The following is a 144,179-nucleotide window of genomic DNA, read 5'->3' as shown; positions in this document are numbered from 1 at the left end:
TCAGATCAGTCTTAAAGCTGCTTCAGAGGTTCTGAGTGATAAAAGGAAATTCCCCTTTTTCTACCGGATGAATCCCAAAGAAGGGATCCAGAACCCAGCAATTGTCCCCCTGCTCCTCCATTTCAGATGGACCCTGATTGGCCTCTTTGCTTCAGACACAGAGAAGGGAGAGAATTTCATGAGGATTTTTCCTCCTGTGCTTGTCAGGAATGGAATTTGTGTGGTTATATCACAACTGTTCTCAACAACTGGATATACAGCATACCTCAGGGATTCCCTCTCTAAGTGGAGACAAGTCAACGTCTTTGTTCACTTCATGGAAAATGAGTCCATTTGGGAGAGAATTCTTCCTTTCCATTTAACATTTATGCGTCTGCCAGGACCCATTGATGGGAAAGTCTGGATCATCACAAATTTTGGAGGGTATAAAATAAACAAGCACAGACTTCTGAAATACATCCATAGTATTTGGAACTTTGGTTATCTGGTAAAAAAAAAGGCCAAGGGATTCTGCCTTTGAACCCAATTTCTTTGTGGAAGAAAAGTTTCAAGATCATTATTTCCGCTGTTCTCTTTCAAAGAACGTCTTTTCTGTCAAAGGCCGCAGAAGATGCACCCAGAAAGCCCCACTGGAGACCCAGAAGAAAAGGATCCGGATTCCAAATGACTACCAACGTTACAGTATGATGAAGACTCTGGCCCAGGTCTTAAATGCTGCTTATTCCTCCAGATCGAGGAGGAGAAGGAAGGAGGGAGAAAAGAGTTTGGGGTCTCCAAGGCTGCAGCCGTGGCAGGTATGGGGGTCCCTATATGGATCCATTAATCTGGGATCCTTTGGAGGAGGAATCCAGAGGAGAAGGAGGGGAACCATCTCAAAAGATTTGTCCAATTCAATTACTCAGGGAATAATGGTTCCAAAGAGTAGATACCATGGCATTTTGATATTAAACTCTGCTCATTTGAAAATGTTGTATTCTTTTTTAAATAAAATTCCTGTATTTGTGGGTTTGTGATGAGCATGGTGGAATTTCCCCTTTGTTCCATCCCCACTGCAGGTGGGTCTGTGTGCAGCTCAAGAGGCAGCTAAACCCCTCTATTCTCCTCCAGTGAAAGGGAGCCTCGGGTGGATCTGGGTGTTTCATTGGGAGAAAAGGGCACGGAGAAACTGAGGAAATGCAAAGAGAGAATCAAATATAAATAGGAGATAGGCAGCATTAACTAACAGCCAACAAAGAAGCAACTGGAACCTCTCCAGCGATGCTCCCTGTGAGGGAAGGAGGCCTTCTCCAGATGACCATGTGTCTCGGTCAAACTGGCTGCTTCCGTCTCCTCCAAAGGCTGAGAGAAAAGGGAGTCTGGCTTCAGACCATACAGTTAGGCTTATCTGCCCCCGGCCACTAGGTGGGGCTACAGCAACAACAGCACAATAGATACATGTTGTGGCATGACAGCCTTTATAAATTTGAAGGAGACCCTGAGACCATCTAGCCCAACCCCTCCTCTCTGCAGGAATCCCAGTTAAAGCTTCTCTGACTGACGGCTGCTCAGTCTTTGCACTCAGATAATCCATGAAGAGGAGACTGAAATTCTGTTTTACAAGCTCAGTTCTAAAACAGCAAATTCTCCTCCAAGCATGGTGCCTGCAAGGGGACCTGGTCCTTGAGTTGAGGTCTCCCGAAATCAGAATGTTCCCTTCCTGAGATTCCTATGGCTGCATTTGCCTTCTTTCCATTAACGTCTCCCTGCTGACTCATAGTCTTTTTCCAGTTAACTACGATTTTGAGATCATTTTCTCAAACATACATATCAAGTTTGGTATCCCTCATCTTTCTTCCAGTCCACCATTAATGTTCTTATATGAGACTCTATTGTTAGTCAAGTCCTAGTTTCTAAAAATCAGATATTTTTCTATTGCTTTTTACTCATGCACCCTTCTCTGTGTCCTAATCATAATTATTGTCTCTGGAAACTTGATATTCCTCTTATTAAATTTTATTTTATTCAAAAAGGTAAAATACAAGTTTTGGAAAATAAAACAATTACAAAGACAAAACAAAATTAGACAAAGTATTTTTATCTACTTAGTTATCATACCACCCCTCAGGTTTCTAATCGTATCACAAAAATTGTTTGTGAGTCCTTTGCTAAAATCCAGTGATATCACCAGAGTTCCCATAATCTATTTAGGAAGTGTAATGATAGGTGAGAATGACTTTTGGGCTGCCTAGGGAAGGATCAGCTAAGAGGGGAGAATCCTGCAGCTGCATAATGGGAGAGAAAGAAACTCAGAAAGGATCCTCACTAACTTTTGAGGCTGAAAAAAAAGAGTTGATGGGAGATTTGTTCTTTCAGATCTGCAACATTTTGTTAATGTTGCATTGCAATTAATTAGAATTAGCACATCTGGATGTGTTTTCCATCAGGATGACCAGGGAGAAGATTAGCCTGACAACTTCTTGATCAACCCATGTTTTCTGGGAATCAACCTGTTGTTTTCAAAGAGTTTATGAATCATCTTTTTTTTTCTCTGATCATTTTATTTGTCATCTGCTCTAGAATGTACCCTATAATTGACTAATTGTGTCAATTATGTTTTCTCTATATTTTGTTAGTATATGATTGACACATTTTTCACAAACTTTTTCGTTCACTTATGAAGATGATGACAGTATTTGTATCCTATTTAACCATATTTAACCATAACTCATCGTTCCTATCACCCATCTCCTCCCACTTATGACTGTATGGCTGTAACCTTGTTGCTGGTATCCTTAAGATTTATATTGACTGTTTCCCTATGACTATCATTAAGTGTTGTACCTTATGATTCTTGATGAACGTATCTTTTCTTTTATGTACTCCGAGAGCGTATGCACCAAGACAAATTCCTTGCGTGTCCAATCACACTTGGCCAATAAAGAATTCTATTCTATTCTATTCTATTCTATTCTATTCTATTCTATTTTCTATTCTATTCTATTCTATTCTATTCTATTCTATTCTATTCTATTCTATTCTATTCTATTCTATTCTATTCTATTCTATTCTGAGACCAGACAATTGTAGAAGAAAGATTCAATGTGGGATAAGAAACAAAGTTTTCTGCTTTTCAAATTCCTGGATTTTCCTATTCTAGTTTCATCCCTTTCTGATAATGAATTTTGGAATATTTCTGAGAGGAAACTATACTTGGACCGAAATGGGGAGATAACAGCAGATCTGGGCATTCACGGCTTCTTGGTTCTCCCCAAGGAGGATGTCAGGAAAGAGATTCTGGCATGTTTTGAAAGACAGAGATTTACTATCAAACAAGATGCTCTTTCACAGATAAAGTTGCTAAATAAGGTGGGAGAAATGTTGGTGTCTTTTCTCTATTTTCCAATGCCTGAGGTCCCATTTCAAGTGGGCAAAGCCTAGAGTCTCCAGGGTGGTTGGCCTCCCGTGCCAGGTGGTGTCATCTCATGGAAGTTCTTCAACAGACGGGACCTAAGTGGAGTGGCTTTGCCATGTTTTATGGAAACCTTTCAAGATCTAGAAAGAGCCGAGGTGGCTCAGTGGTTAGAGTGCAGTACTGCAGCTACTTCAGCTGACTGCTAGTTCAGCAGATCAGCTGATCAAATCTCACCGGCTCAAGGTTGACTCAGCCTTCCATCCTTCCGAGGTGGGTAAAATGAGGACCCAGATTGTTGAGGGCAATATGCTATTTAGTATACTGTCTATGGTGTAAGCCGCCCAGAGTCCTCGGAGAGTGGGCGGCATAGAAATATGAATAATAATAAAATAATCTTACCGGTCAGAGGTTTCTTTCTTCATCACATTTTAATTTCATATTAAAAAACCTAATGGAATAAAAGTTTCCTAAATCTTTTACAGTAAACTTTATTATCAATTTTAATAAGAATATATCATAATATTTAAAACTTTTTTCAACTCCATCCCTCTAGACTACATTAAATAGAAAAGTCCTTTATTGCAGTGTTAAATGCCAGAAGCGAAAGGGAGGAACTAAACGAAGAATCTGCCAGTTGTTTTACCTCCTACATCTGTTTAGAAGTAGTGAGAGGTTCCATGTTTACCTCAATGAAGACCAGAGGCTACTTGTCTCCCTCCATTTCTACCTCCATTTTCCATGGACAGAGTCCTAATGGATTTTCTTTGGCATTCCTTTTCTTCTGCTCAGTCCCTGCCTCAGTCCAAATGTGTGGAAAGTTGTCATCCTGGATTTGTCAACAGGGCTCGAGAAGGAGAGCCAGTTTGCTGCTATGACTGCGTTCCTTGTCCAGAGGGGACCTTCTCCACTCAGGAAGGTGGGTCACACTGAGGAAAATGGGAGGCTTTGTGGAACTGGATCCAAATTAAAAAACAGATTGAAGCTCACCTGTTTTTTTTAGTTTTAACCTGCACAATTTCTCATCTAAAAGGAAGTAAATCAAAAAGACTTGGAAGGAGGGGCTGGGAGAGAGATGGGAGGAGGGGGTGGCAGACTGGGCAAGCTTTACTAACAACAGAGGAAACATCTCTTCTGCTTTTTAGTTTGGATATGTGCTGCTAAGTTTACCTTTCTAGGAACATCTGAGATCTTTGAAATGAGATGAATTGTTTCAGGTCCACCTTCTGAAAAATCTTGCAAATCACTGTATATTGGCCTCCCCTTGAGAATCACTGAGAAGGTGTCACTGGTCCATAATGTGGTGCTGTGGATAGTTATGGGGGGAACTCATTACACAAATATTTTGCAAGTCATGTAGATCAATCAATCAATCAATCCATCAATCCATCAATCCATCAGAAAAGAGCTGGAAGGGACTTTGGAGGTCATCTAGTCCAGCTCCCTGCTCAAGCGGGAGACCCTATACCATTTCAGACAAGTGACTGTCCAGTCTCTTCTTAACAACCTCCAATGTTGAAGCACCCACAAGTTCTGGAGGCCAGCTGTTCCACTGGTTAATTGTTCTCACTGCGAGGACTCAGGATGTTTGCCTAAAAGATTATATCATTCATTATTAACCTGCAATAAGGTAGGTTCCTATGAAGATTCTACTCATTACACCAGAAATAATTAACATCCTGGGACTTCCCTCAACTTCATATACCGATCCAAAGAAGGTATTTCTTGTAAGATAAAAGGACAGACTATTAAAGAAAATTGCTTTTTGGTTTCTCAGATGCAGAAAAGGCCTGGTGGAAATGGATTTATCCAGAGCACTTTGATGAAAGTGCAAATTAAAACATTCATTGAAGCTCAACTCTTTTTGTTTATTCAAAATGCACTAGAAATCCTCTGATTTTATATTCCTTAGCTATAAAAGTATTAGAAAATTATATTATCATTTTTTTTCTGTGGAATGGTTAAACAACACATCTTGGAAAATATTTTGTCCAAAAAAGTTATTTTTTGAAATGTAAAAAAACAGAATATTAAAGAAATATTGCTTTTTGGCTTTCACAGATACAGAAAAATGCACCAAGTGTCCAGATGATAAATATCCAAATAAGAACAGAGTCCAATGTATCCCCAAGGTTATAACTTTCCTCTCTTATGAAGAACTTCTGGGTATCACCCTGGTCTCTTTTGCCCTATTCTTCTTCCTAACCACAGGCCTTGTTTTAATCATCTTCATTAAATACCGAAAAACTCCCCTTGTCAAAGCCAACAACCGGGACCTCTCCTACATCCTCCTGGTCTCCCTCCTGCTTTGCTTCTTGTCTCCCCTTCTCTTCATTGGTCAACCAAGGAAAGCCACCTGCCTTCTCCGACAAACGGTTTTCAGCATCATCTTCTCAGTTGCCGTTTCTTGTCTCTTGGCCAAAACTATCATGGTGGTGCTGGCCTTCCTGGCCACAAAACCAGGAAACCGAGCAAAGAGATGGTTGGGGAAGAGCTTGGCCAACTCCATCATCCTTTCTTCTTCTGCTGTCCAAATTATCATCTGCTCCACCTGGCTGGGAGTTTCTGCCCCCTTCCCTGACTCTGACCTCCACTCCCAGCCTGGAGAGATCATCCTGCAATGCAACGAAGGGGCCGTTGTCATGTTCTACGTCACCCTCAGCTACATGGGCTTCCTGGCTGCCATCTGCTTCACGGTGGCTTTCCTGGCCAGGAATCTGCCTGGGGCCTTCAACGAAGCCAAGCTGATCACCTTCAGCATGCTGGTCTTCTGCAGTGTCTGGGTGACTTTTGTGCCCACCTACCTGAGCACCAAAGGGAAATCCATGGTGGCTCTGCAGGTCTTCTCCATCCTGGCCTCCAGTGCTGGTCTGCTGGGCTGCATCTTCATCCCCAAGTGCTACATTATCCTTCTGAGGCCAGACCTGAACACAAAGGAGCATCTCACAGGCAGAATAAATGTAAAAGCATGAGATATAACACCATTATGATATTGGAAGAATTGTTAACAGTTCTTGTATTAGAAAGGAAATATTCTTTCCATTTAGATAGTATGCAGGAGTCAAAGAAAATCATATGTATATGTTTCAAATTTGGAAATTATTGAATTCTTCACAAAGGAGCAGCTTACAGCCAGAAGAAATGTGTAAATGTGAGACTGAGGAATTTCAACTTTTAACATTTTCCACAGTCCAAACATAGAAAATGGTCCAAGCTCTTCTCCATGCATGAGTGGGCCAACTATTTTTCTTGAAAAAATAAAGGGTGTGCGGAAGATTGTGAGGAGACAAATTTTTTGGAGAAATGAGAGCATGTTAGCAAGACAGAACTATAGAAGGAATGTATGGAGCAACGTTGATGCCCTCATTTCTCAGTACATTTCATCCAAACTGCTCTAGCAACTGAGACGTTTCTTTTTGTTTACACAATAACTTTTTATTGAGGGTAGCAACAATACAAGGCTGGGGAGGTACCTTGCTAATTCTGAATATTCATGCTCACATCATCTATTAAATGAAATATGCATATGTATGATTGTCATTTTCTCCCCCTTTCCTGGAGTTTATAAATAGGACTGCATCCTTTTGTCTGTAAAAATTTCCTCTCACTATTTTCTGGATGGAAATTCCTCCAGTGGACACTGAATAAATAACAACTGCAGTGAGCCTGGATTGTTGGTTTTTTGGCTCCTGTGTTTGATTCCACAGAAATTGGTGTCAGGAGTGGGATTCACAATCTTCCATCTGCCACCAGGGACAACAAATGGGGGCAGCCCTACAGGATGAGTGTTGTGAGATTGATCCCGTAACCCTTCCCACTGCCACATAAAGGCACCATAGGAACTTCTGTCAGACCACAGTCTGTGTCCAAGTGTCTCTTGTGGCTGGAAAGGTTTGTGGTCCCTTCCGTCCCAATTTCTCAGCCGAGTGATATCTGGAGGTATCTAGGAACTGAGGGAGAATTTGGCTTTGAGGTGTGAGTGGGACCGTCTGTGTGGAAGAATGGAGACTGATCCTGAGGCTTGGTTCAAACTCCCTTTCTCCTGTTGTCTGAATGGAGGAATTCAGATGACCCCAGGCAGGGAGGGAAGTGGATGATGGGGCTCAGTCAGACTGTGATTGGGGAAGGAATCTTTCCCAAAGAAACAGAGAAACCTGCTGTGTCCCAGGGCTGGGAGGGGGTCCGATGCCCCCAAAGGCTGTAAAAAAGGGAGTGAGTGAAATTGGAAGGGATGATTAAAAAAGAACTCTTCCTCCTTGTGAGAAGAGAAATTCCTGTATCTGCACAAGGCTAGGACAGATTCCATGCAAACAGAATCAGGAAAGCCGGTTTAATATTTGTTAGATTTTTTCCAGAGTTTTATTATTTTTTCAAATAACTAAAGGAGGTGAACATGTCAAACTCTTCTTCCTCTTCCTCTTTTCCCCACAACAATCACCCTGTGAGGTGGGCTTGTCTGAAAGAGAGTGTCTGTCCTGAGGTCAGCGAACAGGCTTTCAGGGCTAAGGCAGGACTTGAACTCAGGATCTCTTGCTTCCTAGCCTGCTGCCGTAACCTTTGTCAATGTTAAGGCAGGTCGGATTTTGGGCAAAGGCCCTGCTGGTCCCCACTGCCGCCTCGTCTTCCGACAGAACCCCAAGTCCCCCCCCCCGGTCTTTCTGGGGTAGAGCAGCCCCATCCGAGACCAAAGGAGAGAAACTCCTGGACACAGAGAGCCGGTTCCCCCCCCCATCACAGAACCTCCCTCTTGCTAAAACTCACTGCCTGTAGGGGGCAGCATAGAGTCGGGCCCTGAAGTCCTAGCTGGGCCCTGGGAATTGAAATCAGGGCCTCCAGGTGATTGGCTCAAAGCCAGTGGTGGGATTCAGTAGGTTCTCATCGGTTCGCTTGAACCGATAGGTAACCACACCCAGCCATGCCCCTTGCTAATCCCAGCCACTCGCCTCTGATAAGGCTGAGGTGACCAGACGTCCCGCTTTTGGCGGGACAGTCCCACTTTTGAGCAATTTGTCCCGCGTCCCGCGGCGTTTTAAAAAAGTCCCGATTTTTCATTCTGCCTCCTGGTTCCCGGCTGCCTCCTGAATCCCCGCTGATGGCTAGAGGGAAAAAACCTGTTTAAACTCTTGCCGCGGGGCTTCAAAGGGCCGCCCTACATTAATTAGCTCGGCTTCCCCCTCTCAGCTGATTTGCACAGGGCTCTGCTCTTGCTAAATTGCTCAGTTTTTTTTTCCTCTTTGTGCAAACCAAGCTCAAAACGAAACTGAAAGTAAAACAGGCTGTTGGCTTTGCGGTTTGCTTGCAACGTTGGAAAATTAGGCAGCAGATTTATTTTCCTTTTCCTCACCAAAAAAGGTAAGTGCAAACAATGGAAAATTATTTAGGGCAAAAGAGGAGAGTTCAAGATTTTAAAACACAAAAGAAAAAAAAGCTCTTTTTAACTAGGGAATTGTAATAATTGAGATATTATTAATTGTATACTGTGTTGAAAGCAGAAATGGTTAAGTTGTGGTTTGGAGGAATATATGGGGGAAATTATTTGGTTTATTATTATTGGTAAGTATAATTAATTGATTTGTAAGAAATTGGATTGCATGGAAATAATTGGAATATTCATGTTCATATTGATTAATATACAAAAAAGATAGTTATATAACTAATTGATTTATATTAAAATGTTGAATTTGTATTAAACAACTGTATTACATAATTACATAATTAACCAATGTGAGGATGGATATAAAAATAGATGACAATTGGAAGGGGTATAAAATAGAAGGGAAAAATTGAATTTGATTAAGATTATAGATGAGGATGAAGGGTAATATTGTTTTTTTAAAAAAATAGATGAGGAATAAATATGGCAAAAAGGAAATATAGAAATTGTAAATTTAATTGAAATGACTAAACACTGTTTAAATTTGTGAACCAGCCAAATATTCTGTTCAAAGAAAATACATTGTATGTATGTGTGTTTCTAATTATTGCTATTTATTCATATTTGTTCTCTTTTATTCTTTAAAGTTTAACAATTCATTCTTTATCTTAATATCTTTATATTTGTTTGGGGTTGGCTTTCTTCCCTTTCATCTTTTTTATTGTACAGCAATCTTTCTCCTCAAACCTACCACCTCTCTTTTCTTTCCTTCTTACTTTCTCTTCCCCCCCTCTTCTTCTCCTCCCTACTTCCTCTTCCTTTCTCCTTCTCCTCCTCTCTTCCTCCCTCTCTTAACCGTCACTCCTACTCTAATTTCCCTTCCCTTCCTTCATCCCTCTCTATTACTGTATCCTTTTATGCATATGGACTACTCAGAGGGCTGAAAAAGTTATTTTTGACTGGTCCTCGCACTTTTGACCAGTCCTCGAACTTACGACTGTCCTCACATTTTACATTTTTGCCCTATCTTGTCATCATGGTGAAGAGAAGCAGTTGTGAAATGAGTGACATGGTTGTTAAGAATGCTGCACGGGCATAAATGTGAGGATGGTCATAAGTGTGAGGACCAGTCAAAAGTGTGAGGACCTGTCAGAAATGACTTTTTTCAGCCCTCTGGTTAGTCCTTTTGTGCATATGGACTACTCAGACGGCTGAAAAAGTTATTTTTGACTGGTCCTCGCACTTTTGACCAGTCCTCGAACTTACGACTGTCCTCACATTTTACGTTTTTTGCCCTATCTTGTCACCATGGTGAAGAGAAGCAGTTGTGAAATGAGTGACATGGTTGTTAAGAATGCTGCACGGGCATAAATGTGAGGATGGTCATAAGTGTGAGGACCAGTCAAAAGTGCGAGGACCTGTCAGAAATGACTTTTTTCAGCCCTCTGGTTAGTCCTTTTGTGCATATGGACTACTCAGACGGCTGAAAAAGTTATTTTTGACTGGTCCTCGCACTTTTGACCAGTCCTCGAACTTACGACTGTCTTCACATTTTACGTTTTTTGCCCTATCTTATCACCATGGTGAAGAGAAGCAGTTGTGAAATGAGTGACATGGTTGTTAAGAATGCTGCACGGGCATAAATGTGAGGATGGTCATAAGTGTGAGGACCAGTCAAAAGTGTGAGGACCTGTCAGAAATGACTTTCCAGCCCTCTGAGTAGTCCCTATACACATAGCCATGGCCACCCGGTCACATGACCAGCTAGCCACGCCCACCCAGTCACATGACCAGCTAGCCACGCCCACAAAATAAGCCACGCCCACAATGGTGTCCCTCTTACCAATGTTAAAATCTGGTCACCTTACCCTATACACATAGCCATGGCCACCCGGTCACATGACCAGCTAGCCACGCCCACCCAGTCACATGACCAGCTAGCCACGCCCACAAAATAAGCCACGCCCACAATGTCCCTCTTTACCAATGTTAAAATCTGGTCACCTTAGATAAGGCTGATATGGCTGATATGATCTGACAATGGCTTTGCCATGTTGCCCCCGAGCTGAGCCTTTGGCCGAATGGGCAGGTCTGGAGCAGGTCTCCCTCCTGTGGTATGCCTCCTCCCGCGTTTAATTTTGGAGCCACCCGGGGGAGGGCACCCCCCCACCTTTTATCCCTGAGCCATGATCCCTGCCACCATCATGCAAGCCAGCCCAGCCCAGCCCAAACCCGCGAGCGAAGGAACGATCGCCCTCCACCAGCTGGCATTCGCCCACCTGCCTGCCCGGTCAGGTTGTGGGGGTGCCTGGCCTCCCAGCTGCTCCCCCCACCCTCTGGAAGGGCATCAGCAGCAGCTCCCGTCGTCCCAGAAATGCTGCAAAGCCTCTGCGGCCTCGTGTTGTGCTTCCCGGCTGCCTGGGGAGTGAGGGAGAAGAAAGAGGCCAGCCGGCTCTTCAGAAGCATCGCTGGCTTTGCTCTCCTGCCTCCGCTCTTGCAAAGGAGGAGGCGGCGCCTTCTCTCCCGATCAGCAGAGGCTCCCTGGGTGGGAAAGCTGGCCGGGGCCAGTCCGAGCTTGGCTGGGAACCTCACATAAAGCCTGGAAGGAATCCTTGTGTTGGAGCCGCCAATCTGGGCACTAGCTAGGCAGGCGGCCTGCAAGCTCCGTGGTCTTCTGAGGAGCCCGGCCGAAGGTTCACCCGCGGAGGCTCCAGGACTCCCGATGACGGAATGGTGTCCTCTGGGCACCCAGGAGCTCCAGCCCAGCCTCCGCCGCAGCGAGGGACGTGCAAAAGTTCGGCCGGGCTCCTGGAGAGGCAGAGTTGGCAGGAGGCCTATCCGGGGGCAGCATGTAGTACAAACGTTCCTCCTGGGCTTTGAGGTTCCTGGCTGCAATGGGCAGCAAAGCTCGGCTCGTCCCTCTGACCCAGCAGCTGGGAAAGGGGGGAAGAGAAAGGGTCCCGTTGCCCAGGTACGTGCGGGTCGGAGGGGGGAAGAAATGCCACCTTCGGCCTCCTGGTGCGGCGCGGGGCTTTGGGCAAAGGCTGGAGGGAAGGGCCTCTGGCTCTCTCTCGCCCTCCCTCCCCAGCCTCAGTTGATGCAGGCAGAAGCTCCCGTTGCCCTTTCCAAGGCCGCTGCCGGAGAAGCTGGGCGCCGGTGAGGGCTGGCCTTTTGCCTGGCTTTGTCCGGCTGTCGGGGGGGGGGAACGGACGGGGTGCTGGGGAGGAAGCCATGATCTCCGGACAGCCGGACAAAAGGATGCAAAGAGCCAGCCCTCACCGGCTTCTCCAACAGTGGCCTTGCACAAGGCAACGGCGCTCCGCCTGCAAGCAAGCTAGACTGGGGAGGGGGGAGCACGAGCGAGCCCTGAGGAGGGAAGGCAGGCAAAGGGCGAGCGAGGGCATCCGCAGCATCCTGGAGCACCTACGCTTTCCCTCCGATCGGCTCCCCCGCCTCTCCTCTCCCCCCATTAGCCAGCCTGCCAGCCGGAGGTGAGTTGGGGGGCTTCATTGCGTTCCAGGCATTTCCCACCCGAAGGGCACGCCGCCTTTGCAATGGGGGGAGGTGTTTGGGGAAGGCAGCGGGGGAATGGGGGGGGCAGAGGAGCCGCTTTCAAGCCATTGGTTTTTGCGGGGTGGAGAGTCTCCTCCTAGGCAGAGGCACCCTTCCCATTTCGGTAGCCCCCCCCCCACTTCCTAGGGAAAATATTTTTTTAAAAAAAATCCCTGCAAATGGTTTGTAGAAAATGAGAAGCTTTGCCTCCGCTGGGCAGTAGAGCTGCATCTCTCCTGAGTGCGGAGAGGCTGAGGAGAAGGCTTGGCTGCCTGCCAGAAAGTCTCTCTGAGAGCCTCACCTGTGGCAGAGATGAGACCGTCACCTGGCTCCAGCCCCCAGTTCTCCTTCAGCGTTGCCAAATGAGGAGCAGCCCTGGCAGACTCTCTAAGCCTAAAGCAGAAGGGAAGGAGGGTGGGAGAGAGAGACCCAATCCAACCTCTCTGTGTGTGTGAGGGAGGGGGAGGGGGAGAGGGAGAAGGAGAGGGAGGGGGAGAAGGAGAGGGAGGGGGAGAGGAAGGGGGAGAGGGAGGGAGAGAGGGAGGGGAAGGGGAGGGGGAGAGAGAGAGGGAGGGGGAGAGGGAGGAAGAGGGAGGGGGAGAGGAAGAGGGAGGGGGAGGGGGGAGAGGGAGGGAGGGGGAGGGGGAGAGAGATGGGGCTTCTTGTGGGTGCATTTTGGAGAAGCGTCAAGAGAAATGCCAAAAGGGCAATCAGTTTGGGATTAAATTCCAAATGAAATGGGGTCTTCAGGAAAAGGAGACATGAAGAACTTTCAACTGCAGATTTCTAAAACTCTCCTTAAAAGGAATGTCTGGAGGCAGCTCTCGAACTCCTCAGTCCAGAGGGAGCAAAAGAGGGAGGGTCCCAGTGAGGGTCTTAGCCAGTGGTGGGTTCCAACCGGTATTACCACCGGTTCCCTTCGTCCATGCGCTTTGCCTGCGATCTCCCTGAATTGGGGAGAACTGGGAGCAACTCACCTCTGGTCTTAGCTACAGGTGAAACTCGAAAAATTAGAATATCGTGCAAAAGTTTATTTATTTCAGTAATGCAACTTAAAAGGTGAAACTAATATATGAGATAGACTCATTACATGCAAAGCGAGATAGTTCAAGCCTTGATTTGTCATACTTTTGATGATTATGGCTTACAGCTCATGAAAACCCCACATTCACAATCTCAGAAAATTAGAATATTACATGAAATCAATAAAAGAAGGATTGTACATAGAACAATATCAGACCTCTGAAAAGTATAAGCATGCATATGTACTCAGTACTTGGTTTGGGCCCCTTTTGCATCAATTACTGCCTCAATGCGGCGTGGCATGGATGCTATCAGTCTGTGGCACTGCTGAGGTGTTATGGAAGACCAGGATGCTTCAATAGCGGCCTTCAGCTCTTCTGCATTGTTCGGTCTCATGTCTCTCATCTTTCTCTTGGCAATGCCCCATAGAGTCTCTATGGGGTTCAGGTCAGGCGAGTTTGCTGGCCAATCAAGCACAGTAATCCCATGGTCATTGAACCAGGTTTTGGTACTTTTGGCAGTGTGGGCAGGTGCCAGGTCCTGCTGGAAAATGAAGTCAGCATCCCCATAAAGCTCGTCTGCGGAAGGAAGCATGAAGTGCTCCAAAATCTCCTGGTAGACGGCTGCATTGACCCTGGACTTAATGAAGCACAGTGGACCAACACCAGCAGATGACATGGCTCCCCAAATCAACACAGACTGTGGAAACTTCACACTGGACTTCAAGCATCTTGCAGTGTGTGCCTCTCCATTCTTCCTCCAGACTCTGGGTCCTTGGTTTCCAAATGAGATGCAAAAGTTGCTCTCATCAGAAAAGAGGACTTTGGACCACTGAGCAACAGACCAGTTCTTTTTGTCTTTAGCCCAGGTAAGACGCTTCTGACGTTGTTTGTTGTTCAGGAGCGGCTTGACAAGAGGAATACGACATTTGAAGCCCATGTCCAGGATCCGTCTGTGTGTGGTGGCTCTTGATGCACTGACTCCAGCCTCTGTCCACTCCTTGTGAAAGTTCACAACACTTTTGAATGGCCTTTTCCTGACAATCCTCTCCAGACTGCGGTTATCCCTGCTGCTTGTGCACCTTTTTCTTCCACACTTTTCCCTTCCACATAACTTTCTATTAATGTGCTTTGATACAGCACTTTGGGAACATCCAACTTCTTTTGCAATTACCTTTTGAGGCTTTCCCTCCTTATGGAGGGTGTCAATGATGGTTTTCTGCACAACTGTCAGGTCAGCAGTCTTTCCCATGATTGTGATTCTTACTGAACCAGACTGAGAGACCATTTAAAGGCTCAGGAACCCTTTGCAGGTGTTATGGCTTAATTAGCTGATTAGAGTGGGACACTTTGAGCCTAGAATATTGAACCTTTTCACAATATTCTAATTTTCTGAGATTGTGAATTTGGGGTTTTCATGAGCTGTAAGCCATAATCATCAAAAGTATGACAAATCAAGGCTTGAACTATCTTGCTTTGCATGTAATGAGTCTATCTCATATATTAGTTTCACCTTTTAAGTTGTATTACTGAAATAAATGAATTTTTGCACGATATTCTAATTTTTCGAGTTTCACCTGTAGTATCCTCCAAATTTGGCATATGAAGAGATACCCTGTGGCAGAACTCAGGATGTTTGCTTAGAAAGATAATCTGATTCGTTATTTACCTCTAATAACGATGTAAAAAGGATGTGGAGACTCTAGAAAGAGTGCAGAGAAGAGCAACACATATGATTAGAAGCTAAAACATATGAAGAACAGTTGCAGGAACTGGGCATGGCTAGTCTAGTGAAGGACTATGGGAGACATGATAGCAGTCTTCCAATATCTCAGGAGTTGCCACAAAGAAGAGGGAGTCAAGCTATTCTCCAAAGCACCTGAGGGCAGGTGTCAGATCCCTAAGAGTGATGCTGCCAATCAATTGGGAGAAGGGGGAGGCTTGGATTCGATTTAATAGCATTGCCTGTGTCAACAGATATTTTACAACCTATATCCTGGTGCCAAAGAGCCCTGAGATCCTCTTAACATGAAGGAATGTTTATGATAGCCATGTGGGTTGTTTCACTTTAAAGGATAACGGTGGGAATGCATGTTTCTTCGGGTTCTCAGAGAAAACATCTTCACACTCGTGTATTGGCTATAATCTGCATTCTGACTTAAAGGGAGGGGTCTCTACTAATTTAATCTTACTTGTCTTGCCTAAGGGTATTCAGATCTTGCTTTAATTTGGTTGTTTTCACTTCTGCTTAATAAAAGGATCCTTTTGAACTATCATGTTTCAAGAGTCTTTACTTTCCTAAATTGGAAGGAGAGGCAATCATTACAGAAAGCAATCCTTAGAGCAGGGCAAGAAGCAAAGGGTGGAAATCAAGGAGAGAAGCCATTTAGAACTAAGGAGAAATTTCCTGATAGTTAGAACCATTAATCAGTGGAACAACTTGCCTCCAGAAGTTGTGAATGCTCCAAAACTGGAAGTTTTTAAGAAGATATTGGATAGCTATTTGTCTGAAGTGGTGTAGGGTTTCCTGCCTAAGCAGGGGGTTGGACTAGAAGACCTCCAAGGTCCCTTCCAACTCTGTTATTCTATTATATTACAATATAGTTTCCTAGGAATATTCTGTACATTAGACAGGAAATAATTATCATCGTAGGACTTCCTCCAACTTCATAGACTTAGCTATATATTTTTATATATTTAAAGGGCAGAATGTTAAAGAATATTGCTTTTTCCTTTTCTCAGATACAGAAAAATGCACCAAGTGTCCAGACGATAAATATCCAGATAAGAACAGAGTCCAATGTATCCCCAAAGTTATAACCTTCCTTTCTTTTGAAGAACATCTCGGCATCATCCTGGTCTCTTTTGCCCTATTCTTCTTCCTAACCACAGGCCTTGTTTTAATCATCTTCATTAAATGTGGAGAAACTCCCATTGTCAAAGCCAACAACAAGGACCTCTCCTACATCCTCCTGGTCTCCCTCCTGCTTTGTTTCTTGTCTTCTTCTCTCTTCATTGGTCAACCAAGGAAAGCCACCTGCCTTCTCCGACAAACGGTTTTCCGTATCATCTTCTCAGTTGCCATTTCTTCTCTCTTGGCCAAAACCATCACGGTGGTGCTGGCCTTCCTGGCCACAAAACCAGGAAACCGAGCGAAGAGATGGTTGGGGAAGAGCTTGGCCAACTCCATCATCCTTTCTTCTTCTGCTGTCCAAATTATCATCTGCTCCACCTGGCTGGGAGTTTCTGCCCCCTTCCCTGACTCTGACCTCCACTCCCAGCCTGGAGAGATCATCCTGCAATGCAACGAAGGGGTCGTTGTCATGTTCTACGTCACCCTCAGCTACATGGGCTTCCTGGCTGCCATCTGCTTCACGGTGGCTTTCCTGGCCAGGAATCTGCCTGGGGCCTTCAACGAAGCCAAGCTGATCACCTTCAGCATGCTGGTCTTCTGCAGTGTCTGGGTGACTTTTGTGCCCACCTACCTGAGCACCAAAGGGAAATCCATGGTGGCTGTGCAGGTCTTCTCCATCTTGGCCTCCAGTGCTGGTCTGCTGGGCTGCATCTTCATCCCCAAGTGCTACATTATCCTTCTGAGGCCAGAGCTCAACACAAAGGAGCAGCTTACAGCCAGAATAACTGTAAAAACATGAGATATAACACCCTAATATTTAAAGGGATTGTAAAATGTTCTTTTATTTGAAAGTACACATTATTTCCTCTTAAATAGTATTCAGGAGTCAAAAAAATAATATCTACATGTTTCCAAATGAGAAATGACTGTAATTCTTGTATCTTTTCAGCTCAATAAATTTTGCTAAAGAGAACTGTGTAGAAGTCATTCAGAGAAATTTGCTGTTCAGGAACAGGTATTGAATGTGAGTGTGAGAGATCTCAAAAGATCGATGGTTCATTGAGGGCGCTTCCAAGAAAAAGGCAGCATGCAAGGATGCAATCAAGTTGAATCTTTATTAAGGAATAAAGTAGGTAAAATGAGTTCCCTGGCATGGAGGCATCCATGCCTGGATTGAGCCCATGGATCATTCCCGTAGAAAACTAGAACAAGAGCCAAAGAGCAGCCCCTGTGCAGGGGTTCTTATGGGGGCCCTTGGCCCCTCCCTTACCAATATGTGTGAGTGGGCCAGAGGGCCATTAACTCTCCCCAATGGGGCTGCAGGGGCCGGAGCCCCTTGACCCACCAGTGGGATCAAAGGTGCCTCTTTGCTCCCATATGGTGGCCTCTTAAGAAACTGCCATGGCTGGCACAAAACACCTAACAATTCCCTTTCTTGCCAGCCAATGACAGGTACCAGTGAGGGGGTGAGCGGGTGTCATAGACATGCAGATGCAACATACACGTTTACAGGACCAAACATAAACACTGGCACAGAAGGTTGTGTCGGTCAATAGGCACAGGGTTTTTTTTTTTATTGAAAAGTTTTAAAGTCTTTTACAAACAAATTTCCCGCCCCCTTCCTCCCCCCACCCATTCCCTTCTCCCTCCCCCCCCCTCGACTTCCCAGAGCAAAATTCAGGGTATAGCATTCAGCAAACATAATCAAACATAAACAAACTAACTATAAGCTCTTAACTCCCCCTCACATTTTAACTCCCCCATATATACCAAAATATAGGAATATAAGAGTTCACCTAAATTCATTCATAAGCTATTTGCAACTTTTTAGTCCCATATTTGTTTTGAATATAATCAATCCATCTTCTCCATTCCAGTATATATCTTTCATTTGAGTGGTCCTTCAAATATGCAGAGATTTTAGCCATCTCCGCCAAATTAGCTACTTTTAAAGTCCATTCTTCAATAGTAGGTAGGTCTTCCTTCTTCCAATACTGCGCCACCAACAATCTGGCTGCAGTTATTAAGTTCAAAATCAGATTAGTCTCTATGACTGTACAGTCTGTAATTATACCCAGTAAAAACAACTGTGGAGTAAATTTTATCTTCTTTTTAAGAATATTTTGCATAATCCACCATATCTTAATCCAAAATGCCTTAATTTTTTTACATGTCCACCATATATGATAATATGTTGCATCATCGCATTTACATCTCCAACACGTAGGTTGTAAACTTGGATACATACAAGCTAACTTTTTAGGATCTAAATGCCAGCTATAAAACATTTTGTAAAAATTTTCTCTCAAATTTTGGGCTTGGGTAAATTTTACATTTCTGACCCATATTTTTTCCCATGTTTCCATCATTATTGGTTCCTCGATATTTTGTGCCCATTTTATCATACAATCCTTCACTAGCTCAGTTTCTGAATCTATTTCTATCAATGCATTATACAACCTTTTAATATGCATTGGGCTTTGATCCCTAATTTGTTTTATCAAATTTTCCTCATTTTACACGATACCAATTTTCTGATCCTCTTTCCATCTAGTATACAACTGTCCATACTGAAACCAAGTTTGAGTTATCCTTTCCTCCTTTAGTACGCCTAAAGGTTTTAACTGCAATGTACCTCTTTCCATAATAAGAAGTTCTTTGTAAGTAATCACATCTTGTTTCTGTTCTACACTTATATTCTCTATCGTATGTCTAGGTATTGCCCATATAGGTAATTTATTATTTAATTTATATTGATACTTTTTCCATACACGTAGTAATGCATTCCTCAATATATGACTTTTAAAATTCTTATCCACCTTTTTATTATATAATAAATATGCATGCCACCCATATAGCAAATCATATCCCTCAATATTCAATATTCTCTCTTCTGTTGAGTTAATCCAATCACTAATTGCCGAAAGAGCAGCTGCCTCATAATACAATCTTAAATCTTAAGCATTTTAAGACCTCCTCTTTCATGTATATCTTGCATTATTTTTTGTTTTATTCTCTGTTTCTTTCCTGCCCACGCAAAATTACTAATGCCCTTCTGCCATTCATTCAAATTTCCATCTTTTTTCAATATTGGTATCATTTGAAAAAGGAATAAGAACTTTGGCAAGATATTCATTTTCACTGCCGCTATCCTTCCCAACAACGATAGTTGCAATTTTTCCAGTTTTAGATTTAGATTTAGATTTTATTGGATTTCTATACCGCCCTTCTCCCAGGGGACTCAGGGCGGTGTACAGCCACATTAAAACACATGAATTTATAAAATTTAAAACCAATTAAAACAAATATATACAATTTGGCCCTCAATTAAAACACACATACACCCACTTAAAATTCATATTAGGCCAGTCCGGCTTGGTGAAACAGGAAGGTCTTTAGGGCACGGTGAAAAGTACACAGGTCGGGGCTAAGACGAAGCTCTAGGGGCAGCTCATTCCAAAGGGCTGGTGCCCCCACAGAGAAGGCTCTCCCCCTGGGTGTCGCCAGTCGACATTGTTTGGCCGACGGCACCCTGAGGAGCCCCTCTCTATGGGAGCATATTGGCCGGTGGGAGGCTATCGGTGGCAGAAGGCGGTCTCGTATGTATCCCGGTCCTAAGCCATGGAGCGCTTTAAAGGTGGTAACCAACACCTTGAATCGCACTTGGAAGACCAACGGGAGCCAGAGCAGCTCGCGCAGGAGGGGTGTTACATGGGTGCGCCGAGTCGCACCCATAACCACCCGCGCGGCCACATTCTGGACCAGCTGGAGCCTCCGAGTGCTCTTCAAGGGGAGCCCCATGTAGAGAGTGTTGCAGTAGTCCAGACGGGATGTGACGAGGGCATGAGTGACCGTGCGCAGGGCATCCCGGTCCAGAAAGGGACACAACTGGTGCATCAGGTGAACCCGATAGAAAGCTCCCCTGGCCATGGCTGCCATATGCTCTTCCAAAAACAGCCGTGCATCCAAGAGAACACCCAAGTTGCGAGCCCTCTCTGTGGGGGCCAAGATCTCACCCCCAATAGTCAGCGATGGCGCCAGCTGACTATACCGGGACGCTGGAAGCCACAGCCACTCAGTCTTGGAGGGGTTGAGTTTGAGCCTGTTTCTCCCCATCCAGATCCACACGGCCTCCAGGCACCGGGACATCACGTCAAGGGCATCATTGGGGTGGTTCGGAGTGGAGATGTAGCGCTGAGTATCATCAGCGTACTGATGGAATCTCACTCTGAAACCACGGATGATCTCACCCAGTGGCTTCACATAAATGTTGAACAGAAGAGGTGAGAGGACAGACCCTTGCGGCACCCCACACACAAGGCGCCTCGAGGTCAACCTCTGTCCCCCTGCCAACACAAACTGCATACGGTCGGAGAGGAAGGAGGAGAACCACCACAAAACGGTGCCCCCCACTCCTAACCCCTCCAATCGTCGCAGCATGATACCATGGTCGATGGTATCAAAAGCCACTGAGAGATCTAATAGGACCAGGACAGAGGAACAATCCCTGTCCCGAGCCCTCCAGAGATCATCAACCAATGCGACCAATGCCGTTTCCGTTCTGTGCCCTGGCCTGAAGCCCGACTGGAACAGGTCTAGATAATCGGCTTCATCCAGGTACTGGGGCAGTTGTCGCGCTACCACACTCTCAACAACCTTCGCCACGAAGCGAAGGTTGGAGACTGGGTGATAATTCGCTAATGTAGCCGGGTCCAGGGAAGGCTTCTTCAGGAGAGGCCTCACCACCGCCTCTTTCAAAGCGGGGGGGAAGTAACCCTCACTCAAAGAAGCGTTAATAATCCCCTGGAGCCAGCCTCTTGTAACCTCCCGGGAGGCCAGCATCAGCCAGGAGGGACACAGATCCAACAAACTTGTGGCAGCGCTAAGCCTTCCCAGAATCCTGTCCATGTCCTCGGGAGTCACAGGGTCAAACCCTTCCCAGATAACATTCTCAAGATTCCCCTCCATCACTCCATCCAGATCTACCCAATCATCTCTTTTCCATCTCTTTCTGTATTTTTTGCCACAACAATTCATAATTATACTTATATAATTTCGCATTTGATGTCATAATATAAACCCCTAAATATTTAACCTTCTTTACTATTTCCAATCCCGTTATTCTTTCTATTTCTTCTTTTTGACTTGTAACCATATTTTTAGTTATTATCTTTGCTTTCCCTGCATTTATTTTAAATCTAGATACTTGTCCATATTGATTAATTATATCCATTAGACCTATAACCGATTGTACTGGTTGGGTCAAAGTCACAACCAAGTCATCTGCCAATGCTCGTAATCTGTAATGTCCTCCATCATATCAAAAAAGGATTTAGGCAGTCTGGCACGCGTTTGGATATTTTGCAAAGATTCTTTTTTATCCTTTTTAGTATCCAGAACTCCATTCCAATCTCCCATCAATATATACGATTTGTAATCCCATTGTGTCAATTTAGCATGTATAGCATGTTTAGCATGTATGTATATCTTATAGAATTTTTCTTGTTGTTGGTTTGGTGCATCAAAAGTGTTTTTTTCCCTTCTATTAAAATTTCAATTGCAATATATCTTCCTTGCACACCTGCTTCAATTAATTTAGCTATTAAACCTTTTTTTAGGTATATAACTATACCGTTTTTCTTTTCTGGTGTAGATGCTACAAAATGTGTCCCCAACCTTGCATTTATTAAATATTTTTGATCTTTCATTCTAATATGTGTCTCTTGTAAGCAGATAATGTCATTTTTATACTGTTCCAGGTAATGAAATATTTTCCTCCTCTTTTGCGGTGAGTTTAAATCATTGACATTCCATGTTAGAAATTTATTTGCCATCTTTGGCAATTTGAAGCTTTTGAAGCATTAGCTGAAGATCATCTTTCACTTTAATCTTCGGCCTTGCTCCCCCCACTGCTTCTGTTTTTGTAGTTCCTTGTGTTTTTATCTGAGCTTGCTGCACCTTTAGTTCCTCTTTGTGTTTGGTTGCTGCTTGAGTCTGTCTTTGGTCCTTTGGTTCCTCTGTTTTGTCAAATAGCTCCAGATCTTGGGCAGAGCTCATGAGTTGTATTAAATCTTCTTCAGCAATCAAGGCCCCTTCTTGAGCCTGGGCCTGAGCCTGCATAACTTCTTTCTCTCCCTTTCTTGCTCCTTCTGCTTCCTTTCTTCTTCTGGTTTCTGGGGAGAATGAACCTCCAGCCTTTAATACATTGGAGTAAAAATCTCTTGCCTTCCATACAGTATTGAGACGATATCTCTGTCCTGAGTAATTCACCACCAATCCAGTCGGAAGCTCCCATCTATACTGTATCTGGCGCTTTCTGAGTTCTTCCACCAAAAAGGCATAGTCCTTCCCTGTTCTCAACATTTTGGGGGGGATTTCTTTCAATGTTAAAACCTCCTGCCCTGCCACTTGGAGTTTGTTTTTGTAAGAAGCCTGTAAAATTTCATTTCTTATCCTCCTTGTTGTGAAGTAGATTACAATGTCTCTTGGTAAATTTCTCTGTCTAGCCACCCACGAATTTACACGATAAATTTTGTCAATTTGCCATTCCAGATCTTCCTTTCTTTCTCCTGTTATCTGTACAAAGGCTTCTGCAAAAATCTCTCTCAGGTTCTCTTGGTTATTTTCTTTCAAACCTCTTACTCTTATAGCAAATTCCATCGACCTATATTGTATCATCATCACCTCTGAGTCTGCCCTCTCCATCTGTATCTGAACCACCCCCATTTTATTATCCAGATTCATGTTGGTTTGATTAATTTCCTCTAGTCTTTCATCTAACCCTTCGATGTGACTTGCCAAACCCTGAAATGCAAAAATAATATCTTCTCTGATTTCCTTATTTTGGGCTTGGATCACATCTTTAATTTCTGCCATATCTTCAGTCACCACGTTCATTTTTTCAGTCACCTCCTTCATTTTTTCCTCAAAGGCAGAGGTAATTTTCCCCTCTAAAGTAAAGGCTTGTAGCTTTAAAGCTTGCTGCAAGGCTTCCAGTGTTAAAACTTGTGGTTCTACTGGGGCTGACAAAGATTGTGGTTTAGATGGTGGGGCAGGAGAGCTCACAGTACTTTTGGGCACAGCAGTTTTTATTTGCCTGGAAGCCATTTTCCACTTTTCAGTTTCAATTTAAAACTTTTACAACAGCCAGAACAGTAAGTCCAGTAAATCAGCTTAATTTGCAATTAATTTCCAGTCCTCAATAAGTTTTAAGTTTATCTGCAATCCAATTTAATTCTTCTTTCTTTTAAAACAAATTTCAATTATTGTCAGCAAAGACTGTCAGCGCTGAAGAGTATTTTACAGTTAACTTTCATTACCATGCCCAATTAAGACTTGGCGCCATTCCTTCCACTTTCTTCCATTGGCAATCACGAAGGAAGTATTCAATACACAGGAGTTAAAAATTGATACTTGCAGTTAGAGTCCCTCCTGACTTCGCTCTGCCTGCTTTTGTATCCAATATGTTGTAAAATTGTTGCAGGAGCGGTCGCAGCATCTCGTTCTGCTTAAAGCAGAAGCGTCCCGGGTCCGGAGCTTTTGTCAGGCTTCCAGGGAGCTCTCACCCTTCAAGCCCCAGAATTGTTCCTGGGGCTCTTGGGGAGCTCTACCCAAGCCTGGCTGCTCTCTTTCTCCCCTTTTCCCGAGGGGAAAGTTTCCAAGCCGCTAGACAGCTGATTTTTGCTGTTCTAGCGGCTTTAACAAGATCGTGGGGCTAGCGCTCCAAAGGGAGCGGCCAACGACGCCTGCGGTGCCACTGGACGTCCAATAGGCACAGGTTTTGTGAACAGGTCAGCTAACTGGTTGGTTATATTACAATGTTTGATATGTACAAACCCCATTCGGGCAAGCTGCCTGACATTTTTGTAGCGGATGTCTATGTGGCGGGACTTAGAGCCCACCGCATATGCCCCCGAGATTCCAATTGCAGCCGTATTATTTTCCTGAATTTGGATGGGCAGAGGAGGAGATGCCCAGATGCTCATTACCAGAGCATTGAACCAAATCAAGTCATTTGCTGTGTCCGATAGGCTGGCATATTCTGCCTCGGCCGTGGAGCAAGAAACAATTTTTTGCTGCCTAACATGCCAATGGATAGGACAGCCATTTACCAGTATGAGGAAACCAGAGGTGCTCCGTCTACTCTTGGTGTCACCAGCCCAGTCTGCGTCCGAGTAAGCAGAGAGCTGGGCTGGTTTCCCCTTCTCTGGCTCCAGCATAAGGAGGGCATCGGCCATGCCCCTGAGGTACCTAAGTACCCTCTTGATAGCATTCCAGTGGAATTCCTTTGGGTTTTCCACGTGCCTGGACAGTAGATTTACAGCTAAAGCTATGTCAGGCCTGCTCCAATTGCTAATGTATAGCAAGGAACCAATCACAGATCTATATAATTTATTATCTGTGAACTCAGGGCTGCCCTTGTGATTATGGCCATAGTAGTCACTTTGCATGGAGCTACGCTTTGGGTTAGACTAAGCCATTTTGCATTTGGCCAACAACTCCTCAATTTTTTCTTTCTGGGATAATGCAAATCCCTTTTTAGTGGCCAAGATATGTACACCCAGATACCTGTCAACCCGCCCCAAGGACTTCAGGGTAAACTTTTCCCCCAGGGCCTTGGCAAATTCATCACACCTTTCCTTGCCAGGCCCTACGTATAGGAGGTCGTCCACGTAAACTAAAACCTGTTCTGTATTACCTTTGGTGTCACGTGTAAAAACACACTCATCTGCATGAGATGCCCTGAAGCCAATTCGCTCTAAACCCTTTTTGAGGCAGTCGTACCAGAGTTTCCCCGACTGCTTGAGGCCATATAATCCTTTTTGGAATAACCATGTGTTTCCCCCTCCTGCTGGTAACCAGGAGGGGCCCTCATGTAGATCTGCCAGTCTGAGTTGGCGTGGAGGTAGGCCGTCTGGATGTCAAATTGATAGACTTCCTTTCCCACAGCGGCTGCAGTTACGAGGACGGCCTTGACGCTTTCTGCCTGGACAGTTGGAGAGTAGGTCTCTATGTAGTCCTCCATGTAGCGTTGGGCGAACCCCTGTTCCACCAAGTGGGCCTTGTACAGGTAGCGGCCATTGGCAAATGGTTTGGCCTTGAAAACCCACCTTGTGCCAATGACCTTCTTCTCCTTTGGTGGTTGCCCGGGGGTGAAGACCTTGAGCTTTCTCAGGCTCTCCATTTCCTGTTCCATCGCGAGCTGCCACTTTTCCTGCTCTTCAATGGGCAGCTCCTGGATGTCAGAGAAAGTCTTTGGGGTGACCACAACGCTGTTGATGGATGCGACGTGCCCAATGTCAATTCTCTTTGGTGGGACCCGCTTGTTGGACCACTTTGACCTTCTGACCTCCTGCCACTCACCACCCTTTTCTTCTGTGGGTTCCTCGCCGACTGGCTGTTCACAATCGGGATGTGGAGGCCCTCGGTCCCAGGCGTTGGGCATCATAAGCCTCTGAAGCATCGCTGGAGGCAAAGAGTCAGGTGAAGATGGCGTGTCTTCCCCCTCAGGACTGGACGGCTCATCCTCCCCATCTGGACCAGGTAGGTTGACCTCTTCATCCTGTTCCTCGCTCTCATCGGTGGCAGGGTCTGTGGTCGCCTCAGGCGGTGTCGTGGTTGGTTCGGCTTTGCTGGGCCGATTGATGTATGGGCCCAGATCATTTGATTGGATCTGGGTCCAATTGGAGTCCTCTTCGAAGGAGGAAGATTGGAAGGTCACAGTCCTGCCCCCTTCTCCCAGGAACCGGTAGGCCTTGGATCCAGGGGCATAGCCCAAGAACCTCAGTCTCTGGGAAACGGATCTCCCCTTCTTCCGCGGCTGCTTGGGGATGTGCACCCAAGCGTAGGAGCCAAATACGCGCAAGTGTCCCAAACTTGGCTTCCTGCCATGGACCAGAAAATATGGAGTCTGATCAACAACACGGCTCCAGGTGCGGTTCAGGGTGTAATTGGCGTAATGTACCGCCTCCGCACAGTACGATTCTGCAACTCCAGCATGCGCAATCAGGCTACGGACCATGGTCTGCAGGATACCGTTTTGTTTCTCTACCACGCCGTTCTGTGCAGGGGTAAAAGGTGCTGTACAAAAATGGTGTATACCCTTATGCCTTACCCAGTCTTGAAACTTTTGGGACATGAATTCGGCCCCACGGTCGCTCTGCAGCTGCGTGATCTTCGTCTTGTACTGGGTCTCCATGTAGTTGTACAGTGATTTTATGGCATCAAAGGCTTCAGACTTTTCTTTTTTTAAAAAAAAAAAACTTTTATTTCATAGTCAGCATACATCATAAACAAAAAATCAATCATATATATATATGATATATATCATATATATTATATGATATATATCATATAAACGTCGCCAAGACACTTCCAATTTTACGTGGGAGAAGACCCGAATAACCAAAGACCTACATACAAACACCCGCGAAAACCTGAGAAAACAAATATCCCACCTCTACGGGGAGGAAATCCACCATCTGACCAGGACCTATGAAAAACTCGAAGTCCAAAGAGCTTCCATTTTATGTGACCTTGCATTCCTACGCAACTGCCGAGATCAAAATTTAATCCCCACAGGCTTCCAACTGAAATTCCACTTCAACTCTGCAGCCACCAAACGCATTCTGAAAAGAACAGAACTAGCCCTAATCAGAAATGAACTCCACAGAAAAAGATTCCTCCTAGACCGAATCAACAAAGATCTCCTCACACTTCACCTCAAACTCAGCAACAAGATCCACCCCGCACTTTGGGACAAATCCAAACAACTTGCCGTCTGGAGAGCCGAAACACAGACCACCCTCAAGACAGACACACACACCAACAAACTCCGAAGACTACAAGAACGCCAGAAACAATCCCCTCCACCCTCACAGCCACACATGAAACAAACAGTGCATAACATCTCAGATAGGATCCTCACCAAAGCCGAAACCAATGTCCTTTCCAAAGGATTCAACTTTGCAGTCGCTCCCAAAAGCATCCCCACTGAAACCATTATATGCGGAGTTGAAACCAGCCTGACCAAAATCAACCCCGACGATGCAAACAGAATCAGACTCGAAATCACCAATATCCTCTGCACCAGCAAGCCACCCAAAAGTAACTTACCCAAAGAGGAACAGACAGCACTACTTAACCTGAAAGAAGACACCAGCATAATAATTCTACCAGCAGACAAGGGCAATGCCACGGTGGTTATGAACACATCTGACTACCAAACCAAATTAACCAACCTACTCCAAGACTCCATATACAAACCCCTAAACACAGACCCCACCACCTACCTGGAAAAAACCACCAGATCCAAAATAAAAGCCTCCCCCATCAGCGAAGAGATTCAGCAAAGAATCATACCCAGAGAGAAATCATCCAGATGCCCTAAGCTTTATGGTCTCCCCAAGATACACAAAGAAGGAACCCCACTTAGACCCATAGTCAGCTCCATAGGCTCACCTCTACAAAACCTAGCCAAATTTCTCGCCAAACAACTACAGCCCTATGCAGAATCCATCACCTCATACGTAAAAAACTCATTCCAGTTCATAGACATCATAAAGCAACAAGACTTACAGCCCAGTGACCTACTCGTGAGCTTTGATGTCATATCCCTCTTCACCCAAGTACCAATCAAAGAAGCCTTGACAGTTATCCAAAACAAATATAACCCCCCCAAGCACATCTTAGATCTGACCAACCACTGCCTATCCAACACATACTTCATCTATAATGGACAGAAATACAAACAAACAGAAGGAGCACCCATGGGATCACCCCTCTCACCTGTCATTGCCAACCTCTATATGGAATACTTTGAAACCCAAGCTCTAGAAAAATCCGATCACAAACCCAAACTCTGGCTCAGATATGTGGACGACACCTTCATAATCTGGCCACATGGGAAAGAAAAACTGGACAACTTCCTCACACACCTCAACAGCCTACACCCCAAAATACAGTTCACCATGGAAACAGAAGTGAACAACCAACTTCCCTTCCTGGATGTCTTAGTCTACAGAAAATCCAATGGCTCCCTAGGACACACTATATACCAGAAGAAAACACACACAAACCGCTATCTGCATGCACTCTCACACCACCACCCTGCCCAGATCAACTCTGTAGCCAAGACACTCATTTCCAGAACAAAACGCTTAGCTGACGAACAACACCTAAAAACCGAACTACACACCCTCACTAACGTACTCACATCCAATGGATTCCAAAGAAATAAGATCACCAACCTAATCCAAAAAGAAACCCCCACTAAAATCCAAGACAGAGAACAAGAAAACGGCAAGGCCCTCCTCCCATACATAAAAGGCACCACAGACAGAATAAGCAAAATCCTCCACAAACATAACATCAAGACAGCATTCTGCACAAACCGAAAAATATCCACCATCCTAAGGAACCCCAAAGACAAAATTGAGTTAGAAAATCAAGGAGTATATGAAATCCCATGCACCGCCTGCCCCACCACATACATCGGACAAACCAACAGACGAATAAGTGCACGCATAGAAGAACACAAGAACTCAGTCAGAAAAGAGGAACCAACTTCTTCCCTGGTCCAACACCTTAAAGCCACAGGACATGATATTGACTTTAAAAAGACCAGAACTATCGCCAAAACTGAACACTTTAACAACAGAATAATCAGAGAAGCCATTGAGATAGAAAAACGCCCACACAGCATGAACAAACGAGACGATACCTCCCGCCTACCAGCCATTTGGAAACCCGCCCTTATTGACAAACGAGTCCCTAACACGACGAATGACACCAGACCCACACTCACGAGTGCCACACCTGATGTCACCACCACACATCCACGCAGAAAGCAGACTCAAACCCACACTGATAATGAGCCACGACCAAGGACCAGAAGCCAGACCGCAGCTGCATCATTAGCCACTTTAAACCCCTCCAATCCATACATGAAGCAGACTGACACCCACCATGAAGAGCTCGCACGGCCACAAACACGAAGCCAAACAACAACAACGCAGCTCACCAGCTCAAATCCCCCTGCAACTCAGACTAAGCTGAGCACAACCAAGCCCCCACCCAAACAGAACACAACCCCAGCCAATCAGAACACAGCCAAGTTCCCACCCAATCAGCTCACACCTCCACTAGCAGTTAAAAGGAAGAGACAGCTGCGATCTCACATTGCTCCTGGAAGCACGAAGCCGAGAACACCAGCCTGAAGATGACGAATGAGACTTCGTCGAAACGTCGCCAAGACACTTCCAATTTTACGTGGGAGAAGACCCGAATAACCAAAGACCTACATATATATATATATATATATATATATGTAGGTCTTTGGTTATTCGGGTCTTCTCCCACGTAAAATTGGAAGTGTCTTGGCGATGTTTCGACGAAGTCTCATTCGTCATCTTCAGGCTGGTGTTCTCGGCTTCGTGCTTCCAGGAGCACGAGGAAGCACGAAGCTGAGAACACCAGCCTGAAGATGACGAATGAGACTTCGTCGAAACGTCGCCAAGACACTTCCAATTTTACGTGGGAGAAGACCCGAATAACCAAAGACCTACATACAAACACCCGCGAAAACCTGAGAAAACATATATATATATATAATTTCCCCCCCTCCCTTCCCCCCTCCTGTCCCAACCCCCACCCCCCTCCCTGGACTTCCCAGAACAAATGCAGGGTAAAAACATTTAATGAACCTTAATAAAAAACCCCACAAACTAGCTATCTATAGATTTAACTATCACTTGTACTTTAACTCTCCTTGTTCAAAACAAAATATAACTTTTCTTGCTTAAAGGTAATTAATTCCAGTTAATTCAACAATAAACAAACAATTTAAAGCCCTTGAAAATATATTGAGAGATCTATAACCTTAAATTTAACATCCAAAAGTTTCTCTTTTAATCCATTACTTAAAGTAATTTTTAGATATAATCCTCCAATCATAACCATATATCCTTAATCACGTTTATATAACAGTTGAAACATCCGTTTTTATAATCCATCTAATCATAGGTAAAAATTCACATTTATATAACAGTTGAAACATCCAGTCATAAGTAAGATTTTTTTTTTAAAATCTTGAATACCAATACAATCATTCACCATGTTATCCTGCCTAACAAAGTTCTTCCACTTCCATTTTCCCCTGGTTTTTTTCCGAGCCTTCTTCTTCCGCTTTATTCCACCATCTTTTATTTTTACAAGCTTAAAATTACAAGCAACTGTAATTTTATCTTCCAATCCTGTGCAGCTTGCAAAGTAGTTCCTTTTAAGAAACACACCTCTTTAATTAGGATTAAAAGTCCATTTTTATAAAGAAATTGTAATGTTCCATTTTTAATCCTTCTTGATATCTTGAAAATCCAAGCTTCTCCCAGCACTTTTCCTCTCATCTGCATCAAGACCTCTGGACAGATCTCTCTCCATATCTCCGGATTAACCTCCTTCAAGCCCATCAGCTTATTCATAGTTTGGAAAACATCCTTTCCATGTTCCTCAGGCGTTTTTGCTTGAATTACTTGTTCTTCCTCCTCTTTCAGCATTACATCTTTGTTATCAATTAGAGTAATAAACTTCTCAAAGATCTCATCCAGTCTTTCCATAAATGATTTTTGCCATGCTTCCAAAAAATCCACTGTCAGTATTTGTACACTTGCCGAATTATGTGCTGAAAAGCCTCTATTCTCTTCAAAAATCTGCCATCTTTTCTTATGCTGCAAACTTCATTCAGCAAAGCTTCAAAGTACTGACAGCTAAAACAACCTTCTATTCTCTATCAGCGCCATTTTTGATCTCTTTAAAACTTTCATTCGAATATGAAAGGACTCATTATTCATCAGAGTTAAAGGAAAGAAAAATACTTGTGAGAAGCTCTCCTGTTTTGTTCTGCCTACGTAAAGATCGATCCTTGAAATCACTTGTTTCGCAGGGATGGGTGCGGGCGCCTTGATCTGTCAGAGACGGAATCCTGAGTCTGGAGCTGCTTTCCAGGCGTTTGGGGAGCCCTCACCCTCTGCACCTCCAGGATTAATCCTGGAGGTTTTGGGGGGCTCTACCCTATTCACCTGAGCACTCACCTCCCCCTCTTTGCCCGAGGGGGAAGTTCCAGCCACCAAAACAGCTGATTTATGCTGTTTTGGCAGTTTTACAGATCCCGGGAGTAAGAGCTCACAAAGGAGCTGCAGCAGCGCCGGCGGTGCCAGCGGAAGTCAAAAGGCTTCAGACTTTTCTGTGAGGGTATACACATGGCCGTACCTCGAGAAATCATCAACGGCAGTGAGGAAATACTGCCTCTTTCCTAGGGATGGTGTAAATGGCCCAACCAAATCAACATGTATTAATTGATATGGGTATTGGGTTTTACGCAGTGACACCTTAGGTATTGGGGCAGCCTTCCTCTTTGCCCTCTTACAGATGGCACAGTCCAGAAACACCTCACAGTCCTGGAGGTGAATCCCCTCAGTGAATTCCCCCATCTTTTTAACCACTAGGAAGCTCACATGGCCTAACCTCTGATGTAAGAGGTGGGCACATTTAGTATGAAGCGGCTTTCCCACTGACACCCCCTTGGCTCTGGTTGCCTTGGGTGGTGCTGGTACCTTAGGCCCTTTTTTGGACTTATCTGCCTTAGGTGCTTGCTGAGGCTCGGGTTTCTTGCCCGCATTGGCCTTGGAAGGCCGTGAGGCTGGCTGTGGAGCCTTTCTCTCTCTCTGCACGCAGGCCCCAACTCTGTGAGCTGTCTCCTGTGGCTGGGTACTTGGGGCAGAAATATGGCAAACCATTCATAATGGTAACACTCCCAATGACCCTTTTGTCTTGAGTGACATGACCTCCCCCTTTGCGAAGCAATACCTCCACCCTGCCATCATCACATAGCTTGGTTATACTCAACAGGTTATTGGCGATAGAGGGAGCATGTAACACACCTTCAACATTGCCCAGCCCTGGTACAGAGACAGTGCCCTCCCCAACAACCAAAGCATTGTTACCATTGGCAACCTTGACAGAGGAGTTAATTCTCCTTAACCTCTTAAAACCTTGCTTCATGTTAGCAATGTGAGATGAAGCCCCAGAGTCCAGTAACCAGAGGCCAGTAGGGCCATCAGCCCGTGTGGCGGGGGTGAGGTAAGTAGTACACACAAAATTGCCCTTAGCACTACCTTTGCCCCCGCCAGGCCCTCTTCTCTGCCCCCTGCCCACTTGATTGGAACCACATTTAGGTCCTTGCTGGTAATAGGGGCCGTCCTTCTTCAGATGCTCCTCAGAGCCACAGATGAAACACTTGGGTAGAGTGTTAACCTGCTCTGAACTCTGGTGCCTTCTGTTGATGCGATGAGTTGTGGCCCTGGTGTACTCTCCTGCATCTCTACGCCTCCTGTCTTCCTCATTGAGCCTCCCTGTGAGGTAGGACAGAGTCATGGCTTCCTTTCTGGTTCCCTCTAGTGAGACAATAAAATTGCCCTAACTTTTGTCCAGGGATGCCAGAATGACAGCGATCATGTTGGCTTCAGTCATGGGGTAGTCCCTGAGCACCAGTTCTGCCCTGAGTGCCTTCAACTTTCCCAAGTGCTCAGCCATGCTAGCCCCAAATTTCAGCTTGGTGTTATAGAACTCTGTTGTGAGTCTTGTGGTGGAGCCCAAGCTATCACTATTGAATAGACTATATAACAACCCCCAAATCTCACCAGCTGTGAGCCCATCTGGAATGCTGGGGTACAATTTAGCATCCAGTGAGCTCAGTAGAGTGGTATAGGCTTTCCTGTAGTACCTCTTCTTGAGGCCCCCAAGGGAAAGGTGGGGGGTCTAGAACCATTTCTAGGGTCCCCTCTTTTAAGAGACATACTTGTATCTCTTCGTTCCATATGTTAAAATTGTCACCCCCGAGATGTAGTCTCTCAAAGCTATTCGGGAGTACTGAAGAAAAGGAATAAATAGGAGCAGAAAATGCAGATACATTCTGCTGTCCTTGGTACCTCTGCTTTGGTTCCATTGAAGTAAATGGGAGAGGTATCCCTCTGCTGGCGAGTGTAGGTATTTTTCTCTGATTATTTTTCTCTTTTTCAGCTGGAGCAAACTGGGCATGCTCGAACTGCTGAGCATGCCCAGAACTCATTCCAGCCCAGGAGCCGACGGGAGCGGACCTCTCCCTCTGTGCTTCAGAGCCAGGCCTGGGCCCAGGCCTGTGGAGCTCTGAAGAGTCTTCTGGAAGCCCCCCTGGTACTGGAACACTTACCAGGGGGTGAAGGCTGCAGGATGGGGCTGGAAAAGCCCGAAAATGCTGAGGATCACCTGGAGGGGCCCACCGCTGGTCCTGAAGACTCCGGAGGAGGCAGCCATCTTGGGAGGTGTGAGGCTCGGCTGGAGGCCCCCTGAAGTCATCGAGGTGAGTCCTCCGTTGCCTCGGTGGGGGTGTTGGGAAGGCTGGAGACCCCAGGGGCTCTTCTGGGACTCCCTGGAGGCGTGGGTCCTGGCTGGGGGGCTCCAGACTGGACAACCCCCCTCGTTGGTCTCCTGGGGGTAGTGAGGGAGGGTGGCTGCCCCCGAGGTTGAGGTCGTGGTCATCGTGGCCTCCAGGGCCGCGACCAGGACTTGGATTGCGGCCCTGATGCCCGCTGCAGCAGGTGCGGCTGGGCAGACTTCGAGGATTGCCTGTGGGGGGGGGGGGGGGCAGGCAGAGCAGTTTGCATGCTGCTTTGGCTGGCTGCCATCGGTTGCTGGGCCTCGTGGCCTAGCTGAGGCCCACCAAACCTCGCTGGAGTAGGTAGCCTGGGGGCCGCCATGTTGCTTCCGGTTGGCCCCGGAAGCTGCAGGTCACGATTTGGTGGGAATTTTCCCACCAAAAGCTCTGAGGCCCTGGGGTCCCCCAGGGTGGCCGGCGCCATGTTGGGGAGCCTCCTGGGTGCTGGGGAAGGACTTACCCGGTGTCCAGAGGCCCCCTGCGCTGGTGTCCCACGTGGCTGGGCTCCTGGCATCCCTCGGGTTGCTAGGAGCGTTCGTAGCAGCTCTCTACATTCTTCACTGGTGAGCTGGTCTACACTGGAGGTGGCCTGGTTCCTGGCCGCCTCCCCGGTGTCCTGGCAGTCCTGGGTGGACTGCTGGCCTTCCACTGTGGCTTGCAGCTGCAGGGAAGCATGTGAAGGGGTCCCTTGCGTTCCGCTGAGTCCTCTGGGGGCATAGAGATCATCTGTACCCTCCTCTGGATCGAAGCTCGCATCAGGGACTGAATGCAGGGTTGCCATCCTTGATTGAAGACTGTTAGGGAATGGGGTTGAGGGGTCCCCCGGACCTGGAACCAGCTCATGAGCAAACGCACTAGGACTGAAATAAATCTGACAGAGGAGTCTTGTGTAAAAATATAATTTACTTTAAAATGTTTAAAAAGCACTATGTCTTTAAGAAAACACATTAAAAACAAAGTCTTATCTTGGTTATGTGAAGCAAGGCTATCTCCCTAGATTCCTCTCCACAATACCGAAACAGTTCACAAGAGAATAAAGCTAACATGAAGATAAGCAGCTTCGGTGTCAATACATCATCGAGGTAGTAGAAGGGCGGCAGCACAAACTTCACAGCTAAAAGTCACCTGAAGTAAAAACAGTTCAAACAGCAAACGTAGTTTGAAGTTTGTGGGAGGAAGAATGTCCAGCAACAGCAGTCCCGATGATAGTTTGCGTGCTTCAAAACAGCAAAAGGCAAGCATCCGTAGGAGTTTCTCTGCAACAGTGTCTGGAGTCCTTATCTGTGCTTCTCCTCCCATCTGCGACGTTGCACTGAGCTCTGCTTGCAGCTTCCAGCAAGAGCTCTTGCATCTAGGCCTAAACAGCGTTAGGCCCGAGTAGCAAGCGAAAAGGTCTTCCCCTTCCCTCCCTTCCCTCCTCCCCTTTCAATCCGTCTTCCCCTTCCCGTCAGTTCCCAGAGACTTCATGCAAATCCCTCATTCTCCAGGATGGCCCAGATGAGGCCATTGAACAGGAGATTAAAGAGAAATGCCACCTTCCCTTTATTGATTTAACGGAGAGATGGACGCTCAACCTAGTCTCAGACACATCCGGATGGATAGATGGACGGATGGACAGTAAGGCGCCTCCCTGCCCCCCCCGCCTTGCCCAAACATACAGCCGTGGCGCCCGCCCCTTGCCTGTCCCTCTCTCTTGCACCCAGGCGAAGTCAGAACAAGGGACAGCAGCCACCCAGCCCCTCCGCTGACTTTGAAGCCTTTGCGCCGCGCTCCCCGAACCCCTCCCCGCTCTTTGGAGAGGAGCCTTTGCCTGCGGTCGCCCCTTCAACCTCCCACCCGTGGAGGATGCATCACGCTGAGCTGTCAATCAACCGACTCCCCCCCCTATTTTGTCACTTTTCCCCTTGACATCTAGAACACCCAGCTTCTTTTAATGGCCTCATCCAACCACAACCTCCTCCGATCAGGGCTTCTCCCCCACCCGACGGCTGCACAGTTAGCAGGAGAGCAACCTAGCCCGGATTCCGGCGGTGGCCGATCCATTCCTCCCATCACCGTCTTCCCCGTCGCCCCCTCCGCAGTGCTCGCCCTCCCACCCGGCTCCCTGGCGAGGCTCCCACGCAAGCCCCAAGGCAGCTTCTGCAGGGACAAGGCGGCGGGAGAGGAGGGGGCTCAGGTGGATTGCCTGCCGAGGGTGCCGCTGCAGGATAGGGGCTTGAGTGACAGCTGTCTGTTCGGGGGAGGGGGGAGGGGAGAAGGGAGGTGCAGCTGAAGGAGGAGCCTTTGGTGCTGGGGGGGGAAGGGGGGCAAGGAGTGCCCGGGGAGGGTGCAGAGAACCAAAGCCAGACGAAGGACTTTGCTCCACTCACTAAACTTTTAAAACCAGCTTTAAAATAAAAGCCAAATGGGCGACTTTGAGACAATCATCAGGAGATTGTGAGTTCTAGCTTAGGCATGAAAGCCAGCTGGGTGAGTTTGGGCCAAGATCCAGGAGACTCTGGAGTTCTAATCCTCCTATAGGCATGAAAATTTCCTGGGGGACTTTGGGCCAATCACCAGGAGACTCTAGAGTTCCAGTCCCACCTTAGTACTTTTTGATTGGGGGTATGAAACTTGGAAATATTTTCTCAGATTAATGTGTCCAATATTGTGTGGTGTGATGGAGGAAAGTGAAATTGTGGGAAAAGACCAGTTCCATGTTGAGTAAAGCCATAAGTCTCTGCCTTCTGCTTGTGGGAGAACCAGAGATATTTGTGTGGTTACTGTGAATCTGTCAGAGTTTCTTACGAAAATCAAATCCAGAAGCACACAAAAACTGATTCAGCTGGATTCATTAACTTCTTTATATACACAATAATAATACATGAAGTAAGTTTACAATACCAGCAGCAGTTTCACAGTTTCATTTCAGCTCAGAACAGCAGACAAGTTCACACACTGGTTTCAGTTTCTTTTCTCTGCACAGAGTCAGAAGCTGCAGACTAAGACATGCCCTGGATCCAGTCTGTCTCAGCTCTCAATTGGCTGATTTAGTTGCTATGCCTATTCATTGGCTGACTTTGTTATCGTGTCTTCCTAGTCATGAACATGACAGAATCTTAGACTGACCTTGTTCTGATGCCATCAGAGCTTTTCTTATCTCCTTAAAATAAAATTTGCAAAGGGATTCTACTCACAATTGGGAGCCATTCTGAAACATAAAAATTGATTACCAATTGATCAGCAATCTCTATGGTTCAAGAGCAGAACAGCTTCCATGGGTGCCACTTCCTAGAAAGTCCTCACCCTTATTCACCCCCTTCTTGGACCTGGATGAATATTATGCAGCATTGAATGTTTGTGACCTGGTCAATGATGCGGCTGCCTTTAGACAGGATCCCCTCAACCTCTTCCTGGGGAGAGTCTCAAGGTTCCCTTTCTCTGGACATCTGGTCCAGCCCTTCACAGGCAAGCCAAGCTTGGAAGAGGAGAAGAGAAAATGCTTTACGTAGAAATTGTAGAGTGGAAAATTAAAGGCCTGAAAACTGCTATTTTATTTCTTTGGTTGAGTAAAGAAAAAAATGTACAGTGGAAATTTCCTTACACATTTTATTTTTTTATTTACTTTTTTATTATTATTTTGGCGTGAAGTACATACCAAAATAAAAACAACCCCAAACTGAAATCCCAGACAGCTGTTCTGCTGAATTCTTTCTGCAAAGGAAGCTTTTATGAGGAAATCAAGAAAGAATTATATAAGAGTGATGAAGATTTCCCTCTTCAGCTGATGGTATTTCACATCATTCTGGCATTCTCACAGAGATGATCAGGCTGGTTCCCACAGCTTCCTCCTGACCTCTTTTCCTGCTCTCTCTCTCTCTCACATACACACACTTTAAGCTGCTGTCAGTAGGAACAAGTGCCTCAATTATTTCTATAAAATGTCACATTCACTAGCTGTTGCTGAACAGCAAATTACTCTAAATGACTTCTACAGAGTTCTCTTTAGCAAGATTTATTGAGCTGAAAGGAAAGGGAGCTAGAAGAATTCCAGTCATTCAACAATTTCCAATTATGAAACATATACATATGATTTTCTTTAAATCCTGCATACTATCTAAATGTAAATAATATCTCCTTTCAAATAAAATAAACTTTAATAATTCTTCCAATATCACAATGGTGTTAGATCTCATGTTTTTACATTTGTTCTGCCCGTAAGATGCTCCTTTGTGTTGAGGTCTGGCCTCAGAAGGATAATGTAGCACTTGGGGATGAAGATGCAGCCCAGCAGACCAGCACTGGAGGCCAGGATGGAGAAGACCTGCACAGCCACCATGGATTTCCCTTTGGTGCTCAGGTAGGTGGGCACAAAAGTCACCCAAACACTGCAGAAGACCAGCATGCTGAAGGTGATCAGCTTGGCTTCGTTGAAGGCCCCAGGCAGATTCCTGGCCAGGAAAGCCACCATGAAGCAGATGGCAGCCAGGAAGCCCATGTAGCTGAGGGTGACGTAGAACATGACAATGGCCCCTTCGTTGCATTGCAGGATGATCTCTCCAGGCTGGGAGTGGAGGTCAGAGTCAGGGAAGGGGGCAGAAACTCCCAGCCAGGTGGAGGAGATGATAATTTGGAGAGCAGAAGAAGAAAAGATGATGGAGTTGGCCAAGCTCTTCCCCAACCATCTCTTCACTCGGTTTCCTGGTTTTGTGGCCAGGAAGGCCAGCACCACCGTGATGGTTTTGGCCAAGAGAGAAGAAATGGCCACTGAGAAGATGAGGCTGAAAACCATTTGCCGGAGAAGGCAGGTGGCTTTCCTTGGTTGACCAATGAAGAGAGAAGGAGACAAGAAGCAAAGCAGGAGGGAGACCAGGAGGATGTAGGAGAGGTCCCGGTTGTTGGCTTTGACAAGGGGAGTTTCTCGATATTTAATGAAGATGATTAAAATAAGGCCTGTGATTAAGAACAAGAATAGGGCAAACGAGACCAGGATGATGCCCAGATGTTCCTCATAAGACAGGAACGTTATAACTTTGGGGATACATTGGACTCTGTCCACATTTGGATATTTATCATCTGGACACTTGGTGCATTTTTCTGTATCTGAGAAACCAAAAAGCAACTTTTTTTTAATATTCTGTCCTTTTATCTTACAGAAAATACCTTCTTTGGATAACAGCTGATACCACAGGCATTTACCAAGAAGCATTTCTTAACAATTTCATTAAACAGTCACTCCTTTGAAATGGTAAACAGTCTCCTGCTTGAGCACGGGGTAGGACTAAAAGATCTGCAAGGTTTCTTCCAGCTGTATTCTGATTGATTGATTGATCTACATGACTGGCAGAATATTTTTGTAATGAGTTCCCCCCATAACGATCTACAGCACCACATTATGGACCAATGACACCTTCTCAGTGATCCTCAAGGGGAGGATCCAATATACAGTGGATTGAAAGGTCTTTCAGAAGGTGGACCTAAAACAATTCATCAAATTTCAAAGAACTCAGATGTTCCTAGAAAGATAAATTTAGCAGCATATATCCAAATTAAAATATTTCCTCTGCTGTTAATATAATTTGCCCAGTCTGCCACCCCCTCCGGCCATCTCTTCCACAAAGCCTCCCATTTTCCTCAGTGTGACCCACCTTCCTGAGTGGAGAAAGTCCCCTCCGGACAAGGAACGCAATCGTAGCAGCAAACTACTTCTCCTTCTCGCACTCTCTTGACAAACCCAGGATGACAACTTTCCACACATTTGGACTGAGGCAGGGACTAAGCAGAAAAAATAGGAATGCCAAAGAAAATATGTTAGGACTCTGTCCATGGAAAATGGAGGTAGAAATGGATGGAGACAAGTAGCCTCTGGTCTTCACTGAGGCAAATATGAAACCTCTGACTATTTCTAAACAGATGCAGGAGGTAAAACAACTGGCAGATTCTTCATTTAGTTCCTCCCTTTTGCTTTTGGAATTTAATATTACAATAAAGTAACATTACTTTTATTTTTACTTTATTTATTTATTTATTTTACTTTTCTATTTAATAAAAATCTATTTCATAAAGTCTTGAGGGATGGAATTGAAAAAAGATGAAAAAGATTTATGTATGATGATATATTTATATTAAAATTGAGAATAAAGTTTACTGTAAAAATTTTAGGAAACTTTTATTCCATTCGATTTTTTAACCACCCTGGAGACGATAGGTTTAGCCCACTTGAAATGGGACCTCAGGTTTTGGAAAAAAGAGAAAGGACACCAAAAATTTCTCCTACCTTATTGAGCAACTTTAGCCGTGAAAGAGCACCTTCTCTGATAGTAAATCTCTGTCTTTTAAAATACGCCAGAGGCTCCCTCCTGACATCCTCCTTGGGGAGAGCCAAGAAGCCCCAAATGCCCAGTTCTGCTGTTATCTCTCCATTTTGGTCCAAGTACAGTTTTCTTCGAGAAATATTGAGAAATTCATTCTTCTTCAGAAAGGGATGAAACTAGAATGGGAACATCCAGGAATTTGAAAAACAGAACACTTTGTTTCTTATCCCATATTGAATCTTTCTTTTACAATTGTCTAATCTCCAATTAGGGTTAAATAGGATACAAATACTGCTATCATCTTCATGTGAATGAAAAAATTTGAGAAAAATTTGTCAATGATATACTGGCAAAATAGAGAGAAAATATAATTGACACAATTGGTCAATTATAGGGAACATTCTAGAGCAGTTGCTAGTTAGTTCCAGTACTCAAAGTCATTCCATTAGATATCCTCCAGGTTTTCAAGGTTGATCCTCTAGTAACCATAAAGTAGATAAATATAGAACAGTAGATAATACAGCAGACCTCCAGGTGTTGTTCTTCTCTTATCAAAATTTTCCAAGGTTGTTTTATTATTCTAGGAGTATGATATAGTATATATATATCCATTCACCAGTAGATGGCTTACTGGTGTCTTCAGCTTAAAAATCAACGTTAAAAATCCACTTTAAAACTATTCTGCCAGTTATACATTTCAAGTTGATTCAAACAGAATATTCAATAAACAGTCAGATGTTCAGCATTTTAAAAGGTCTGATCAAAGTCATGCCAGTAAGATTAAGACATTGAGTCTTTTCATATTTTATAGCTTTTGCTTATTTCCTGTTAGGGTGCAATTTCTCTCTGCCTCTCCTTAATCGCAGCTTAAAAACATTCCAGAGAGCCTCTTTTCCCAGATTGATTTTCTTTTCGAGTCAAATCCTAAGCAAAAAGTAAAATTCACCTTACCTAGCTCTAACTGTCCACTCTCACTGCTCCAGCAAAATCTTAGTTTCTTCAGCTGCCCCTGATTCACGGCCATGATGGCTGCCTCGTCTTCATCAGAGAGGGAAGAAACTCTGGGTCTAGCAGGAGAGCTGCCGCCCTCTGTGACCTGCAGTGTGCCCCTTGGTGCCCCTACAGGGCGACATTAGCCCTTTGGGGGACCCTCCAATGAAGAGGATTCAGCGTGGGGGTGCTGAGATCCGCTCCCCTGTGTCGATCTCATAGCAACATCACTGGCAGAAGCCATGTTGAATGCTCTTTCTCTCAGCCACAGTGCTTTTCGGATGGGACTTAGAGGAAAGTGGCGGCTCACAGCTGCTAAATTGCACAAAACGTTCTCTCTCCTAGCAAGAGCAGCAGTGGAGAGAAGCAGCTGCCGACCCAGAAAGCACTTGGAACATCTCCGTGAGCGACCAAGGCTCAGCAAGAGACGGCTGCAAGATCTCTGCTGCAGCACTTTCCGGCTGGGACTTCTTACATGTAAGAAGAACTGTCCAGGTCCGGTGCTTTGGCCTGAAGGGCCATAGATTGAGACCATAGGGGGGCAGCGGAATGTGAGTGGAGGCTCCGGGGCAAAGCCGGAACCAGGGAATGGCGCATTCCCTGACCCGGCTGAGGTGAAGGGTGAGTAGGCAGAGGCTCCGGAGCAAGGCCGGAGGCAGGGAATGGTGCGTTCCCCGATCTGGCCAAGGCAAAGGGTGAGAAGCCGGAGGCTCCAGGACTAGGCTGGAGGCAGGAAATGGCATGTCCCTGGGTCCCAACCTGAGGGGAAGGGTGAGTAGGCAGCATGCTTACCCTTTGGTGACCAAGCGGATGAGGCCTGGAGGCGAGGCCTGGAGATTAGCTGGGCTGCATGGTGAAGGGAAGATAATATACAGGGTGGGGTGGGGCGGGGTGAGCGGGGCCAGCCAGTGGTGGAATTTGCCGATTCTCCCAACTGCACAAAATCTAAAAAACCAGTTCGCCCAAACCGGTCCAGACCGGCTGAATCCCATCCCTGCCTTGCAATTGAAGGAGAATTTGCACAAAATCTACCTGAACTTCAGGGAAGGAGAAATGAGCCAAGGAAGAGATCAAAGGAGCTGCTCTTAGCCTTGAGGAAAGAAAATAAGGAGAAGAGCTGAAGATCAGGAGGAGTCTGGGAGCCCCTTTTCCAACTGACACAATCTCTCGGTTGGAGAAGGGAGGATGCAGCCCTCTTCCAATCACTGACACACGTTACACATGAGTGTAAGATCTGCTCACTATTATTCCAGAGTGTCAAACACAGAAAAATGAATTCAGTTGCAAGAGAGGAGATTTTAGCTGAATGAAAGAAAAAAAATATGATAAAAGAATGAGCTGTTTTAGAGCTGAGCCAGTGAAGAAGAGAAGTTCAGTCTCCTCTTCATGGATTATCTGAATGCAAAGACTGAGCAGCCATCAGTCAGAGAAGCTTTAACTGGGATTCCTGCAGAGAGGAGGGGTTGGGCTAGATCAGGGGTGGGCAACTATGGCCCTTTTATGACTTGTGGACTTCAACTCCCAGAATTCCTGAGCCAGCCATGGTAAAATGAGGTAAATGAGGACCTGGTTTGTGGGGGCAATAAGCTGACTTTGTATAAAAAAGAACACCGGTTGGGGGGGCTGAAAGCCCTACTAAGCAGGTATATACAAAAGTATGAAAGTTATTGCTTAACACATTGTAAGCTGCCCTGAGTCACCGGAGAAGGGCGGCATATAAATCCAATAAATAAATAAATAAATAAATAAATAAATAAATAAATAAATAAATAAATAAATAAGGAAATTGGCTGACTACAGTTGGTTTAACAACTACTTTGAATACAATTCATTATTCAAATGATAAATTAAGGATTGAACTGAGAGAGGAAAATAATCTGCAGTCTGTTCAGTTTCAGACCCATTTTTGGATTTGAGTCTCTTTCACAAAATCAGAGAAAAGAGAGAGAGAGAGAGAGAAGCCATGGAAATCAAAATCATTCAGGAAATTAGACATATTCCCCAATATAGGAATAATAAAAAAAAAAAAGCAGAAAAGAAGGAGAGGGTTAGAATGGAGGGAGTGCAACTCCATCACCCTGAATGACTTACATATCATGGAAAACAAACTGAACAGAAGGAGTAACGTTGAAAAGCAACTTTATACGCAATCTTTCATCTCCACTGAAGACTATACCAATGAGATGGTCTCCTGGGCTGTAATAGCTCCATGGATTTTTTCCATCCTGGTTCTTCAAACTCAGCGGGCATTTCATTCTCAGCTTCCCAGAGACTGGATGGGACAAAAGCAGCATCAGAAGCAGAAGCAGGAGGTCCATAATTCATGGCGTGAACCAATCAATCTCCTTCCTGTTTCTAAAGAAGATTTAGAAGAATTCAAAAGACTCTCACAAGTTGGAATATGATCCAGTTGCTTTCCTGATTCAAACACAGAGGAACACTCAGCTTCATCTGGAAAGGAGAGAGACGTAGATTCAAGAGCACAGACTCTGCCTATCCCAAAACTCCGTATTTCTCTGCCCAAAGTCTCCCCTGGAGGATTCAGCCAAACAGCAGAGCTGAAACTTTGAGGATAATCATTTCCCCCTCTCAGGAGGGATCCCTGGATAATTCAATTAATTCTTGGACTCAAAAGATTGCTGGGAAATTCTCTGGAGGGAAATGAAAGTGAAATAATCCCCATGTGATTCATAATAACAGGGGCAGAGATTGAATTAAACTCATCATCTAGAATTGAGAGGTTTGGGATCTCTATGCTTGAAACTGACCCCAGAGGGAATACATGGCACTTGTGGCTGAAAATAAAAAGAAATGTGACATTTGTTGGCATTGTGGTTAAAGAGAAAAATCCCAGGGGCCAGTTAATGCCAGAGAATGTCACAGATCTGAAATAGCTCCCTGTTGAGTCAAAGCCAAAATTTACTTTATTTTCAAAGTTAATGCTCAAGGGCACCACCACAAAAGGGCTGATGCAATAGTGCAGCCAGTTTCTAAGAACAAAATCAACTTTAGTGAAAAACTAGTTACCAGATCTTTGCAGAATTAAAAAAAAATCACACCCACATAGAAACACAGAGAGACATTAGAAAAAAACCAAGTGAAAAGAGATGGAGAAATCAAGGCTGCCTCTCACCCCATGAGGGTAGGGGAGGGAGGGAAGGGGAGCTCAGGACCCTCGTGTTGCAGATGGAAAGCTGATCTACAAAATCCAACTTCCACCTTCAGAGACTTGGGAATGCAGAAGCCTATATCCCATGTTCCCCTGCCACCCTTTCCCATGCAGAGGCCAGGCAAGGGGGCTCTTGCAGGGATGCCAGACAGGACTCTGCCCGGCTGAGTGGGGAGCCCCTCTTGGGAGAAGGAAGCTGGGGAGCCTCGTGTTGGGGAAGGAAAGCAGAGCAAAATCTCCCTCCAGGTTCAGCCAGCCTCACCCTGGAGGGGACCCTCTGTGAGTCTGAGGAAGATGGGGGTCTCCTGTGGCCCCTCCAGAGCCCCCAGCTGAGGAGACCCTCTTCATTACAGCCTTTTCTGGTAAAGAGGCTTAAGCCCCCCTCCCTCTGCAATTCTGGGAGGTTTTGCCTCTTTCTCATCCCCCCCCCCAAAGCTTTGAATTTTGCTCTTTATTTGACCCCACACACACACACTTGGCTTGGCTTCTTCAGCCTCTTCTCCATCAGGCTGAGGGCAGGGAAGCTCCCAGGCATCTCTTCCTCCTCTTTGATTGGCTACAGGGTTATCATGACAAAGGGGGCAGGAATAGAAGGAGCCACTAGAGAGAAAGAGAGGCAGGACTTTTTTCTTCCCTGAGAACTGGAGGATTTGAATGCGAAATCTGCTTTCTTTTAGAAATCCTGCTCAGATGAAGCCCAGAATCAGAAGGAGAGAAGAGATGGAGAGAATGAAGAAACGTTTAAAAGATATATTTAAAAATGAAAGAAAAATTAAAACTTTGAGAGAACAAGAATAGAAAACAGAAACTAAAAAAAGATTTTAAAAAAGATCAAAGTGTGGGAAAAAGAATTTAGCTTTATAAAGAATGAATCTTGAGGGACATATTGCGATTAAAACCAAAGAATTATAAATGTCGGCCACTATTTTGGAAATGTGAGGTGTATCTGCAGTTTCTCCGCTTGTTCCTGGCTTGTTGCTGAGGCTGCTAATCAACCCAGAGATATAAAACAACAGCTTAAAAGGAGGAAGCCTAACGAGAGATTAGCCAAACAAACTAGGATTCATCCACAAAATTGTCTCCGGCTTATTCAGCAATGTGTGAATTAGCCAAGTTTTGGTGCAGGGCTTTAATTTCTGACCGAAGGGAAGAATGTCGACCAGCATTTTTCAAATTTGGAACTTGAAGATGATCAGAGTTCAATTCCCAGAATCTCCTGGCCAGCATGGTGGCCATTGAATCCTGGGAGATGAAGTCCATCATTGTTGGGTGGGGAATTCTGGGGGTTGAAGTCCATTCATCTTAAAGTTTGATAAAGTCTGATGCAGACCAACAGCTCTCCACATGTTGCCTCCATTTTGGAAAACAACAAACAGACCTGAAGGGACCATCATCCCTTGGCTGGATTCATAATGTAGAAACTATGAATTGTTTTGGCCATCAGAAGTGAAACATGGCACAGGTAATTGGACTGACTTATAACTCTAAGACCCTGATCCTGGTTTGGAAGCCATCCTGGTTGGTTCTGAAAATGCTCTAAACCAACCTTGAGCACAGCCTGAGATGCCCTGCGAATTCAGCCCCTTCCTGGCCCTTCAGACTCTGGCAGAATCACAAAACCTTCCCAGATATTCCAAGTGAGGCTCTCAGGCCCAAAACCTCCCTGGACCAGGAATGGCTGGCAGGACTTTCCAGGAGAGCCTCCTTGGCTCTTTCTCTCCGGCTGTAACAACTGAGCCCACCGGTCCTCCCTGCGGGACAGAACAGCCTCCTCTGAACCTCCGTCTTTGGCATCTGCTAACGGCACAGCTATGGCTGATGGGAGCTGAAGTCCATGCATTTGGAAGGGATGGATGGGAATTCACTTGATTCAGGCAGGACAGAGATCCATAAAGAAGACTTGGAAAAAGGCTCTTGAAAGTAGCAGCCTCCATTCTTCCTCCCAACGCCTGGCAGGAGAGAGAGAGAGAAGCCAACCACATTCTCCCTTCTTCAGTTTGATGGGATTCATGTCCAGCCTTTCTGCTCTGGGGAGCAGCCCCAGTATCCTGAGCCATGGCTGGGAATACTGGAAACCAACATCCAAAGCCATCTCTGGTGCTCCAAGTGAGAGGAGAAGCATCAAAGTGACCAGTGGATCCTCTGGAGACCCATGGAGAGAGGGAAGTCTCCATCAAGCTTTGTCCAGAGATTGTGGGGAATCCCTGACATCCATCCATCCATCCATCCATCCATCCATCCACAAAGCCTGGTTTCCGTCCCTCTCCCACCATCCCAGCTCTTTTCCCTGGAGGCCGAACTCTGCTGCGGTTCTCCCGTCCCTCCAGCCCCCCTTCGCTCAGCCACGGCTCCCTCCAAGCCCTGCAGGTGGTGCCCAGAGCCCCGGATCCAGAAGCGGCTCCTGTGGGAAGAAGCCCTCCGTCCCGCCTGCAAAGGCCCATCGTCCCCTGCCTGATCCGAGAGGGGCCCAGGGAGGCCACAGGAGGCCCTGAGTCCAGGTGGAGGGGAGAGGAGGGCTGTGGGGGCCACAGGAGCCCTCAAAGGGCCCAAAGGCAGCAACCGGATGGGGGCTCAGCCTCATCCACATAGGGAGGGAGGGAGGGAGGGAGGGGAAGGGGAACAAGGGAAACGGAGGGAGCCTATTTCGGAATCTCAGTCCCTGTTTTCAGGGCCTTCATGGCCGACCCAGGACGAGGCCCCTGGTCCTCCGCTCTGCAGGCCTTCTCCACACCCACCCACACAGGCCGCCCTCAAAGAGCCCACAGGCAGCTCGGAGGCCCCGGAGGGAAACCTCCAGGAGGGCGGAGGGGCTCGTGCTTGGGCTGGGGTCTGGCTGGATGACCTCTGGGGGCCCTCCGGCCCTGGGATCCTTTGGGTCTCCCCTGAAAGAACCGGGAGGGGCTGCTGGTCTCCCACCCCCAACCTCCCTCCCCCCCTTTGGGGAACCTTCCCGACTCCTGGCTGGAGAGGAGAGAAAATCTCCCTGAGCTTTTTTCTCCCCTCAAAATGGAGGGAGGGAGAATCGCCTCAGGAAAAAAGAGGCCACAAAATGGAGGAGGCTGTGGGGTCTTTGCCTGCTTTAGCTGTCCTGCTTGCTGCCTGTGGGGGCCAGCTGGGGCTGAAAGGCCGGACTGTAGGCTGCCCCCTACAGGCAGCATGAGGGACAGCTAAAGCGTGGAAAGAGGACCCCAGAGTGCTGGACAGGGGATTCTAGGAGTTGAAGTCCAGAGGCCTTTGCTGAGGTTGAGCCACCTGCCCTGGGAAGCCCTGCACTGGACACTCGGACAGATGACCTCTAAGGTCCCTTCCGACTCCGTTTTCCCATCATTCTAACCACTTGGGACAGAGTCCGAATGAAAACAACCTGAATTTCAAGAAATTGAAAAGGAAGAAATATATTGTTGGTGGTAAAAGAAGAGACACAAAGTAGGTAGACGGATCTCTCCTTCTAGTATTTTAATGGGATTTTCTTTATTTCGGTCCAGGAGTTGGTGAGAATTATTTGTTAAATGTGTTCAAGGATCGTGCCCAATAACTCCATAAGCAGGTATTCATTAAATCAGATATTGTTTATTAATTAAGCATCTTATCATTGCAGGTACAAGTCTGGAACTGAAGCAGGACCGCATGGCTGACCCTTAAGTTCCCCTTGGGCGTGGCTAAGGTAAGGAGGGGTTATTGGGTTAGGGTGGACCTTGGGGGCTGGCTTGTCCAGCCCCCCTGCCTCTAGCTCTGGATCAGAGGCAAGGCATTTATTCCTGACAAAACTCCCTCTAAATGCCTGGCCGAGGTGTTCTTGTGTGGTGCATACCTGAGGTGCCCTTTTCAGGAGGACACCTAATTTTGATGTTAAATACGTGTGCTGTTTATTTTGCAATGGTTTGGTTAGAATGTCCGCTGTTTGTTCTTCTGTGTCACAATGTATAACTCTTATAAATCCTATGCTTGCGAACTGTCTAACGTGTTTGTATTTTATGTCGATATGCCTCGACCTTTGACCCACAGCTTCAGCCTTAGATATTTCCATAGCGGCTTTATTGTCCTCGTGCATGATGATAGGATAGTTTGGTTCGGCCCATATGTCTGCGAGCAGGTCATCAAACCAGACCAGGTTGTTGGCGGCCTTGGACAAACAAATATATTCGGCCTCTGTTGTGGATGTGGCTACCAGATCCTGTTTGCCTGTGTACCAATGTACTGGGCTGTTGTTTAGAAAGAATACGTAACCTGAAGTACTCTTTCTGCATTTTACATCCCCAGCCCAGTCAGCGTCTGCATAGCATGTGAGTGTGGGTGTTGTGGTGTTCTCGGGTTCTAGTGATAGGCAAGCATCGGAGCTCTGCTTTAGGTACCTCAGTACCCTTTTGATGGCTTCCCAGTGGTACACAGTGGGTTTACCTACATGTCGTGATAGCAAGTTAACTGGCAGGGCGATGTCTGGCCTAGTCCAGTTCGCAATGTATAATAGGGAGCTTTATAATGGATCTGTATAATGTGTTGTCCTTGAACGCCTCAGCCTCATTATACATGTCCTTCAAAAAGTCTGGTTGCATTGGTGTTTCACACCCCTTGGCGTTTGTCATGTTGCACTTATGTATTAGTTCCAAAATTTTGTCCTTCTGTGACAGTTGGAAACCTCTGCCAGTTTTTGTGATTTGCACTCCCAAGTATTTATCTACCTTACCCAATATTTTCAGTGTAAAATGTTTCCCTAGCTCACTGGCGAAGTCATTACATTTGCTAGACTGGCCACCGATATACAATATATCGTCCACGTATATCAAAACGTACTCGAGGGAACTGTCTGACTTCTTGGTGAAGAAGCAGTTGTCGGCCGAGGTGGCTCAGAATCCCATGGACTTCAATGTCTTGGATAGGCATTCGTACCAACGTTTCCCTGACTGTTTGAGTCCATACAAGCTCCGGTTTAAGATCCAGGTTTCTCCCTTCCTGGTGTTTTGGCTAGGTGGCACTCTCACGTATATCTCTTTATCGAGCTCGGCGTGCAGATAAGCGGTTTGCACGTCGAATTGATGTACTTCTAACCCAAGTAGTGATGCAATAACCAACGCACATTTTACGCTTTCAGCCCTGACTGTGGGGGAGTACGTTTCCGTGTAATCATCAGGGTATTTTTGGGCGAACCCCTGTGCCACCAGCCTAGCCTTGTAGAGTGCTTTGTTTCCCTCTAGTGTTTTAATTTTGTAGACCCACCTGGTGCCTATGGTCGTCTTTCCTATTGGGACTTTAGAGGGAGTGTATACGTTTAGTTCCCTCAGGCTGTCCATTTCCCTCTCCATGGCTTGTTCCCATTTTTCTCTTTCCTCATCTGATAACTTCAGTACGTCCTCATATGTGTTGGGGGTTAGTTGGTTAGTGTGGAGGGATAACACGTAGTCCCCTAACCTTTCTGGTTTTTTGCCCCTGTTTGCCCTGATTGGCCTGTCGGGGGGTGTCTCTGTGTCATGCATGTACCTAGCTTCTCTCTCGGTGAGTGAGTCCACTTTGATGCATGGGTGGTTTTCCTTCCACCCCTTCACTGGTATTTCCTGTCTCTTGGGTTTGCTCTTTTCCTGCTTTGTACCCTTTCCTGTTTGGTGCTTTATCCCCCTTTGGTCATCCCCTGGTCCGTCCTTGCTAAGGGACACCTCGTTGAGGTGTATCTTGGACCAGTTGGCGTTTTCGTGAAAGACAGCTGTTCGTGATATCACAAAATTGTTATTGCTGTCTATGAATCTATATCCCTTCGTTCCTGGTTCATACCCCATGAACCTCAGTCTTCTGGATACCCTGTCTCCCTTATGTCTCAATTGTTTGGGGATGTGCACATCTGCTGTGACCCCGAATATGTGTAAGTGTGACACCTGTGGTTTCCTTTGGTACATTAACTCGTATGGAGTTTTGTTTAGTACGCTGGTCCATAACCTGTTCAAAGTGTAGTTCGAATAAATGAGTGCTTCTGACCAGAAATGCTGCCCTAGGCCGGCATCCTCTAGTGCGCACCTCATCATGGTCTGCAGTGTTCCGTTTTTTTCGTTCTGCAACGCCATTTTGAAAGGCGGAAAATGGAGAAGTCGTGTAGTGGACTATCCCGCGTGTCTTTAGCCATTGCGAGAAGTCACTTGACAAAAATTCAGACCCCCGGTCTGTCATTATTTGCCTGATTTTGGTATCATGTTGTGTCTCCACCCTTGCGTAGAATTCCTTAAATTTTTGGAATACTTCGCTCTTGTGTTTTAGCGTGTATACGAAGCCATAGCAGCTGAAATCATCCACTATGGTCAGGAAGTACATCTTCCTATATTTGATGGAGGGTCTTAGTGGTCCCACTAGGTCCATATGTATGAGTTGGAAGATTGAATTAGTTGTGCGCACTGACTTTTTGGGCCTTGGTTTTGTTTTTAATTTAGAGCTCTTACAAATAGAACACTCGAGATAGTTCTCACAATCCTTTATTTTTACACCTTCAGAGCATTCCATCATTTTCTGCACCACAGGGAAGCTAATGTGTCCTAGTCTTCTGTGTAGCAGGTGGGCACAGTTGTCATGCATTGGCTTCCCTATCGCTGGCTTTCCTTCCCTGGGAGTCCCCTGCTCACTTGTATCATCAGTGGTGTGTGCGTGACTAACCCCCTCTACTTCCCCACTTGTTGTCGGGTTTGACCTTCTGGTGATTGTTTACCTCTGGCTGCTTGTCCCTGACTGGTTGGAAGAATGGCAGTTCCCCACTGATTACTACTTTCCCTATTCTTTTGCCCCCTCTAGTTACCTGCGCCTTTCCTTCCTTGAATGTCACCTCGACATTGTTGTCCTTGCTTAGTTTTAGAGTGGCAAGGATGTTATAGGGTATATTTGGCACTAATAGTACTCCTTGTACTACTCCTACCCCTGGCACGTATGCGTTACCTTTACCTGTTACTTGCACATTGTTCTGGTTAGCCACTTTTATTATAAAACTCTCTTCTGTAAATGAGGTTAGCGAGTTACGGTCATAAGTGGTATGGTTTGTGGCCCCTGAGTCCAGCAGCCATGTGCCTTCCTCCCTGTCCTGGCCTATGTGTCGCTCTTGATCTCCTATGCCATACAGTGATCCAGTCTGGCTCTCCCTGGAGCTGTCCATGGTTCCTCACGTAAGGGTACTCACAATAAGGCAGAGGAACGACTGTGTCAAGTCTGAACTGACTTGTCTCTATGTGCTTGCATCGGTGTAGCTCTATGTCTTGTTCCGTTTCTCTTACAGGGATGCATTGCGCATGCGTGAGGTTCATTTCTGTCCAGCCGCCGTGGAGTGAGGAGCTCGTCCCCGCAGCTCTCGGGTGAAGGCCCCAACCTTCCGGATGGGCCTTCGGTTCCTTCTTGGTCGGCCTCGCTTGCTCGGGATCGTCGCGGATCGTCGTCTGGAGCCTCAGGAAGCGGTGAGGATCGTCGGTGGAGGTCGGAAGTCCCGTTGGGGCCGCAAATGGTCCCGGATGGCCCGGCCTTGTGTGGGTGTCGCCTCCGGGTGTCGGGCCGAGTCCCCTGCCCGCCGATGGACGTCCCCTGCGTGCGGATGGCCCCGTGGGCCATGGATCTGGTCCCGGTCGTCGGTCCAGTGAGTAGTCCCATCGCCTTCGGTGTCTCGTTTTTATGGGGAGGCTCCTTGGGAGCTCTGGGTGGCCCTGGGCCCATGCGGTAGCGGTCAGTTCCCCAGGGTAGGTGCCGGTGTCGGCCCTCTTCGCGCTAGGGTCCCCTTTGCGTTTTGGCCTAGCACCGGGGTGCGTGTTCGGTAATTTCATCTTCTCCCCTAGGGCCGCGGTGATTAGTTCGATGGCTTGGTTGGCCTCGGGCTCGGTAGGCGGGCCTGTAGGTTTTGGCTTTGGGCTTTCTTGTTTTTTGTAGTAGTTTTGGTCGGCTACTTTTGGGTAGGCCCCGATTCCCGCCATGAGATTTAAATCTCGGGAATCTATTGGTGGGTGGTCGGCCATTTTTGATGACGTCGCCTCCCAAGATGGCTGCCGTAAAAAGGGCGCGAAGTCTCCTTCGGCCTTTTCGGAGGGTTTCTGGTGGGGGAAGCCCCCCCTTACCGCATCTTCGTCGCTGTAGTCGGATTCGTCTTCATCTTCCTCACTCGCTGCTTCGCAGCCTTTGACCAGGCTTCGGAGTTCCGCGATGAGGTCGGTGTTGCTTTGTGACGAATCTATCAGCTCCAGAAGTTTTACTTTTAGGTCGTGTTTTTCTCCTTTTGAGGTCTCGTGTTTCTTCCACCCCTCGTCGCTTCTGGCCGGGGTGCATGGGTGGTGGAGTAGGCCGCTCGCCTCAGGTGCCTCTCCTTGCGTGGTTTCGGGTTGGGCAGGCCGTCCTGCCATCTTCTTGGTGAATGCCCTGGTATTCACTCTGTCTGTCGTGGTCCTTTGCATGTTGTGGAGTATTAGGATTGGGCTGTCAAACCATCCTCTGCTACCATATTGTTAAATGTGTTCAAGGATCGTGCCCAATAACTCCATAAGCAGGTATTCATTAAATCAGATATTGTTTATTAATTAAGCATCTTATCATTGCAGGTACAAGTCTGGAACTGAAGCAGGACCGCATGGCTGACCCTTAAGTACCCCTTGGGCGTGGCTAAGGCAGGAGGGGTCCAGCCCCCCTGCCTCTAGCTCTGGATCAGAGGCAAGGCATTTATTCCTGACATTATTCAGAGCCAAATCTGAAGTCATCAGAAGGAACTGCAGGTGACCCAGGAGGAGAGTCCCCTCCAACTCCATGAGGACTTCAAAAGGCCGGAGGAAAAGCAGCCAAAGAGCCAAGAGGAGAAGCCATTTCGATGCTCGATGGGTGGAAAGAGACTCAGGAAGAGGAGATCCCTCCCTTCCCCTCAGAGGATCCCCTCGGGAGGAACCCGGATGGATGCAGGGAGTGTGGAAAGGTCTTCAGAAGGAGCCTCCTCTCCTCTCCCAGAAGAGGCTGCAGGAGGGAGGAACCATCGGAATGGGAGGACTGGGAAGGAGCTCCAGGGAGAGGCTCCCATGGCTTCCCAGAGGGAGAAACCCTGAACACGAGAGAGGCAGGAAGGGCGGAAAGAGCTTCAGAGATGGGATCTGTTTATTACCATGTAAAAATCCACACAAAATCAATGCCTGGAGAAGCAGAAAATTTCACTCAGGGCAGAAAAATTCTTTCCCACAGAAGGTAAAAAATCTGGCAAAGGTTGAAAACTGAGTATAGCTAGAATTGTGTTCGTTTTTTTGTTTGGTTTTTCATTGATTTTTAACTGTGTCCTGTGGGTGAAACCTTCTCTCTTCTTTTTGGCGCCTTTAATCAAAGTGATCTTGGCTTAAACCCTGGAGTTTCCCCCTGGCCTTCTGGCACCCGCCTCAGGCTGGCTGAGCTCCTGACTGCCAAAGCCAGACCTGGATGGGGGAGGGTCTCCCCTCTGATCCTCTCCTGGGTCCCCAGAGGCCTGGGGTCTCCTCCTGCTTGAGCAAGGGGTTGGACTAGAAGACCTCCATGGTCCCCTCCAGCTCTATTCTGATTCAAAATAGACTCATAAAATCTTCCCTCTGCAGAGAGCTTTCTATATCTCACCCAAAACTATGGACTATCAAGGACACTTTAGATTCCTTCAAACCCATTAAATGAATTACATGAAATTACATTCCTGAATAAAAATCCAGAGGCTTTAGATTTTCCATTTCACTTTGATTATTAGATGGTCCATTGTGTCCAGGGGAGAGAGCTCAAAAGAATTGAATATGAAATTCTGGAAGAGAAAGTCAGTATTGCTGCTCATTTCCCACCTGTTCAGTCTTTTCTTGAAATCTTTGCTGAGGGCCTCTTTCACTTCAGTTATTTACTCCTAGATTTCCATATGTAGGAATAAAAGGAATAAGATGTAATTTCTTTCCCGCTTTAGTTTTTTTTAAATGGAAGGGGGATAATATTTTCAGTATTTGGTAATTACTGAAGAGTGCTACATGTAATTGTGGCTTTTCACAAACATGCTTTTCTCCATCCTCTCCTCTGCACCTGGAGCCCAGAAGAAGCTCAGGATCCCAAGAGGAGAAGTTGTTTCTCATTGTAATTAATAATGATTATCTGAGCCTTTGAGATCTCCATACCTGTGATAGAGAGAGCAGATTGAAGCCATATGCAAAGGGTCTTGCATCAGAAAAGGATAAATTTGTCAAGCTCTGTGGGAACAAGTTTTGGGACAGGCAAGATCTGTGCTCTTGATTGTACCTTTTTCTCCTTTCCAGGTGAAGCTGAGTGTTTCTCTGTTTATGTCAGGAAAGTCGCTGGCATTTCCATCTTCTGAGAGTGCTTTGAATTCTCCCAACTGTTCCTGCTGTGGGTGTTAGAAACAGGAAGAGGATTAATAAAGCTCCATGAATTATGGACCTCCTGCTGCTGCTTCTGATGCTGTTTGTGTCCCATCCAGTCTCTGGGAAGCTGAGAATGAAATGCCCGCTGAGTTTGGATCACCAGGATGGACAACAACCATGGAGCTTTTACAGGCCAGGAGACCATCTCATTGGTATAGTCACAACTGAAACACTAATATTGCCTATAATGTTGCCTTTCCACAGTGCTCCTATACCTTCTCATTCGTAAGTCATTCAGGGTGATGGAGCTGCATCCCCGCCTAACACTCTCCTTCTTTTCTTCTAATTTCACTTACTTTTCTTACTTTTCTTCTTCTTTTCACTTACTTTTATATTGCAGGACTTGTCTAATTTCCTGAATGATTTTGATTTCTATAACTTGCCTCCTTTTTTATTTTGTAGAAAAGACTCAAATCCAAAGATGGGGTTATAAAAACCTGAAGGCAATGCAGATTATTTTCCTCTCCCCGGTCACTCCTGAATTCATCAGTTGAATTCATTTTGTGTAAAGGAGGGACTGAAACAGTTGTAGTTGCCTCTGCCCAGCCCATTCCCAGATTTCTATAACCGATTATTGGTTTTGGGTCAATATTGGCTTAAGACTCAATAGGCTTGTGGAGGCAAAAAGGAATAAATTCTTTTAAAAAGTTACTTGTTACTGTTGATAATAACTGAACATTTTTTTTACAGTGTGCTTTCTTATGGTTTTTTATACACCCTACCATTCATTTACAACATTCAAGTGGTCAACAAGAACTCCCAGCTCCTGCACAACCTCACACTGGGCTACAACATCCATGACAACCATTTGAGCTCTTTACGCACTTCAGATGCCTTGCTGGACATGCTCTCCACTGGAGAAGCCAATGTCCCCAACTACGGCTGTGGAAGGAAGGAGAACCTTCTGGCTCTTCTTGAGGCAGTTGACAGGGACATCTCCATCCAGGCATCAACATTAGCAGGAACCTACAAAGTCTCACAGGTTTGTGTGTGTTTTTCTCTAAGTGAGGGGTGGGTGGTGGAGGATGAGCAACAGGTGCAACCATGTCTTCTCCATGGAATTCAAGTTGATTTTCTCCATTTTAGGGAACAGGTGAATTATGTTTTTTCTATTATGTTCCTGTTCTAATTCCTCATAACCTCCACCATGTTTGGTGATTGTTATGTCATGTTTGTGCTGATAGGCTGTGTGTGGTTTTCACGAAACGTGGCTCTGTGCATTATGGCCAAATTTCTCCACTCTGGTCTCGTTTGTCCAAAGGAGAATGTTCTAGAAGTCTTGTGGTTTGTTCAGGTGCAACTTGGGAAACCTCAGCCATGCTGCCATATTCCTTTTAGAGAGAAGTTTTCTCCTGGCAACCCTTCCAAACCAACAACCTTACTTGTTCAGTCGTTTTCTAATTTTACTGTCATGAACTGGAACATTTAACAGGCTCATTTCTTTTCTTGGAAGTCTCAAGTGATGAAGCTCCCACAACTTCCGAAGACAACTTCTGTTCCATTGGTTTATTGTTCTCACTGTCTGAAAATTCCTCCTCATTTCTAGGTTGAATCTCTCCTTGGTCACTTTCCATCCATTATTCCTTGTCTGGCCTTCAGGTGCTTTGACCCCCTTCCTCTCTGTGGCAGCCCCTCAAATATTGGAAGACTGCTATCATGTCTCCCCTGGTCCTTCTCTTTACTAGACCAGCCATGCCCAGTTCCTGCAACCGTTCATTGTATGTTTTAGTCTCCAGTCCCCTAATCCTCTTGGTTGTTCTTCTCTGCACTTTTTCTAGAGTCTCAACATCTTTTTTATATTGTGATGACCAAAACTGGATGCAATATTCTAGGTGTGGTCTTACTAAGGCTTTATAGGGTGGTATTAGTACCTCACTTGATCTTCATTGTATCCCTCTGTTAATGCGGTTTAGGATTGCATTGGCTTTTTTGGTTGCCACTGCACACTGCTGGCTCATATTTAGCTGATTGTCCACTAAGACTCCAAGATCCCTCTCACAGACACTGCTATTAAGCCTGGTTTCCCCAGTTTATATGTGTGCTTTTGGTTTTTCTTACCTAAGTGTAAGACTTTACTTTTCTCTACATTGAATTTCATTTTGTTAGATAGGGCCCAGTGTTCAAGTCTGTCAAGATCCATCTGGATCTTGAGCCTATCATTTAGGGTGTTAGCTATTCCTGCCAGCTTAGTATCATCTGCAAATTTGGTGAATTCTCCTTCTATTCCCTCATCTAAGTCATTTATGAAGGTATTGAAGAGTACTGGGCCTAAGACAGAACCTTATGGCACCCCACTGCTTACTTCTCTCCATGTAGACTTAGACCCATTAAGGACTACTCGTTGAGTACGGTTTGTCAGTCAGTTGCGAATCCATCTGGTGGTAAAGCTATCTATCCGACATTTTTCTAGCTTACGAAGGAGTAGGTTGTGGTCTACTTTGTCGAATGCCTTGCTGAAGTCTATTATATTGACCATATTTTGCTGGTTTACTAATTTAATCATTATGTTGAAGAATGAAATAAAATTGGTTTGGCATGATCTGTTTTTAACAAACCTGTGCTGACTGCTAGTTATTACTTTACTCGTTTCTAGGTGTTGGCAGATCTGGTTTTTTTTATTATCTTTTCCAGTATCTTCCAGGGTATTGAAGTTAGGCTGATTGGTCTGTAGTTTCCTGGGTCTGGTTTTTTTCCTTCTTTGAAGATGGGAACCACATCAGCTCTTTTCCAGTCCTCTGGTAGTTCCCCAGTGTTCCAGGATTTTTGAAAGATGTGGTTCAATGGTTCAGAGATGACATCTGCCAGCTCCTTTAGAACTCTGGGATGTAATCCATCAGGTCCTGGTGATTTGTATTCATCAACATCAGACAGGTGTTCTCTTATTATTTTTTCTGCTTATTTTAATTTTCATTTCCAGCCTCTTTTTTACAGTTATGTTTCTGGTAGGTTCGGCTATAGTTTCTTTTTGCGTGAAGACCAATGCAAAGAATGAGTTAAGCAGCTCTGCTTTCTGTCTATTGCCTGTTACTTCCCTGCTGTCTTCTCTCTTTAGTGGACCGACTGTTTCCTTGATTTTGTTTCTTGCTATTTATGTGTTGGAAGAAACTTTTTTTGTTATCCTTGACTTTTATTGCAAGTCTTTGTTCATTCTGAGCCTTTGCTTTCCTGACTTTGTCTTTGCAGATTCCATTTTTTGTACTTGTCCTTTTTGTCTTTTAATTTGTCAGAAAGATCTTTGTGTAGCCATGCTGGTTTCTTCTTGGATTTCTTGTTTTTCTTTCTCAGTGGTATTGTGCTGGTCTGGGCTTTTATGATCGTATTTTTCAGAGTTTCCCAAGATTCTTGAGTTGTTTTCCCCCTTAGGATTTTCATCCAAGGAATCTTTCCCAAGTTCTCTCTGAGTTTATTAAAATCAGCTCTTTTAAAATCTAAGACTCTGGTATCATTTTGTTCTACTTCTTGTGTTTGCGTTATGTTGAATTCTAATATGACATGGTCACTCTCACCCAAGGTTCCTGCAGTTTCAACTCCCTCTATCACTTCTTCTCTGTTTGTAAGTATTAAGTCCAGTATGGCTGTCCCTCTAGTTCCCTCCTCTACCTTTTGGGTAACAAAGTTGTCAGCTAGGTAAAATTAAATTTTACCTATTTAATTTAAATAGGTAAAAATTAAAACCTATTTAATTTTTCACTTGGTGCAGAATTAGTTTTCCGATTGATATCAGGGTAATTGAAGTCCCCCATTACTATTGTAGTGTGGTTCCTACATATGTTTCTTAGTTGGTTGGCAAAAAGGATATCTATTTTTTCTGCTTGATTGGGTGGCCTCTAGTATACACCTATGGCCATGTCATTCTTTTTGTCTTTTATGTTGACCCATCTGCATTCTAGGAGATTTTCGTCTTTGGTTTCACGCAATTCTGTAGCAATATAGTGGTCTTTTACATACAGTGCAACTCCACCTCCTCTTTTATGGGGTCTGGTTTTTTTGAAGAGTTTGTATCCTTCTATCAGTATGTTCCAGTCGTGGGTTTCGTCCCACCAAGTTTCTGTTATTCCTACTAATTCATATCTACCTTCGTGTATTAATAGTTCAAGGTCACCCTGTTTGTTCCCCAGACTTTGTGAGGTCTTTATGCCTGACTCTGGGTATGCTTCCTATGCTTCCTATGTCTCCTATTTGGTATTTGAGTTTGTCTTCCTTCCCATCCCTCCTTACTTCGTTATTTGCCTTGCTTTCTAGGGGTTTTTGCTTGGAATTAGGTCCCGGAGATCCTACGGACTGGTGACCCTCCCCCCTCAATTTTAGTTTAAAGCCCTCCTGATAAGTTGAGCCAGTCGTTCTTCCCAGCCTTTGTGAGGTGCAACCCATCCCTTACCAAAAGCCCATCTTGGAGGTAGTACAGACCATGGTCCAGGAATCCAAAGTTTTTCTGGTGACACCAACCCTTTAATCAGTGGTTCACTTCTAGAATTCTTTGTTCTCTTGCTGAATGTCCTTTCGTTGGCAGTACAGATGAAAAAACTACTTGTACACCTAAGTCCTTGACTTTCTTGCCTAGCTGCTCATAATCATTCAATATTGTTTTCAAGTCCTTTTTTGTATCATTCGTCCCTACATGTAGTAGTAGAAAGGGGTAATATAGTCTGTTGGTTTTATTATTTTGGTTAGGTTCTCAGCCACATCCTTAATTTTAGCTCCAGGGAGACAACCTACCTCTCTGGATTGACTGTCTGGTCTACAGACGGCAGGTTCTGTTCCCTTGAGAATTGACTCTCCTATCACCAACACTCACCTTTTTTTTTCCCTAGGGAAGTTTGTGGTATTTCTCTATCACATTTGGTGGTGCTACTTTTTTAGGGACATTTGATGGTGCTCCTTCTCTATGGGTCTGCATGTTTTCTTCTAGGGAGAGTCCATGATATCGATTGCCTAGCACCAGTGGGGCTGCTTCAGAATGGGTTGGTTTGGACAGGGGTTTTGTAGTAGGTTTGTGGGTTTTTTTCTATGGGTGACCTGTTTCCATCTGTCTTTTTCCTCTAAGGGATCAACTCTTCTAGAAGTTGTTTGGTCATTATTATGTTGAGTTTGGGCATATTCTTTTTGCAAGGTTTGGGGTTTCTCATTTTGTAGGTCGAGTTTCAGAGTGGTTAGCATTTCCTCTAGACCCTTTACTTTTTCTTCTCTTAACTTGATTAATTTACATTTGGTACATGTGTAGTTTGGGTATTCTATGGGCATACGTATATACATGGAACATGTTCTGCAGATCACAATAGTATCAGTTTCTTCTTCCATGAGGGGGTTTACGAAAAATTGAGAGTGAAAGTGTAGAGGGTTTTACCACAGTTTTTTAAAAGGGAAAAATGTCCAAATTTGGGATACAGATGTTCTAACAGATCGTTTAAAATTTAAAATTTGGGGGACTCAAGTCTAGCTAAAGTTTAAGGTTCTAACATTTAAAGAATGCCTATTTTAAGGATTTAAAGTTCTACAGTTCAAACTGTCTAATTTAAAATTTAAATGGTCTAGCAGATCATTTAGATTGTCCAATTTAATTCCCCCCCACACACACACTTGGGTCTCTTGGGTTTTTTGCCATGTCTCTGAGCATTGCACGGTCTGACCTTGGGTGAACTTGCTGGGATGGTCCCTCCTGGGAAGATTGGCAGCTGCCTCGAATGTTTTCCACTTCTGAATAATCATCTTTGCTATAGAATGATGGACGTTAAATTGTTTGGAAATGGCCTTGTAACCCTTCCCAGATTGATAGGCAGCAACAATTGCTTCTCTCAGATCACTGCTGGGTTCTTTGCCCTTTGGCATTGTGTTAACACAGACCTCAATGCTGGAGACCAGAAAACTCCTGAAACTTTGGATTTTATAGAGGAAATCACACTTGTGATGATCAATTAATCCAGGTCCCTTGATCAGCAGCACCAGGCTTCCTCTCAGCCTCTTCACACCTATGGAAGCAGTCAGGGTGTCCTTAGCCTTTCACACCTGGCTCCTCCATTTCGGCTCTCTTTCTGTAAAAGAAATGATGACAGGATGTAATACGTCCTGTGTTGTTGTTCACCTGAGGTTGCATTTACCTCCTTTTAAGAACTGCTGAAGACCAGATGCTTTTTACTGTGTCCTGATACGTGAAACCAGGGAACTCATAGAGGGTCTCCTTCCTTTTCCACAGGGCTGAATTTCTTAGTGTACAATTAAACCTCTGGAACCTGACAGAGTCCCCAAGTTCTCTGGGTTAGAAGATGCAGAATTTCAAATAAAGCTCTCTAGGATTATGCATCTCACAAATTATATTAGGAGCTGTGGTCTCCTTATCTCTTGTGTAACTAGAGAACAAGCCCAAAAATAATCAAGGTGGTATATAAATAAATAAACAAATATTGCTTCACCAAGAATCTGGAATATTGAATGTCAACTGCATAAGAAAGAGAGAGATGAGAGTCTTGGACTGCACATTAGACAAACAACCTATTGGGAAACTTGTGTTAAAGCAACACATTTGCTGTTCAGTCAGAATTAAAGATATAATACGGCCCTTTATTGGAAGGAAACGCTCACTTGACACCTGCACATCTGGATCTGATTGTCCCAAAGGTACTTTTTTCAAGAGGCAACTGGACTTTCTGGTTTTTCTTTGAAGACCTTTTGCTTCTCATTCAGAGCTGAAGGACCTGGACGACTGAGAATCTCCATAGACATTTATTTATTTATTTATTTATTTATTTATTTATTTATTTATTTATTTATTTATTTATTTATTTATTTATTTATTTATTTATTTATTTATTTATAAAATTTATATGCCGCCCTATCTCCGAGGACTCAGGGCAGCTCACAACAATAAAACAACCAGTTAAATTATAAAATACATAATGTACGTATATAATTTATATTAAAACCCCCAAAATCTAAAAAACCCCTCAGTCCAGGCTGGGCGATGTGAACAACCATGTTTTTAATTCGCAGTGGAAGGTGCGAAGGTCAGGAGCCAACCGGAGCCCCAGGGGGAGTTGATTCCAAAGGTGGGCGTGCCCACAGAGAAAGCTCTACCCCTAGGGGTCGCCAGCTGACACTGTCTAGCTGACGGCACCCGGAGCAGGCCCTCCCTGTGAGAACGCACCGGGCGATGGGCAGCTGTTACTGGCAGCAGATGGTCCGCCAAATATCCTGGGCCTAAGCCATGTAGGGCTTTATTGGTCATCACCAGTACCTTGAATCTCACCCGGAGGGCAACCGGCAACCAATGCAAGTCGGGCAGGAGGGATGTAACATGAGAGTATCAGGATTCTCCCATCACAAGCCACACGGCCGCATTCTGTACCAGTTGAAGCCTCCGAGTGGTCCTCAAGGGCAGCCCCATGTAGAGAGCATTACAGTAGTCAACGCGGGAGGTAACTACCGCATGAGTAACTGTGCGTAGGGCATCTCGGTCCAAATAGGGGCACAACTGGCGGACCAGACGAATCTGGGCATATGCCCCCCTGGTCATGGTTGTTATATGATCTTCTAAACTCAACCGTGAATCCAGGAGGACACCCATGTTGCGCACCCTGTCTACAGGGGGCAAAATTTCACCCCCTATAGTCAGCGATGGAATCTCACCTTTGAACCGAGATGCCGGTATCCACAGCCACTCAGTCTTGGCAGGGTTGAGCCGAAGCCTGTTCCTCCCCATCCAGATCCGTACCGCTTCCAGGCACCAGGACATCATGTCGAGGGCATCATTGGGCTGGTTTGGGATGGATATAAAAAGCTGGGTATCATCAGCGTACTGATGATACCCCACCCCGAAACCACGGATGATCTCCCCCAGCGGTTTCATATAAATGTTGAACAGGAGGGGTGAGATAACTGACCCCTGAGGCACCCCACACTTGAGGGGCCTCATGGTCGATCTCTGCCCTCCTGCCAACACACCTTGTGTCCGACCCGAGAGGTAAGAGGAGAACCACTGTAAAACGGTGCCTCCCACTACCACCCCTCGAAGCGCTGCAGCAGGATACCATGGTCGATGATATCGAAAGCCACCAAAAGATCTAATAGGACCAGAACAGAGGAATGGCCTCTGTCCCTAGCCCTCCAGAGATCATCCACCAGTGTGACCAATGCCATCTCCGTGCTGTATCCGGGCCTGAAACCTGATTGGTATGGATCGAGGTACTCCGCTTCATCCAGGGCCACCGGGAGCTGACGTGCCACCACAGTCTCGACAACCTTCGCAAGAAAGCGAAGGTTGGAGACCGGACGAAAGTTGCTCAAAACAGCTGGATCCAGGGCAGGCTTCTTGAGGAGGGGCCTCACCACCGCCTCCTTCAAGGCGGCAGGAAAGCTTCCCTCCTCTAAAGAAGCAGCTATCACCGCCTGGATCCAGCCACATGTCACCTCCCGAGCTGAATAAACCAGCCAGGAGGGGCACGGATCCAGTACACATGTGGCCACACTCAACTTCCCCATGATCCTGTCCACCTCCTCTGGGGTAACAGGATCAAACTCTTCCCAAAACACAAGACCCGCTGCTTCCTCACCGTCTGACCCTCTCCAGTCAGAGTCCAAGCCGTCCCAAATCTGAGCAATCTTGTCCTGCAGATACTCCTCAGCTTGCCCTAGCATCGGGTCTTCCCCCACCCTCTGATTCAAGAGGGAGCGGGATACCCGAAACAGGGCGGCTGGGCGATTCTCTGCAGACGCAATGATATCGGAGAAATAGCGACGTTTCACCGTCGCCAATTCCACCAAATAGGCCCGTGTAAATGATCTCAATTGTGACCGGTCAGATTCGGAACGACTGGCCCTCCAACTTCTCTCTAGGCCTCTCCTACGTGTGGGTCTGATTGCAATAAGTTGTGATACAGAAATATTTTTTTTTATTCTTATTCTTATTTAATTTGTTTCTTGTGCTCCATTTTTACATACAGTGTTGTTAACACTGTGCTTAATATTCTGTTTATTGATATGGCATAATTGCTAATCAACAATATTTAATTTGTTCATCAAATCCAAGTTGAATTTATTAAAAAATAAAGTTTTGCACTTTATCTGACCCCCAATATAACACAACTTTCTTCGTTGCTTTCTCAGATCAGTCATAACATTGTTTCGGAGGCTCTGAGTGATAAAAGGAAATTCCCCTTTTTCCACCGGATGCTCCCCAAAGAAGGATTCCAGTACCCAGCAATTGTCCACCTGCTCCTCCACTTCAGATGGACCCTGATTGGCCTCTTTGCTTCAGACACAGAGAAGGGAGAGAATTTCATGAGGATTTTTCCTCCTGTGCTTGTCAGGAATGGAATTTTTGTGGTTATATCACAACTGTTCTCAACAACTGGATATACAGCTTCCCTCAGGGATTCCCTCTCTAAGTGGAGACAAGTCAACGTCTTTGTTCACTTCCTAGAAAATGTTCCCATTTTGGGGAGAATTCTTCCTTTCCATTTAACACTTATGCGTTTGCCAGGACCCATTGAAGGGAAAGTTTGGATTTATACAGGTTTGGGAAGATTAGTTTTGAGAAAGCACAGACTTCTCAAATATATCCATAGTATTTGGAACTTTGGTTATCTGGCAAAAAAAGTCCAAATGATTCTGCCTTTGAACCCCATTTCTTTGTGGAAGAAAAGTTTCAAGATCATTATTTTTTCTGTTCTCTTTCAAAAAATGTCTTTTCTCTCAAAGGCCGCAAAAGATGCACCCAGAAAGCCCCAATGGAGACCCAGAAGAAAAGGAACAGGATCCGGATCACAAATTATCACCTTGTGTACAGTCTCATTCAGACTCTGGCCCAGGCCTTGAACGCTGCCTATTCCTCCAGATGGAGGAGGGGAAGGAAGGAAGTCGAAGGGAGGTTGGGGGCTCCAAGGCTGCAGCCATGGCAGGTATGGGGTTCCGATATTGTGGGATATGAAGTATTGCTTCTAAAATAATGTTTCTTTTTTTTTTTTTTTAATTTTTTATTGTAAACAAACATACACATATAGACATAAACATTAAAACAAACTAGACATAAACTAACTATACAATGAAATCAAGTCGCATGACTTGAACTTTGAAAGTAGAGCTACTTCGGTAATTATATATCAATATATCTATATATATTATCTTTCATCTTGTATCAATGTTTATATAACGATATTTCCTGTTATTTACTTATTTTTGTAGTATTGGGTGGTAATCTCTTATTTCGTGTCTTTTTTATCTAACCATTTGTACCATTCTTGCCAAATTAAGTAAAAGTCTGTATCTTCTTTTCCTTGTATTTCTTTGGTCAATTTGTCCATTTCTGCACATTCCATAATTTTTTGTATTATTTTTTCTTCTGGTGGCGTGTTTTCCAATTTCCACATTTGTGCGAAGACAATTCTAGCTGCAGTTAGGATATGTATTATCAAATATTGTGTCTCTTTTTTATAGTCCTTTGTCAGTATACCTAATAGATAAGTTTCTGGTCTGAGGGGTACTTTTTGGGCGGTAATTTCTTCCAGCTGACTTTGAATTGTTTTCCAAAATTTTTTGACTTTGGGGCATGACCACCACATGTGGTAGTAGGTCCCCTTCTGTATTTTACACTTCCAACAGTTCTGATTAGTATTGGGAAACATCCTTGCCAACCGTGCAGGGGGGAGATGCCACCTATAAAACATCTTGTACGTATTTTCTTTGTAGGGCACGGACATTGTCAGCTTAGTATTTACTTTCCATATTTTTTCCCAATTCTCTAGGTTAATATTATATCCAAAATTTTTGGCCCAAATAATCATATTTTCCTTCACCACTTCTTCTTCCAATTTGTATTTTAATAGATAGTTATATATTTTAGTTATTAATTTGTCATCTGATTGCATTATAATTTTATCTAATTCATTTCTTTCTTTTTGGATTCCAAATTTTTCCATATCACTTTTATATCTTGATTTTATCTGTAAATACGGCCACCAATCAATGTCCGTGCCTTGTTGTCTCAGTTCCTCTCTTGTTTTCATATCTCCCTCTGTGTTCAACAATTCGTCATAGGTTTTCATCCTGTCTGTGTCCATTGTGTTCGGGTAGATTTGGGCCTCCATGGTTGATAGCCATCTTGGGATTTTGTCGTAGTGTTTTCTCCTTATTTCAGTCCAAATTTTTGCCAGTGCTCCTCTGATATAATGTCTCCTGAAGTGTTCATGTTGTCTGGGCTTTTCTTCCCATAGAAATGCGTGCCAACCTTTTGACAGGTCAAATCCTTCTAGTGCTAGTGTTCTTTTATCTTTAAGTGTCATCCAATCCTTAATCCAAGTTAAAGCTGTTGCAATGTAATAGGTTTGCCAATCTGGTAGTCCCAGACCACCCCTTTCTTTAGTGTCCTGCAAGTGTTTCAGTTTAATCCTGGCTCTTTTTCCATGCCATAAATACTTTAATATCATTTTGTCAAGGTCTTTGAAGTATGATTTTCCTGGGTTTATCGGTATTGTTCTAAATAGATATAGTATTTTTGGTAGAATTGTCATTTTAATTGAAGCAATTTTGCCTAGTAGTGATAATTTCAGCTTACTCCATACCTCTAAGTCCTTCTGGATTTGTTTGGCCAATTTGATGTAATTGTCTTCTTTGAGGGATGATATCTTATTGGTGAGCCAAATTCCTAGATATTTTATTTTGGTTGTTGTTTGTATTCCTAATGTCTCTTCCAATTCTTTCTCCTGGGTTTTTGTCAAATTTTTGGTTAGTAGTTTTGTTTTTTGCCTATTAATTCTCAATCCTGCCACTTCGCCATATTGATCTATCTTCCTTAGTAAATTCAGTCCTGATTGTTTTGGTCGTTCTAAAATGAATACTACATCGTCTGCGAATGCTTGTAATTTATACTCCTGGTTTTTTGTTCTTAATCCTTTTATGTCATTGTTGTTCCTGATTTCATTCAACAGTGGTTCCAATGCTAATATATATAATATAGGAGAGAGGGGACATCCTTGTCTCACTCCCTTAGATATTTTAAATTGGTCTGTTGTCTCTCCGTTTATCCATATTTTTGCAATTTGATCTGAGTATATTGTTTTAATCATATTTAAAAATTTGTCGCCGGTTCCCATTTTTTCTAAAATAATGTTTCATTACAGCTTCCACTTCTGCATAATAAATAAAGAAAAGAAGGAACTAGAAAGTCAAGGAAATTTTTGAAAAACTAGTTAAAATGGTATTGTTCTTACAGTGAACAAAGTAGTTCAGAAAAGTCTAGAAAGAAAGGGGGGGGCCTTTCTGAGCAATAACTTAACTGGCACATTTCAAAATATAACCGATTTATGCAAAAGAACAATGGAAAGTTAGTGATGCAGAATCACACCAAGTCATGGAAACAGGGGGTTGGGGGGGGGGGGGGGAAATAAGGCCATATTGTTGAACAGGCACTCCGGATAGGTAGAGAGCTTGCTAGTCCCCAGCCAATGGGGAAGCAGGACAGTGTTGAGTGACAGGAGGAAGGGCATGCTTTGATCCGGGTCTACCTGGAGGATTTACAGATGCTTTGATAAACTTTTGCTCCTTTTGGGGACCAGATTGCCTTCCTTGCTTTATTGCTGGTTTCCTATTTCTAACAATATGGATCCATTAATCTTAGATCCTTCAGAGAAGGAACCCAAAGGAGAAGGAGGGGAACCTTCTCAACCACATTGGGCTTCAGAAGGTCAACAGTTGGGCCAATCTGATTGCTGGAGACATCATCTTCTAAGCACCAGGCCCCACGACAGATAGATTTTGGTTCTAAACACAGTTAATTTTAAAAGGATGCATGCATTTTTCAATACACTCATGTCTTTATGGTTTTCCAATTAGCATAGTCGAATTTTACCTTTATAACTTTGAAGGACACCCTGAGACCATTTAGCCCTACCCCTCCTCTCTGCAGGAGTCTCAGTCAAAGCTTCTCTGACTGACAGCTGCTCAGCCTTTGCCTCCTCAGTGAAGGGGAGGCTGAATTTTTCTGCTTTGAGGGCTCAGCTCTGAAATGGCTCCTCTTTTCAGGTTCTTTTTCCTCTCCTTCAGCCAGAATCTCCTCCCTTCTGACTGAGCTCATTGCCCCATTTCCCACACCCCACCCCACCCCACCCCGGAACAACATTGAGGAGATCTGGAGCTTCTGGGCAACTTCTTCCAGTTATTGGAAGAGGCAGGATTGGATTTACGACCACAACTGAGCTCAGCATTTCTGTTGCTAAGCAAGACGGTCGTTCAGTAAGTTTTGCCCTATTTTATGAGCTTTCTTGCCTTTTCTTGTTAACTGAATCTGGCTTCCCTTTTGATTTTGCTTGTCAGAAGTCGTGAAAGGAGATCAGGTGACCCTACAACTCTGCAACCATCATAAGTGGATGCCAAGAATTCAGATGTTGATCACCTGGAGACCCTGGGGATGCTGCCATGATCCTGGGAAAAACTATCATGTCACTTTTTTCAGTGCTGTTGTAACTTTGAAATGGTCACTAAATGAACCGTTTTTCATAATCAACCTGATGTTTTCCAGGCGTTTATGAATAATCTTTTTTTCCTATGATTCATTTTATTTATCATCTGCTCTAGAATGTCCCCTATAACTTACCAATTGCATCAATTATATTTTCTTAATATATATTTTGCCAATATATGGTTGAGCAATTTGCTGAACTTTTGTTTTATTTACGAAGGTAGTAACACCTATTTTTCTAAATGTATATTTTGATGTTAGGCAGCTGTAGAAAAAAGATTCAAATGTGTAAAGGCTAAATGGGATTTTTTAAAAAAAGCTTTCAGGTTTTAAACTTCCTGGATGTTCCCCTTCTAGTTCCATCCTTTCCTGCAGAAGAATCAGTTTTGCAATATTTCTGAGAGGGAACTCTACTTGGATCAAAATGGAGATGTAGCAGCAGATCTGGCTATTGTGAGTGGGTTGATTCTCCCCAAGGAGGATCCCATCGAACTTTGAATGGGGACTTTGGAAAGACAGAGACTTAATATCTACCAAGATGCTCTTTCACGGCTAAAGTTGCTCAACAAGGTGGGAGAAATTTTCGAGACTTTCCTCTTTTTTCCAAAGATTTATGACCCATTTCATGTGGACTAAGCCTAGTTTCCAGGGTCCATGACCTTCACTGAGAATTGAACATGGGGAGTAGAAACACTACAGTTTTCTTTCTATAGACCACTTGGGAGCCTTCAGTACTATCAACCAAGCTGTTCTTCAGCTGCTGTAATACTGAAGACTCCTTTTAGCTGGTTCAGCCATGTCCAACCTGGGATGAGAAACCCTCAAGTGCTGGAGGTTGTGTTGTTAAGAGCCTCAGGTTCGCTTGTTCCTTGTCCTGAAAGAACAAAGCAGAAGGGAATTCTGTTGAAGAGACCCTGAATTGAGGTCTGGACTGAATGGGATGAAATTGGATCATGGCTGGATGGAGCTCCTGGGGGTCCCATTGGGAGGGAAGCTTCCTCTTGTCCTGCTTAGGGAAAGGCCATTGGGAAATGGTTCCCTCAAAGGGCAGGTCCATGGTCTGTGATGTTTTTAAGTAGTCCAGACACCAGAGGAAAGGAAGGCCTGGTGGAAATGGATTTATCCAGAGCATTTTGATGAAAGTGCAAATTAAAACATGCCTTGAAGCTCAACTCTTTTTTGTGTTTATTCAAAATGCACTAGAAATTCTCCAATTTCATATAGTTAGCTATAACTTTTATTTTGTTCCTGCGCCAGCTAGTTTCAATTTTAATAGTTCCGTTGTATTTCTTCTTTCTTTCCACCAATAAAACCACCCATAGACAGATTGGGAATCCCCAAAGTCAAATACTCTTGGTTATTTTCAAAGTAATCCAATTTAAGTAGCAAGACACATTGTTTCTCTTCCAAGCCGGAAGCAATCTACAATTCACACTTTCACTTAGTCACGGCAATTCTCCATTTTGTCAATTATGTGGTCATCCGCTTGTCTCTGTTCTTTTGGCTTTTAAAGTTATCAGGTTCCTATTTATCACTTTTTTCTTTTTTCTTTCTGCAAGAGTAATCTATTCCAGTTTAAAGTTTCTCAATTTTCTAACTTGTTTCAATAGACAATTATTCCAAATCGGTCAGTAATAAAATAAACTCCTTAATGGGTCTTTTCCTCCTGCAAATTATTTTACTAAATCTTCTTGCCCCACAGATCCATAGCTGCTATTTAAGGCCAGGGGCTTACTTGTAAAAATCCATGTTCTAACGCTGTTCTAGCCTGGGTTGGTGTCATTCACCCAGCTTCCAAACGCTTCGCTCTTTTCTTCTTTCTTCCTCCTGCACAGTGCTTCTCCGGTTTGCCCCTGCTTCGAGGCAGCCGCCATGGCTGCCGCACCCCCGCTGTCAACTCAGAGGGTTTCCTCCAGCCTCCGAGGAACTTGCCTGTTCCTCTCGGCCGTCCAAGGTGTCCCTCTCTTTCCCCTGTCCCTACAGGACAGGTTCAGTCTGCAGACCTGTCGGCAGCGTTCGACAGTCAGGGTTTTTGCGGGGCTCATCAGACTGAATCGCCGCAGAGCCAAACCGGAAATCCTGGTCTTTGATGTTTTTAAGTAGTCCAGACCTTGTCAAAGTTAGCCATATCTGTCTTTCTCCCAACTGGGGGGAGCAATTGACCTTCTGCCCCCAGGAAGGAAGTCCAAGGCTTTCAGGTCACATGACCGTGACCAGTAAGATAATCCCTTGACCCAGAAACCTGAAACACTGAAACACAATTTTGATTCAAAGAAAAGGTTTTCCTGATATCAGAAGGAACAAGAGAGATTTTGACAGGAAATGCTACTTAGATTTGGCCTTTGATTTTAAGAGGGTTCTTCGTCTGAAAATCCCTTGAATGACCTTCTTTATCTTGAGTGTTAGCCACCTTCAGTCTCTCTGGGTAAAAAGGAGTCTCCAAATTTAACTAATATGAAATGTAGGTTTGTCTTTCTATGTCAGTTGGAGTCTCCTAATTGCAGTTCAACACAAAGAACTTTTTCTTGGCTAACTGGATGGGCCTTAGAAATATCTTCTTCTGATCCAGGACTCACACTCATGTCCCCTCTGTTGCAGCCAAAGGTTTGCTACTTAATCTTTTTCAGGGACATCTTCTCATGATCTCACCTCAATCTCACTGCAGTTCTAGAAACTATGCAGAAACCTTTAGTCTTAATAAAGGAGAATATTTGTAGCTCAGGGTTGACATGAGGGCTCCTTGGTGCTCTCTGAGCTTGCTTGTTTTCTTGCAGATGTTTCATTACCCAACTAGGTAACATCATCAGCTATAATTTATGAGGAATTTTTGCTTTGTCTCTTAACTGGGAGACTGTTTTGAACTAATGTCAAAGGGGAGCAGCTTTGCAAGGCTTTCTGTAGTGCAGAAAAATCCTTTCCAGATCCTATTGCTCAGAAGTTTCCTTCTTAATAACATTTTATTCTACTTAAATAAATCTAATAAAATAACAATTTAATAAATCTTTGACAAAAATTTAATATGAGTAATCATCCTAACCATGGATAGATACTTAGGAAGATACTTAGGGATGATTCACACCCTGGCCAGTGTCTCTTTTCATTTTTACAATTGTGCAGAAGACACTGAAGCAGAGCCAGCCGGACAAACAGGTTTAAAAACAGCTTCTACCCCTTGGCTGTCAGACTCCTAAACACAATCACAATCCCTCCATGTACATATGGAAATGTATGACTAGTTTATTCCCAATTACTTGTATAAGGATTATTCTCTATACTATTTATGTTGTATACGAACGCAGTGGCTAAGACACTGAACTTGTCAGTCAGAAGGTTGGCAGTTCAGCGGTCGGAATCCCTAGTGTCGCATAACAGAGAGAGCTCCTGTTACTTGTCCCAGCTTCTGCCAACCTAGCAGTTTGAAAGCATGTAAAAAATGCAAGTAGAAAAATAGGGATCACCTTTGGTGGGAAGGGAACAGCGTTCTGTGTGCCTTTCACATTTAGTCATGCCGGCCACATGACCAAAGAGATGTCTTCAGACAGCGCTGGCTCTTCGACTTTGTTGTGATCTGTGGAAATTGGGATCGTAGAAACACCCAGGAGCATAGAAGAGTCCAAAGGCAGATGCATGAATAAATGTGATAAATGTATTTATTCATATAACAAAACATATTAACTATATACAAAGGCTGTCTTAATATCCATTAGGATAGGGGGCACACAGCGTGTGTGACTACCCTTATCAAAGATCATGTCTCATGGAGAACAAACGTAAAAGAGAGCTTGGTGGAAAGGTTAGAGGGGGTTTTATACTCAGTGTAAGCCCCTCCTCTCCACATAGGGGTGGGGGCACTTTCTGCCTCCACTAGTGTCTGTATGATATATGTGCCAATGGCTTGCAAATACTTGACAGTTCCCCTCCTTGCGAGCCAATGGCATGCAAACATACAAATACAATGCACAACAGATTTTACCCTGTGAGACATAACTTTTTACACAGATCTTTGTGCCTATCTGCTGGTAGAGGTTTTGTGAAAATATCAGCTGTTTGATATTTGGTCTGACAATGTGATAAAGATGTAAACCCCATCTCTACTAGTTGCCTAACATTTTGATAGCGGATATCAATATGTCTTTGGCAATGCCTATGGCCCCGGTGTTGTCTTCTATAATTTGGATGGGCAAAGTCGGTGGTGTCCAGATGCTAGAAATTAAGGCATCAAACCATATCAGATCGTTCCCTGCCTCTGATAAGCATGCATATTCGGCCTCAGCGGTGGAACACGAAACAAATTTCTGTTGCCCCACATGCCAATGGATGGGTGCCTCATTTAATAGTAGCAAGAAGCCCGAAGTACTCCTACGTGTCTTGGTATCTCCGGCCCAGTCCGCATCCGCGAAGCATTTTAATTGGGCCTTGTCTCTATTCTCAGGTTCCAAGCGAAGCACGTAATCTGCTGTGGTCTTGAGATACCTTAATAGCTTTTTAATGGCCAACCAGTGGAACTGGGTAGGATGTTCCACTTGTCTAGATAGCAGATTTACGGCCAGGGCAATATCTGGACGGCTCCAGTTACTTATATATAGTAATGAGCCGATCACTGACCTAAATAGAGTATTATTTTGGAACTCTGGGCTATCCTTGTGTGCCAATCCATAATAGTCCGTCTGCATTGGGATAGCCGTTGGCTTGCTATCTTCCATTTTACATTTCACCAAGAGTTCCTCTATCTTTTCCTTTTGGGAGAGAGCAAAACCTTTTGGTGTAGTGATGATTTGTACGCCTAGGTACTTGTCCACATATCCTAAAGACTTTAGAGTGAACTTTTTTTGTAGGGTCCTGGCAAATATAATACTTCCCCCCTTGTCAGGCCCTATATATAAAAGATCATCGACATACACTAGGACTTTCTCCAGCCCCCCTTTGGTATCCCTTGTGAAGGTACATTTATCAGCTGGAGATGGATGGAAACCCAGTGATTTGAGAGTTTTAGTCAGGCATTTGTACCACAGTCTGCCTGATTGTTTGAGGCCGTACAAACTTTTCTTCAGAAGCCAGGTGTGGCTTTCCTGCCGTTGAAATCCGGGGGCACCTCTGACGTAAATTTCTTGTTTTAGATGTGCGTGTAAATAAGCAGTTTGCACATCAAATTGAAAAATGTGTTCCCCATGTGCTGCTGCGGTGACCAAAGCAGCCCTCACACTTTTCGCTCTCACGGTGGGGGAGTATGTTTCATCAAAGTCCTGCAAGTAGCGCTGTGCGTAGCCTTGTGCTACCAGCCGGGCCTTATAGAGGAGTTTATTGTTGGGCATTGGCTTTACCTTGTAGACCCAACGGGTGCCAATTGCTTTCCTCTTTTTGGGGACTTCCATGGGGATGAAGACTTTCAATTTTTTGAGACTGTCCATTTCCCGCTCCATTGACACCCTCCACCTGCGCTGTTCTTCCTCGGGAAGCTGGAGGACATCTGAGTACGTTTTAGGGGCCATGGTAACGCTGTTGACTGAGGCAACACAGCCAATGTCCAACCTTTTGGGTGGCACCCCTTTATTGGAGTGTTTTGATCGTCTGGGAAATTGCCACTCACCATCATCATTGTCATCCGGAGCATCGGTGTCAGAATTGGAGCTGCCGGAAGTATCTTTCCAATCAAAATGGGGCGGGCCTCTGTCCCAGGCGCTGCGAAGATATGGTCGTTTAGGTGAGGCAGGAGGTGTGAAGTCACCCAGGGATTCCTTGTCTGAATCGTCAGAGTCAGGTAGGGATTCATCACCATCCGGATCTTCGCTGGTCAGTTGTTTGGAGTTTGTTGGTTCATCCTCTTCAGGTGGTGCTGCTTGTTCAGTGTCGCTTCTAATAGGGGAATAACCGGGTTCATTGGAATGAATTTTTGACCAGTTTGACCCCTCCTCAAAGGAAGCTGATCTAGAGACAATGACAAGGTTATTTTTGTCTACAAACCAAGAGGCCTTGCTGCCGGTTGCATAACCTATAAATCTAAGCCTCCTTGATGCCTTGCCCCCCTTTCTTCTGAGGTGCTTGGGAATATGGACCCAGGCATAGGAACCAAAAATTCTCAGGTGTGAGAGGCTAGGTTTCCTTCCATGGACCAGGAAGTATGGGGTTTGGTTAATGGCACTACTCCACGTCCTGTTGACTAGATAATTAGCCATTTTGACCGCTTCTGCCCAAAAAACTTGGCTCATGTCAGCATCTGCAAGTAGGCAGTTCATGACATTCTGCAGTAAGCCATTTCTCCTTTCTACAATGCCATTCTCGGACGGAGTTCGAGGGGATGATTTAAAATGGAGGATACCTCTCTCCTTCATCCACTTTTCAAAAATCTTGGATGTAAACTCAGTCCCCCTATCACTCTGCACCTGGGCGATGCACACCTTGTGTTGCGTTTGGATCTGGTTGTAAAGATATTTGAAGTTGGTAAAGACTTCAGTTTTGTCCTTTAAAATAAATACGTGGCCATAACGAGAGTAATCATCTACTACCGTTAAAAAATAACACCCCCTACCAATGGAGGGTCTAAAAGGACCAACCAAATCCATGTGTACCAGCTGATAAGGGTACCTTGCACGACGGGAAGAGACCTTAGGTATAGCAGCAGTTTTAGATTTTGCTGCCTTACAGATGGCACATTCCAAATAGGTATTACAATTCTTTATCTTAAGCCCATCAGAAAAATCTTGCATTTTCTTAATAACCGGGAAGCTGGCATGGCCGAGCCTGCGGTGTAATATATGAGCACAATCCAAATGTAAAGGTTTACCCATGCATACTTTGTCAACCTTATGTATCTTACCATTACAAGCCTTGGTCTGTTCAGTAATGAGAGTAGGCACTGGATTAATGGTCACCTTAGAGTTCCTCAGGGTTGGCTGAGGAGTTGTGACCTTAATGGGCTCAGCCTTAATGGCTTTGGATGTCCTAGGAGCTGGTTTAAAAGCTTCATTGGTTTTAGGTCCAGGGTCCTTGAGTTTGGACAACCTGGGGGCTGGCATAGAAGCTTTCTGCTCTATCTGGGCGTTAGCTCCCTGAGCCCTCTTGTTAGGTTTCTTGTGCCTTTTGACCTTTGCTTTTGGGGAAAAATAAGGCAAATTGTTGATTTTTACAATATCGCCAACAACACCCCCATTTTCGAAAACATAACCTCCACCCTTCTCAAAAACCAGTTTTACATTTTTATCCTCAGTCAATTTTAAGATGCTTAAAAGGTTGTTCTTGATTGAGGGAACATACAGTGCCCCAGTGACATCTCCTAGACCAGGCACATTGATCACGCCTTCCCCAGTTACCTCTGCCTTGTCCCCAGTGGCAACTTTTACTGAGGACTTGAGTGGGTGTAAAACCTTAAATCGTTGGTTCGTGTTGGCTATATGCGTTGATGCACCTGAATCAAGAAGCCACAGCCCCTCAGCATCCTTTACCTGGGAGGTGTGATTGTCACTAGTGACACTACAGAATTGGTATCCTTTATGATCACCTCCCCCTCTTCCACGGCCTCTTTTATTTTTATTGTGCTTAAGTCCAGCCGTGTTGGCCCTAGAGCGAGGGCACTCCCTTTTAAAGTGACCTTGTATGCCACAGTCAAAGCAGGTGGGAAGGGTATTAATCCTTTCACATGTGTCCTGGCGCCTCCTCTGAGGCCTAGGTCTGTGATATGCCTCCTTCATTTCTTGTTGTTCCTCATCTCTGCGCCTTAAGTCTTCCTCAATAAAGCGGCCAGAAAAGTATTCTATATTTCTTTGTTCCCTAGAAACCCCTTCTAGAGAAATAATAAAGGGACTCCAGGATTTGTCTAGGGAGTTCAACATCACACTAATTAAAGTGGATTCAGAAACAGGCTCCCCCCTCTGTATAAGCTCATCCCTCATGGCTTTAAGCGTTGCCAAATGTTCCCCCATTTTGACACCAGGTTTGAGTTTATAGTTATGGAAAATTCTTGACAATCTGCTGGTTGCAGCCATATTGTCACTATGGAACAAATTATATAGGGCAGTCCAAACTTCCTGAGCTGTGAGGCCATCTGAAAGACTGGCATACAGGGCTGTGTCTATAGAACTTAACAGGGTTGTGTAAGCTCTTTTATGCAGGAACTCAATTTCAGGGCTCCAAGGTAAAGGGGGTGGTCTTTTGATCATGTCCAGAGTATTTTCTCTTAAGAGAATTATCTGAATCTCTTTACACCATTTTTTAAAATTCTGACCACTTAAATGTAATTTTTCAAAATTATTTGGCAAAGTTACAAAATTATTGCCATTAAACTGCATGGGGAGTTGTTCAAATGGCTGAAAAGAGCCTGTTGTGAATGGCATTGGGATCCCTAAGCCTGGGATCGATTGCTTAGGTCTGGCTCCTTTTTGTAGTCCTTCTGTAGTTTGAAGCAACTGGGCACGTGCAGGAAATGGAGCATGCTCCAAAGCCTTTTCTTGTTGGAGCTCCAATCTCCCTCTCTGAGCTCTGAAGTCAGGTCTGGCTGGAGCTTCAGGGTAGGCCCGAACATCATCTGGGTGGCGGGGAAACCTTGGAGGAGTGGGAAGAAGGCCTGGAGATCTGACTGGAGGCCCATCAGATGAGGTCCATGGGCTGGATAGGCCTGGAAATGTCTCTGGATCTCCTCTTCTCCATCAGAGGAGCAGGATTGCAGCTCCGGATCATCCCAGCAGGGCCGGAAAGGTGCGGAGGCCTCAGCCTGGGCCTCCCTGGAGCATTCAGTGAATGGTGAGCGCCTCTGCAGTGGGGGGTGGGAGGCTGCAGGTCCATCTGGGTTCCTCCGGGGGTGGGAGGTTGGATTTGGGGCCCTCCTTGAGTGGGCAGCTGGGTCTGGGACCTCGGGGGGGCCAGTGGGTGGTTGCTCCGTAAGTTGCAGGGCAGCGACCAGGGCCTCTATGGCCTCTTTGATGTTTGCCATGGCAGGCGGGGCCTGGCAAGGGGCTTGTGGGTTCGGAGTGGTCCTCTGGGCCGCTGGAATGCTGAACTGACTGGCTGGCGTTGTAGGCCTGGGCTGTGGAGCTGGGGATGGCCTGGCTCGTGGTGCTGGCAAAGTGCCCAGGGGAGCAGCCATCTTGGAGGAAGTTGCCTCCGGAAGTGGCCTGGTGGCCATTTTGTTTGGCGGGAAACTGGGTGGGGGGGCAGTCTCTCTGGCGGCAGGTGCCATCTTGGAGAGATCAGGCAGGGGAGTCCTTACCGGGATGGCAGGCATCTCTGGTGCTGCCTCCTCAGGCCTCTTTCTGGCTGCTGCCCTTGTCTTCAGGAGGCAGGCGAGCGCTGCTCTGCACTCCTCTTCTGACATCTCAGCCACTTGCCTGTCCAGGCTTTCATCTGGTCCTTCTGCCCCCTCTTTGTCAGTGCTGAAGAAGCCTTCTCCAACATTGCCTGGCTCGGCCCCTGGGATCTCTTGCTGCATCTGGGTGGCCTCTGGCTGCCAGGGTGTAGCAGGATGGAAATCCCCTTCAATGTTTTCCATCGTTGATTCAGACTGGGGCTGCTGTGAAGTTCTCCTCCGTTGAAGGCCTCTGGTCACAACAGGGGAGCTTCTCTCACAAGTTATTTTGGAGGGCATCTCGCCTTTTCAACAGCTCCTGGAGTGGAGTTCTGCTACCATTCCCTCTGCTACCATTCTGTGGAAATTGGGATCGTAGAAACACCCAGGAGCATAGAAGAGTCCAAAGGCAGATGCATGAATAAATGTGATAAATGTATTTATTCATATAACAAAACTGTTGCAATATTTTCAGGATCAGACTCAATAAGATTAGTGAGAGTTAGAGGTTTGAATATATTTTCTTTTATTTACAGCAGGCATTCTATATTCACTGAATATTCACAGATAGAAGCAAGGAAAAAGATGCAGACAGCTCCTTATATATACAATGGGAGGAGCTAGATGTGGGAGTGGTGAATTATGAATACATTAAGGAGTGAAGAATAAATTAACCCCTGATACCCCGTTCATATACTATTTACACATTGGAGAATAAGGCATTTACATCTGACAAATCCCCCTCTAAATGCCGATTCGTTATGCAACACCAATTACATTCAGATTCAGGACAATACAAAACATACAATTTAGAAGTTAAATATTTGTGCTGCTTAGAAGGTAAAGGCTTTGTCAATATGTCAGCTAATTGTTCTGAAGTATCACAATGCACTGCTTTAATAAATCCATCCTGAGATAATTGTCTCACATGTTTAAATTTTATATCTATGTGTCTGGACCTTTGTCCAATGGCGTCAGATCTAGATATTTCAATGGCTGCTTTGTTGTCTTCATGCATAACAAAAGGCAAAGCAGGTTTTTTCCAAACATCTGAAATTAAATCATTAAACCATACAAGGTTATTTGCAGCTTTGGATAAACAAACATATTCTGCTTCTGTCGTTGAAGTGGCCACTAGTTCTTGTTTACCAGTGTACCAGTAAACTGGACAGTCATTTAAGAGGAATATATAGCCAGATGTGCTTTTTCTACATGAGGTGTCTCCAGCCCAGTCCGCATCTGCGTAACATGTAAGCTTTGGTTCTTTATTATCGTTAGGTTCTAACATTAAACAAAAGTCTAGTGTACTTTTCAGATATCTTAAAATTCTTTTAACAGCTTCCCAGTGATACATTGTTGGCTTGCTGACATGTCTGGATAATAAATTGAGTGGTAAAGCGATATCTGGTCTTGTCCAATTAGATATATAAAGAAGTGAACCTATGATTGATCTATAAAATGTGTTATCTTTGAATTCGGGAGAAGATTCATCAGTATTTCTTAGAAAGTCAGTTTGCATAGGAGTATCACAAGGTTTGGCATTATTTAGATTGCATTTATTTAAAAGTTCTATGATCTTATCTCTCTGAGTAAGTTTGAATCCTCTTTTAGTCTTATTAATTTGAACACCAAGATATTTGTTTACTTTGCCTAGAGATTTTAACGAGAAATGTTCATTTAGCTTAGTTACAAAAGTTTCTCTTCTCTCTTTATGTTTTCCTATGTATAAAATGTCATCCACATAAATCAATACAAATTCTATGTAATCATCACCCTTTTTGACAAAGAAACAGTTATCAGCAGTGGTAGCATTGAAGTCCATGGTTTTAAGTACTTTTACTTAAATGGTACTCATACCATTGTTTACCAGATTGTTTTAACCCGTATAAACTCTTGTTTAACAACCAAATCTCATTTTTGTTTGTGTATTGACTGTGAGGTGCTCTTACATATATTTCCTTATCTAGTTTTGCGTGTAGATACGCAGTCTGTATGTCATATTGGAATACATCAAGATTGAGTGCTGATGCTACCACTAGAGCTGTTTTGACACTCTCTGTTCTTACTGTGGGGGAATACGTGTCAGTATAGTCCTCCGGATATTTCTGTGCATAACCTTGTGCAACTAGTCTAGCTTTGTATAGGGTATTGCCTCCCTCTAAGTTCTTAATTTTATATATCCACCTGGTACCAATAATTGTTTTATCTTTAGGTGCAACTGCAGGTGTAAATACATTTAGTCCTTGTAAACTTTCCATCTCTTTTTTCATCGCTAATTCCCATTTTTCTTTTTCTTTACTAGGGAGTTTTAACACTTCCTCATATGTATTAGGTGTTGTTGGCTCACCATCCATATGCATTATATAATCCTTGTATTTATTTGGTATTTGATTTCTGGTGTTTCTAATAGTTTTTTTAGGTTTACTATCGTTATCATGCAAATATCTTGCTTCCTTTTTTGTTAGTGTATCTGTTTTTATTTTGTGTTGGCTATTTGTCCATGTTTTGGTTTTGTTTTTATATTTGTTGATATCTTGCTTTTCTATAGTTTCTTCCTCATGAGATTTTGTATCTTTGTTGTTATTTGGAAATATTTCATTAAGATGTATTTTAGACCAGTTGGCCTGTTCATGGAACACAGCTGTTCTGGAGACTATAAATTTGTTATTATTATCAATGAATCTGTATCCTTTAGTGCCTGTCTCGTAACCCATAAATCTGAGTCTTCTGGATACGTTTTCTCCCTTTCTTCTTAATTGCTTAGGTATGTGTACGTCTGCAGTGACTCCAAATATGTGCATGTGTGCTAATTTTGGTTTCCTATTATACATCACTTCATATGGTGTCTTATTTACAATGCTGGACCAGGTTCTATTCTGTGTGTAATTTGAATAATGTAAGGCTTCTGACCAGAATTGTTTGCTTAAGCCAGCATCTTCCAATGTGCATCTAATCATGGTTTGTAATGTTGAGTTCTTCCTCTCCGCAATCCCGTTCTGGAACGCAGAAAATGGGCTAGATGTGTAATGTAACATTCCTTTGTCTTTTAACCATTGGGAGAATTCTTTAGACATGAATTCACATCCCCTATCTGTCATAATTTGTTTTATTTTGATATTGTGTTGTGTTTCTATGCGTTTGTAAAATTCTTTAAATTTTTGAAAGGTTTCATCTTTGTGTTTTAATGTATAAACAAATCCATAGCGGCTATAATCGTCTACTATGGTCAAGAAGTAACGTTTTCTATAAGTGATTGATGAAGTTAATGGACCAACTAAGTCCATGTGTACTAAATCAAAAATTTTGTTGGTTGATCTAGTAGATTTTCTTGGTCTGGGACTAGTTTTTAGTTTTGTAGATTTACATACTGAGCATTCCAAATAGTTTTCACAATTTTTTATTTTAACACCTTCTGCGTGTTCAGTCATTTTTTGTACTACAGGAAAACTGGCATGTCCTAACTTCCTATGTAAGATGTGAGCACACTCATCATGAATTGGCTTACCTATTTTTGGTTTTTTTTTATTGTGTGTATCTATGTGATCATGAGATATTTTACATTCATCATTGTCACTGTTGCTAATATTTTCATTATCTACTTCAATACAATCTTCCATATTTGAATCAATGTTATGCAACCATTTTTCCTTTGTTATCAGATAAGGTAGGCCTCCTTTAATCATCACAGTGCCTATATTTATCTTATTCTTCTCCAAAGTCGCTTTTCCTTTAGAAAAAACAATGTTAATGTCAGAATCTCTACTTAGTTTTATGGCACTTAGTATGTTATGAGGTATTTCAGGTATTAACAATACCCCCTCTATTTTTCCTAGACCAGGCAGGGTTATATTCCCTCTACCTAATACTTGAACCTTTTCTTGGTTAGCTACCTTTATTACAAATTTATCTTCTATAAATGAAGACAATATATTTTTGTTATTAGTGGTGTGATTAGTTGCTCCAGAATCAATAAGCCAATTATTGTTCTCATTTTGCTGTATGTTAGTGTTGTCTTGTTTATTTAATCCATTTAGTGAACCAGATTTTCTATCCTTTGAATTATCTCTGCCCCCTCTATTCTCTTTGTAATTTGGTGGGCTTCTATATCTATGTCTATTTATGGAAGACTGTCTATAATTGTATTTGTTTCTATATTCTGACCTATGTCTTTCTTTTGAAATCTTGGGGCAATCTCTCCTATTGTGTTCCCTGGATCCACAGTTATGACATTTAAATGTTTCATTATATTTTTCTTGGAAAGCTACTTTCCTATATGGTTTGTGTTCTATGTGATTGTTAGAACGATTCCTTCTTGAATTGTCTTCTGCTATTAATTTATTGGATAGACTTTCTATGGATAAGTATCCTAGATTGATTGTGTCTAAATGTGTTATATAATTGTCCCATGATGGATCAAGTGAGTTGATAATAACACTTTTCATTGTTTGGTCTGAAATCACCTCCCCCCTCAAATGCAGCTCAGCTCTTATTTTGTTTAAAGATATTAAGTGCTCACTTATGGAAACCCCTGGTTTTATCCTAGATGAAAAGAAATCTTTAGACATCCTTGTGGTGGTAGCTACACTGTCACTGTGAAACAAATTAAACATGCATTGAATAATTTCTGAAACAGTCAGATTTGGCTTAATGCTGTGATACATTGCAGGAGACACACTAGATATTAATAAGAAAAATGCTCTATGGTGTAAACAATCTATTTTTAGAGTCCAAGGTCTTTTTGGGGGACTAGTGATAAAAAACAGTAAGTTTTCCTTCATAAAGACAACCTGGAGCTGTTGATACCATTCTTGCAAATTAATGCCATCTACCCTTAGCTTTGGGAAGTCACTGGGTAAATTTCCGACATTATTAGGTCCATTACTTACAACCTGAGGTAGTCCGTGGTCTCGTAAATGCAGAAAGTTACAAAACGGCATGGGGATGCTCGCAACGAGCCTGCACGGTCTCCTCGCCAGTTCATGTCTTCCCGGGCCGTCTGCGTAGTCTTGCGCATGCGCGTTGTCCATTTCTTCCTTGGAGTCGTCGTGAAAGGTTCTCCTCACCGCGGCTCGCTCGTTCCGCTCCTCCTCAGATGAATCGGTCTCTGGTTCGATTTTGGGAGTCCTGACGACGGCGGCTGTTCTTCCTTTTCTTCTGAGGGCGTTGGTGCTTGCTTCGGTCTGTGGCGTGGGGCGGTATCGGCAGGGCTCTCTGGGTTCGGGCGTCGGCGCTCTCGTAGTCAGGATGGGAGCGGGCAGGTCTTGAGGCATTGGCTTGCTCGCTCGCTTCTTCGCTAGCTTTTTAGTAATTTTTAGTTTTGGCCCAAATGCAGCAAAAAGCGTTTTCATTGCTGATTTTATTTGGTAGTTTGTTGAATCACCTTCACTTTCTGATTCTGATTCTTCTGAGGAGTTTGAATCTTCTTTTTTATTTTCGTTGTCTGATAACGTTTTTCGCGCCAGAAATTTTGAATTGAGCTTTTTGATTGGCTCTGCTTCGCTCACCTTGGAGGCCTGTTGAAACCAAGATGGCTGCCATTCAAAATTTCGCGCTGGATCACCGTTTTTCTTCTTCACAATATTTTTTTCTGCAGTCATATCACTCACTTTTTTTGGGTCTTTAGACTTTTCATTAGTGATGTTTTTCTCTCTCGCTGCTCCGCTGTTCTTCAGCATATCTTGGAGGTTCGCGATGAGGCTTTCATCGTTCTTCTGGCTCTTTAATAGTTTTAATATTTCTGACCTGAGTTCGTTATTCTCTATTTCGATTTCCTCCTGGTCATCATTTTCATCTATAATTTCTTCGTCTTCAGTGGTGTATTCTTCGGATTCTCTCGAAATTGCGTTTGTGGATTCGTTGATTATTTCTTGTTCTGTTTCCATTTCTTTGCTGTATGCCCTGGTGTTGGGCCTATCTTTCTTAGACATTTTTAAGTTTTTATTGAGTCAATTAACCATCCTCTGCTACCAGCTTGTTGCAATATTTTCAGGATCAGACTCAATAAGATTAGTGAGAGTTAGAGGTTTGAATATATTTTCTTTTATTTACAGCAGGCATTCTATATTCACTGAATATTCACAGATAGAAGCAAGGAAAAAGATGCAGACAGCTCCTTATATATACAATGGGAGGAGCTAGATGTGGGAGTGGTGAATTATGAATACATTAAGGAGTGAAGAATAAATTAACCCCTGATACCCCGTTCATATACTATTTACACATTGGAGAATAAGGCATTTACATCTGACAAAAACATATTAACTATATACAAAGGCTGTCTTAATATCCATTAGGATAGGGGGCACACAGCGTGTGTGACTACCCTTATCAAAGATCATGTCTCATGGAGAACAAACGTAAAAGAGAGCTTGGTGGAAAGGTTAGAGGGGGTTTTATACTCAGTGTAAGCCCCTCCTCTCCACATAGGGGTGGGGCACTTTCTGCCTCCACTAGTGTCTGTATGATATATGTGCCAATGGCTTGCAAATACTTGACATGATCCCAGGCCCGGAGGCTGATTTATCTTCGTATGCTGAGTCAGAGGATGATATGGAGGAGGAGGAAGCTGTCACGAGCTATGTGTCAGAGGGGCCGTCTTTACTGGTGAGTCAGCAAGAACTGACAGTTGCTGACGTGCTTCTGGACCCCAGCCAAATTGAGGAGGAAACAGAGGCCGGTAATGACAAGGGGGATCCCCTATTGGATGCAAGAGAGAGACGTAGGAGACGTCGTAGAGAACAGCTATTGCCACGTCCCAAGAGGTGTGGTCAAGAGATGTAGGGCTACACCCTACAAAATATAAAAGGGGTGTGACTGGGCTGGAAAGGTGTGGTGAACAATTTGTTGGTGTTTTGGATGCAGTGGATTTACAACTGTTAGTTTGGAGTTTTTTTTGACAAGAGTCTGCATTCCTGCATTAGTCTGCTGGCCGTCTGCCAAGACCTTTGGAACATTGCCTGGTAACTATTGGACTGATATACGCTTTGGAAGAGAACTATTTATTAAAGGGCCAGCTTCAGCCTCTCTAGCCTGCGTTTGTTACTGCCAGGCTATTTGAGCCTCTGCAAGGCCACTCGTGGGAGGGGACAGAACAGGCGTATTTATTTATGTTGTCTTGTATTTTTGTTATGGATTGCACCAGTAAAGGCTAGACCAATTTCATAGTATACATGATATACAATGACATAAAAGATGTTATTACTATAGATGATGAGCATTTTAATTCAGCCATAAGGAACTGATCGTTTGTCACTTAATGCTTGAATCTTTTCTCAATTCCATCCCTCCAGACTTTATTAAGTAGGAAAGTCCTTTATTGCAATGTTAAATGCCAGAAGCAAAAGGGAGGAACTAAGGAAAAAACCTGCCAGGGTCTCATCTCCTACACCTGTTTGGAAGGAGTCAGAGATTTCATTGTTACCTCAATGAAGCCCAGAATCTACTTGTCTAATGTCCATTTCTCCTCCCATTTTCCATGGATGGAGATCCTAACACCCTTTCTTTGGCATTCCTTGTTTTTCTGCTTAGTCCCTGCCTCAGTCCAAATGTGTGGAAAGTTGTCATCCTGGATTTGTCAAGAGGGCTCGAGAAGGAGAGCCAGTTTGCTGCTATGACTGCATTCCTTGTCCAGAGGGGACCTTCTCCACTCAGGAAGGTGGGTGACACCAGAGGAAAGGAAGGCCTGGTAGAAAAGGATTTATCCAGAGCATTTTGATGAAAGTGCAAATTAAAACATGCATTAAAACGCAACTCTTGTTTGTGTTTATTTAAAATGCACTAGAAATCCTCCAATTTCATGTAGTTAGCTATAACTGTATTAGAAAATAATATTATCAGAATATTGAGGAAATATTGCTTTTTCCTTTTCTCAGATACAGAAAAATGCACCAAGTGTCCAGATGATAAATATCAAAATGAGGACAGAGTCCAATGTATCCCCAAAGTTATAACCTTTCTGTCTTATGAAGAACATCTGGGCATCATCCTGGTCTCTTTTGCCCTACTCTTCTTCCTAACCACAGGCCTTGTTTTAATCATCTTCATTAAATACAGAGAAACTCCCATTGTCAAAGCCAACAACCGGGACCTCTCCTACATCCTCCTGGTCTCCCTCCTGCTTTCCTTCTTGTCTCCTTCTCTCTTCATTGGTCAACCAAGGAAAGCCACCTGCCTTCTCCGGCAAATGGTTTTCAGCCTCATCTTCTCAGTGGCCATTTCTTCTCTCGTGGCCAAAACCATCACGGTGGTGCTGGCCTTCCTGGCCACAAAACCAGGAAACCGAGTGAAGAGATGGTTGGGGAAGAGCTTGGCCAACTCCATCATCTTTTCTTCTTCTGCTCTCCAAATTATCATCTCCTCCACCTGGCTGGGAGTTTCTGCCCCCTTCCCTGACTCTGACCTCCACTCCCAGCCTGGAGAGATCATCCTGCAATGCAACGAAGGGGCCATTGTCATGTTCTACGTCACCCTCAGCTACATGGGCTTCCTGGCTGCCATCTGCTTCACGGTGGCTTTCCTGGCCAGGAACCTGCCTGGGGCCTTCAACGAAGCCAAGCTGATCACCTTCAGCATGCTGGTCTTCTGCAGTGTCTGGGTGACTTTTGTGCCCACCTACTTGAGCACCAAAGGGAAATACATGGTGGCTGTGCAGGTCTTCTCCATCCTGGCCTCCAGTGCTGGTCTGCTGGTCTGCATCTTCATCCCCAAGTGCTACATTATCCTTCTGAGGCCAGACCTCAACACAAAGGAGCAGCTGACAGCCAGAGTAAATATAAAAACCTGAGACGTAACACCCTAATATTTAAATGGTTTGTAAAATGTTCTTTCATTTGAAAGTACACATTAATTATTTCCTCTTAAATAGTATTCAGGAGTCAAAAAAATTCATATCTATATGTTTCAAAATGGGAAATTTTTGAATGACTGGAATTCTTCTAGCTCTCTTCCCTTTTAGCTCAATAAAGAGAACTGTGTAGATCATTCAGAAAAATTTTCTGTTCAGCAACAGCTATTGAATGTGACACCTTATAAAAATAATTCGGGCACTTGTTCCTACAGCTAAAAGTGTGTGTGAGAGAGAGAGAGAGAGCAGGAAAAGGCCAGGAGGAAGCTGCGGGAACCAAGCACCAGCCTGGTTGCCAAGCACCAGCCAAGCACCAGCCTGGTTGCCTGATCCTCTCCGTGAAAATGCTGGAATGATGTGAAATGCCATGTTTGACTGGCTCTCAGCTGAAGAGTGAAATCTTCATCTCTCTTATATAATTCTTTCTTGATTTCCTCATAAAAACCTCCTTTGCAGAAAGAATTCAGCAGAACAACTGTCTGGGATTTCAGTTTGGGGTTGTTTTTATTTGTTGTTTGGTACTTTACACCAAAATAAATAAATAAAGTAAATAAAAAAACTAAAGTGTGTAAAGAAATTTCCACTGTATATTTTTTATTTCATCAACCAGAGAAATAAAATAGCAGTTTTCAGGCTGTTTAATTTTCCACTTTACAATTTGTACGTAAAGCATTTCTTGTCTGTGAAGGGCTGGAGAAGATGCCCAGAGAAAGGGGACCTTGAGACTTTGCCCAGGAGGAGATTGAGGGGATCCTGTCTAAAGGCAGCCGCATCACTGACCAGATCACAAACCTTCAATGCTGCATAATATGTCTACATAATATGTCTACAATGCTGCATAATATCTACATGGGGCTCCCCCTGAAGCGCTTCAAGGTTTTGGTTACCACCTTTAGAGCGCTCCATGGCTTAGGACCTGGGTACTTATGGGACCGCCTGCTGCCACCAGTAGCCTCTCACCGGCCAGTATGCTCTCACAGAGAGGGGCTCCTCAGAGTGCCGTCGGCCAGTGTCAACTGGCGGCCCCCAGGGGAAGAGCCTTCTCTGTCGGGGCACCTGCTACCTGGAATGAGCTCCCCCCAGAGATACGGAGGATCCTGGATTTACACACCTTCCGCTGTGCCCTCAAGACCTTTTTATTCCAACAGGCTGGCCTGGCCTAACCTCCCTTTTTAATTTTTAATTGTAAATTTTAAATTTGTCTAAAATTTGAGGGGTGTTTTAATCTGTTCTGGGCCAAGTTTGTTTAATTAGGTTTTTATACTCTTTTTAAATTTTGTAATTCTGTGTGTTTTATCTCTTGGCTGTTCACCGCCCTGAACACCCTAAATAAATAAATAAATAAATAAATAAATAAATAAATAAATAAATAAATAAATAAATAATAATAAATAAATAAATAAATAAATAAATAAATAAATAAATAAATATTCATCCAGGTCCAAGAAGGGGGTGAATGGGGGGGGGAACTTCCTGGTTTCTAGGGAGAGGCACCCATGGAAGCTGTTCTGCTCTCCAACCACACAGATTGCTCTTCAATTGGGAATCAATGTTTAGTTCTCAGAATGGCTCCTAATTGCAAATTATTTGCAAAGTCCATTTTAAGGAGCTAAGAAAAGCTCTGATGGATCAGACCAAGATTAGTCTAAGATTCACAGTGACCACACAAATCCCTCTGGTTCTCCCACAAGCAGAAGACAGAGAGACTTATGGCTTTGCCCAACATGGAAGTGGTGTTTTCCACACAATTTCACTTTCCTCCATCAAACCACACAATATTGGACACTCGGCCATCTCACAGTCTAGAAATCCCTAATTCTGGCATCCCACATTAATCTGAGAAAATATTTTCCATGTTTCACAGCCCCAATCCAAAAGTACTAAGGTGGGATTAGAACTCAGGAGTCTCCTAGGGATCAGCCCAAAGTCACTCAGGAGACTTTCACCCTAAGGGAGGATTAGAACTCAGAGCCTCCTAGACCTTGGCTCAAACTCACCCAGCTGGCTTTCATGCCTAAGGCAGGACTAGAACTCACAATACTCTAATGATTGTCTCAAAGTCGCCCATGTCACCTCCCGCCTGGACTATTGCAACGCTCTCTACATGGGGCTCCCCTTGATGAGCACCCGGAGGCTCCAACTGGCGCAGAGTGCAGCCGCGCGGGTGGTAATGGGAGCGACATGGCGTTCCCATGTAACACCCCTCCTGCGCGAGCTGCACTGGCTCCCGGTGGTCTTCCGGGTGCACTTCGAGGTTTTGGTTACCACCTTTAAAGCGCTCCATGGCTCAGGACCTGGGTACTTGCGGGACCGCCTACTACCACCAATAGCCTCCCACCGGCCGGTACGCTCCCATAGAGAGGGGCTCCTCCGGGTGCCGTCGGCCAAACAATGTCGACTGGCGGCCCCCACAGGGAGAGCCTTCTCTGTGGGGGCACCTACTATCTGGAACGAGCTCCCCCCGGAGATACGGAGGATCCCGGATCTGCGCACCTTCTGCCGCGCTTTAAAGACCTTATTGTTTCACCAGGCGGGCCTGGCCTAATTTTCTCCTTCTTTTATAAAAGATTTTTAATTTTTAAATATTTTTTAGCATTTTATACATTCAATTTTAAAATTGGTTTTAAATAGTTTGGGGTTTTAATTTGTCGGGGCCAAAATTATTTAATTTGATTTTATTCTACTTTTAAATTTTGTATGTATGTGTTTTATTGTTTGGCTGTGCACCGCCCTGAGTCCTTCGGGAGTAGGGCGGTATAGAAATCAAATCAAATCAAATAAATAAAATAAATAAATGTGGCTTTTATTTGAAAGCTGGTTTTAAAAGTTTGGATCTCTGCCCCTCCCACGGCACTCCTGGCCCCCCTTCCCCCCCCCAGAACAAAAGGTTCTTTCTGCCGCTGCTTCCCTTCTCCCCTCCCCCGTCGCCCGAACAGACAGCTGTCACTCAAGCCCCTGTCCTGCCGCCTCCCTTCCCGCCGCCTTGTCCCCGCAGAAGCCTCCTCGGGGCTGGCCGGGAGCCTCGCCAGGGAGCCGGTGGGAGCGGCTGGACAGGCTTCTTCCCAGCCGGGCTGCAGGTGTGGCGGGCGGGCTCTCCCTGGGCCTCTTCCCTCCCGGGCCACGTCGGGGCTCCGGATCTGAGGGCGGGAGGAGCCCCGGGGGAGAGGGGCAGGCGGGAGGCCTCGGGGGTCTGAACCCAGGCGGGACCCCGAGGGGGCTGCAGGGGGAGCCTCTCTCCGTCTCCCCGCAGACTCTGCACGGCAGGCAGCGAGGCCTTTTGATCTGCCTCCAGGGAAAGGGGCTCCCTTTGTCCCCCGCCCCACCCGCCCCTCCCACCGCGGCGCTCCTCCTGCCTGGCAGCTGCCTGCCCAGAAGCCCTGGAGGGGCAGCCGAGGACCCTTCAAACCCCCCCAGGACCCAAAATCCACCCTTCTGCCTCCGTCAAGGGCTGCGCTGAGGCCCCTCCCAGACCCCCCCCCAAGACACGCATCTTCTGTGCGGGGGGAAGTTGCGGGGGGTGATGGGGAAGCTCAGCCCGTCTTCGCCCCCCCCCCAAACTACCGACGGCAACATCTGGGCCAGGTGAGGCTTCGTCCCCCTTGCAGGAGATACGAGAGATGGCAGCCCTCCAGATGCCTCCCGCCACTCTTCAGAGACCGAAGCCCTGATCGGAGGAGGTGGTGGGTTGAGGAGGCGCTTAAAAGAAAGGCTGGTTTTCTAGACCTGAAGGGGGGCAAATGGGCGGGGGGCAATGGATTGGCTGCCCTGACCCTAACCGTAACCCTCCGCGGGTGGGAGGTTGAAGGGGCGACCTCAGGGGAAGGCTGAGCGCTCCGGCTCCTTTCCAAAAACCCGCAAGGGATTTTGGCAGTGCGGGGGGGAGGACTTCAAAGACAGCGGAGGTTGTGTGGCTGGTGAGCCTTATTCTCACGTTCCCTGGATGCAAAGGGAGTGGGACAGGGAAGGGGCGGGCTGTAAGTTTGGGCAAGGCGAGAGGAGGGTGGGGAGGTGCCTTACTATCCATCCATCCATCCATCCTTCATCCATCCATCCATCCATCCATCATCCATAAATCCATGCATCCATCCATCCTCCATCCATGCATCCATCCTGCATCCATCCATCCATCCTCCATCCATGCATCCATCCATCCATCCATCCATCCATCCTCCATCCATCCATCCATAAATCATCCATCCATCCATCCTCCATCCATCCATCCTCCATCCATCCATCCATCCATCTGTGTCTGAGACTAGGTTGAGTGTCCATCTCTCTCCGTGAAATAAACCCATAAAGAGAAGGTGGCATTTCTCTCTAATCTCCTGTCAATGGCCTCATCCAGGCCCCCCTGGAGAATGAGGGATTTGCATGAAGTCTGTGTGAGTTGGCGGGAAACGGGGAGGGAAAGAGGGGTTGTAAGAGGAGGGGGAGGGGAAGGCGAAGGGAAGGGGAAGAACCCCCCCCCCATCATCTTTCCTTGTCTTTGGGTGGTTTTGTAAGTTACAAATAGCTGGAGAAGAATCAGCCTGACCTGCTCAAAACTTCCGAGATCTACGCAATCCGAAGGCTGCCCTCTTCAGAAGGGACCCCGTGCAGCTGTCTGGGCTTCTGGGCATTTGTAGATTTCCCTCCCTCCCTCCCCCCCACCCTCTCCCCCTCCCTCCCATCTTTTCGGTCCACGGACTTTTCCTCCCTCCTCACTTGCCACCAGGTGTCGGCAGCATATTTGTGACCTTCCCTTACGCAGCAGAGCAAACCCCACCCAGCCAGGCTACCTCAAAACCAGCCCAAAATACCCAGGAGCTGTCAATCATCCCCGGCCAGATCAACGTCCCTGCTGCAGTTGGAGAGGAAGGGATCCAGCAGGACAGCCAGTCTGAGAAATTTGACCGAGGAAGGGAGGGTCTCCTGGGACCGAAGGGGCCTCTGCAGATCCCCAGAGCCGGAAGGTCTGGCGGGGAGGACCCGGGTCCGCATCAACTCGAGCAGAAGGCGGGTTTGCCCAACTAAATCTGGGCAGCTGCATCTTTTCTCTCCTCCCCCAAGGCAGAGGAAGCCCCTCCTTCTCCAGATGTTGCTCTCTACAGTTGTGGGACTGAAGAAGGGCCAAGTTGTCTCAATCACATGACCCCGAGATCGGGCTGGGGGGGAAGGTTCGGGAGCCCCCAGGCCTCAGCCCAGCCTCCGTTGACAAAGGCAGAGGGGGAACGGGGGAAAGGGGGGGTCTGGCCTTGGGCACAGCTCCCCTCACCCCTCCCCAGTGCTGTGGAGTCGGAGTCGGAGTCGGAGTCGAGGAGTCGGAGTCGGAGGAAATTTTGGGTACCTGGAGTCGGAGTCGGAGTCGGCAAACAATGCACCGACTCCGACTCCGACTCCTACTAAATTTAGATTGGAATTTTAAAAAAAGCAAGTTTAAATGTCCCAATTCACAAAAAGTTATAATTAATGACTTCTCTACTGTAAGAATAAAGACCAATGCATGCAGTGCCTCACGTAACCGCAAAATGAACACGTTAAGTGACCGTGAAGAAGCATGCTTTTCATGTGCTTCACTATAAGGCACGCAACGCACAATTAGGAGTGGCAATACTTATACTTTCCATAGTGTTGTGTTCTGCTGTTACAGGGAACGCAGCGCCCATGGCTAACCTAGCCTCTCACTGATAAGGGATTAAGTAAATATGTTTTTTGCAGGACTAGAGACACTTGCATAAGTGAAGGGAATGGAGGGTCAATAGTTCAAGACTGAAGCTGTAAACCATTGGAAAAACTGCTGTCATTCAGCTAAGGCTATAAAAACTTGTAACTCTGATTGTTAGCTTAAACTTTAAACATGACTAAACACTGTTTAAATTTATGAACCGGCCAAATACTCTGTTCAAAGAAAATACATTGTATGTTTGTATGTGTGTTTCTAATTATTGTTATTTATTCATATTTGTTCTCTTTTATTCTTTAAAGTTTAACAATTCATTCTTTATCTTAATATCTTTATATTTGTTTGGGGTTGGCTTTCTTCCCTTTCATCTTTTTTATTGTACAGCAATCTTTCTCCTCAAACCTACCACCTCTCTCTTTTCTTTCCTTCTTACTTTCTCTTCCTCACCCTCTTCTTCTCCTCCCTACTTCCTCTTCCTTTCTCCTTCTCCTCCTCTCTTCCTCCCTCTCTTACCCTCACTCCTACTCTAATTTCCCTTCCCTTCCTTCATCCCTCTCTATTGCTGTATCCTTTTATGTATATGGACTACTCAGAGGGCTGAAAAAGTTATTTCTGACTGGTCCTCTCCCTTTTGACCAGTCCTCGAACTTACGACTGTCCTCACATTTTACGTTTTTGCCCTATCTTGTCACCATGGTGAAGAGAAGCAGTTGTGAAATGAGTGACATGGTTGTTAAAAATGCTGCACGGGCATAAATGTGAGGATGGTCATAAGTGTGAGGACCAGTCAAAAGTGCGAGGACCTGTCAGAAATGACTTTTTTCAGCCCTCTATACACATAGCCATGGCCACCCGGTCACATGACCAGCTAGCCACACCCACCCAGTCACATAACCTCCAAGCCATGCCCACAAAATAAGCCACGCCCACAGAACCGGTAGTAAAAAAATTTAGAACCCACCCCTGGTTGGGGGTCACCACAACATGAGGAACTGTATTAAAGGGTCGCGGCATTAGGAAGGTTGAGAACCACTGGCTTAGAAGAACTTGGTGGAACAGCTTCTTGGATTCAACTGTAAGTGTTTATATTGTATAGGACAAATCATGTCTAGGTTTAGTGCTGGGATATATAGCTTATTTGTTTGTATAAAGCCATGTACGTACAACTTACAAGACTGTGTATGTTGATATTAAAAATCTAATTATATGCCAGTTAGTATAACATATTTTATATTTTAGGGAAAGAGGCATCCTAAACAATGGCAAAAAGACTGCTAACAACAAACACAACAAAGTCTACTGTTTATGAGCACTTTGCATTATCAAGTGATGGAAAACATTACGTGTGCCAATGTATTAGAAAAGATGATGATGGTGAAAAACAATGTGATGCAAAAATTAGCAGTTTCAGTGGGCCTGATAAAAATGCACCTACAAGAGCATCAAATTTGAAAAGACACTTACAGCGTTTTCATCCCAAAGTGTTAGAAGCCGTGAATGAGAAAGATAGCAATGAAAACATTGCATCTACTTCTGTGACAAAAAACGTTCAGAAATCTACTGGAGAACAATCACAAATAAGAAAATTCTTTATATCTGACAAAGTTACCATAAGGATGACACCAGAAAAATTCAAACACCACATTATTGAAATGGTAGTAAAGAATAGTGTACCACTATCCTTCTTTTCACAGACAGCCTTTTTAGGCCTAAATGGAGAAATGGCAAAAAAACTTGGTGTTTCTCTGGAAAGAGAAAGTATAAGGAAACTTATAATTGAGGAGGCCAAATGTAAAAAGGAAGAACTACAGAAAGTTATGAAAGGACGTTTTGTCTTCCTTAAAATGGATGCATGCACACGTCACAGAGTCAATTATTTCGCTATTAATGTTAGATTTGTGGATGAAAATAACAAAACAATAACACGGACCCTCGGAGTAAAGGACACTCAGGCACATCACACCAGTGATTACCTTCAGAAGTTAGTGGAGGGTGTTCTAGAAGATTTTGAAATTAAAAAGGAACAGATTTTATGTGTTGTGACAGATAACGCTTCTAACATGTTGAGCACAATTGAGAAGATGAAGGCAGATGAAGAAGGTATCAAACAGATATTAGACTTAGAGGAAGACAGCTCTGCAAGTATTAGAGAAAGTTTAGAAACTGAAGAGAATGCTGACATTTTTTTAGACAACTTTGTTGAAGAAGCATTGAAGCTTGCTACTATTCATCATATGCGATGTGCTGTTCATACACTGCAACTTGCCATAAGAGATGGATTAAAAGATCGCCATGCAGCTACATTAATTGGCAAATTACGGCAAGTAACTGTTGCAGCCAGGGCCCCAAAAACAGATGCAATTTTGAAAAGACGTGCAGGAAAAGGAGCCATTTTGGATCAAACAACTCGCTGGGGAAGCACTTATTTAATGGTGAAGCGTTTGCTTGAACTTAAAGACTTCATAGAAGAAATGGACAATGAAAATCTTGCATTAACTGCAAGCCAGTGGACACAAACAAAAGAGCTGGAGAACCTTCTTTCTCACCCCTTCACTGTCACCAAGAGGTTGCAATGTGATGATCTAACCCCGGGTAAATTCCTCTTGGAATGGAAGAGCCTGTTATATCGCCTGAACAAAAATGGAGGGTTAATAGCTGAGGGCATTGCATCTTCAATGATGAAAAGAGAGAGTCTTTTGCTGGAAAATGAAATCTTGTTAGCGGCTATTTATGTCGACCCAATGAGCCGACTTTTATTGAACAGTAAACAGATTGCTACTGGGAAAAAGGCCCTCTATGATGTAGCAGTGACCTGAAATACCTCCACAGGAGGATGGAGTTCTTTTAAGCAATAGTGGTAACTCAGAATCATCTTCTTCAAACGAAGAATTAGACTTTGATTCCTTCTTAGACAAAATGGAAGTTGCTAAAGGAAAGCGACGTCGCATAAGCGTTACAGAACCAGTAAATGTCCAAATAAAAAAATTCCAACAGGAGTTTTATAAAGCACTAAAAGAAGTTGAAAAGTATGATCGCTCATCAAAACTTACTGTTGAAGAAGCCATCCTTGTTTATCCAGAGATCGTTAGTGATGTGGCCAGAATAGTTACTGCAATGCCACCCACCCAAGTCAGTGTCGAAAGATTATTTTCAGCCCTAAAAATAATAAAGTCTGACTTAAGAGCCTCTATGAAAGAGGATCTGGCAGAGGCAATTCTCTTCCTTAGAACTCTACATTGAATTGATTTGCATTTGCTAAGCCTATAACTACATTTCAAGATTAATATAAACCATTTCTAGGTTTTACAGATTTTGTTTTTGGTTCATATAGATAAGCTTTGTTTTTGTTCTAAAACAACCAAATAATGTGGTTTGTATTTTTGAACTGGTAAAGTTCCTGTTCCTGATGTTTATGCCTGCTGCTACTATCCAGCAACTTGATTAATTAAATTAATAAAAAAAAATTAATAAAACTTTGTTGTTTTCATTGTGTTTGTCTTTTGCTTAAACTGTTCAATACAGTAGACTGTTGGCTTCCCAGCCAGTAGTCCTGTGGTAATGACATGTATGTTGCCTTTCTTTCCTTCAAGGAATGTATAAAATACATTCGCATATTAATACAGAGGAGTCGGAGTCGGGGAGTCGGAGTCGGAGTCGGAGTCGGAAGTACAAAAAACTGAGGAGTCGGAGTCGGAGTCGGAGTCGGAACATTTATCTCCCGACTCCACAGCTCTGTCTACAACTAATGGTGTGTTTGTGACTCTTAACTCTGGTGGAGAACTATCTCCATCCCACCTTCTCAACACTCATTCAATGTCAAGGTGATGAGTAACTACCATTTGCCTCTGGTTTTGGATCTGGGTTGGCTTGAGACTCAGTCAGCTGGTGGAGACAAAAAGGATTAAATTGAAGAAAAAGGATTTTCTTGTTTCTTTTCATGATGATATAAGAATAACATGAGCATTTTGTATAAAAGAGTTTCTCTATCAGTGACTTTAATATACTATGGTGTATTTTTGCCATTCAATTGGTGGGTAAGGATTCTAGCTCCTGCACAATCTCACACTTGGCCACAACCTCCCTGACAACTAAGAGAATCTACTTCAGAGGCCTTGCTGGACGTGCTCTCTACTGGAGGAGCCCCTGTTCCCAGTGACGGTTGTGGAAGGAAGGACAACTTCTTTTGGCTCCTCTGGATGCAGCTGACAGGATGGACATCTCCATCCAGGTGTCCACATTAGTGGGACCCTACAAAGACCCACAGGTCCCTGTGTGTGTTTCTTTCTTTGGCTGACGGAGTGGGGAGTGATAGATCCAACCGTATCTTCTCCATGGTATCCAAGAGCTGCTTTTCACTGGTGTAGATGTCCTGGCTGGGGAGGGGGGTCCAGAGTGGGGAGGGGGAAGGGTCAAAACAGGCCATTGTCATGGAAGCATGACAACAATCCCATTGCTTTGGGGTCTTTCTTCTGCTGCAGACTTGTCAAGTGGTCAGATGAGAGTGCAGACAGGAACCACTGTTGGACAGTCTGGTCATTCAAGACTTTCCAGGACTAATGAAGGATCCTGAAGGAATCAGGTCTAAAGAGCCATTCAATTCAATTCAATTCAACTCAACATTTATTACGGTTACATGCCAAAAGCATTAAAGAGAACAAGAAAAATTAAAATACTGACAGTTTATGCCCCCAAGAATTAACAACTAAAAAACCCTCAAATCTCTTAGAATTAAAATCAACACCGAGGCACATTAAAAAGCAGGAACCAATAGCAGAATTGAAGGAATTAAAAAAAGATCTTGAGGGGTATTCCAAATCCAGATCTCTATTTACATTACAAAATAAATTTCAAAGGATCAAATCGACTTTACAAAAGCATTTCCTCTTCAGCCCTTCAGTTCTTTCCTCTTTGCACCTTCTTACAAGTTATCCAGCAGCAGAAAAATGAGGGAGGGTCTCCTAGGGCCTACAAACCCTCTGGAAGTTGGGTCCATGATCCTGTACAGAACCTCCAAAAGTCATGGAAAAAATAGGGTGCACTTTTTGCCTGGTTCTCAGAGGCTTTTTGGTGTTGCCAGGATGTGGTGGAGACAGAGAATGTGTCCCGGAGGGGGAGGGGAGGAGGAGGAATAGGAGGAGGAGCTACTTGAAGGTCTTAGAGGTCCTTGGAGGCTGCCTCAGATCTCTTTTGATCCTGCGAGATCTCCTCCCGGGTCTTACTGGGATTCCCGCCATTCTCTCTCTCCCAGGAAACACTCCCTCCATTGTTTCTCTCTGGAAGAAGGAGATGTGGAGAGGTCAATGCGGAGAAGCAGCCAAAGATTCTTACTTACTAGCTTAGCCACAACAACAACTGCTTGCGGAGAAGGTCGTATTTTTGGGGAAACACGGTATTTCTTACCTCTCCAGTTGTTCCCGCAGCTCTTCGTTCTCCCTGAGGAGCTCCTGGTTCTTCCCAGCTTCCTTCAGAACCCTGCAGTGGAGATGGAGGTTTCGGAGTTCCAACATCTGGATTCTGTAAAATAGGAAGACAGGAGGGAAATGAGCCCCCTCAGGTCTTCACCCAAATCATCAAACCCTTTTAAAATGAAAACTAACTAAAATGCCTGGCACTTCCTTTGTTTTACCTAGCCTTACTTTTTAATTACTTGAGTTTTGCCATAAAGGAATCTTCAGATCTTAAAACCTTTCCCCCCCCTTTTTTGGCTTTCATACCAGAAAATTCAAAACAATTTCCAAACTTTCTAATGGGGACAGAAGGGGGAGAAGACTGAATTAGTGAGAACCGAGGGGGAGCCGAAAACTGAGGTCAGTGAGCAGCAGAGGAGGAGATCAAAGCAGGGACCTCCTAAATTCAGAGGATTTGGCCAGGAAAAGTCCCCGTCAAGAGATTCATGATGTCTCCTACCCATCCAGGCAACGTAATTCAACGCAGAACGTTGTGTAATGTGTGTCCAGGGTAGGGAGCTAAGGAGAATTGAATAGGAAATCCTGGAAGAGAAAGTCAGGGTTTCTCACCTCCGCAGTTTCTCCTCCACCTCCCTGCAGAGTTCTGAGTTCTTCTTTGAAAGCTGGGCGTTTTTACTCAGGAGCTCCTCAGTCAGGGAGAACGACTTATGCTTTCTGTTGCTGTAAATAGGAAAACCAGAGAGAAATTAGACCCTTAAGTTTTTTACTTGACTCATCAAACATTTTCTTCCATTGAAAAATATTAAAAATACCTTTATGTTTGTGTCGGTGTATAAATTCAGTCTTGCTATTTCTACTAACAATCCTTTCACCATTTATTGGGTCTTTTAGAAAGGCTCCGTAAAAATGGCCAATGGGTACAGTTTGAGGGACTTTAGATACACCTCCAGGGTAGTCTTAAGGGATTTGATTAGTGACTTAAATATTAAGGTTTAATGTATTGATAAGAGTTGTTTATAAGAGTTGGATTACTTAAGTTTTTACTTCAGTATTTAGCAAAGAAAGTCTACACACCCCTATTAAAAGGCCAGGTTTTGGAAATGTAAAAGAAAAAATCAGACCAAGATAAATCACTTCAGAGTACTTCCTCCTTTAACATAACATATAAGATGTACAATTCAAGTCAAAAAACAAACTGAAATCTTTGAAGGGAAAAAACTGATGTTAAATAGTAGTCATTAAATATGTGAAAAATCCATTATGTTTTAGCCTCCAGTCCCCTAATCCTCTTTCTTGCTCTTCTCTGCACTCTTTCTAGAGTCCCCACATCCTTTTTACATTGTGGCGACCAAAACTGGATGCAATATTCCAAGTGTGGCCTTACCAAGGCCTTAAAAAGTGGCATTAACACTTCACGTGGTCTTGATTCTATCCCTCTGTTGGTGCAGCCTGGAACTGGGTTGGCTTTTTTGGCAGCTGCTGCACACACCTGGCTCCTGTTTAAATGGTTGTCCACTAGGACTCCAAGATCCCTCTGACAGTTACTACTGTTGAGCGAGGTGCCACATATACTGTCCCTGTGCATTTTGTTTTTCTTGGCTAAATGTAGAACCTTACTTTTTTCACCCTTGAATTTCATTTTGTTAGATAGCGCCCAATGTTCCAATTTTGGAGCCCTTTTGAAGGAAGAGTGGGCAAAGATTTCCATGGCAAGTTCGGCTCTAAGGCCAAAAGACTAGATGCTCTCATAAAATCCAAAGGTGTTTCAACAAAGGATTCATTTAAAAAATAAATGTTATATTTTATATTCTTTAGGTAAAATGTAGACTTACGTGCCACTCTTCTCCCTCGGATTCCTCAGCGGTCGCCCCCCAGATGTTGCAGGAGTCTGGAATAACAGCCGTGAAATATATATATCGTCAGAGGCTTTGAAAAGCATTTTTCCTACAAGCTCTTCGGCCGAAGAGGTTGTAGGGGAAAAAATGCCTTTAAAAGCCTCTGGCGATCCCAGCTGAGTTGCCTGATCGTCAGAGGCTTTTCAAAGCATTTTTTTCTGCACCCTCTTAAGGTTGTAGAAAAAATGCTTTTAAAAGTTAAAAAAAAAAAGGTTGGCCACGCCCACCCAGTCACATTAACCCCCCCACCAAGCCACACCCACAAAATAAGCCACACCCACAGAACCGGGAGTAAAAAAAATTAGAACCCCCCCACCCCAGAAGATTTAGATTGCTTACCTGGGGGGGGGCGGGTGGTAAAGGACCGCTGAGGGGGAGGACCTTCGTTGATAGGGGGCAGGTTGCTGGCCCGTGAATTCGTCTGCTGAAAAGCAATGGCGGCCATGAGGACATTGGGCCTGAGCCCAGGAAAAACCCTCAAGCCCAGTTAATCCAGGCCCCCTCACCCAAAAGAGCCATTTTGACTTCCAGCGTTTGGGTCCCATTGGGTACGTGTTGACAAACAATTAAAGAAATAAATATGACATACCTCCGTCGGTCCCCGTTTCCACAGGACGGGCTGCTCCTCTGGAACCACTGGAAAACAAATAGACTGCTTTAAAAACACAAACTTATTGACATTGCCTCGACCTGGCCCCGCCTCCTGGCCTCCCTTGCCTGGCCCCACCTGGCCCTTCCCCTCCTGAGGGTCCCCCCACCCCCTGTGGGGCTTCAATAATAATAATAATAATAATAATAATAATAATAATAATAATAATAATAATAATAATAATAATAATAATAATAATTTTATTTCTATACCGCCCTTCTCCCGAAGGACTCAGGGCGGTGTACAGCCAATTTAAAAACACAAGACACAACAATAATTAAAAATTAAAATAATTAAATAAATTTGGCCGATTTAAAACCCCAAAAATTTAAAATACCCCAATTTAAAATTATTAAGTCGATAGCCCGGCCTGGCGGAACAACAGGGTCTTCAATGCGCAACGAAACACCCGGAGGTCGGAGATCTTGCGTATTTCCGGGGGCAGTTCATTCCACAGGGCTGGGGCTCCCACAGAGAAGGCCCTCCCCCTTGGTGTCACCAGCCGACATAACTTGGCTGATGGCACCCTGAGGAGACCCTCTCTGTGGGAGCGGACTGGTCGGTGGGAGGCTATTGGTGGCAGAAGACGGTCTCGAAGGTACCCGGGTCCTATGCCATGGAGCGCTTTAAAGGTGGTGACCAACACCTTGAATCGCACCCGGAAGACCACTGGGAGCCAGTGCAGCTCGCGCAGGAGGGGTGTCACACGGGCACAACGGGTTGCGCCCATAACCACCCGCGCGGCCCGCATTCTGGACCAGTTGGAGCCTCCGAGTGCTCTTCAAGGGGAGCCCCATGTAGAGAGCATTACAATAGTCCAGCCGGGAGGTGACAAGGGCATGAGTGACTGTGCGCAAGGCGTCCCGGTCCAGAAAGGGCTGCAACTGGCGGATCAGGCGAACCTGATAAAAGGCCCCCCTGGCCACGGCCGTCATATGCTCTTCTAAAGACAGCCGTGCATCCAGGAGGACACCCAGATTGCAAGCCCTCTCTGTGGGGGGCAAAGATTCACCCCCAATAGTCAGCGATGGCACCTGCTGACTATATCGGGACGCCGGCAGCCACAGCCACTCGGTCTTGGACGGGTTGAGTCTGAGCCTGTTCCTCCCCATCCAGACCCGCACGGCCTCCAGGCAGCGAGACATCACAGCAAGGGCATCGTTGGGGTGGTCTGGGGTGGAAATGTACAGCTGAGTATCATCAGCGTACAGATGACACTTCACCCCAAAACCACGGATGATCTCACCCAGTGGCTTCACATAAATGTTGAACAGAAGGGGCGAGAGGACCGACCCTTGTGGCACTCCCCATGCGAGATGCCTCGAGGTCGACCTCTGCCCCCCTGCCAACACGAACTGCGAGCGGTCAGAGAGGAAGGAGGAGAACCACCGCAGAACGGTGCCCCCTATTCCTAACCCTCTTAACCGCCGCAGCATGATACCATGGTCGATGGTATCAAAAGCCGCTGAGAGATCTAATAGGACTAGGACAGAGGAGCAACCCCTGTCCCGAGCCCTCCAGAGATCATCCACCAACGCGACCAATGCCGTTTCTGTGCTGTGCCCCCGCCTGAAGCCCGACTGGCACGGGTCTAGATAGATAGCTTCATCCAGGTGCCCGGGCAGTTGTCGTGCCACCACACTCTCAACAACCTTCGCCACAAAACGAATTAGCTAACTACCGTCCGGTAGTTAGCTAATTTAGCCGGGTCCAGGGAAGGCTTCTTGAGGAGGGGCCTCACCACCGCCTCTTTCAAGGCGGCGGGAAAGGCACCCTCACTCAGAGAAGCAGTTATAATCCCCTGGAGCCAGCCTCGTGTAACCTCCCGGGAGGCCAGTACCAACCAGGAGGGACACGGGTCCAATAAACATGTGGCGGCACTAATCCTACCCAGAACCCTGTCCACATCCTCGGGAGCCACAGGATCAAACTCCTCCCAGATAATATTCTCAAGGCCTGCTCCTGTCTCCTCCCCTGGACTCATCCAATCGGAGTCCAAGCCATCCCGAATCCGAGCGACTTTATCATGCAGGAATTGCACAAAATCCTCAGCGCGGCCTTGCAAGGGATCTTCCCGCACTCCCCCCCGGAGGAGGGAGTGGGTCACCCTAAACAGGGCGGCTGGGCGGTTCTCTGCAGATGCGATAAGAGCGGAGAAATGATTAGATTTCGCCGCTTTTATCGCCACTAGGTAGGTCTTGATATAAGACCTCACCTGTGTCCGGTCGCTTTTTTTTTTTTTTTCCGACGCTTCATCTCTCTCAGCTCCTCAGAGAACCAAGGAGCCAATTGAGATCGGCATCGGGTCAGAGGCCGCAAAGGCACGACGCGGTCCAAAGCTCCGGCGGCCGCACTCTCCCAGGCGGCCACCAGCTCTTCAGTCGAGTCGTGTGCCAGAGTCTCAGGAAACGGCCCAAGCTCCATCAGGAACCTTTCGGGGTCCATCAGGCGCCTGGGACGGAACCATTTGGTCGGTTCCGTCTCCCTGCGGCGGGGGAAAGCGGCAGGAAAGTCTAAGTGAAGGAGCGAATGATCTGTCCATGACAAGGGTTTGATGTCTAGATCCCCTCTACCAAGATCATTCAACCACTGACCAGAGACAAAAATCAAGTCCAGAGTGTGTCCCCCTATGTGAGTTGGGCCTTGAACTAACTGGGTCAGGTCCATGGCCGTCATGGAAGCCATGAACTCCCGAGCCGCCTCTGACGCCTCACCCGCAGACGGAAGGTTGAAATCCCCCATGACAATAAGTCTGGGGGTGTCAACCGCCACCCCGGCAATGACGTCGAGTAGCTCGGGCAGGGTCGCTGCCACGTGGCAGGGAGCCAGGTACGCAGTCAGCAAACCCATCTGCACCCCACGGCCCCACTTCACAAAGAGGGACTCACATCCGGCTATCTGAGGAACAGTGGTCTCCCTCGGACAAAGACTCTCCCTAATAATCACCGCCACTCCCCCACCCCTCCCCTGGGCCCTTGGCTGATGAAATGCACGGAAACCTGGTGGGCACATTTCAACGAGGGGGACCCCCCCCTCTTGGCCCAACCAGGTCTCCGTAATACCTGCCAGGTCCGCACCCCCCTACAGCCGCCCTACAGCTGATCAGTGTTAAAAGAAAACAAATGAGTAAATCAGTGGTTCCCAAAGTGGGCGGTACCACCCCCTGGGGGGTGGAGGGATGCCTTAAGGGGGCAGTAAAAGGTAAAAGGGGGCCAGAGGGGAGGCGCTAAGTGGCAAGGTGGGTGGCCGCCAACCTTTCGCCTGTGCAGTTATCCTTGGAAGCAAACAGCTAGAAAAAACAACTCCTTTCAGCTTCAGCATAGGCTAATTAGCCCATTGATTAGATCGGCCTCCCAACTCTCAGCTGATTTGCTCTCAGCTGTTTTGCGCAGGGCTCTGTTGCTTGCTGCAAAGAGCTAAATTGCTGGAGCAGATTTTTTTTCTCCTTGTGCAAATCAAGCTGAAAACAAAACTGAAAGTAAAGCAGGCTGTTGGCTTTGCTGTTTGCTGCAACGTTGGAAAATTAGGCAGAGGCAGATTTCTTTTCTTTTTCCTCACCAAAAAAGGTAGGTGCAAACAATGGAAAATTTAGGGCAAAAGAGGAGAGTTCAAGATTTTAAAACACAAAAGAAAAAAAGCTCTATTTAACTAGGGAATTGTAATAATTGAGATACTATTAATTGTATATTGTGTTGAAAGCAGAAATGGTTAAGTTGCGGTTTGGAGGAATATATGGGGGAAATTATTTGGTTTATTATTATAAATATAATTAATTGATTTGTAAGAAATTGGATTGCATGGAAATAATTGGAATATTCATGTTCATATTGATTAATATACAAAAAAGATAGTTATATAACTAATTGATTTATATTAAAATGTTGAATTTGTATTAAACAACTGTAATATTACATAATTAACCAATGTGAGGATGGATATAAAAATAGATGCCAATGGGAAGGGGTATAATATAGAATAGAAGGGAAAAATTGAATTTGATTAAGATTAGAGATGAGGATGAAGGATAATATTGGTTCTTTTAAAATATAGATAAGGAATAAATATGGCAAAAAGGAAATATAGATATATTTTCTTTCAACAGAGCATAAATATACTCTGTTGAAAGAAAATACATTGTATGTTTGTATGTGTGTTTCTAACTATTGCTATTTATTCATATTTGTTCTTTTTTATTCTTTAAAGTTTAACAATTCATTCTTTATCTTAATATCTTTATATTTGTTTGGGGTTGGCTTTCTTCCCATTCATCTTTTTTATTGTACAGCAATCTTTCTCCTCAAACCTACCACCTCTCTCTTTCCTTTCCTTTCCCCACTCTTCTCCTCCCTACTTCCTCTTCCTTTCTCCTTCTCCTCCTCTCTTCCTCCCTCTCTTAACCGTCACTCCTACTCTAATTTCCCTTCCCTTCCTTCATCCCTCTCTATTGCTGTATCATTTTATGCATATGGACTACTCAGAGGGCTGAAAAAGTTATTTTTGACTGGTCCTCGCACTTTTGACCAGTCCTCGAACTTACGACTGTCCTCACATTTTACATTTTTGCCCTATCTTGTCACCATGGTGAAGAGAAGCAGTTGTGAAATGAGTGACACAGTTGTTAAGAATGCTACAATGGGCATAAATGATGACTGGTCATAAGTGCGAAGACCGGTCCAAAGTGCGAGGACCTATCAGAAATCACTTTTTTCAGCCCTCTGGGTAGTCCTTTTGTGCATATGGACTACTCAGAGGGCTGAAAAAGTTATTTTTGACTGGTCCTCGCACTTTTGACCAGTCCTCAAACTTACGACTGTTTTCACATTTTACATTTTTTGCCCTATCTTGTCACCATGTGAGGACCAGTCAAAAGTGCAAGGACCTGTCAGAAATGACTTTTTTCAGCCCTCTGAGTAGTCCCTATACACATAGCCATGGCCACCTGGTCACATGACCAGCTAGCCACGCCCACCCAGTCACATGACATCCAAGCCATGCCCACAAAATAAGCCACGCCCACAGAACCGGTAGTAAAAAAAATTAGAACCCACCCCTGCTTTGGAGGATCACTGTCAATTGTTCACACTGCTCAAGCAAAACTAACAGGTGTGAATTAAGTTTTAGCTAAAAATTGGAGCTTTAATTCCAGAAGTCCATTCTTTAAACTTGGACTTCTGGAATTAAAAGGCTCTGGATTAAATGGTCCTCCAGAGAAAAGATGGAGAAGAGTATCTTGCCTTTAGGCATGATAAGAGCTGTCTAGAAAGGTGAGTTATGAGCTATTTTTGCATCATCAGAAATTTAATTTATTACCTGTTAAAAATGCAAAGCCAAGGAGTACAAGGAGCAAATAAGAGACCTTCATGTTGGGGTTGGTTCTGGACCAAATCTTAGCTCTCAGCCCTCCTTGTGACTTCTTGAAAAGCATCCCCCCCACACCCGCTCCACCGCCTGAGGAGGCAGAGGAGGGCTGCAGGTTGATTCCAAGGGGGTCTGGGCTGGGCTACTGGTCTACCAGTTAAAAGCCTGCTAGACCAGTACCTCTGCTAAATCCTAAAGAATTGTCACATGACCATCAAGCCACACCCACAAAATAAGCCATGCCCACAGAACCGGTAGTAAAAAAATTTTAGAACCCACCCCTGGTCAGCCCCTTCTGATTGCAACCCCGATTCTGTCGGAATCTCCCTCCCTCTCTCCCTCCCTCTTTCTTTCTTTCTTTCTTTCTTTCTTTCTTTCTTTCTTTCTTTCTTTCTTTCTTTCTTTCTTTCTTTCTTTCTTTCTTTCTTTCTTCCCTCCCTCCCTCCCTCCCTCCCTCCCTCCCTTCTCATTATCCACAGGCCCCACCCCCCACCTGCTCTAAAGTAAGACATTCCCCCAAAATAAAACTTAAGAAACGTTTTTTATACTTAAAATGGTCATTAGGGCACAGAACCATTTGTTAAATTTTCTGAATCCCACCACTGATTGCATCCTACCTTTATTTCGTCGCTGTACTTTTTTCTGGAAACGATAAAAAAAATTTTCCAGCCATCTCAACTGAGGCGTGGCAGTTGAGAATGAGCCAGGACAGCCCGGCCAAGGTCTTATGACACGTGCTGTGATGTCATCATCTTTGATCCAGCTTTTGATCCAGATGCCAGGCTGCCCCCTCCAGCAACGGTGGACCTTTCCATAGGGAGGCTCACACGCGCTAACAGAGAGACCCTGAGAGGTCTGGAAGGAAAAGAGGAAATGGGGTGAGGGGTGATAGATGGAGGGGAGGCCCCCCAAGGCTCCCAGGAGAACTGAGCCCACAGAATGTTCCTCTAAGTGCTAATATTGTAATATTATGATATTACAATATTAATAATATTAATTAATATTGTACTGCAAACTAGGGCATACCTTTCCTAGGCCAGTTTTTGAATACAGCTCATCTGCCTGGAACCCACATTGTATATCGGACCTTAATACAATCGAGCGAGTCCAGAGGTATTTCACGAGAAGAGTTCTCCTCTCCTCTGCTCACAACAGAATCCCTGATGCCAACCAGGCTTCAAATTCTGGCCTTGGACAACCTGGAACTCTGCCGCCTTCAGTCTGACCTAAGCGTAGAACACAAAATTATCTGCTGCAACTTCCTACCTGTCAATGACTACTTCGGCTTCAACTGCAATGATAGATGAGCACACAATAGATACCAACTCAAGGTAAACCGCTCCAAACTCGATTGCAGGAAATAGGACTTCAGCTACAGAATGGTCAATGCCTGGAACGCACTACCTGACTCTGTGGTTCCTTCCCCAAACTCTCCAAACATTAAACCTTAGACTGTCTACTGTTGACCTCACCCCATTCCTAAGAGGTCTGTAAGGGGCGTACATAAGCACCCCAACGTGCCTTCCGTCCCTGTCCTACTGTCCTCATTTATTCATATCCATTTATTCATAATCATGTTTATACTTATATCAGTTATCTAACACATGCTTGACAAATAAATAAAATAAAATGAATAAAAAATAAATGAAATAAGTAAAAATAAATAAACTATGAAGGTTGCAGTGGCGTGTTGCAGACCCAAGAGAGGACCTTTCAATCTCTCTCTCCAAGGTTAAAGGGATCAAGTGGATCACTCATCTCCCTCTCAGTCCACCCTCTCCCCTCCTTCCCCCCTTTCCCTCCTGGATCCTCTAGTCCACTCCTCTCATAAAACGGACTCACTTCACTTAATTTCCTTGGAGATTTATTTGGTGAGGTGGGACATTGGAGGCAGGCGGGGCAGCTGGGAAGGAGAGATCCGGTCCGGTCCATCATTTATGGAAAGATCGGATTCCAAAGTCTTTTTGGTCCAGAGGTTTCCCAGCCAACTTTCCCAGCCAGCCTCTGACAATCCAAGTCAATGGGAGAAGCCGGACTCACTTAATGACCAAAGTGGCCAAAGAGGTTGTATATTTATTTGTTCGATTTATGTGCTGCTCTTCTTCGGAGACTCAGGGCGGCTTACAATATAAATTAGATATCGATATCGAAGCGTTGTTGGAGACCCCACCCACCCACTCTGGCTCCCCTGTGGGAGGGGGTTTCCAAGGATTTCCAGCAGGACTCCCCGATTCTGTAGGGGCTTTACTCCCGATGCCCTCCGCCTGGCAAACGCAGGATGCCTTTTTCTCACCATGTACATGTACACATCCGAACGAGACTGTGATATTTCTCTGTGTCATATAATATAGGTGTGTATGTGGGTATATGCATAATATTTATTTATTTATTTAGTCATGATTATGTAGTGTACATTGGAGGTGGCAGCCCTTTGAGAGCTCTATGCAACGAAATTCCATTTTAATGTATGCTGATTAGTGTACATTTAAAGTGACAATAAAGTTATCCTGTCCTATCCTATTCTGTATTTTCTTTTCTATTATTTCTATTCTATTCTATTCTATTCTATTCTATTCTATTCTATTCTATTCTATTCTATTCTATTCTATTCTATTCTATTCTATTCTGCATTTTCTATTCTATTCTATTCTATTCTAGTCTAGTCTAGTCTAGTCTAGTCTAGTCCATATTTTCTATTCTATTCTATTCTATTCTATTCTTTCTATTCTATTCTATTCTATTCTATTCTATTCTATTCTATTCCGCATTTTCTATTCTATTTTATTCTATTCTATTCTATTCTATTCTAGTCCATATTTTCTATTCTATTCTATTCTATTCTATTCTATTCTATTCTATTCTATTCTATTCTATTCTATTCTTTCTATTCTATTCTATTCTATTCTAGTCAATATTTTCTATTCTATTCTATTCTATTCTTTCTATTCTATTCTATTCTATTCTATTCTATTCTATTCTATTCTATTCTATTCTATTCTATTCTATTCTATTCTATTCTGTTCTATTCTATTCCATATTTTCTATTCTATTCTATTCTATTCTATTCTATTCTATTCTATTCTATTCTATTCTATTCTATTCTATTCTCTTTGATAATCTCAAGGTGGATGCCTGGAGATGTAGTCATGGCAACAGTGTTTATTTTTTTATTAGCTGAGAGTTTTTGCTTCTTCTTCAGTCTGAACCACTTGGACAGGGGGATTCTGGGTAGGCAGAGAGTCGTTGGAATGTAGCAACTCCTGAAATTCTCAGGGGTCGTCCTGTCTTAACGGTCTTGATCTTCCTGGGGGCTGATGAGAGAGCAGCCCAGAAAATGGGGGACCGGCTGTGTCTGAGGCCTCCGCCTCTAGAATAGAATAGAATAGAATAGAATAGAATAGAATAGAATAGAATAGAATAGAATAGAATAGAATAGAATAGAATAGAATAGAATAGAATAGAATAGAATAGAGCTGGAAGGGACCTTGGAGGTCTTCTAGTCCAGCCCCCTGCTCAAGCAGGAGAACCTAAATGATCTCAGACAAGTGGCTGTCTAGTTTCTTCTGAAAAACCTCCAGGGATGAAGCAGCCACAACTTCTGGAGGCAAGCAGTTCCACGGGTCAATTGTCCTCCCTGTTAGGAAGTTTCTCCTTAATTCCAGGCTGCTTCCCTCTTTGTTCAGTTTCCATCCGTTGTTTCTTGTCCTGCCCTCTGGAGCTCTGGAGAATAATTTGACCCCGTCTTCTTTGTGGCAGCCTCCCAGATATTGAAATACTGCTATCACGTCACCCCTAATTCTTCTTTTCTTCAGACTAGCCAGACCCAAAACCTGCAGCCGTTCTTCCTATGGTTTAGTCTCCAGGCCTAAACAGGGACACTGTGAGGATCTGCCTTCTAAGTTGTGTTTCTCAGCTTTGTCATAACTTTCGACCCTTGCTAAATGAATGGTCATAAGTCAAGGACAACCTGTATTGCAGGCATTCAGAGAATCATAGAATGTAAGCTTTGAAAGGCACCTTCATGGCCACCTAGTCCAACCCCATCCCCTGTGTAGGAACCCAATGCCAAAAATGCACCATTTAGATAGACGAATCTCTCATTTTTGCATTTTAATGGGCTTTTCTTTATTTTTATCAGGAAGTGGATGAGAATGATTCAGAGCCAAATCTGATGTCACTGCAAGGAATTGGACGTGACCTGGAAGGAGAGTCATTGTCGAGATCCTATAACTTAACACCTGGTTTCAGCTCTATAGCGCAATCGGTCGCCCTATGGGGCAGCAGGACCTCACACTCCTATCCAGCTCCATTGGGACCTCAAAGGCTTGAGGAACAGCAGCCAAACAGCCAAGAGGAGAAGCCATTTCAGTTCTTGATGGGAGGAAAAAGGAAGAGTAGATCCCTCATTTCCCATCAAAGGATCCCCTCGGGAAGAAATCATCTCAAGGAATGGAGTGTGGAACTCTACTACAGTCTTCAGAAGAGATGGTTGTGGAAGATCTTCACCAACTCCATCATCCACTCTTGTTCTGTAGTCCAAATTATCATCTGCTCCATCTGGCTTGGAGTTTCTCCCCCCTTCCCTGACTCTGACCTCCACTCCCAGCCTGGAGAGACCATCCTGCAATGCAACGAAGGGGCCGTTGTCATGTTCTACATCACCCTCAGCTACATGGGCTTCCTGGCTGCCATCTGCTTCACAGTGGCTTTCCTGACCAGGAACCTGCCTGGGGCCTTCAACGAAGCCAAGCTGATCACCTTCAGCATGTTCATCTTCTGCAGTGTCTGGGTGACTTTTGTGCCCACCTACCTGAGCGCCAAAGGGAAATCCATGGTGGCTGTGCAGGTCTTCTCCATCCTGGCCTCCAGTGCTGGTCTGCTGGGCTGCATCTTCATCCCCAAGTGCTACATTATCCTTCTGAGGCCAGACCTCAACACAAAGGAGCAGCTCACAGCCAGAACAAATGTAAAAACATGAGAGATAATACCATGATATTTAAAAAATTGTAAAATTTCCTTTTATTTAATGTGCTTTTCTTTATTTTTATCAGGGAGTTGATGAGAATGATTCAGAGCCAAATCTGATGTCTGACATGACCTGGAAGGAGAGTCATATCCAGCTCCATTGGGACCTCAAAGGCCTGAGGAACAGCAGCCAAAAAGGCAAGAGGAGAAGCCATTTCAGTTGTCAGCGTTCCAAATTAGGCTTTCTTCCAGTGCTGACATAACAAGTTGAAGCAGAAAGAGTGGAAGCTTGATTTATTGCTGAGATGAACTTTTACCTAGTTTTGTATGTACAGATAGTGTTTCCTGGGAGACAAGGATGGGGGCTGCATTCCTGTGAAAAGAACGTGCCGGGGTGTAGAGATGGATCTGTATGATGGCCAATGGGATATTGGGGTTGGAGAGCGGAAGAGGAGGGGGTTGGAAGGAGGGGCCAGTTTGGCTGCAATTTGAATCAGAAATGTCGGATTCTGCTATTCTTAAAAATAAAATGATTCATTAGACAGCTTGCGCTTGAGAATGAAGTTTATTCAAGATAGCACCGAAACCTGACAGACAGCCAAACTCTCCTCCAAATCCAGGCTGGCTGAGTTTAAATCATCCCGTTCCCTCCCAGACATCTGGTCGGACGGACTATGGCTGAAGCCAAGCTATCGGAGGAAAGCCTGCTTCAAGAAACGGGAGGAGCAGAAGCGGTCGTGATTCCAGCCAACTTGGAAAATACAAAGGTTCAACTTTCTTCACCTTCCCTCCCCGCAGAACTTCAAGCAAAGAAACGTGAAGCAAATAAGTACCCGGGGACTGTGCCAAAAGCCTTAGAGGCGAAATCCCCTTTTGCAAAGGCAAAAGATAAAGAAAAACCCCTAAGTGAATTGGGAAGGGCGAGCTGGGGATGGGAATGGCAGCGAAGCCCAGACAAGGCAGCACCTCCCCACCCCAGGATGAGAGACGAGGTAGAGGACTATCAACACCAGGGCTGGCCCTCCAGAGCTCAGCACAGAGAGGAGAGGGCAGAGAGGGAGGAGCCACCCCAGTTCAGAGGGAAGTTCGATGGTGACCCAGACAACCTCGCCCAATTCCTCGATTCAGCTGAGATATACATAGAGCGGTTCGGACACCTCTACCCTTTCCCCAGAGCCCTAGTGAATGCTATCTCGGAAGGGCTGGAGGGAGAAGCAAAGAGGTGGTCAGCATCACTCTACAAATACAGGGCTCCCCAGCTACAAAATGCGGATGGGTTCTTGCAACTATTGAGAGCCCGTTATGAGGAGGAGGAGGAGGACCCCTGTGTGGAAGACGAGCTCAGAAACCTAATGCAGAGGGGGAAGCCTATCAGAGAGCATATCCGTGAATTCAGGAGAGTCATTGGGACACTGCCTCCCCTACCAGAGCGATTGCTGGTGTATTTTTTTAGAACAAGCCTAGATAAAAGAATTTCCCAAGTGACTGCCTATTGTGACATCCCAAACCGACTCGCTGAATGGTTCCGGGTAGCGATAAAAGTCGACAGAGGGCTGCGGGCGAGTGACACGTCAAAACCACCAGAGGGAAAGGAGAGAGGCCGACCAGACCAGGGGCCACTCAACAGACGAGAAACCCCAACATCACAGCCCTCCTACAGACCAACTGCCCCACGGAGCCCACTGAAATGCTACAGATGTGGGGGAAGCGGCCACATAGCAGCAAGATGTGGAACGCCTAGACCGGGACCAGCTCCACCGCCCAAAGCACGACCGGAACGAGGGCCCAAGCGCGTCACCCATGTACCGCAGGAAGCTCCTCAAATCCCTGAGTTTTTCGCTCATCTGACCGAAACCAGAGGAATCCCAGATGAGGGAGATCAGTTCCCTGAACCCTATGACACGGAAGACGAAGGCGAGGATGACCCGATGGTGAGTGGACCCGTCCATCCTTTTCTTTTCCCCATACGCCTAACAGCCCCCAAAACAGGGGCCCAAGAGACTTTCCAAGCCCTAATAGACTCGGGTAGCACACGGTGCCTAATCAACCTACCCACAGTTCTAAAATTGGGAATCCGAGCTAAACAGCTCAAACAACCAATTCGCTTCGAGCAAGTTGATGGGTCCCTAGTGGGAGGAACGTACGCCACGCACTTGACTGAACCCGTGAGACTAGAACTCGCAGATCACTGGGAGACAATCCGCTTCATAATAGCCCCCAAGATGACAGAACCAGTCATATTGGGACTCTCATGGCTCGACAAATGGGGCCCAATCATTTGGTGGCAAGAGGGAACCCGCAGGCTGAGAATAGCAAAGGGGCCCCAACCCCTGCCGCCCCGACCAGAAGAATTCCCTCCCATGCTGAAACCCCAAAGCAGCCCTCCACTACAGAAGAAAACACCACCAACACAAGGGTCCCTCCCAGAAGGTGCAGCAAAGCAATTGGCAGCCGCACCCACCACCGCTTGTAACGCAAACCAGATCCCAAGGGAGTACCAAGACCTTGCAGGGGTATTCAGCGAGGCCGAGTGTGACATTCTGCCCCCCCACCGCGAGACCGATTGTGCCATCGAGATTATCCCAGGAGCGAAACTACCCAAACCAAAAATGTATGCCATGACGCCCCGAGAAATGCAGGAAATGCGGGACTACATAGACAAAAACTTACAAAGGGGATTTATTGAGCCAGTGAAACCAAGGGTAGCGGCGCCGGTCATGTTTAAAGAGAAAAAGGACGGCTCCATGAGACTGGTGGTCGACTTTCAAAGTCTCAACGCTGTTTGCGTACACAACTTCTACCCCCTTCCCCTCATGAAAGACATGTTAGCCCACCTAGCTAAAGGGAAGGTTTTCACCAAACTAGACCTTCGAGAAGCTTATTACCGAGTACGCATAAGGGCAGGAGATGAATGGAAAACAGCATTCAACTGCCCCCTGGGTAGTTTCCAGTTTAAAGTAATGCCTTTTGGATTGCAAGGAGCCCCGGCAGTGTTCATGCAGTTAATAAACGAAGTCTTACATGAACACCTTTACAAAGGGGTCCTCGTCTACCTGGACGATATTCTTATCTACACGGAGACCATAGACGAACATATACCCCTCGTCCGCCAAGTACTGAAAAAACTGCTACAGGCAAACCTATATGTCAAACTGCCAAAATGCGATTTCCACCAATCACGGCTAGACTACCTGGGCTACCGAGTATCAAATGAGGGGATAGAGATGGACCCAGCCAAGGTCCAATCAGTTCTACAATGGCAGCCCCCTCGCACCCGCAGACAACTGCAAAGTTTTCTAGGCTTTGCGAATTTCTACAGACAATTCATCCCCTCGTTCGCGAAGATTGCCAAACCTTTGACAGATCTCCTAAAGACAGGAAGCCCAGCGATGAAACCTCGCCCGGGACAACCCCTACAGTGGGACCTGACCTGCCAACAGGCATTTGAGACGCTAAAAGGACTGTTCGCGAAAGAACCTGTCTTAAAACACCCGGATCCAGAACAGCCTTTTGTCATCCAAGCGGATGCAAGTGATGTGGCAGTAGGAGCCGTGTTACTCCAAAAGAACAACCAAGGTGATCTACAACCCTGCGCCTACACCTCCCGCAAACTCACCGATACGGAGAGGCGATGGGCGGCGTGGGAGAAGGAAGCGTTTGCAGTAAGGTGGGCCTTGTTGACCTGGCGGCACCTTCTAGAGGGAGGCCAGAAACCATTTGAAGTCTGGACTGATCATAAAAACCTAGAGGCCCTAAAAACCCCACGAAAACTGTCGCCCAGGCAAGTGCGGTGTGCACAATACTTCAATCGTTTCAATTTTGAGCTTAAGCACATCCCAGGTGGGAGAAATTTCCTGGCTGATGCCCTCTCCCGGATGCCCCAATACAACAGTGAGCGGGAGCAGGTAGTGAATGCCATCATCCCCTCCACCCAAGCTGCGGCCCAAGTGGTAACCAGACGGCAATGACGTGACCAGCAAGGCCAACTTGCAAGTGACTTAACTGCGAAATTAAAAAATGAAATGCTGACAGACCCCTGGTATCGGGACAATCAACATCTCTTGACAAAAAGAGATGAACTAGCATGGAGGGGGACAAAGCTCTATGTCCCACAGAGTTTACTCATCCTGATTCTCAAGAGGAGCCACGATGTTAAACCAGCGGGACACTTCGGGTTCCTAAAGACTCTGCACCTAGTCCGAAGGCAGTTCTGGTGGCCACATATGAGAAAGGACGTAGACAGTTATGTAAAAAGCTGCACCATTTGTGCCACGATGAAGACAAGGCCAGGGTGCCCGCCTGGATTGTTGCAACCAGTAGCTGAGCCAACAAGACCATGGGAGGAGATTGCAATGGACTTTATAGTAGACCTACCGAGGAGCAGTGGAAATACAGTGATCTGGACTGTAATAGACTTATTCTCCAAACAGGCACACTTCATTCCTTGTAGTGGACTGCCTTCAGCCCGTCAGTTATCCAAACTGTTCCTGAAACACATTTACCGCCTACATGGCGTCCCCAGGAGAATCATTTCCGACAGAGGGGTCCAGTTCACAGCAAAGTTCTGGAGGGAGTTTCTACGGTCCATAGGTTCATCCCAAGGGCTCAGCTCAGCATTTCACCCAAGCACCAATGGGGGGGCAGAAAGACTGAACGCTATGATAGAACAGTATTTAAGATGCTACGTCGACTACCAGCAGTCCAATTGGGCAGACCTCCTATCTTTTGCGGAGGTTGCATATAATAATGCTGTCCACAGCAGCACGGGGCTAACCCCGTTCAAAATAGTGAGTGGCATGGATTTTGTTCCCATGCCAGAATACCCGAGGGAGCCCCCTTCCTCAGTCAGTTTGACTGACTGGATGGCAATGTTGAGACAAACTTGGGAAAATGTTAAGAGGGCGCTGGCAAAGGCGGCTCAATCTTATAAGGACCAAGCAGACAAGCACAGAACTCCCCAAAGACCATTTCAGCTGGGAGAGAAAGTTTACCTCTCCACCAAGTACTTGAGACTTAGACTCCCGAGCAGGAAATTGGGCCCAAAATTTATAGGACCATTTCCTATAATAAAAATAATCAACCCCGTTACAGTGCAATTGCAGTTGCCACGGCTTTTGGGGAAAATTCACCCCGTTTTTCACAGTAGCCTTCTAAAACCTGTAGTGGGGTCTACTTTAAGGCCAACGCCACGTGAACCCCCTGGGCCCCTGGTTGTTGGGGGCCAAACGCACTACGAAGTGCAGCGGATTCTTGATTCAAGATGGCACAGGGGGCGCCTTCAGTACTTAATTAAATGGAAGGGTTACCCATTGTCAGAGGCTTCCTGGGTGAAGAGCGCAAACATCCAAGCTGATCGCCTTATAGCAAAATTCCATGCAGACCACCCGGGAAAGCCGGGAGGGGGGGGTGCACAGCCAGGGAGGGGCTGATGAGACTAATCTTGTTGTGTTTTCCCTATGGGATAGGTGATGTCGCAGAAGTGAAGGGAGAGGGGCCGGATGTCAGCGTTCCAAATTAGGCTTTCTTCCAGCGCTGACATAGCAAGTTGAAGCAGAAAGAGCGGAAGCTTGATTTATTGCTGAGATGAACTTTTACCTAGTTTTGTATGTACAGATAGTGTTTCCTGGGAGATGAGGATGGGGGCTGCATTCCTGTGAAAAGAACGTGCCGGGGTGTAGAGATGGATCTGTATGATGGCCAATGGGATATTGGGGTTGGAGAGCGGAAGAGGAGGGGGTTGGAAGGAGGGGCCAGTTTGGCTGCAATTTGAATCAGAAATGTCGGATTCTGCTATTCTTAAAAATAAAATGATTCATTAGACAGCTTGCGCTTGAGAATGAAGTTTATTCAAGATAGCACCGAAACCTGACATCAGTGCTCAATGGGAGGAAAAAGGAAGAGGAGAACCCTCACTTCCCATCAAAGGATCCCCTTGGAAGGAAGATCACCTCAAGGCATGGAGTGTGGAACTCTACCATAGACGTCTGTCGATCTTGAATGGCTTGAACAGATGCTTCCATCCATTTCTGCACATTTCAATGAGGTGTTTCTCATTATGGATACATCCAGCCAACCACTCTGGAGGCTCCAGGACCTTCCTTTGAAAGGTTGACCAGGGATGCCAGAAGAGTCTTCCTGCCAGGGAGTCTCTGGATGGCTGAGAAGAAGCATCTGTGGGGCTTTCTTGGGTTTGAGATTCTCTCCAGAAGCTTTCAGCCATTCCTTCTCCGGTTTATACAGCAGCATCAAAGGTTTCACGTCTTCAAGAGTTTCTCTCTTGTCTTCCAGTGTTGGAATGTTCACCCTTGTGTTTCTTTTGGACTCTGTACTATTAAGTGGTACCAGCTGGTCTCTGTACATCAGTCACCTGCAGAGGTTCTTCCTCAGTTCTTTCTCTCTAGAAAAATCAGAAGGTTAGGGATAAATTTGGACCAACAATGAAAGTCAGGGATGCTGTCAGAAAATTTCTCACCTCCTCTGTTTCTCCTCCAGCTCCTTGCAGAGTCCTGCGTTGTTTTCCACAGGCTGGAAATTTTCCTTCAGGAGCTCCTCATAGTAGACTAGCTTTATACATGTAGGACTAAAAGTGTCAGGAGCCAGACATTCGTGAGTTTTCTCCTTCTTTTGGAACTTTATTTTAGAAATTTAGGGGTGTTTGTAGTACAATAGATGTTTCAATCCATTTTGGGATCCCTCGGGAGCTTTTCCAAATTCTTCAAGTCCTCCTCCTGGTCCTCTCCTTCCCCATGGGATGTTCCAGCCCCTTCAGCATGGCGGTTGGTGAGTGATGGAGTCTCTGGCTCTGGAAGAATGAGAAGGGGAGATTTAGTAGTAAGGGTTCAAATGTGGCCTCCCCATTCTAATTTTCATCTATTCCTCCATCTCTTATAGGGTAGATTCTTCATCCTGGAATCCTAATGTTATTTTATGTAGGCTGATGAAAGAAATTAACTTTTGAATTTAAATGGAGATCAGGAAATGGGTGCATTTGTCATCAATCCCTGCGTCCATTTCATGATTCCAGGAGTGGCTGGATGAGATCTCATTTCTTTAGAAAGTCAGTTCTAAGCAGCTTCAAGGAATCCTGGTCCTCTCCCTCCCTCAGTCAGGGCTGCTGTCGACGTATTTCTCACCTCCTCAGCCTCTCCCTGAAATTCTGCAGGATTGTTGCCTTCTCCTCGCTCAAATTCTGGTTCTTCAATCTGAGTTCTTTTATTTCATCTTTTAGCTCCACTCGTTCCTCAACCATCTCCTCAAACATTTTTGAATTCCTGATTTCAGAAGAAGATTCCAGAATATTTGTTCTGGAACTCCCAGTGTTTGGGGCCTCCTGCTGCACACTTGTGAAGTGATAAGACAAGAATGCAGACATGAGCCACTGTTGGACACTCTGGTCATTCAAGTCTGATCAGTTCAAGGACTAATGAAATAACAACAATGACAATAATGATGATAATAACAATGAAAACTGTATTAATAACTGAAAAATAACAAGAAAAAGCAATAACAACCTATGGAAGTTGAGCGAGGAGACCATGTTCTTCTGTTGTCCTGCACTTTTCAGGGATGGCTGGATGTGGCTGAGACAGAGAATCATTTCTCCTTGGTGATGAGGAAGGGGTGAGGAGGGAAAGGAGGGGGAGGGGGAGGAAGAGGGGGAGGGGAGGAGGAGGCTCCCTGTACTTGAAGCTCCCGGCAGATGTTTCTGGCCATCTTGGGATCCTCGGGAGCTTTTCCAAGTCCTCCTCCTGATGTTTCAGCCCCTTCAGTATGGTGGTCGGTCTCTGGCTCTGGAAGAAGGAGAAAGGGAGATTTTGTCGTAAGTGGTCAAATGTGGGCCCCCCATTCTAATTTTCCTCTATCCCTCCATCCCTTATAGGGCAGGTTCTTCATCCTGGAATCATGGTTCAACGAAGCTGCTTCAAGGAATCCTGGTCCTCCCTCCCTCAGTCAGGGCTGCTGTCTAAGTATTTCTCACCTCCTCAGCCTCTCCCTGAAATTCCACAGGATTGTTGCGTTCTCCTCACTCAACTTCCAGTTCTTGATTTTAAGGTCTTTTATTTCTTCTTTAAGTTGGACTCTTTCTTTTACCATTTCTTCAAACTTTTTTGAATTCCTGTAAATGATGAAAAGCAGAAATTAGCCCTCTCATGATAGATGATAGGTGATACTAAATATTTCTCACCTGTCCAGTTGTTCCTTCAATCTTTTGTTTTCCGTGAGGAGCTCCTGTTTCTCCCCAGCTTGCTGCAGAACCCTTCAGAGGAAGCTTTTATATTCCTTTCTTTCTCGTTCTACCTCCTCCTCCAAAGCATCGATTCTGTAAAAGAGGAAGACAAGAGTGAAATTAGCCCCCTCAGGTTTTCACTCCAACCATCCAACTTGTTTAAAATTAAAACTCCCTCAAAATTCCTGGCACTTTCTCACCTCCTCTGCCTCTCCTCCAGCTCCCTGCAGAGTTCTGTGTCGATTTTATGAAGCTGGGAAGATTTGTTCAGGAGCTCCCAGTGTTTGGGGCCTCCTGCTGCACACATGTGAAGTGCTAAGACAAGAGTGAAGACATGAGCCACTGTTGGACACTCCGGTCATTCAAGTCTGGTCAGTTCCAGGACTAATGAAATAACGATGACAATAATGGTGATAATAAAAATTAAAATTTTATTAATAACAAGGACAATAACAATAATAAGCAATAATAGTAATAATAGTACTAACAATAGTAACAACAATGAGAAAACCATGGAGGCAGAAGGAAAATGGGCACAAGGGTCTCTCACGGCTTACGGAACCTATGGAAGTTGAGCGAGGAGACCATGTTCTTCTGTTGTCCTGCACTTTTCAGGGATGGCTGGATGTGGCTGAGACAGAGAATCATTTCTCCTTGGTGAGGAGGAAGGGGTGAGGAGGGAAAGGAGGGGAGCATAGATCAGCATATTCCCTTCTATTTAAATCAGCTCACCCACCCTCCACTATCCTCACCCTCATATCTTATTACGACATGAAACAAATTCTCAGGTGTAGCCTCTCCTGGTTAAAAGAAAAGGTTATTTGAAGATTAAATTGGGACAAAAAAGAGGGTTTTGTTCTTTCTATTCATGATGATACAATAATAACATGAGCATTTTTTGTAAAGGAGCTTCTCTATTAGTGACTTTAATATACCATGGTGTAAATTTGGGTCGCCTTCTCCTCGCTCAACTTCAAGTTTTTGATTTTAAGGCCTTTAGTTCTTCTTTTAGCTGCCCTCTTTCCTGCACCATCTCCTCAAATAACGTTGCATTTCTGTAAATTATGAGCAGACAGAAATTAGCCCTCTCATGATAGGTGATACTAAATATTTCTCAGTTGTCCAGTTGTTCCTTCAGTCTTTTGTTTTCCGTGAGGAGCTCCTGTTTCTTGCCAGCTTGTTGCTTCCTCTACAGAGGAAGCTTTTATATTCCTTTCTTTCTCGTTCTACCTCTTCCTCCAACGTATCGATTCATGGAAGCAAGGAAAGAAGGATTCTCTTCTAAATATTTCTCACTTCTCCAGTTTTTCTTGGAGAGTTTTAATCTCCGTGAGGAGCTCCCGTTTTTCCCCAGCGTGCTGCAGAACTCTGCAGAGGAGGCTCTTGTACTCCTCTCTCTCGAACTGCAGCTGTTGTTCCAAAATATTTATTCTGTAAAAGAGGAAGACAAGAGCGAAATTAGCTCAGCTTTGCCTGCTTCAGCTGCCATAAGAAACGGGGGAGGGATTAGTTATGGGGGCGAAGGGGAGGGAAGATGCAGGAGGTGGTTGTTTTTTCATTGTAGGACGTGTCTTCCCAAGAAACGAAAGTGAATCTTCAAAGGGGACGGCTGACCAACTGCCCTACATTCCTGATGAATGACGCTGCCAGACGTGATTCCACCTGACCTTTGGGAGACCTTTGGATTGGCTGATGATCAATGGACACGGGGGGGGGGGAGAAGCTTAGTAGATGCTATTTCGCGCGTTTTGCTCACTTCCAGCTTTACCTGGGTTGCGATCATTTCATATTCAGTAAAAGTACTAATCTCTTCAAAAATGATTGAGTTTGGGTTTTCCTTTCCTGGATATTGAAGGAAGCATACCTGACATTAAGCTGGAAGTCACATCCAGTCATCCCGGACAAAAACCGAGGGGACTGTAAATCCAAAATATGTCAGATCGAGGAAATGATAGAGAAGAGCAAATGGGGGCAGCGAGTTCAACGGCAGCCGCCCTCCAAACGGAGAAAGAGACTGCAGAATGGTTGGAAAGACTCCGTTTAGAGCCGGAGGAAGCTAGATGGTCGAAAGGAGTGGGGAGGCTGCCGGACTGGGGGGAGGACCCCCGGGGAGTGACGACTTCCAGACCCCGAAAAAGGGAGGCAGTGTGGATGCAACAGCAAAAGGAATGTCTCATGATGGAACAAGCCTTGCAGCTTATCCGCGATGTAGAAGAAAGCAGGAAAAACCGTGAGTCTTTGGGAATTCCTGTGGAGAAGGGGGGAGCAGGCCCCAGGGGGGAGCCAGAAGAGACAGCCTGCGGGGGAGAGGAAGAGTTTGAGGAAGAAACATCCCAGGCTTCGGCAGCTCGAGGGAGAGATGCAGCCGGCCAGAGAACCCCAGCCCTGCAGGCCCCCCCCTCGCAGACGTAAAAAGCCAAAACTCCCCCCCCCCTTCCTGGGAAGTATGATGGAAATCCAAAAGCATTGGGATTTTTCCTGACCCAAGTGTGGAACCACATGCAGGATTGGGGGGAGGACTATGAATCAGAGGCTGCTAAAGTGAGAAGCGTCGCGAATGCCCTAGAGGGAGCAGCTGCTGAGTGGATGGTGGTTCTCCACAATAACAACTCCCTCTTGCTGAGAAATTACAACCAGTTCATGGGGGCCCTTAGGAAGCGTTTTGAAGACCATTTAGCTGAACGAAAGGCGAGACTCAGAATGAAGAGTATTCAGCAGGGCCGGAGACCAGTGGCAGAGTATATCCAAGAGTTTCATGAACTGGCACCCTATATGACAGGCTGGTCAGAAATGGCTCTTTTGGAGAGTTTCAAGGATGGGTTGAATGAAGAGATATATCGAGACATGAGGAAGATTTGCATAGATGGTACATAGTAGCTGAGGATGTGGAGATCGAGCTGAGACGGAGCGAACTCCGAGGAAGGCGTATGGGAGACCAGTCATCCTCTTTCCACCGTAAAGGGACACCAAAGATGACTGGGGGGAAGACCGAATTCAAACCCAAGTCAAAGCCCTTCACCTGTTTCAAATGTGGGAAAGAGGGTCACCGGGCTGCCGAATGCTTCTCCAAGCCACCGCCAAAAGCTACCGGGGCCGGGCCGAAGAAAGGCGACAAAATACCCGCCAAAACCCGTGGCACTGCCCTGAAAGGAGAAGTCGTTGAGTTCACTCCCCGAAACCAGGGTGAGTTGGGAACTCCGACCAACGATGACAACAGCGAGACGGACTCCGACTCTGACACCGACGATCGGGTGAGTCACACGGAGGAACCATTACTCATCCCCGTAGAAATAAGAGTGCCCTCCACAGGGACTCACGCGCAATTGTTAGCCCTGTTGGACTCGGGGTGCACTAGGTGCATAATTAGCCCCAAAGTAGTGGAGGAAATGGGACTGAGACTAAAAACTTTAAAAAGACCCATTGCATTTTGTCAATTAGACGGGTCAATTGCAGGAGGGGGCCCAGCTAGCTTTATGACCGAACCCCTTGAACTGCAATTGGGGAATCATGTAGAGAATCTCAGATTTATTGTAGCCCCTGGTATGGAAAGACCCCTCATTCTAGGACTGCCCTGGCTTCGAAAATGGAACCCACGGGTAAATTGGAAGACGGGGGTCCTGCGCATCCGCACGGCAGAACCAACTCCGGAAAAGGAAGGCCCCCCCCTGAGAGACGACATAAAACCAGAAAGGGTGGCAGTAGCCATTAACTATATTGAGGGAGAAGAGAAAATTCCAAAGGAATATTGGGATCTCAAGCAAGTTTTTAGCGAAAAGGCATCGGATGCTCTGCCTCCCCACAGGGCCACCAACTGCACCATTGAAATACTCCCTGGGGTGAAGCTTCCCAAACCAAAAATTTACCCCATGACGCCTCGAGAATTGGGGGAATTGCGAAATTTTATTGACAAAAACTTAGAACTGGGATTCATCGAACGGGCCAAACCCAAGGTGGCGGCGCCAGTAATGTTCCGCGAAAAGAAAGATGGATCCTTTCGTTTAGTAGTTGATTATAGAAATATGAATGCGATTTGCGTAGAAAATGTCTACCCCCTCCCACTCATGAAGGACATGTTAGCCCATTTAGGGAAGGGAAAAATTTTCACCAAACTTGATTTAAGAGAGGCATACTACCGAGTGAGAATAAAAGAGGGAGATGAATGGAAGACAGCATTTAATTGCCCACTAGGATGTTTCCAGTTTAGAGTACTCCCTTTTGGACTACAGGGAGCCCCGGCTGTATTCATGCAGTTGATCAACGAAGTATTGCACGAGCACCTGTATAAGGGGGTGTTGGTCTATTTGGATGACATTCTGATCTATTCTGACAACATGGCCGACCATGTAAAATTGGTTCGAACGGTCTTGAAGAAACTCAGAGCAGCTGAACTCTATGCCAAACTTTCTAAATGTGAATTTCACCAAGACAAAATTGACTATCTTGGATATCGTATATCGCATGAGGGAATAGAGATGGACCCTGAAAAGGTCCGGGCAGTGCTGGAATGGGCCGCACCGCGCACCCGTAAACAGTTACAGAGTTTCTTAGGGTTTGCTAACTTTTATAAACAATTTATCCCCTCTTTCGCGAAAATCGCACTGCCAATTACAGACTTGCTAAAAACCAAAGGGGAAGTAAGGCCCAAACCCTCGAAACCACTAGAATGGACTATGGACTGTCAAGCTGCTTTCGAAAAATTGAAACGACTGTTTGCGGCTGAACCTGTGCTCAAACACCCCGACATGGAACAACCTTTTGTAGTACAAGCTGATGCCAGCGACGTAGCTGTAGGAGCAATACTCTTGCAAAAGAATGAAAACGGGATATTACAACCCTGTGCTTACACGTCCCGTAAACTATCAGACACGGAAAGGAGATGGGCCATATGGGAGAAAGAAGCGTTTGCAGTTAGATGGGCGCTGTTAACATGGAGACAATTTTTAGAAGGGGCGAAACACCCTTTCGAGGTGTGGACTGATCATAAGAATCTAGAAGCATTAAAAACACCACGCAAACTATCACCAAAACAGGCTCATTGGGCCCAACACTTCAAGCGTTTCAATTTCACTTTACGTTACCTTCCTGGTGGGAAAAACTTCATGGCGGACGCACTTTCCAGATTGCCGCAGTACAATAGCACCAAGAAGGAAGTGGTTCAACCAATGATCCCCTTGACACAATTGGCAACACCTGTCACTACCAGAACGCAGAGTAAAACCGAACCAGAACTCTCGGGGGATTTGCTCGAAAATTTGCGAGAAGCGCTGAAAACTGACGAGTGGTTTAAGAACCACTCGAATGAATGCACACTTCGTGACGGACTAGCTTGGGTTGGATCGAAATTGTATGTTCCAACCACATTAAGGACAACCGTATTGAAATATGCTCATGATGCCAAGGCCGCAGGACACTTTGCGTTTGTCAAGACTCTACATCTTGTTAAGAGACAATTTTGGTGGCCTGCACTTAAAAAGGACATACAGGCATATGTGGCTAGCTGTCCAGTTTGTGCCTCGGCTAAAAGACCTCCAGGGAAACCCCCTGGATTACTGCAAAGTGTGGCTAGACCGAACGCCCCATGGAAGGAAATATCTATGGATTTTATTGTGGACTTACCAGAGAGTGAGGGCTGCACTGTCATTTGAGTAGTAACTGATTTGTTTTCCAAACAAGTACATTTCATCCCTTGCTCAAAGATCCCTTCAGCAAAAACCCTCGCAAAACTGTTTATTCGACAGATTTACCGACTACATGGATCTCCGAAAAGAATAATTTCTGACAGGGGTGTGCAATTTACTTCCAGCTTCTGGAAAGAGTTTTTGAAGTTGATAGGCTCCGCACAGGGGCTAAGTTCCAGTCACCACCCTCAGACAAATGGGGCCTGTGAAAGAACCAATGGGGTGCTAGAACAATACCTGAGGTGTTACGTAAATTACCAGCAAGACAATTGGGTAGACTTGTTGCCATTTGCAGAAGTGGCATATAATAATTCCGTACACAGTAGCACCGGATTCACTCCTTTTAAGGTCGCGTCGGGCCAGGATTTCGTACCCATTCCTGAGCTACCACAAGATGATCCCCAGAATCCCTCCTTGATGGATTGGATTGAACAATTAAAGAGCACATGGGCAGTGACTCGGAAGGCATTAGATGAGGCACACTGGGCTCATAAGGCACAAGCCGATAAGAAAAGGTCCCCAGCTCACATTTATAAAGTGGGGGATAAAGTCTATTTATCTACTAAATACTTACAGACTACCCAGAAGTCCAAAAAGCTAGGGCCTAAGTATGTGGGACCATTTCGTGTGATTAGACTGATTAATCCAGTAACAGTTGAATTGGAACTGCCAAAAACGTTGAGACGTATACATCCTGTATTTCATGTTAGTTTATTGAAACCTGAACACTCGTCCCCCCTAAGGGCTGACCAAAGCACCCCTCCAATTCCCATTCTCATAGAGGGGGAGCAACATTTTGAAGTTAAGGAAATTTTGGACTCTAGAAAACACCATGGTAAAATCCAATATCTGATTGCCTGGAAACATTTCCCTTTGTCTCAGGCTGAATGGGTGAATAAACGGGATGTCCGAGCTCCCAAGAAAGTACAGCAATTCTATACCAAATACCCAGATAAACCTTAATTATTGTATATATTCTGTTTCTCTCTCTCTTCTTTCCTCTATTTAGGAATAACGTCTCTTCTGCAAGAGGGGCCGAATGTCAGCCTCAGCTTTGCCTGCTTCAGCTGCCATAAGAAACGGGGGAGGGATTAGTTATGGGGGCGAAGGGGAGGGAAGATGCAGGAGGTGGTTGTTTTTTCATTGTAGGATGTGTCTTCCCAAGAAACGAAAGTGAATCTTCAAAGGGGACGGCTGACCAACTGCCCTACATTCCTGATGAATGACGCTGCCAGACGTGATTCCACCTGACCTTTGGGAGACCTTTGGATTGGCTGATGATCAATGGACACGGGGGGGGGGAGAAGCTTAGTAGATGCTATTTCGCGCATTTTGCTCACTTCCAGCTTTACCTGGGTTGCGATCATTTCATATTCAGTAAAAGTACTAATCTCTTCAAAAATGATTGAGTTTGGGTTTTCCTTTCCTGGATATTGAAGGAAGCATACCTGACACTCCTCAGATTTTCACTCCAACCATCCAATTTGTTTAAAATGAAAACTCCCTTAAAATACCTGGCCCTTTCTCACATCCTCTGTCTCTCCTCCAGCTCCCTGCAGCTAGCCTCTCCTGGTTAAAAGAAAAGGTTATTTGTTATGGGAGAGAATTGATCTCTCAGCCTGATTCCTTCATATAATAAAATGATCATTTGTCATACTTAGTAATGGGCACTCAAAACATTGGTGGCCTTCATTAAAGGCAAATGGAAGAAACCAGCTTGGACCAGTACCGCAGTCAAGAGCGCTCCTGGAAAAATTTATCCAGTGACTTTGATCTGGTCATTTGCTGGCAAGTTCCAATTCTGCCTGTCCTGAACGCCTAACAAAGAGGCTTGCACTGTGGGGGATTATGGAATTGAGCTCTTCTGGGTGAGTAGAATTTTTTTTTCTCTTGGGAAGGGGAGTGTTGCTTTGTGAGTGTGTGAATAAGACGAGGGAAATTCCTCAGAGGTTTGCCCTCAAAGCGATGTGCGGAGATCCAATCTGCGTTTCTGATTATCCGAGAGGAGATCAGCCAGAGACGATCGCTTTGAAAGGAGTGTGACTGTTGGAATAAGAATCTGTAGTGCAGGAGAGGGCTCTGACCAAACTTCGGACCCACAGGGGAGGTCTGGGAAATCTCTTAGGGAAAAAGAGAGGGTTTGGTTAGGCTTCGCACCGATGGAAAGGTGTGGGAAATCTCAGGAAGAAATGCTGGTAGCCTGTTTGGAACAAATAACCTAGTAACAAGAATTGGGCCGTGTTCTCCATTTGGCTATGTTAGCCCACTGGAACACGTTACAAACAAGTTGTGAAAAAACAAAACAAAAAGAGTATAAAAAAAATGAATGAAAAATGTTGTGGCAGTAAAAGTTGTCTGTAAAAAGAAAAGTGGAGTTCAAACTTGCTCATGAGAGCCATGGCTAAATGCAAACGATGTGTACCTCTTATACATCTTGATGTTTAAAATGGGCCAGCGATTACTGGGAGATCCAAGTTAGAATGAGAACACACAGAACACCCCCAGGGCAGAGGCACGTAGTAACAATCTAGTGCCTAAAGAGAGATCTATGGGTGGCAAAGAAATATTGCAGTGTTATAAAGATCTTGATAATTTACCATTCTCAAAAGAGCCAGAGAAGTCTGAAAGAACTAAGAAGAAAGAAGAAATTGTTTATTGTTCTTCCCACCTGGGTTTTAGCAGGTAATAAAAATGTAAAACCTGCCTAAATGGGGAGACTCATATAATTTGACTTGATCAATCTGGTGTGATTTCTGTTACAAAATTCTTGGATATGCATCTATAATAATAGAATGTAGAATTGATTGTGATATGTCTGGCCAGCCTGCAAATTAAGTAAACATCTCGGCTTGGAGCTGTGGGAAACGGAAAGTAGTTAGGGCCCACAATCATATTTATGATTTAAACTGCTCTCTGAATTTTCCCACTGCTTTAAGAATAAACTATAGGTTGCCCAAGGAAATAAAATTAAAACAAAAAACAAAAAACAACCTCCACAGGTCTGGAAATGTTTGATGGTATGTGTGTGTATGTGTATGTATGTAATCATTTCCAAACCTGCAGGAAGGATGAGACCCTCTAACAACAGCACACAAAAAGTTATTTAGAAAATGGAGCGCATTGGCTTGTGAAAAAGCTCCCTGAAATAATTTGGTTTGCATGGAGGAAGCATTAAATGAAATTTTTGTATGTGAAATTGGTGTATACAAAATGTCTGATTGCAATACAAAGGTGAATGTGAGTGTGTGAGATGTCCCGAAGCTCATAAGGAGTGATAAAGTGAAGTGATCTTGAGACCTGTGAATGCCTGTGTGTTGAGGATGTGGGAGATAAATTTGTGGAAAAATGTCTGTGAGTTGTTGAGACTAGAGAGAAATGCAGAGGGTTGTGTTGTTGAAAGGATGCTGAGAGGCGAAAGGAGATGAGAATTCTATGTAGTTTAAATATTTTTTTCCCTCTCCCTGTATTCCGGACCCGCCCCTCCTTTGGAGGAGAGAAGCAGGAAAAGGGAGGCTGCGGGCTTGTGTTCTTTTCACCATTTTTTTCTCTCTGCTGAACCAGCCTGAGAAAGGCGGGGTAAAGGGTGATATCTGATACCTGCCTTTGCAGTTTCACTGTTTTTGGCTCGGAATGCAGTTTATTTATTTGTTTGTTTGTTTGCTTGTTTGTTTGTTAGCAGCCCAAGTTGCTGCCCTTTTAGGAATTGTTACAGAGATGAGTTAGAAATTACAATATGTAGTAAGGGAGAGTCAGTGGCATTTTTGTCTAAAATGTTAGATCCTGCCTGTTAAGGATTTCCAGTTTGTGTTTAAGCAGTGGCAGCTACGGCAGTGTTAGTGAAGGAAAGCAGAAAATTGACTTTTGGAGGAGCCCTAGTGCCCCTCCTCAAGTGAGGGTGATCTTGATGAGAGTATGCTTGTTTTTGTTTGAATCCAGCTCAGTTTACAAGGAGATTTAGAAGGACGATCAGATATTGGTGCTGAGAAGGGGTTAATTTGTTTATAGATGGGAAGAGAAAGTGGTAGCAGGTGAGAGAAAACATTTAGGTAAGTTGGTTTGCACAGGCTTGTGAAATCAAGCTTTGAATTTCTTTGAAGCTTGAGGCGCTACTTGGAAGCCAGGATGGCAGCGGCAGAAAGAACTGAATGTTTAGTGTTAGGTGAGAAGTACTAGTTAAAGAAAATGTGAGCAGTAGAAAGAGAAGGGAGGGCTACTTTAGCGTGAGACCATTTCAATGCATTTGAGTTGATTTTATTAGACCAACTTAAGTGGGGAGACTTAGATATTTATTGGTGATAGTGGGTCACTTGACTGGATGGGTTGAGGCTTATCCAGCCATGAGAGCCACTCAGCAGTAGTCACCAAAATTAACAGATAATACCTAAATATGGGACAGTAGAAGCTATAGACAGTAACCAAGAGACTCATTTTACTGCAAAAGTGCTTCAATTAATAATGGAGGCAGTGGGAATGTCATGTTCCGTGGAATGCAAAATCATCTCTGCTGTGAACCAAATCTTTACCCTTGCCTTGCCAAATGATGTTTGGATTACCACGCTTGGACAGAATGGGGGAAATTCCACACCATGAAACTAAAGTCATGTTTGTAAAGAACTGTATATGTGGCCTCTCTTCTTCTTCATCTTACCTCAGAATCAAAGGACTCCTAGCTCAAACCCTACCTCTCGATTTTGCTGTTCATAAGTTCCAGCCTGGTGATCGGGTCCTGATAAAACCTGACGTGAGGACAAACTTAGCCAAGCCCGGGACAGGTCCTACCAAGTCCTGCTGACTACTGAAACAGAAGTCCAACCTAAAGACAAAGGGTGGACCACTACACCCATGTAAAAGGACCAGTGGAAGAACTTAAAGAGTGGCAAGTGATTCCTGAAGAAGACCTGCTGAGAATAAACTTTTCCAAAAACTGGTGTGGTCATTGTGGTATGAATGGGTTTTGTTTGTGATTTTCTTGTTGCAGGAGTAGCAACTTTTTGGACTTTCCAGCCTGAGTGGTGGCCTCTCTTATTCCATCTGAAGATCCCAACAGCAGCTGTGCAACTTCACACTCTCCAGATTGTGTTGGTCCCGTGATTGTAACTGTATTTCGGTTTTAATTGGGTTGTTTTAAACTGGGCCAAAATTATTTAATTGTTTTTTAAATTGTTTTTTAAATTTTATATGCTATGTTTTATCTTGGCTGTACACCGCTCTGAGTCCCGCAGGAGAAGGGCGGTATAGAAATAAAATAAAATAAATAAAATAAAATAAAATAAAATAAATCACTGAATGTTATTGTTATTCTTGTAATTGTGAACTTATACACACCTGTGGGGAATAATGGGACACTGTGCTTGTGTAAATGTGCAAGAGATTGCTCCCCATAGAAACTCTATTCCTATGTATATATCTATCCTACACTGGAGAATTGAGGCATTGAATCAGATCAACCTGACTTGAACACAGTAGTCCTAGGAGATAGTGATATCATAATCCCTGAAGATATAGAATGGATTGATTTAATGGAATGGTTCAATATTTGAGACTAATTTTCTTGTGCATAGGACTAATATGAGGAGAATATAATGCAATAATCAGTGTGAAAAATCATATTACATATAAGGGTGTTTTCTTTGCTTATTGTTACTTTTCAGTCTGGAATTAACCTGACACAACCTAGTAACCCATTTGAAAATATACCTAGACTAAGTGGGTTATGGATGGATGTGGTAACTCTTAATTGGCATGCTCCAGATGGCTTATATTGGATAAATGGAAAATTTGCCTATGTGCAATTGCCTAGCCAATGGTATGAAGCATGTGTATTAGGAACTGTGAAATCTATTTTTCTTCCTTTTCTACTGACAATACAACAAGGTGAAAAACTGGGTATACCTATTTATGTGGATGTAGGCCACAGAAAGATGAGTAGCCTCCAGAAATAATAGTTCAGGTATACGGACCAGCCACCTGGGCAGAAGATGGTACAGAACTCCCTTTTATATGCTGAATAGAATTGTAAGGTTACAGCCAATGATTGCAATGATACTTAATACAACTGCTAGTGCTCTAAATTTCTTAGTTTAACAGCACTCTCTGTTTAAAACAGCAATATCCCAGAAAAGACTTGCTGTACACTATTTGTTAGCAAAAGTAGGTGTGTATGGAAAAATTAATCTCACAAATTTTGTTTGCAAAATTGATGATTGTTAACCCTTGGAGGTCTCCTTCTTCTCCCTTGTCTCATTCCTTTAATCCAAAGAATAGTCACATAATTCCCGCGATGGAAAGCATTCCATCATTTAAATAAAAAGTGTGGAATGAAGGGAAACAATAATAAGGATATAATAAATAATACTAGGATATGATATACTGGTATACTAGATTCTGTAACCATTAGGTTCTCTCTCTCTCTCTCTCTCTCTCTCTCTCTCTCTCTCTCTCTCTCTCTCTCTCTCTCTCTCTCTCTGGATGTGATTTATTTAACTCTGCAAAGTTCGAAAAACTAGTTGTTCACTAAGGTTGATTTTGTTCTTGGAGTCTGGCCACACTATTGCATCAGCCCTTTTGTGTGGTGCTCTTGTGTGGAAATTGGGATCGTAGAAACACCCAGGAGCATAGAAGAGTCCAAAGGCAGATGCATGAATAAATGTGATAAATGTATTTATTCATATAACAAAACATATTAACTATATACAAAGGCTGTCTTAATATCCATTAGGATAGGGGGCACACAGCGTGTGTGACTACCCCTATCAAAGATCATGTCTCATGGAGAACAAACGTAAAAGAGAGAGCAAGGTGGAAAGGTTAGAGGGGGTTTTATACTCAGTGTAAGCCCCTCCTCTCCACATAGGGGTGGGGACACTTTCTGCCTCCACTAGTGTCTGTATGATATATGTGCCAATGGCTTGCAAATACTTGACATCTTGAGTATTAGCTTTCAAAATAAAGTAAATTTTGGCTCCAACTCAGCTGGCAGCTATTTCAGATCTGTGACATGCTCCGGCATTAACTGGCCCCTGGAGTTTTGTCTTTTATCACTATGCAAATAAATATCAGGTTTATTTGTTTCTTCAGCCACAGGTGCCGTGTGGGGCCACTTTCAAGCATGGAGCTCCCAAACGTCTTAATTCTAGATGACCGGTTTAATTCCATCTCTGCCCCTGTTATTATGAATCACATGAGGATTATTTCCCTTTCATTTCCCTCCAGAGAATTTCCCAACAATCTCTGACTGCAAGAACTAGTTGAATTATCCAGGGATCCCTCCTGAGAGGGAGAATTATGGTAAAAGTTTCAGCTCTGCTCTTTGGCCGAATCCTCCAGGGGAGACTTTGGGCAGAGAAATATGGAGTTTAGGGACAGGCAGGGTCTGTGCTCTTGAATGTACGTCTCTCTCCTTTCAAGATAAAGCTGAGTGTTTCTCTGTGTTTGAATCAGGAAAGACACCTCAGATTCCACCTTGTGAGACTCCTTTGATTCTTCTAATTCTTCTTTAGAAACAGGAAAGGGATTCATTGATTCACGCCATGAATGATGGACCTCCTGCTTCTGCTTCTGCTGCTGCTTTTGTCCCATCCAGTCTCTGGGAAGCTGAGAATGAAATGCCCGCTGAGTTTGGAGAACCAGGATGGAAAACAACCACAGAGCTTTTACAGCCCAGGAGACCATCTCATTGGTTTAGTCCTCACTGGAAGTGAAAGATTGCATAGAAAGTTGCTTTTCAACATGGCTCCTTCTCTTCAGTTTGTTTTCCATGATTTGTAAGTCATTCAGTCATTCATCCATTCTAACCCTCTCCTTCTTTTCAGTTTTTTATTTTTCATTTCTTCCTATATTGGGGAATATGTCTAATTTCCTGAATGATTTTGATTTCCATGGCTTCTCTCTTTTGTCTGATTTTGTGAAAGAGACTCAAATCCAAAAATGGATCTGAAAAAAAGCTGAAAGGGCTGCAGATTATTTTCCTTTCTCACTTCAATCCTTAATTTATCACTTGAATAATGAATTTAAAGTAGTGGTGAAATCAGTTGTAGTTGCCATACCACAGCCATTCCCATATTTGCTTTTGGATCAATGTTGGCTTAAGGCTCTGTAGGCTTGTGGAGGATTATATATTAAAATCAGTATTTATTGTTGCTTTTGATTATAATAACATGTTTTAACAATAGGAATCTTTATTGGTTTTCATATGGCTTACGGTTCATTTTCAACATTCAACTGGCCAACAAGAATTCCCATCTCTTGCACAATTTCACATTTGGCTACAACATCCATAACAACTATGTGAGCACTTTCCACACTTCAAATGCCTTGCTGGACATTCTCTCCACTGGAGAAGCCAATGTCCCCAACTACAGCTGTGGAAGGAAGGAGAACCTCCTGGTTCTTCTTGATGCAGCTGACAGGGACATCTCCATCCAGATGTCAACATTAGGAGGCAGCTACAAAGTCCCTCAGGTTTGTATGTGTTTTTCTCCCTCTGGTAAAGTGAGGGGTGGGTGGTGGTGGGTGAGCAATAGATGCAATCATGTCTCCTCCATGGAATTCAATAGCTGCTTTTCTCCATATTAGCAAAAATGTCAATATTTTACCCCATTATGTTCATGTTGAGATTAATCATAAAAGGCCTGAAATACAAGCAATACATTCCCTGGAGAAAACATTCTACCAACTATTTAACTGATCAAAAAATATCCCTGATTGTTGAGGCCTCTGTTGGCATCTTCATTTTCACAGATAAATAATGCCTGCCCTATCCAGTCGGATTGAAGTTGGCAATAGATCATTTTATCTATCTAAAAAGTGGAATAAAAATTACTCTAGCAATTATAGGCCAAATAGACTAGCAGATATTGTGGCTAAAATTTATGCCATGATCCTCTTAGTTAAACTTGAGAAAAATGCATTCCTTGCAGAAGAAGCAGAAGGTTTTAGGTAGAGTTAAAAGCTATATAGATTTTATAAGGAATAATGCACAAGTTAACAGTCTAATATTGGCAACAAATTTGTCTTGAAATGTCTAATCTATATCATTAAGGTAAAATAAGGTTTTCAGGCTTTCTAGATGTTAGTGCAGCATTTGACTCAATAAACAGAGAAATATGATGGAGAAAATGTTTTGCCCTCAAAATGGAGCTTAGACTGTTGGCCCTGATCCAAGCCCTTGTTTGAGAGGGAGGTTTGGGCTCAATGGAGCCAAGAGAAGAAGGATCCATGCTTACTGTTAGATCAGTGCAGGGAAAAGAGACACGACTCAGCTATAGTCTTTATAGCACTTTATTTCAATAGGAAAACGAACTGCCGGCTGAGCTGCCGAGCCTCCTTTTATGTGGCTCCGGCAAGCCAGCCAGCCAATGACAGCTATTTAAAGTTCCTGCCGGTGGAATCAGCCAATCCCCCGGCAGATGTCCTTATAAGGACATAACACCCCTCCCCTCCTAGTTCTTAGTCAGTCAATCCGTGGCCGACGTAGGTCACGTAATCGCGCAGGTAGGCGGGGTGGCTAATAGTCGTACCTGACCTGCACGGCTCAGTTCTTTCATCGACGTTGCTCTGGACGGGTTGGCCTCCTGCTCTCTCCCATCCCTGCAGCGGAACATCCCGGGACTCGGCCGTTGAGTTTGCGGGGCCTCGCCTAGCGCCTCTGGCTGGAGTGGAGGAATTGTTCTGCGGTCAGTGAGGTCCCTCTTCCCAGCCAGGATGACAGATGCTCGGTTCCTGGCGTTCGCCTCTCACTCAGACTGGACAGCTGAATCGTGGTAGGACCCTTGGCTCTTTTCCCTTTTCTTCGCCTCTTGTTCTGGGTCTCTCGCCATCTGCGGTGGCGGAACATCCCCATGGATGTGCTCCCGCTTGTACTTGTGGTTGTTGCCGGCCGGTCCCGCCGGGGTGGGGTTGGCCTACCTTGTCGGGGTTGGGTAGGCCTCCCCTGATGGGGTGGTATCGGTCTCCCTTGCCGGGGTGGTGGATGCCTACCCCGCCGGGTCGGTGTAGGCTTGCCGTGTTGGGTTGTCGCCGGTCTACCCTGTCATGGTGGTGGGAGTCCCTTTTGCTAAGGAATCGCTGGTCAGCGTTGTTGGTGAGATAGTTAGTTAGTTTATTTGATTTGTATACCGCCCTACTCCCGAAGGACTCAGGGCGGTGAACAGCCAACAATAAAATACATAAATACAAAAAATTTAAAACCAGATAAAATCAAATTAAATCATTTTGGCCCAGACAGATTAAAACACCCCGATAATTTAAAAACAGATCAAAATTTACATATTTAAAAAGGGGAGAGATTAGGCCAAGCCCGCCTGATGGAATAAAAAGGTCTTCACAGCACGGCGGAAGGAGCGCAGATCCGGGATCCTCCGTATCTCCGGGGGGAGCTCATTCCAGATGGTAGGTGCCCCCACAGAGAAGGTTCTCCCCCTAGGGGCCGCCAGTCGACACTGTGAGATGACGGCCCGTCGCGCTGGGTTGGTGCCGGTCTACCTCGTCTGCCTCGCTGGAGTGGAGGTGGCCCACCATGCCAGGTTGGTGCTGGCCTGCCCCATCGGGGTGGGGCAGGTCTACCTCCTCGGGGTGTTGTAGGCCTACCTCGTCAGGGTGTTTCAGGCCTACTTCATCGGGGTGGCACAGGCCTACCTCATCGGGGTGGTTTCCCTCGACTTCCCTCCACCTTTTCCGGAGCTGGTCGATGTGCCATCTGCAGGTTCATCCATTGTCCAGCTCCACTTCGTACGACCTCAGACCGGTCACTCTTCCGATTTGGCCTTTTATCCACTTCGGCGGGCCCTGAAAGTTTAGCGCAAACACCAGGTCTCCGCTTCCGAAACTCCACGGTGATTGTGAGTTGTTCGGTTTGCTTTGTGGGTTGTATTGGGGGTGAAGCCGATCTAGCGGTGATCGCAGCCGTCTCCCCATCAGGAGTTCTGCCAGGCTTTTCTTGGTGGTAGAGTGCGGAGTAATGTGTTGGGCGAACAGGAACTTGTCAATTTTTTCCTGCCAGTCCCCTGCGCCCATTTTGGCGAGCGTATCTTTGGTGAGTCTCACCATTTTCTCCGCTTGTCCATTTCCAGCCAGCCTGTACGGGGCGATGAGGGCGTGCCTGATGCCCTGTTCCGCCAAGAAGGCCTCCATAGTCTTGGATGTGAGTTGCGGGCCGTTGTCTGACACCAGGACGTCCGGCAGGCCGTGTGTGGCAAACAGCTGGCGGAGTGCCTTGATGGTGGCTTCTGTCGTGGTGGTGGGCATCGCTATTACCTCCAGCCACTTCGAGAATGCATCCACCACGATAAGGAGGAACTTTCCATCCACTGGCCCCGCGAAGTCGATATGGATTCTTGACCATGGGCTGCTGGGTGGTTCCCACTCCGTCGGTTGGGCTTGCGGGGGGGCCTGTCTTGCCGCTTGGCATGGGTCACATCTGGCGATCCAAGCCTCGATATCCTTGTCCAGCGTTGGCCACCAGACATAGCTCCGTGCCAGTGCCTTCATCCTGACTATGCCCAGATGGCCACTGTGCAGGGTCTCCGATGACTTTTTCTGCAAGGTGTCTGCAAGGTGTCTGCAAGGTTTCTGCAATCACCACCCTGTCACCCCAGAGGAGGCACCCTTTCGTGGCAGACAGTTCTTGTTGCCTTCGCACGAATGAGCTGAATTCTTCACCCACTCTCCCCGTAGGCCAGCCCCTCAAGATCCAAGACAGAACTTGCCTGAGGGTTTTGTCCCTCTGTGTGTGAATTGCCACTTTGGTTGATGAAACTGGGCACAGCCCGAGAGTGGGTGCCGGGTCTACCACTGGTTCTTGTACGGGACATCTGCTGAGGGCATCGGCGTTGCAGATGTTCTTGCCGGGTCTGTGGATTAGTTTATAGGAATACCCGGAGAGGAAGATGGCCCAGTGTGTCATCCTGGGCAACATGTAGGGTGGGCGTTTGCTTGTCCCCTGTGAGAAGTCCCAGCAGCGGCTTGTGGTCTGTGATAATTGTGAAGGTCCTTCCATAAAGGTACTCGTGGTATCGCTTGATGCCAGCTACGATTGCTAGGGTTTCTTTGTCCAGCTGGCTATAGTTCCGCTCTGCCGAGGATATTGTCTTTGAAAAGAAGGCAATGGGGGCTTCAGAGCCGTTGGGCAGCTGATGGCTGAGGACAGCTCTGACTCCGTACGGTGAGGCATCGCAGGTCAGGGACAGGGGGAGTGACTCATGGTACTGCATGAGGACGCTGTCTGAGGAGAGGAGTCTTTTGAGAACCGCCCAGCCGCCTTGTTTAGGGTGACCCACTCCCTCCTCCGGGGGGGAGTGCGGGAAGATCCCTTGCAGGGTCGCGCTGAGGATTTTGTGCAATTCCTGCACGATAAAGTCGCTCGGATTCGGGATGGCTTGGACTCCGACTGGATGAGTCCACGGGAGGAGACGAGGGCAGGTCTTGAGAATGTTATCTGGGAGGAGTTTGATCCTGTGACTCCCGAGGATGTGGACAGGGTTCTGGGTAAGATTAGTGCCGCCACGTGTTTATTGGACCCGTGTCCCTCCTGGTTGGTGCTGGCCTCCCGGGAGGTTACACGAGGCTGGCTCCAGGGGATTATAAGTGCTTCTCTGAGTGAGGGTGCCTTTCCTGCCGCCTTGAAAGAGGCGGTAGTGAGGCCCCTCCTCAAGAAGCCTTCCCTGGACCCGGCTGAATTAGCCAACTATCGTCCAGTCTCCAACCTTCGTTTTGTGGCGAAGGTTGTTGAGAGCGTGGTGGCACGACAACTTCCCCGGCACCTGGATGAAGCTATCTATCTAGACCCGTACCAGTCGGGCTTCAGGCGGGGGTACAGCACTGAAACGGCATTGGTCGCGTTGGTGGATGATCTCTGGAGGGCTCGGGACAGGGGCTGCTCCTCTGTCCTAGTCCTATTAGACCTCTCGGCGGCTTTTGATACCATCGACCATGGTATCATGCTGCAGCGGTTGAGGGGGTTAGGAATAGGGGGCACCGTTTTGCGGTGGTTCTCCTCCTTCCTCTCCGACCGCTCGCAGTTTGTGTTGGCAGGGGGACAGAGGTCGACCTCGAGGCATCTCGCATGGGGAGTGCCACAAGGGTCGGTCCTCTCGCCTCTCCTGTTCAACATTTATGTGAAGCCGCTGGGTGAGATCATCCGTGGTTTCGGGGTGAAGTGTCATCTGTACGCTGACGATACTCAGCTGTACATCTCCACCCCAGACCACCCCAACGATGCCCTTGATGTGATGTCCCGCTGCCTGGAGGCCGTGCGGGCCTGGATGGGGAGGAACAGGCTCAGACTCAACCCCTCCAAGACCGAGTGGCTGTGGCTTCCGGCGCCCCGATATGGTCAGCAGGTGCCATCGCTGACTATTGGGGGTGAATCTTTGCCCCCCACAGAGAGGGCTCGCAATCTGGGTGTCCTCCTGGATGCACGGCTGTCTTTAGAAGAGCATATGACGGCCGTGGCCAGGGGGGCCTTTTATCAGGTTCGCCTGATTCGCCAGTTGCAGCCCTTTCTGGATCGGGACGCCTTGCGCACGGTCACTCACGCCCTTGTCACCTCCCGGTTGGACTATTGTAATGCTCTCTACATGGGGCTCCCCTTGAAGAGCACTCGGAGGCTCCAACTGGTCCAGAATGCGGCCGCGCGGGTGGTTATGGGTGCAACCCGTTGTGCCCGTGTGACACCCCTCCTGCGCGAGCTGCACTGGCTCCCAGTGGTCTTCCGGGTGCGATTCAAGGTGTTGGTTACCACCTTTAAAGCGCTCCGTGGCATAGGACCCGGGTACCTTCGAGACCGACTTCTGCCACCAATAGCCTCCCACCGACCAGTTCGCTCCCACAGAGAGGGTCTCCTCCGGGTGCCATCAGCCAAGTTATGTCGGCTGGCGACACCCAGGGGGAGGGCCTTCTCTGTGGGAGCTCCAGCCCTGTGGAATGAATTGCCCCCCGAAATACGAAAGATTTCCGACCTCCGGGTGTTTCGCTGCGCTCTGAAGACCCTGTTGTTCCGCCAGGCAGGGCTATTAACATAATGTTTTAAATTGGGGTATTTTAAATTTCTGGGATTTTAATTGGAGCCTAATTATTTAATGATTTTAAATTTTAATTGTTGTCGTGTTTTTGTGTTTTTAAATAGGCTGTACACCGCCCTGAGTCCTTCGGGAGAAGGGCGGTATAGAAATAAAATTATTATTATTATTATTATTATTATTATTTTCCGGAAGGCTGCCTCTTCATTTTCTCCCCACTTCCAAGGGACCGCCTTCCCTAAGAGTCGGTGGAGTGGCTCAGCAACGGTGGCTTTCTGTTTTAAAAAGACACTGTAAAAATTCAGTAGTCCCAAGAAAGCCTGAAGCTCCATTTTGGTTTTGGGGGTTGGAGCTTCATGGATTGCCTTTACTTTGCTTTTGGTGGGGTGCCTTTGCTATCAATTAGGTAGCCCAGGAACTCAACCTCTTGGACTCCGATAATGCTCTTGTCCCTCCTGACTCTTAGACCCTTCGCCTGGAACTGCTGCAGGGCAAGCCTGAGCCGTTCCATTAGTTGGGTTTCCGAGTCTCTAGAGACCAAGACGTCATCGAAGTATGGCACCACCCCTGGAATGCCTTGAAGCAGGCATTCCATCATCGACTGGAAAATGCCCGGGGCAGCGCTGACTCCAAATTGGAGGCAGTTGCATTTAAAAGCACCCCTGTGTGTGACAATGGTCTGTACCTCTGCAGTTTTTTCATCGACTGGCAGTTGCTGGTAAGCCTGGGCCAGGTCCAGTTTTGCGAATACGGTCCCACTACCAAGTGAATTCAACAGATGTTGCACCACTGGCACTGGGTATGCGCTCTGCTGAAGTGCCCTGTTAATGGTACACTTATAATCTGCGCAGATGCGCACAGATCCATCATGCTTCATTGGGGTCACAATGTGTTGTGACTCCGACCCCCGAGCCCGTCTTATCGGAGGGAGAAGGCTCCGAAAGTGAAGGAGAGGAGTTGGCCAGGCCTCCCTCTCCAGGACCCTCCTCTCTGGCAATGCCTCAGGTGTCTCCTGAAGGAGAAGAGATTGGCCTGGAGCCAGGTATCGCCGAGCAGTCGCAGTTGGACAGTGACGAAGATAAGTCTTGGCTGGATCCACACCAGCGTCGGAGAGACAAGCGCACGCAGCAGAAAAGGAGGCGTGCCAGAGATTAAGCTGAGTCACTGGACCACACCCCACAGGGGATAAAAGGGGGTGTGGTGGCCATTCAGGCTCTGTGACGGACAAAACTAAACAACTAGTGAGTCGCATTGTATCTCTGAAACTACGTTATCTGCCTGCCTTGGATTTAATACGGACTGGACTTGACAATTCTGTGGCTTTGTGTATTTGTTTTGGTTCTCTGTGAGTAAAGTTCTTGACAAGCAGCTACTGGATTGCTGCCAATCCTGTTATCGAAGGAATTTATTGTCTGCAAGTTTTATTTATCTCCTGGCTGACTGTTTGTGTGCATGTGTGAGACGGGGACAGAACACAATGGGGTTCTCCCATGATGCTGCATGATCAATCGGTTCCAGAACACCCTGGGCGATTAATTTGTCCAGCTGGGCATCAACTTTAGGCCAGAGGGCGAATGGAACTCTGCGAAGCTTAAACCAAATAGGAGCAATGGTTGGGTCTAAATTGAAAGTGATGGGTTTCCCCTGAAATTTACCAAGGCTCCCGTCGAAGACATCCTTTTTTTTTTTTTTTAAATTTGATTTATATGCCGCCCTTCTCCGGAGACTCAGGGCGGCTTACAATGCGTTAAGCAATAGCCTTCATACTTTTGTATATTTATACAAAGTCAGCTTATTGCCCCCGCAAACTGGGTCCTCATTTCACCTACCTTAGAAAGGATGGAAGGCTGAGTCAACCTTGAGCCTTGGAGAGATTCGAACCAGCAGTAAATTGCAGGCAGCTGTGTTAATAACAGGGTGCTTAGACCACTGTACTATCAAGGCTCTTGTCCTTGTCCTTGAAGTCGTCTAGGAGCTGGTCGAGTGCATTCTGCCGGATCTGATTAATGCCACCAACGGTGAGCCCTAGAGGCTTGAACCACTCCACTTCTAGAAGGGTTGGTCGGATCTCCTTCATGACAGCGCTGGGTAGGTCCCCTGCGAAGTCTTTGAATTGTACTTTGATCTTGGTCCTCCCCAAGATTCCGATGGGATGGCCCCCAAAATCCACCAGTCTTGCTTGCAGCGGTTCGAGGTGTCTTTTGGATAGCTGCGGCTTGAGCTTCTTCAGCTGCCCCCAGTCTATGATCGAGTAAGGCGATCCCGAGTTATTTTCCATGGGGAATGGTGTCCCTTCCACGTGGACGGTCACGTGGAACTTGTTGGATCCCTTGGCAGCAGCGTGCGCTATAGTGGTCTGATGGACCCCTCTGCCCTTTGCATGGCTCTCTCTGTCTCGCTGGGGGTATTGGGACCGTTTAGATGACCTCTGGTATTCGCGGTCCGTGGTCCTGGGAGCCTCTGAGACTGGTTCTGCCGCTCTGCATGCCTCAGCGATGTGGCCCTTTCTCCTGCAGCACCTGCAGGTCGCATCCCGCCAGCGACATCTGGCACGTGGATGGTCCCCATTGCAGCTGGCACACCGTTCCTCCCGGCCGCCATCTTGAGGCATTTTCTGCCTTTGGGCTCTTGTGACCTTATGGACGGCCATTTCAAATTCAGAGTCAGACCCGGTGGTGGTCTCGTCTGAAGATTGTTGGGGATCCCTGTGGATCTTGTGGATCCCCTTGGATCTCCACATCGCGGCAGCTGCTCTGTCGGAAGATTCGGCGGCTGTAGCTTCTTCGATCACGTCTTTTAAGGACACTTTCTTCCAGCTGAGGAGTTTCTTTTGGACTGTGCTGACCCTCATTCCGAAGACGATTCGGACCCTCAGCTGGACGTCCACATTCTCAAACTCGCAGCTGGCCGCAATTTTCCGGAGCGCCAATATGAAGTCCTTGACTGATTCCCCATTGTGCTGGTTCCGCTGATGGAAGTCGAACTGGTTGGCTAATGGGGTACTCGATGGAGCGTAATGTTCCTGAAGGACTTCTTGTAGATCAGACCATGGCATCAGCTCGATGTCTCTCGGTGCCACGAGATCCATGGCCATTTCCAGGATCCCTGAGCCACAGTGAGCCAGGAAGAGGGCTCTCTTCCTGTTGTCGTCGAGATTGGTGAATCCGCTGCCCGCCAGGAATTGTCTGAATCGGACCATGAAGGACTTCCATTTCTCCTGGTTCAGCTCGAACGGAGCCAGCGAGATCTGTGGTCCGGACATGGTTCTGTGACTCAGCTTTGGCGATTCCGCTTCAGTGATTCAGCTCTTTTTCTGGGTAGTGGTGGCGATCGTGCCCGCTGATCTGCTGTCGGTTCTTTCCTCGTCCTTCGTCGCCAGTGTTAGATCGGCGCAGGGAAAAGAGACGCGACTCAGCTATAGTCCGATCAGCACTTTATTTCAATAGGAAAACAAACTGCCGGGTGAGCTGCCGAGCCTCCTTTTATGCAGCTCCGGCAAGTCAGCCGGCCAATGACAGCTATTTAAAGTTCCCACCGATGGAATCAGCCAATCCCCCGGCGGATGTCCTTATAAGGACATAACACTTACCAAGGAGGAAGGGAAGGAGTGCATATTTAAACCCTTCTTATTCAGTGTAAATATGAATGACTTACTAGGAATAATGAAGGATAAAAAAACCCAGATTAATAAAGATGAATAAATCTTATTTTATTTTTTGACAAAAATGACTAAATTAGTGGACCAATGAAATGCAGGGCACGTAGTATACAGTACTTGGATTTCAGAAAGACTTTGACAAGGAAACCACAACCTATTTCTCGGGAAACTAAAAATATGTGGGACTCCATCTCCCCAGATGGAGTCAGCCTGTGGTCCTCAATGGAACTACGTCTGCATGGAGGGAAACAAGCAGTGTGGGACCCCAAGGTTCCATTTTAGGCCCAGTTCTCTTCAACATCTTCATGAATGATTTGGATGAGGGAAGAAATGGGGAAATCAACAAATTTGCACATGACACTAAAGTGGCAGGAATAGCCAACATCAAAATAGGCTCAAGATCCAGATGGATCTAGATACACTTGAATCCTGGGCCTATTTAACTAAATAAAATTCATTGTAGAGAAAAGTAATGTTTTACACTTAGAAAAACCAAATGTCCACTTACAGATGAGGTGAAACCTGGTTCAATAGCAGTAACTGTGAAAGGGATCTTGGAGTCCCAGTGGAGAATCACCTAAATATGAGCCAGCAATGTGTGGCAGCAGCCAAAAAAGCTAATTCAGTCCTAGGTTGCATTAACAGAGGGATAAAATCAAGATCACATGAAGTATTGGTACGGCTTTATAATGCCTTGGAAAGACCACATTTGGAATAGTGCATCCAGTTTTGGCCACCATATTATAAAAAAGATGTAGAGACTCTGGAAAGAGTGCAGAAAAGATGATTAAAGGCCTGGAGACTAAAACTTATGAGGAACAGTTGCAGGAATTGGGTATATCTAGTGTAGTGAAAAGGAATGGGGTGACATCATAGCAATATACCAATATTGTGGGGGGGGGGGAAGCTGCCACAGAGAAAAGGAGGTCCACCTATTTCCCAAAGTACGAGAAAGCAAGACAAGAAACAATTGAGGAGGAGGAGAAAAACAACCTAGAACTAAGGAGAAATTTCCTAATGGTGAGGAATGGAACGTCTACCCTTCAGAAATTGTGGGTGGTCCATCACTGGAGGCTTTTAAGAAGAGACTGGAGAGCCACTTGTCTGGAATAGTATAGATAGATACAGATTAACAGAGTTGGAAGAGACCTTGTAGGTCATCTAGTCCAAGCAGACCCTACACCATTTCTGACAGATGACGGTCCAGTCTCTTCTTGAAAGCTTCCAGTGATGAAGCTCCCACAACTTCTGAAGGCAACTTTACCTCTTTATTTCCAGGTTGAATCTCTCCTTGTTCAGTTTCCATCCATTATTCCTTGTCTGGCCTTTGTCCAGCCTTTGGGTGCTTTGGAAAATAGCTTGACCCCCTCCTCTCTGTGGCAGCCCCTCAAATATTGGCAGACTGCTATCATGTCTCCGCTGGTCCTTCTCTTCACTAGACCAGCCATGCCCAGTTCCTGCAACCGTTCATTGTATGTTTTAGCCTCCAGTCCTCTAATCCTCTTGGTTGCTCTTCTCTGCACTTTTTCTAGAGTCTCAACATCTTTTTTATAGTGTGGTGACCAAAACTGGATGCAGAATTCTAGGTGTGGTTTTACTATGGCTTTATAGGGTGGTATTAGTACCTCTCTTGATCTTGATTGTATGGCTCTGTTAATGCGATTTAGGATTGCATTGTCTTTTTTGGCTGCCGCTGCACACTCTTCACTCATATTTAATTGGTTGTCCACTAAGACTCCAGGATCCTCTCACAGTTACTGCTATTATGCCTGGTTTACTGCTTGAACAGGGGGTTGGACTAGAAGACCTCCAAGGTCCCTTCCAACCCTTTTATTTTGTTATAAATTCTGTTATAGGTACGCATGTTTAGCCTGCTAAATTCCTATTGGAATACACTGATTTATACAGATAATGTGATTTTATCATACTTACACATTGGATTGTATAGACTTGGATTCTTTTGTCTTAATAATTATCTGATAATTTATAAAGCAAGTTATGGTCTTTGTGAAATGACATCATAGCCATAGATAGTCAGACAATAGAGCAAGTAACACCTTTCCTTACCTGCGGTTGTTTTCTCTGAGGCTGAATCTTGGCTCCCTCATCATCCAAGGAGCTCAGTTAGAGAAAGGGCAGGAGTGAAAGTGGTGCTTAAATGAAAACCTCATAGCTCTCCAGTTTCCTCAGCCCCAATGATTAAAGTATCTGAGGCCCAGTTTCCCCCCATGTTCTTACATCAATCTGATGTTTGGGGCTTCAGAGAGAAACCACCAGCAGAACCAACCCAATCTCAGCCTCTGAAGAGTATCTTGGGGTGGGTAAAAGGACTCCAGCTGCTGCCTTCAGAGCTGATTTGGGAATTTACACAACTTCTGCTTTGTCACAATTCAGAAAATATGGGTATTATTGGCATGAAATTTAATCTATGGAAACTGAAAGACTCTGAAAATTGTGGTTGTTGGAACAAACAAAACTTCAATTAGAGACCAAACTTGGATTATGCAACTGACAAATCTTTGAGGTCTGCCTGTTTCTTGTATAACTGGAGAAAGAAGTTAAAAAATTTCCTCCAGAAAGAATCTGGGATATAGAAGCAAAAAAAGATGCAGCAATCCTCAAAAATTATTATAG

This window comes from Pituophis catenifer, unplaced genomic scaffold (assembly GCF_029215685.1).
Source record: "Pituophis catenifer annectens isolate HBS135680 unplaced genomic scaffold, rPitCat1.0.hap2 SCAF_5, whole genome shotgun sequence".
Classification (NCBI taxonomy): Eukaryota; Metazoa; Chordata; class Lepidosauria; order Squamata; family Colubridae; genus Pituophis; species Pituophis catenifer.
This window is presented reverse-complemented; position numbering follows the sequence as displayed.